Source organism: Rhinichthys klamathensis, unplaced genomic scaffold (assembly GCF_029890125.1).
Source record: "Rhinichthys klamathensis goyatoka isolate OS25496 unplaced genomic scaffold, OSU_Roscu_1.1 h1tg000101l_1, whole genome shotgun sequence".
NCBI classification, from domain to species: Eukaryota; Metazoa; Chordata; class Actinopteri; order Cypriniformes; family Leuciscidae; genus Rhinichthys; species Rhinichthys klamathensis.
In genome coordinates, this window is record NW_026606640.1 from 492,319 (window position 1) to 634,514 (window position 142,196).

General features: G+C 37.7%; 11 protein-coding genes across 16 annotated transcripts; 7 read left to right on the top strand and 4 right to left on the bottom strand.

Moving 5' to 3' along the window:
* The first annotated feature begins 6,733 nt into the window (after positions 1-6,733).
* pvalb9 (parvalbumin 9) lies at positions 6,734-9,168 on the top strand. The gene is made up of 5 exons (XM_056253023.1): positions 6,734-6,979; positions 7,427-7,494; positions 7,601-7,733; positions 8,324-8,433; positions 9,004-9,168. Exons 2-5 carry the CDS (start codon positions 7,434-7,436, stop codon positions 9,027-9,029), a joined length of 330 nt encoding a protein of 109 aa, XP_056108998.1. The 5' UTR covers positions 6,734-6,979; positions 7,427-7,433; the 3' UTR covers positions 9,030-9,168.
* A 7,065-nt stretch (positions 9,169-16,233) lies between these two features.
* On the top strand, positions 16,234-28,114 carry ccz1 (CCZ1 homolog, vacuolar protein trafficking and biogenesis associated). The gene is made up of 17 exons (XM_056253042.1): positions 16,234-16,366; positions 17,208-17,283; positions 17,401-17,497; positions 17,836-17,933; positions 18,016-18,109; positions 18,249-18,329; positions 18,928-18,975; positions 19,069-19,152; positions 19,946-20,121; positions 21,240-21,321; positions 22,284-22,345; positions 22,995-23,106; positions 23,430-23,463; positions 23,595-23,712; positions 24,239-24,397; positions 27,312-27,439; positions 27,607-28,114. Exons 2-17 carry the CDS (start codon positions 17,270-17,272, stop codon positions 27,660-27,662), a joined length of 1,443 nt encoding a protein of 480 aa, XP_056109017.1. The 5' UTR covers positions 16,234-16,366; positions 17,208-17,269; the 3' UTR covers positions 27,663-28,114.
* A 1,457-nt stretch (positions 28,115-29,571) lies between these two features.
* dlgap5 (discs, large (Drosophila) homolog-associated protein 5) lies at positions 29,572-45,871 on the top strand. The gene is made up of 20 exons (XM_056253043.1): positions 29,572-29,721; positions 31,762-31,982; positions 32,064-32,248; positions 32,848-32,904; positions 33,131-33,164; positions 33,311-33,391; positions 33,801-33,881; positions 33,995-34,072; positions 34,228-34,256; positions 34,341-34,516; positions 34,618-34,848; positions 36,838-36,926; positions 37,838-37,998; positions 38,087-38,185; positions 38,275-38,512; positions 41,369-42,047; positions 43,033-43,090; positions 45,006-45,174; positions 45,280-45,317; positions 45,693-45,871. The coding sequence occupies exons 2-20, from the start codon at positions 31,763-31,765 to the stop codon at positions 45,795-45,797; spliced, it is 2,808 nt and encodes a 935-aa protein (XP_056109018.1). The 5' UTR covers positions 29,572-29,721; position 31,762; the 3' UTR covers positions 45,798-45,871.
* Positions 45,872-46,078: 207 nt separating this feature from the next.
* Positions 46,079-53,328, bottom strand: rsph10b (radial spoke head 10 homolog B). Its single transcript, XM_056253045.1, has 18 exons — positions 53,024-53,328; positions 52,865-52,940; positions 52,447-52,515; positions 52,135-52,308; positions 51,961-52,046; positions 51,752-51,872; positions 51,468-51,644; positions 51,275-51,395; positions 48,415-48,539; positions 48,129-48,318; positions 47,934-48,027; positions 47,773-47,852; positions 47,494-47,639; positions 47,306-47,413; positions 47,095-47,238; positions 46,828-46,882; positions 46,286-46,424; positions 46,079-46,197 (listed from the first exon to the last, which is right to left on the bottom strand). The coding sequence occupies exons 1-18, from the start codon at positions 53,272-53,274 to the stop codon at positions 46,092-46,094; spliced, it is 2,262 nt and encodes a 753-aa protein (XP_056109020.1). The 5' UTR covers positions 53,275-53,328; the 3' UTR covers positions 46,079-46,091.
* Positions 53,329-54,166: 838 nt separating this feature from the next.
* On the bottom strand, positions 54,167-60,683 carry pms2 (PMS1 homolog 2, mismatch repair system component). 2 transcript variants are annotated; one of them, XM_056253047.1, is made up of 15 exons: positions 60,430-60,683; positions 59,250-59,389; positions 59,081-59,167; positions 58,532-58,634; positions 58,186-58,369; positions 57,946-58,113; positions 57,713-57,810; positions 57,465-57,564; positions 57,284-57,368; positions 56,556-56,708; positions 55,634-56,477; positions 55,044-55,211; positions 54,858-54,958; positions 54,610-54,779; positions 54,167-54,430 (listed from the first exon to the last, which is right to left on the bottom strand). In XM_056253047.1, exons 1-15 carry the CDS (start codon positions 60,444-60,446, stop codon positions 54,287-54,289), a joined length of 2,562 nt encoding a protein of 853 aa, XP_056109022.1. In that variant the 5' UTR covers positions 60,447-60,683; the 3' UTR covers positions 54,167-54,286. The 2 variants fall into 2 exon arrangements, with proteins under 2 accessions (XP_056109022.1, XP_056109021.1); XM_056253046.1 differs by having other exon boundaries at positions 54,610-54,958.
* A 588-nt stretch (positions 60,684-61,271) lies between these two features.
* On the top strand, positions 61,272-67,073 carry eif2ak1 (eukaryotic translation initiation factor 2-alpha kinase 1). 4 transcript variants are annotated; one of them, XM_056253048.1, is made up of 15 exons: positions 61,272-61,619; positions 62,217-62,384; positions 62,480-62,616; positions 62,741-62,778; positions 63,373-63,472; positions 63,562-63,642; positions 63,749-63,845; positions 63,988-64,048; positions 64,137-64,497; positions 64,609-64,720; positions 64,959-65,065; positions 65,844-65,973; positions 66,179-66,258; positions 66,425-66,658; positions 66,789-67,073. In XM_056253048.1, exons 1-15 carry the CDS (start codon positions 61,448-61,450, stop codon positions 66,906-66,908), a joined length of 1,998 nt encoding a protein of 665 aa, XP_056109023.1. In that variant the 5' UTR covers positions 61,272-61,447; the 3' UTR covers positions 66,909-67,073. The 4 variants fall into 4 exon arrangements, with proteins under 4 accessions (XP_056109023.1, XP_056109024.1, XP_056109026.1 ...); XM_056253049.1 differs by having other exon boundaries at positions 65,844-65,961; XM_056253051.1 differs by lacking the exon at positions 61,272-61,619 and adding an exon at positions 61,863-62,085 and having other exon boundaries at positions 65,844-65,961.
* Positions 67,074-68,542: 1,469 nt separating this feature from the next.
* Positions 68,543-83,999, top strand: usp42 (ubiquitin specific peptidase 42). 2 transcript variants are annotated; one of them, XM_056253052.1, is made up of 19 exons: positions 68,543-68,737; positions 70,403-70,653; positions 70,782-70,991; positions 71,078-71,188; positions 72,230-72,329; positions 72,465-72,532; positions 72,711-72,781; positions 72,861-72,943; positions 73,204-73,315; positions 74,537-74,677; positions 74,766-74,866; positions 74,973-75,126; positions 75,235-75,873; positions 75,989-76,083; positions 76,628-77,560; positions 77,681-77,937; positions 81,638-81,807; positions 82,052-82,102; positions 82,213-83,999. In XM_056253052.1, exons 2-18 carry the CDS (start codon positions 70,413-70,415, stop codon positions 82,070-82,072), a joined length of 3,507 nt encoding a protein of 1,168 aa, XP_056109027.1. In that variant the 5' UTR covers positions 68,543-68,737; positions 70,403-70,412; the 3' UTR covers positions 82,073-82,102; positions 82,213-83,999. The 2 variants fall into 2 exon arrangements, with proteins under 2 accessions (XP_056109027.1, XP_056109028.1); XM_056253053.1 differs by lacking the exon at positions 68,543-68,737 and adding an exon at positions 68,878-69,450.
* Positions 84,000-85,882: 1,883 nt separating this feature from the next.
* On the bottom strand, positions 85,883-105,200 carry cyth3a (cytohesin 3a). The gene is made up of 13 exons (XM_056253054.1): positions 105,127-105,200; positions 93,628-93,710; positions 93,348-93,412; positions 93,184-93,250; positions 92,945-93,063; positions 91,863-91,943; positions 91,105-91,217; positions 90,399-90,547; positions 90,200-90,311; positions 88,854-88,930; positions 87,716-87,787; positions 87,366-87,520; positions 85,883-86,258 (listed from the first exon to the last, which is right to left on the bottom strand). The coding sequence occupies exons 1-13, from the start codon at positions 105,149-105,151 to the stop codon at positions 86,186-86,188; spliced, it is 1,191 nt and encodes a 396-aa protein (XP_056109029.1). The 5' UTR covers positions 105,152-105,200; the 3' UTR covers positions 85,883-86,185.
* Positions 105,201-115,452: 10,252 nt separating this feature from the next.
* minpp1b (multiple inositol-polyphosphate phosphatase 1b) lies at positions 115,453-118,464 on the top strand. Its single transcript, XM_056253055.1, has 5 exons — positions 115,453-116,091; positions 116,917-117,111; positions 117,257-117,354; positions 117,584-117,714; positions 117,837-118,464. Exons 1-5 carry the CDS (start codon positions 115,518-115,520, stop codon positions 118,213-118,215), a joined length of 1,377 nt encoding a protein of 458 aa, XP_056109030.1. The 5' UTR covers positions 115,453-115,517; the 3' UTR covers positions 118,216-118,464.
* A 2,389-nt stretch (positions 118,465-120,853) lies between these two features.
* papss2b (3'-phosphoadenosine 5'-phosphosulfate synthase 2b) lies at positions 120,854-127,245 on the top strand. Its single transcript, XM_056253056.1, has 12 exons — positions 120,854-121,023; positions 122,232-122,346; positions 122,607-122,842; positions 122,951-123,089; positions 123,626-123,744; positions 123,885-123,998; positions 124,298-124,409; positions 125,190-125,395; positions 125,495-125,630; positions 125,711-125,979; positions 126,113-126,342; positions 127,052-127,245. Exons 1-12 carry the CDS (start codon positions 120,997-120,999, stop codon positions 127,191-127,193), a joined length of 1,845 nt encoding a protein of 614 aa, XP_056109031.1. The 5' UTR covers positions 120,854-120,996; the 3' UTR covers positions 127,194-127,245.
* A 1,523-nt stretch (positions 127,246-128,768) lies between these two features.
* On the bottom strand, positions 128,769-135,389 carry atad1b (ATPase family AAA domain containing 1b). The gene is made up of 10 exons (XM_056253058.1): positions 135,262-135,389; positions 133,997-134,184; positions 133,707-133,805; positions 131,702-131,822; positions 131,411-131,611; positions 131,042-131,148; positions 130,848-130,937; positions 130,670-130,720; positions 130,468-130,592; positions 128,769-129,111 (listed from the first exon to the last, which is right to left on the bottom strand). The coding sequence occupies exons 2-10, from the start codon at positions 134,168-134,170 to the stop codon at positions 128,991-128,993; spliced, it is 1,089 nt and encodes a 362-aa protein (XP_056109033.1). The 5' UTR covers positions 134,171-134,184; positions 135,262-135,389; the 3' UTR covers positions 128,769-128,990.
* Between the last annotated feature and the right edge of the window lie 6,807 nt (positions 135,390-142,196).

Below are 142,196 nucleotides of genomic sequence, written 5' to 3' on the forward strand. Positions count from 1 at the left end.
TTAATTAAAAATGTTTGCAGCTGGTTATAAACTACTTTCTCCAGGACTTTAGATAAGAAGGACAGTTTTGAGATAGGCCTGAAGTTAGAGAAAACAGTGGGGTCAAGATTTTCCTTTTTTAGTAAGGGCTGTACAACGGCGTGTTTGAAGGCAGACGGAACATAACCAGAGACCAAACAGGTATTCATCAATGATAAAATACAAGGTCCAATGGTATCAAAAACTTCTCTAATAAGACGAGAGGGAATGCTGTCTGAAGGACAATTTGTGGGCCGCAAATGATTGACCACCTCAAATAGGGAGGAGATTGATTTGGGCTCAAACTGATGTAGAACTGCAAGGCACATTGGAGGAACAGAGGGATCTAGGTCAGAAGAGGTGGTTACAGAAGATCGAAGAGCAAAAACGTCATGCACGTCTGAGCGAGCGGGTGGTATCATTTAACCAGGGCTCTGAAAGTGCTTTAGTGCGTTTTATCCTCAAAGGAGCCACAGAGTCCAAAATGTTTGTGCAGGTTGAATTAAAAAGGGTCATAAGTTCATCAGCACCAGTAGCATCTTCTCCATCCAAGTTATAGAGCACAGAGTCTTTGAAGGCAGCAGAGAACTGTACTGGAGTTTGGCTGTTAATTACACGACGACAGCGTGCAGCAGGAGATTTAACAACAGAACATGGGACTGTGATCGTAGGTAAGACCCCAGGTAAGCGTTGAGGCGAGCAAGCACTCCGGCACGCTTTCCACGTCTCCTGTGGCGCTTTTTTCGGCGAAGATCACACGGGAAACAGCGCAGGTAGTCTGGGATGTTAGATAACCATGGGGGGAGGCCTCCAGCCTGTTCTCCCAAGCCATCCGTAGACAGCCCCAAGCCCTCACAGGACGCTCGGATGTCAAACAAAGTTTCGCGATTATAAACGAGAAGGCTAGTTACATCCCGGCAGCAGAAACACAGAAATAAAACAGCAGCAAACAGAAGACAGATGCAGCGTGAAGCTGGCTGACGGCTTGCCCAACACACTGGCGCCATCTTGCCAACATTAGAGTGGCATGAAACGTCTCAGTTACGGATGTAACCCTCGTTCCCTGAGTAGGGAACAAACTTTACGTGATGACGACGAAATGGGATTTCGCTTAGAAAGCCTATCAACTTCGAGTATTACAAAACGAGCCAATGGCAAAGAAATGTCATGGGTCTGCGGATTTTGCATAGTGTAACTCCGCCCCACCTCGTGAGTATATAAGGAAGTACGCTGGCAACATGCAGTTATGTTACTTGCTGAGTAGCCTTGCTGTTCCAGCGGTACAGCGGAAGTGGCAGGGAGACGTAACGAGTTACGTCGTGACGACGAATGGGGTTCCCAGTCTAATCACGCCACTCGGCTGTCTTCCAGTGCCCTGCGTAAGTCTGAGCTCCCTGTCGTGAGACAGCACGGACGAAGGACTCATACTTAACACAGGAATACCAAGGTACACTGGGAAGCATATCTCAGTGGAAATATGCAATTATTGGGGGGGGGGACTTACAGAATACATATATGACCTGGGAGGGGGCTGCACATGGAAAACACTAGGGTGTCCAGCCCGCAGGGTGGAATTTTTCAACCCCAGGGGTGGCAAGGTGGCTTGCCAAGGGAAAGACACATGCTCAGAGAGGCTTACAGTGGAAATACACATGTGGGTGTCGCCCAGAGGGGGAACCATGCACATGGCGGCACCATGCACATGGCGGCCAACGCGAAAGCTGCCGGTGGCATAACTCTGGCGTTTGACGTCAACAGTGCTGGAGGAACTCAGGGCTTGTAGGCGAAGCTCACCTGAGGAAAATATTGCACCTATCCAGTCCGTGGAGTGGAATGGCGAGCAAGCGAAGACACCTGTGCAGATCCCAGTACCGGCTGGTTGAAGCGAGTACATGAGAGGACACTGGCTCCACTCGGAGATAGTAGAATCTGGCGAATGTGTTGGGTGTCGCCCAGCCTGCAGCTCTGCAGATGTCTGTTAGCGAGGCGCCATGCGCTAGAGCCCAAGAGAAAGCCACACTCCGAGAGGAGTGGGTCTTCACACAAGGGGGCACTGTCGACCTTGCTGCTGGTATGCCAAGCAATGGTGTCCACTAACCAGTGAGACAACCTCTGCTTGGAGAGAGCCTTTCCCTTCAGCTTCCCGCCATAACAGACAAAGAGCTGGTCTGAGGTCCTGAAACACTGCGTTCTGTCTACGCAAGCACGGAGGGCGCTTACTGGACAGAGCAGTGCCAAGGCTGGGTCTGCCTCCTCCAGGGGCAGCGCTTGCAGGTTCACCACCTGATCTCGAAAGGGAGTGGTGGGAACCTTGGGTACATATCCAGGCCGGGGTCTCAGGATCACGTGAGAATAGGCCGGGCCGAATTCCAGGCATGCTTCGTCAACGGAAAATGCGTGCAGGTCCCCTACCCTCTTAATGGAGGCCAATGCAACCAGGATCGCTGTCTTAACTGACAGGAACTTAAGCTCCACTGATTGCTGAGGCTCAAGGGGAGCACTCTGCAGGGCACTTAAAACCACTGAGAGGTCCCAAGAGGGAACGAGAGGAGGGCGAGGAGTTCTCCTCGCTCCTCTCAGGAACCTGATGATCAGGTCGTGCTTTTCCACGGACTTACCCTCGACTGCGTTGTGATGTGCGGCGATAGCGGCAACATACACTTTCAGGGTGGAGGGAGACAGCCTTCGCTCCAACCCATCTTGCAGGAAGGAAAGCACGACACTGATTGGGCAATTTCTGGGGTCTTCTCGGTGAGAAGAGCACTAGTTGACGAAGAGGTTCCACTCCAATGCGTAGGCATGTCTCGTGGACGATGCTCTAGCGGAAGTGATGGCAGCCACCACAACTGGTGGTAGGGTACTCAAACCTGCCTTGTCCCGTCCAGGAGCCACACGTGGGGATTCCAAAGATTGGGACGAGGGTGCCATAGGGTGCCCCATCTCTGAGAAAGGTCATCTGAGCTGCCTGTAACAGGAGCGCTGCATCGCTTGGCGTTCGGTAGGCTGCGGGACTGGTACGGGCTGGGGCGCCTTCCTGCGACCACCTCCACGCCGCGGCCTGGAGGGGGTGGAAGTTGCAGGAGGGCGAGTTCGGCGGCATGCGGACTGAGGTGTCTGAGCCGGCGGCTGAGTGACAGCAGCTGGCCGCAAGGTCAGAACATGTTTGATAGCCTCAGTCTGCTTCTGGCTGGCCGAGAACTGTTGGGCAGAGTCCTCGATCGCGCCGCCGGAGAGGCCAGCCTGGGATATGGGGGAGTTGAGGAAGCGGGTTCGCTCAGCCTCGCCCATATCAATCAGGTTAAGCCAGACATCACCTGACCCAGGGAGCGTGCGGTCACCTTCGTCGCTCATAGAGCAAGGTCAGTGGGGGCACGCAGATCTTGGATGAGCCCTGAATCAGCCCTACCCTCGAGTCGTGCATGTCATTGAGCACCCCGAAGGATGGCAATAGCATGCAGTGAGGTGGCAGCCAGCCCCGCAGCTCTATAGGTCTTTGCCACCGGAGTAGACAAAAGGAGGATATTTCGTCGGTTTTGTTCCACACCAGCCGCCTCAGGTCACCCTGGCAACCAGCCAAAGTATTCTCTCGCGTGGAGAGAATAGATCGGGGTGTGGATGAGGGGACTCTCACTCTATTGAGCTCATTGAGTCTCGACCATAACATTGCGATGGTCATGTTTCCGCAGTGAGAACATGACGCATCAACGAATGCTGTCTGAGCGTGATCGAAGCCCAAACACGTCAAAACAGCGTTCCTGCCCATTAGCTGAATCTATCAGACTACCGCACTCAGAAATACACGGGCAGAACCTCTTTAAAAAGACGTGCCACGTGCAAGCTCTGTTTGTGAGAGAAAAGCTTGCAGCAGTGCTGAAGGTGGGACACACGCTGTTGCAGACCACTGCACAGTTCAGCAGGCAGGAATGTGAAACTCGCTGGAACACGCCATCACACCAACACCGACTGGAAGCTGCTCGTCTAGTAGATTCTCGAAGATAGTCAGAGAATAGGCTGCAGGAGTGAAGAGGACCTCTTGGCTCCGAAGCAAAAACATAACTGCATGTTGCCAGCGTACTTCCTTATATACCCACGAGGTGGGGCTGAGTTACGCTATGCAAAATCCGCAGACCCATGGCATTTCTTTGCCATTGGCTCGTTTTGTAATACTCAAAGTTGATAGGCTTTCTAAGCTAAACCCCATTTCGTTCTCACGACGTAACTCGTAGTGACTACGAAAGGGAGCAGAAGTTACTGTTCCTTTTCTTACCATAGTGACTTATATCAGAAATAAAACAGCTTCGCAAACAAGAAAAAATGTTAGGCGGGACTTGATTTTGTCCATCATGAATTGATTGGATCATTGGATCATTGTGGTTTGCTATTGCTGTGATCTCATGTGAGCAGAGAATTGAATAGAATTTGATTAAAGATTATGAGGGCACATGAATTAAAAAAAAATTGTGCACAGATAAATAATTTATAATAAATACTGCTATTTTCCATAAAAAATAAGAATTTTCTATTTTGATTTGATGACTTTCAAAAGTATGACTGTGTGAACCAAACTGAGGTATCATATGGTAGTACAATGTGGCCACCATAAGGTGGTGTCTGGTGCCACATTTTACATGCCTTACACACGTCAGAGCCTCATTGTATAAACTTTTTTTTTACTACTTTACTTATTTTAACACCAAAGTGATCTAAGGCAAAAAGTGCGCAGTTTATTTAGGATTTGTTTTTTAACATTTGTAATTTGATTTATTTTTAATATTTCATTAATGTCAACTGACTCAACACAGCAGAAGGCATGTTGGCTGTACTATACTAACAAATTAGAGAATGTAAATGGATAGATCTCTATACCGTAACACTACCAGTCAGTTCAGTGCATTAGAGTGTATTGGTTTGTTGGCTCGGTGGCTCCAATGTCTTGTCTTCCCATTTCCATGTCAGGCCATAGTCACTTTGTAATGGCATTTTTTCCTCACTTTCCAGTAGATCATACATATCTGCCGAATTTTCATAAAACATCTTTAAGCTAAAAAGCTAGAAGCCCTTTTATAACTGATGCATTACATTAAAATATGTATATAGTGTGGTGGATTTTGACACAGATTTTTTTATATGGACACTATTATTTAGTTCTCACATAGTAAGATTCAGTAAGTTGTAAAATAGTCTATCTTTGATGTACATATACTTTTTACTTTGAATTCTAACTGATTTTCCTGAATAGCAAACGGCTCAGAAAATTATTTGTCTGTAAAATCAATCATTACTCTGGCGGATGTCAGTCAGATTAGTGAGAAAGTAAGAGAAAAGTGTCAAGTTACATGAGTAGATGATTAGTCTCAGTGTCTATCTAAGTGGATTGGACTCCTGACTACTCATTTAAAGCTTAGACAAAATTAATCTCATTAAATGTAAAGCTACATTTAAGTCGCCAAACGAACCTGGCAATAAATCAAGCATAAGAATCTGAGTGATAACTATGAAACAGCAAAACATCAGCATCAAATATCTTTTATTGTTATTAATTAACTGGTAGCAAAAAGTAGGGGATTATGTTAACTAAATCTTGTGAAACAGATCAAAGGTGATTCACACAACAGAGGTCAAACAGTTCATAAGCAATGCCTGTGCATATGGGTCATTCCTAAGGGTGACCTTTTTCATTTTTCAAGTAAAAAAAAAGAACATTCTGTCAGACAAAAAAGCATTTAAGTGTAAATAAATCACATTTACCATCTCAGGCTTAATGTAAAAATTGTAAAATATGTTGGTGTGATATTTAACAGCTTAACAGTGTAATGCTGATAATTTATACAAAAATCCAGTGTTCAATACTTTTATTTTTACAGTAAAAAATTATAACGGGGTTGACTATATGAAGTCATGAAAAACCTAACTTACATATAACAGGTGTTCCAGTAGCTCAACAGTGCTAGCAACACCAAAGTGATGGGTTTGAATCCAATGGAATGTTGGTGTACCACGAATCCAATATATGTCACTATGACGTTTAAAAATGACAAAATGATAAAAGAGACTTAATTGAGAAAGAAGGAGGATGTCATTATGAGAGTTTTTATTTATCATTATTAATGTAACTGTATATCATTTTAATGAGGGTATCGTTAATATCATGATAACCAGGGTGACAGATGTCATTATACATATAGCATACGCAAATGAATATACATTTTATTTAGCTTATATGAATGTATGTGTATACAAAAAATGTCTAACGCAGAGCAAAAAATGTAAACATTTAATTAACATTTACATCATTTACACATATTTTAATGTCTTTATACATTTTAGGTCCAGTATAAATATTAAAAACATATATATACAGGCTATATACACAACAACAGAATTATATATATATATATATATATACATATATATATATATATATATATATATATAGCCTAATATAATATATTTATAGGCTATGTTTAATTTGTATTAATTTATTTATTTTAATTAATTAATTAATTTATTTATGTATTGTGTATGTCCAATGAGAATGACACGTAATATGTTTACAAAAAAAGTCACAGCAAAAGTGGGAAAAAAAAACATTTCAATGTTTAAGTAATTGTTTACAGATATTTTCATTAGAAAACAACAGGCACGGTTTGATCAGAGTAACAGACACACACACCGACTCCGACACACACACACGGGAGCGTTTCTTTCCAAGGATGCACTATTAGGGCGAAGTGCAAGTGTGTGCATTCGGTCTGAGCCTCATTTAAATAGTAAAGGATAATTAGTTAGGCAAGAAATTCAAGTCGAGCAGTGCAACACGAATTTGATACACGGACGGTAACCCAAGCATCTCTCATTGTCCGTCCCATTAGCATATACATATATATAAGTTGTCAGTGGATGAGAGGCGCTACCACACACAGCCTCACCTCTGGATCAGCGCGAGGAGAAATCTTCACAGGTCAGATGCTGCTTTCCGCTTACCATCAAATAGCACATAGAAACTGACCATATGTTTATGTTTATTTATATGGTTTTTTTTTTTTTTTTTTTTTTTTTTTTTACTAATTTCGTGTAAAGTTTAAAGTGATCTATTTCAGCAAATAGATGAGAGTGACAGAAAGTAGAATAAATAGGATATTGTCGCGCAAAATATTTTAGAAAGTGAATGATGATGATTTTAAAATGTTACAAATATTTGCCCTTTATGTTTCTTAGACTCTTATTTCTATCCATTTTTAATAAGTGAATTCTTTAAATTCTATTTAATTTGTGTGTGTGTGTGTGTGTGTGTGTGTGCGTTCATAAACTGTACAATTATATAAATATAAATAAATTAGTAATAAATTCATAAAGAGTATAATATATAAGAATAATAGGCAAATACTTTTTTTTCTCTCTCCAACAGTTTGAATATGTCACTTACTTCCATCCTCTCGGCTGAAGCCATTGAAAATGCTGTCAAAGACTGCCAAAGTATGGCAAAAATGAACCAAATGCTCTGAATAATGTAATAATCATAATAATAAGAACAATAATGAATTAAATTGTTGAGATGATCATATATGCTTTTCTCCAACAGCTCCAGACTCATTTTGTTATAAAAAGTTCTTCCAACTTTGTGGCCTGAGCCAGAAAACTCCCCAAGAGGTGAAGGATGTCTTCCGCATCATAGATGAGGATAACAGTGGATTTATTGAGGAGGCTGAGCTCAAGTATGTCATTTTGGCTGGTACTGAATTCATGTGGAAAGCTATGCAAAGCCATAGACAATGTTGTTTTTATTTCATGTTACTCGAGAGTCGAGACACAGTTTTATTGCTTCAATATGTTGCCTCGTTGTTCGGTGTGACCAGAGAAAGCACTTTTAATGCTAAAAAATACTATGCTCACAATAGACATGCATGAAATCCGGTGAATAAAGAGAATTACTTTCGTTTAAGCTTTACATTAAATGTCCATGTCTTACCTGATAATACCAGAGTTCCATTTAAACTAAGTTCTTTTAATGTAATCCATGGAGATGCTGTCATTATGTTTTTTTCTGCCCCTGATTTATCTGCATTATGTAATGACACACGCAGAACTAGAACTCGGGGCTAGAGGGATGACATTCACAACAGTCCTTTGAGGCTTTCATTTTTAGCTCACATTTGAGCCAAAAGGTGATATTTGATCATTTGATTGATGAGTTAAGCTCTATGTGACTGCATAAATGCTAAAATGCAGAGCTGCCTGCAGTGAGTCAGAGTTCAGTGACTGTGTATCACTTCGTTCTTCTCATAAATGGATTTGTGTGCATCAGGTTCTTTCTCCAAAGATTTTTCCCGGGTGCACGAACCCTGACAGAAAAGGAGATCAAGAGCCTCCTTACAGCTGCAGATGATGATAGCGACGGCCGGATTGGAGTAGATGGTAATGTTTTCTCATAAGATTGTTTCTTTGATTGAATTTGCTTTATGCATCTACATGTGGAAAAATGATGGAAAAAAGAAAAAGTGAGTATTTATTTTACATTGCATCTGTTTCTGTTATATTATATCCTTTGCTCGATGTCTATTATGTCATTTCTCAGATCATTACTGCGACAGCAAGTGCTAAGATTGAATAACTGTCTTAGATCATGGAAACTTTAGTGAAAAACAATCTAGCACTGCATTGCATAAGAGGATCAAAGATCAGGGTCACCTCCAGTTATTATTTCAAGCCTGAGTAGCGGTCATGCACGGTCTGAGACAATACAAAGTCTGAAAGTAGCATTGCAAATTATTTATTTGCATTGCAAATTACTGAGAAAGAGAGTACAGAGTAAAATATTCTTCTTGTTTTAGCTTTAGTGTTCACCTCTTTAGGTCATGTTGAAACTAGGGACACAGAACAATTTAGTTTGCAATTTCCCTGTTAAATCAGTCTATTATAATATCATTGTAATTAAACTAAAGTAATTGTCTAAATCTAAATCCTGATGTTCCTCCACCTCTACAGAGTTCCAGACTATGGTGTTATCCTGAAAGATGGCTGGAGCCCTCAGTTATAAGCACTGCAGCCTCATCTTTCATTTGACTTTTTACACTTGATTTCTTTTCAAAAATAAAAATCACCAGTGACCAATGACAAAACTGTTCAGGGAAAATAAAATAAAGTCACTAAACTAAATCTGTTTTAAATCTGCTTATTTAAGATATATGTTGTGGATTCTGTGATATTTACATACAAGTGAACTTTTCGATACAAGACAACCATAAGCATGTGACTGTGCATTAACTTTTAACTGTGAGACATTTTTATCATATTAAGCTTTGACCTACAGTGTTGGCACCAAGCATGATCACAAAACAAAGAAAATGAACTTTTATTTTTGTAATATACCTGAAAAAAAGTGAGCTCTATTACATTAAATAGACCTTAGCAACCTTATAACTAATTGGTACAAACAACCAAGTAAAATCATTCTTGATAGTCTCCTTGAGTCAGATCATTTCAGAAAGCAAGTTTAACCTTACACGTTTCAGCATTGCTATTTTGCAATTATATGACAATTATATGCCTACAGTTGTGTATGGAGATTTGGGCTGTGAAAGATTGTTTTTTTTTTTTTTAAATATGAATGATTGTTGTTATAGTATACTAACAATGTTTCAATGTCCTCAGTAGGTAAAATCCAAAAGAAAGCTTCTTGACTTACTTCAGATTGTTACGCTGTTATGGTGTTCTCAGCAAACCTTTGACTTGTAATAAAATAAAACAGAATAAATTAATATCCAATCATTTGTGAACAGAACTCGCAATGTTTCACAAACATCTGGTTCTACTAGCAGTGTGGATGGAGATGGCATAGCATCTTATTTATAAGTTATATCATTTGGTCCAATACAAGATACGATACATAGTTCACTCCAAAAGATAAACCTTTAAATCCTAGATGTAACCAAAGCCTTAAAACAAGGGAGTTCAAATGTAAAGCAGACTAAGTAGGCACAAAAGGTACAGACGCTGAGAGCAGGTGTAAGTTTCAGTGAAGAGAGCCTCTCAATACTGAATGACAAGGATATCCCGCTCAGGTTACCGCTTAGCCCATTAGAACAATGGAATTGAAAATGGCGCATCAATCCTGGCTTCTGATTATCCCCTTTCTGCACTGAAGCCAGAAACTAAAATGAACCAGGCAAACATGTGCCTTAATAGCATCAGCTCCACTGAAATAATCCTAGTGTGCTTGCATGGCTAGACATGTAAGATTTAACAAACAACTAATGGGAGAGCTTATACAGCAATTATAATACAAAGCTTATCCATATTATTCAGCAAGAGGTCACATGTTTGAATATAACATTTAAAAGCCAATATCTGTAACCACTGGACTGGTGTGTTACTAAACTGAACCAACATGCAGAACTTTTGCTGAGGTACTGTGGGCTCATGTAATTGGGGGTACATTTTAAAAAGAAAACAATATCCTTTCACAGTAAAAGTATGACTATTGGTTTCAGGTTATATATTTAATGTATACCATGTAGTGTGTAACATATCTTAGCTTCTGGCTGGGTTTGGGCTTTCTCATGGAGGTCCTAGCATCTCAATTAGGGCTCCCGCGGAGGACCGGATGTCGATTGCTGCATCGGAGGGCAGGCTAGACTCCTGGGGATGAAAATTAGGCTGCACTGCCTCCTTCGAGGAGAGTAGTGTTGTTCGAGTCCGACCCGGAGCATGTGTGTCAGTAGCATACGTAGCTGAAATAAGAAATGAGTTGCCTCGCTGGTGGGTATGTTCAGCTCTTTGGCGATTTCCATTGCCTTCAGGTGGATATACGGCTTTGGTTATGGGCAGCACCTCGCTTCTTTTTTCGCGTCAGTTTCTTCGAAGCGGCTGCTTTTAGTACCGTGGTATGCTTTTCTTTGACTGTTAGCATTTTTTTTAAGACTGTTTTTTTAGGGCTTCTAACATTACACTATGACACACTGTATTTCTTGGCTGCTTATGAGAGTTGTTTGATGACTCCACTGCGTGTATCAGTCCTGCAGGGGGGGAAGTTTTACACGTATTTGGCACTCCCTATTGTTGCGGGTCTATTATTGACAAGTAAAAGTTTAGACGCCGAATATAAGACGACCCCATTTTTTCAGATGTATTTCCAAGAAAAAAACATTGTCTTATATTCATAACAATACGGTAAACAAACAACAAAATTAAAGTAAAGTGGCAGCCCTTCACGAACGACTGCTGCATAAACATAATAAAACACAACATAAATAGTCCAGGGCCGATCCTCTCTTGTCTTGCACTGTCGTCCCTCCTCCTTTTATCCTTCCCGAGCTCCTCTGTGAGACTGAAGACTTTAGCACTCGTGCCACTGGCCTCGCTTTGTTCCCACTGTTCCCTGCTTACCACAATAACAAATTCAAATTCTCCTGAAAAGCAGCAACAAGCCGATAGTGTCATTATTCAGCTCAAGTGAGTTCAACCCAGGCGGACTTGAACTCGCTGGAACCACTGCGGCCCGAAGCACCATGCAACACTCTCTTTTTGTTGTGCTCTATACGAGGAGCTGGCTGATGGCTGGGGCTGCTCCCACCCAGCAACCCCGAGTTCTGAGCGTGGCTTGGCAAGGGAGTAGCGTTGAAACGCTGCCGCTTGCTTTTTAGCCTCCTGAAACCTTTTTATGGAGTTGCCGAAGAGGCCAGAAGGAAGAGGATAGCTGAGCATCTAACAAAAAAGATTTATCTTTCTCTTTTTCAACTCAGATTGAGCCAGAGATGCCTCTCCATAACCCCCAGGGCTGCCATAGAATGACTGATGTCTGTGGCCATCTCCTTGGTGGCCCGGAGAGACAAATCTGTGGCAACTCTTTGACTCTTTTGACTCGCTCTCATTCAGGTCTCGAAGCAGGTCGGCCTGGTACACCTGCAAAATAAACATAGTATGCAGACACGCACCCGCCTGACCTGCTTCAAAAGGGTTTCTTCCACGATCTCGACACCTCAGTGTGGAGATCGAAGAAGAAATGGTAGGCCTGCCTCTCGGTCGGCCAGTCGATATTTAACATGGCCCCGGCATGGGATAGCTGCTACACCAGACTAACACCCAGAGAAAGAGAGCGCTAGATCCAGTGGGTGAGGACAGAGAAAAGGCTGTAGATTAATTTGCGTTCCCCACAATCTGAACGAGGCCCACGAGCTCGGGCGCTCTCTTCGAAGATTTGCAAACACTAAACACACTTCTTTACATTACACACAGAAATCTAACATGATGTCACTTCTTTTCCATGTCAAATCATTGCTTTCAAAATACCACACCTATGAACCAACTGATCAAACATGGCCAACAGCTGTGCAAAATTCATCAATCAGGTGTAAGTACAATAAAAATGCAACAGGTGAATTTACATTTCTTCAACAAAATTGGAAGGTAACATTACAGGGAGAGGGAGAGGGAGAGGTAAAAGGTAAAGGTAAACTGAGAGGGAGAGGTAGACCTGGACGAGGAGGTGGACAAAGAAGTCGGAGACCAAATTTATCAGATGTGATCCGAGCTAGCTTGTTTGACTATGTTGTAAACAATAGGTTGACATTGAGAGAGGCTGGGCAGAGAGTTCAGCCCAACCTCAGCAGATATACATATATACAATGCGGACATTTCAACAAGAGCACAGGTTAAAACAACAACAACAATAACAACAACTTTTCTCTACCATCTACAGTACAATCAGTACAATGTAGCTTACTATATCAGTACTAAAACATACCTCTATCAGTACTTTTTGGTACCCATTCACTGTACCCATGTTTGAAACAATGTCATTACAGTAACATGTATTTTGATTGGTCTACATAGGATTGAGGGTCAAGAATGTAAAGGAGGAAGGGACCCATATTTGTAGAGGAACAGGAGACAGCTACCATAAACATGGTTTTGGCCAGTAATGCGATACGTCTCAGAGATATTCAAACAGACATCCTGAATGACCACACAGTTTTCAAAAATGTCCATCAGGTCTCTCTATCAACACTGGGGTGAATCCTTAAAAAACATCACATACAGATTAAACAACTCTACTGAGTGTCAGTTGAAAGAAATTCTGAATGAGTAAAAAAACCTGCGGCATGAATATGTGCAGGTAAGTAATGTACACTTTAGTATTGTGCACTGCACACAGAACCTTTTTACATGTAAATGTATAGGCCTGTATTGAACTACAATGTTGTATATTTTTTCAGAGAATTTTGCTAATTGATGCTGAAGGGGATGGATTTTGGAATCCATTGTGTCTTAAATGTATATCTCATGAGTGATTATAATCAAGGTATTAATCAATATTTTTCCTTCTAAATATCAAATGGGTTGAATGACTTCTCTAGGCTTATGAGATTTTACTTTGTTAATATAGAAGTTACCAGTGTGATTACTGAAATGTTCTTTTCATGTATTCTCTAATATCTGTATTAAACTGAGAGGTGACTGAAGCAGATGTCAGGAATGCAGTAACAGTGGTTGTTTAGCCCAGCTTCCAGAAATGAAGCATGGACTTCTTTAACGTGTCAATACATCCATCTGCTTTTCTAGGGTACCCTGACAACTATGGGCATTGAAGTCTATAGTTTAAGGGACCATTTCTCAGTTAAAGCCTTACTTTCCATTTTGACTGAAGTGTCCATTTCCTTGAGAGAAAGAACGAATTATCTTGATGTTTTGAGACGACTCTCCAGTTTATAGTTAGAGCCTGGCCAAATCCAACCTTGGAAAAGCTGTGTGTCGGTGTGTGTGTTCTTGGTTACAGGTTAAGGAACCACTGGCATTATTGGAGATTGACTGAGTTGTTGTTTAAGACAGGCTGGCGCCCAGCAACCCAAATCTGCGACCTGTAAGGTCACGACGGGTCAGCTGCATAATCGATGGAGATATGCTTCAGTATATCTGTATAGCCTATGTTTATGTGTGGAAAATTACTATGTTTATCTATTTCTTAGCCAATGAGAATCATTCAACCTGAAGCAAGGACGTAGCTTAGACCTTGGTGACGGGTATAATTACTGTGATCTTTGTAAGCAGGGCGGCCTACAAACATTGAGTCTTGAAGCTGACTTCTGCTGATAAAACTGCAAACTATCTTCAGTAAAACTTTTCTTTAATTTATTATAATTCTGACTCCTGTCTTAATTAATCATTTCTGGATCTGGGTCTTTGACTGTAAATCCCCTTACAATGCCGATTCAATTCCACATGAATGTATCTTATGTGGCTGGGTTTAATCTGAGAAAAGTAAGTAAGAAGAGGGAGAAACATAATTGGCCACAGAGCGATTTTAAATGTCCTGGGCCAACATACATCCCAATGTGTGCATGCAATCTCACAGAATGGGGTCCTCCACTTGACATTCCAAATAAGGTACACACAATACAGCCCACATACTCACATTTTTAGAGAGACTATACAACATCATCACAGCAGAAGACCTAATGGATGCAGAGCAGATGAGATACATTGTCATCTGGGACAATGTATCTTTCCACCGATCTGCTCTGGTCCAAAACATTTTCATGAGCATCCACAATTTTCACTCCAATACCTCTCGCCACACTCTCTCTTCCTTAACCCCATTGAGGAGTTTTTTCGGCATGGCGGTGGAAGGTTTACGATCTCCAGCCCTATGTCAGGATACCCTTCATTCAAGCCATGAAGGTCTGGGACCTAATTGATGCAGGGCTGGGCTGATTTTCAGGGCAAAATGCAACCTTTGGAAATGCATGGATGTATTGACTGATTTTACAACGTTGAGAGAAATAAAAATGCCCTTCATCATCACAGTATGCTAATAGTGCAAGGGATTCATCAATATGCTGCTTGAGGACAGTTGGCACACTGCAGGCACAGAATGGAATCATTTACACCTCCATCATACATCTGTACCATTTGCTTGCACATGTGCTTTCCACAAGGCTACACACTATTTATCAACTGTGTTTCTAACATGTAACTATGTCATGTTTGTTCTTATCTGACAGCTTATAAACTGAACTGAATGGTGGTGAACTTAATTTATTGTATAATAAATTTATAATTTATTGCTTAAACATGCCTTGAGGAGAATGTTAATGTTCTTCTCCCACTCTTGATCACCATTCATTTGCCTCATCTTTTGGTTTCCTGTCATTTGGTTTTAGTGTTGGTATTCCACTCAAGTTTAACAATGCTTTGCAAGGGGTATAAGAAGGAAAGGTAACTGTTGATCTTGGAGAAAGGCTTTAACCCCGCCACTCCCGCACCGGTGCGTATACAAAAAACTGCTTTTACGGTCACTTCTGCACAGCAGTGCATTATTTGATACAACTAAGTTTTCTATACAGTAGGCCTATGTTTTTTCATTCTACTGTCTGTATATTTAAACATGTAACTTAATTAATAACGTTGCCTGTTTTAAAGGCTTTGAGAATCTTTCCTTTTTTCACTGATGATGTTGAAAGCTAAAGTGTTTGTAACTTTCGTTGTCTAAACATTTAGGTTAAATCCTACGTTTTCAGTTCTAAGAAAGACGTTTACCTTTAAAGAATAAGAGGTTAAAGAATAACAAAAACTTTAATGGAGTCAGTTTAATTATATATTGGAGTCAGATAAATAACTGAATTATGCATGTCATCCTTCAACTGCTTTTTGTTCCAATTATTGGTTCAAAATAGCAGTGTAGGCCATAGTGGTTTCAAACAGAATCCGATTGTATAAACCATGTGTGTGCCATACGGTGTCAAAATTGTGTTTTGTTAAATTACTGCAAAGGTTTAAATGAAGTGTTTCGTTTTGCAAAAGATCTTGTTCGGCTACTTGTGTTTGTGGATGTTTGAATTGTGTGGCCTAAAGGTGTGACCAAATGACCCTTGTTTATAAAATCCTGCTTAAGCAATCATAAATAAAAACTGTAAGTGACATCAAGGCACTTTCAAGCAAACTGAAACATAGGGCGCACAAAATATTTGTGTGAGACTATAATATAATGCTTTCCCTTAATATTATTTCTGTGTGATACTGAACAGGCTAAAGAAACTCAAAATAGGAACATGCCTATGACAGGACTATGGCATTACTAGAGTCTGAATGATTTTATAATACTTTTCATAAGTAGGTATGTATAATATTCAAAACGTTTTAATGGTGTGCATACTGAGTCACAGCAGGACAGGACTAACAGTTATGCGGAACTATGTTTGTACAGCGGATGAAATCTACCCGAGCGGATCCAACTGTAACACACATGCGACTGTCAAGAGCAGGAAGTACATCTTTTGCATTGATCTCAGCTCTGTTTTCCCCAATGAGATAGCAAATGAATCACTTTGCTTCAGTTGTCATGCTGTAAAAGGTAAGCATTAATTGACTGAACACCATCTGAGATCGTTGTCGCTTTTGAAACAGTCGGATTTTAAATTATGCTGCTAACCAGTTAGCTTGTAAATAATGGGCTAATTTGTCTGACCACCGTCACTCTCCTCAAGGACAACTAGATGATTTTGGTTTATTTTTTGTTTGTTTGCCTCCGTTATGAAATTCGTGTTCCTAGCAACTAACTTCCTTGTCAGCAGCAGTTTATTTAAAAAGTAGAAAAGCAAAAGGCAGTTTATTCGCTTTTCAAACAATCTTAAACTAAGTAAATTACATAATTAAAAACAAGTAAATTAAATTAAACTTTGGTCCGAGGTACATGTAAAGAGTAACATGGTCTACAAATATTATGTAAGTAATAGGCTAATTTGTCTGATCATCGTCACTCTCCATGAAAAGTGCGACGCTTTTGGTTCCTGTTTTATATATTTGTTTATTTATTTATTGCCTCATTAATGAAAATCGTGTTCCTAGCAGTATTGGTCATATGTGTAATTGTCTGTTTCTCTTGTTCACTAGTCTAAGAAGCAACTAACTTTCTTGTCAGCAGCAGTTTATTTTAGAAGTAGTAAAGAAAAGAAGGCAGTTCAGTTTATTAGCTTTTCAAATAATCTTTACACTGGATAATTAAACTACATAGTTTAAACAATTAAATTAAATTGAACTCTGGTCCAAAAGTTCCAAGGTACATGTAAATAATAACATGGTACATGTCTAAAAAATATTACAAAGTATTGCCATGAACACACATTGTCCATATATATTATATGTTCCTTTGGAGATGTGGATGACCGTCTCAATGAAGTTTATTTTGTTTACAGGTCAAAGGCATGCACTCCAAAGTCAATGAAAAAAGAGGGAACCGTAGACTCAGACCACACTAATGCTGATGATCAGGTATTTTCATCAATTATGCTGTCATTAGAGTCTAAATATGAATTGTTTTAGATGGTGTGTTACATTGTGTGTTAATTATCTGCTTTCTATTCCTGCCATACATCATCATCTCATAAGCCCAAGAATGGCATCTGGAATGCAAGAGAAACAGTACACACCATCTTTGCTCAGTTTTTTCATCTATAACCCTAAGTTTGGACCACGTGAGGGGGAGGTAACTAGTCTAAACAATATTGTTTTTGCATAACTGTTTTGCATAGTGTTGTTTTATTCTTCATAATTAGGCTGACATGGAATCTGAGACCACAGAAAGCGTAAAAGTGTAATGTTCTCAGCTCAGTGTAACACATTTTAAATCCTGTTAAATGATTAAATCCATTACACACACACAAAAAAAGATCATTAAAATTGACCACAGCAAATGTGTGAAATATTTACAAAGTGCATTTGGGCTTGGTAGTAATCTGAAAAGTAAACAAATGCAGGTTGAAGTCATGTTTTGGTTATTACATGTTAATCATATGTTTATAGAGATGTTATTGTGCTTTGTAGGAGGAAAAGAAAATCTTGTTTTACCACCCCATTGAAATAGAGAAAAACGAAAAGATTCGCAATGTTGGACTCTGTGAGGCCATCGTTCAGTTCACAAGGTTAGCACTTTATTAATGATGGCATGAAGAGTGGTGAACAACTTTTATCAAATGTGAATGACAGAGATTTTGTTATTCACAGAACCTTCTGTCCAACCAAACCAGCCAAATCCCTCCACACTCAGAAGAACAGACAGTTTTTCCATGAGCCGGAGGAAAATTACTGGATGGTCATGGTACATCTATCAGTGATGTTTGTAGAGATTTAGTTTCTATTTAAAAGCCAAACAAAAGAAGACTTGGAATGAAATCAAACTAGCCTAACACAGTTCAGCTGAAGTATGTATTAAGCACCTTTTGAATTGCTCTGTCAAGGTTGTACGGAATCCAATGGTTGAAAAACCCAACAAAGATGGTAAACCACCCACTGTTGAATACCAAGAGGAAGAGATTATTGTAAGTAATATGTGGAATGTTAGTTGTATCTATCTATCTATCTATCTATCTATCTATCTATCTATCTATCTATCTATCTATCTATCTATCTATCTATCTATCTATCTATCTATCTAATTTTTTTTTTTACACACCCTTGATACAGAAAAAGATTAATGTTCAGGCTGGGGTCAATACGATTAATATTCAGCAAGGTTAAAGTGACAGTAAAGAACTTTACATTCTAAAGTTCTATTGCAAATGTTGAAAAATTCTATTGCAAATGCTGTTTGATTTTTCTATTAATCAAAAAAAAAAAAAAACTTGAACAAAAAAGGTATCATGGTTTCCACAAATATTTTAATCAGATATGTCACTTGAGCATCATATAAGCATATTAGAAAGAATAGCTGCTGAAAATTCAGCTTAGCAATTACATAAATATAAATTACTGTCAAAGTATTATTTTTACTGTATTATTAATCAAATAAATGCAGTATTGGTGAGTATAAGAGATTTCTTTTAAAAACATTTAAACAATCTTAATAACTAAACTTTTGGTTGTTATTATAGACTTCGTTGTAGTGTAGACTGAGTTTTTCCCCTCTTTGTTTTCTAGGATTCAGTTTATGGGTCTGTATTACAACAGTGCTACAGCATGTATAAGGTAAACACTGTTTAATCTATTATTATTTATATTGCTTTCTCCTTAAAGGAAACAGCTGATGTTTCTAACAGTTATTTTATTGTTGATCTTTAGCTCTTCAATGGCACATTCAGCAGGGCATTTGAGGCTGGTGGAGTGGAACTGCTGATCCAAAAGCTTGAAAAGTTCTTTTACAGGGTAAATAAAGTATTAATTAAGAGAAATCAATCCTTCAATCAGATAAAAGTTAGACGGTGTGTACCTTTGGTGTGTGTTGTGCATGCATATGTATGTCTTAAAAGGGACAACCATCAATTTTATGTTTTGAATATTTAAGTTTTATTAAGCTTTATAGTCGTACTGTTGTCCTGCCATGTGAGCTTGTTTGCCAGACTTCTCAAGGACATCACTGATAATTTGACTTTTTAAATTTTATTCCTGCAGATAAGTAAAGATTTGTGGTGTCAGATTCAACATATATTTGCATATAGACAATGTGAGGCATATAATATATATGAACAGGAGGCCCAAAGATCTCATTTGTCCATGTTTGTCTTATTGGTTCTTTGGTTCAGATATCCTTGCTGAGGGCATCATGCTTACTCACCTGTCTAAATAATTCAGCTTCGGTCAAGGGAAACCCTCCGCGTCACCCCTCCCAGTGCCCTGAAGCTCTCAGTGAAAGTGCAATTTGTGCCTTAAGTTAAATGTCACTGACTGCTGTGCAAAGTCACACCGGGGCTGCATCTCAGCACGTCATGTTGTCAAATTACATTACCTCAGCCTTATCAGGGACGCTTTGGTAATTTCATCCATGTTTGCGGTCATAGTGTTGTTGTATAGTATCTTCTGGGATTTCTTGAGAAGCAGAATTTCAGACCTGATACTGTTCTGTACTTATCTATACTGTATTCTTTTTTTTCTTTTATGTGGTTATTCTGGAATTATATATTACAAAGTAATTAAGTTGTGGTCGTCTTCTCTGTCTTAGTACCTGCAGACGCTTCATCTCCAGTCATGTGACTTGCTGGATGTGTTTGGGGGAATCAGCTTTTTCCCTCTGGACAAGATGACCTACCTGAAGATCCAATCTTTTGTCAATAGAGTAGAAGAGAGCCTAAGTCTGGTCAAATACACGGCCTTCCTCTACAACGATCAGCTGATCTGGTGAATGTCAATCAATACACTTCTCACAGTTGTTTTTAAGTGCCCCTATAATGCTTTTTCAAATATTACCTTTGGTTTGTGAATATAAAATGTTTTAAAGATCTGTCACGCGCTGTAAGCAGTAAACCAATCACAACAGCCTGACCAACCAGAGTAGAGTGGGCTCTTGGAAAGGAGGAGTTTAGAGAGACAGAATCTTCGAATGAACCGTTTCATTTCTTTGAGAAATTCAGTGATGTACTATGTATATTATAAAAAAAATTAAGATTTTTTTGATGTTGGATGCATGTAAACATGTTGTAGGAGACCTCCAAAGCAAAATTAGGAACCTTTAAAATAGCATAATAGGGGCACTTTAAAGGGATATTTCACCCAAAAATGAAACTTCTGAAATCTTTTAATCACTCTTATGTCGTTCCAAACCTGTATGACTTTATTTCTTCTGTGGAATACAAAAGAGGATATGTTCACGCCGCTATTTTCCATAAATTGAACGTGAATCATGACAAGGGGCTGTCAAGCTCTAAAAATGACAAAAAGAGCCATGTTTGAATATGTCCATATTCAAATCACACATTTGAGACATTTAGGTTGACTATACCTTTACATTTAAAAAATAATAATCATTTAATTACAGGTTGAAATGAATAACTGATGTGTTGAATAAATATTTCGAAAGAATTTTCCCTGAAACCTTTATAAACATCACTCCTACTGCAAATGCGTGACATGAATGAGGGTTTACCTTAAATAACTGAGTGCTATAGAGGACATGAAGTCTGGCAGGGACAGCCAAAGCTTCTTAATCACAAACTGTCTGGCACAGGGATCCAGATAGACTTAAAATATGACTTTTAATCCTCTTTGTAAAATTCACATCATGACTTTCATATCTTGGTTTCAAAATCTGCTTTCACAGAAGTGCCTGTCTTTATGCCTGTTAAATGTTGCTTGTCTTATTATGTTTGTTGGTTGTCAGTTTAAATGAAAGTGTCTCATTGATAACATATTACCAGCTACCAAGTCTTGTAAGACACATGACAAGTCATTTAAACAGAATTAACATTATTTCTTTAGTTTGAATGTTTTAGTCTTATGTTCTGTGCTGTATTTTGTAGGAGTGGTCTAGAGCAGGATGATATGCGGATTCTTTACAAATACCTGACGACTTCACTGTTCCCGCGGCATACTGAACCTGAGGTGAGTAAGATTGAGCATCAGTACATCAAACATTTGTAAGCCCTAGACAAATAAGCTCTGATAGAAAGGCCATTATAATCAGTTTCCCTTTTTACACTACAAGTCTGAAACTGTTTATACAGTAGAGGGCCCATTTCAGTGTGTTAACTAAATCGACCCCATTACATTCTTAATATAATAACTTTTTAAAGCATTTTAATCCCCTTTCTGTCTTTTTATCAAGTAATTTTATTTGCGAAATGCGAATATCATGTGTTAATTGTGGTAAACTACAGTTCAAAAGTTTAGGCTCAACTTCTTTTATGCTTGAGAGAAGTCTGTTATGCTTACCAAGCCTTCATTTATTTAAAACTGTAATACTGTGAAATATTGTTGCAATATTATATTAATTCATTTTATATTAATATCATTTTCTATTTAAATATATTTAAAAATGTAATTTATTCCTGTTATCACATGATCATTCAGAAGTCACTCTTTATTTGCTGATTTTGTGCTCAAGAAACAGGATTCTTGATGAAAAGGATGATGAAATTGAAATCTTTTGTAACAATATAATATGTCTTTATTGTAACTTTTGTTCAATTTAATGTCCCTGCTGAATAATAATAATATATATTTTTTTTAAATCTGTCCTCAAACTTTTGAACATTTGATTATTACAGCAAATTCAGCTTGTGATGTTTCTGGTCTCTGGCCTATTATTATAACCTTTTGTGTCTTTACTGTATGTATACAGTGTTGTAAAGCTACTAACATTATGTATGAAATTATTTTGCTATTCTAAAATAGCTCATTTATATATATATATTGTGGGATACAAGTCATGTAGTAATCATTCCCTGTATGATTTTTGGAATGTGCTCCAAAGTCACATGCCGTCTACAGCTGTTAATGAATGATCCGTGTGTGTGTGTGTGTGTGTGTGTGTGTGTGTGTGTGTGTTTGCAAACATTCGGCAGCTTGCAGGAAGAGACTCTCCACTCAGGCCAGAGGTGGCTGGGAATCTGTTGCACTATGGGAGGCAAGTATCCAAATATTTCCTCCTGAGTTCAGGGCTGGAACAGCAGGCTCTTGGCCTTCTGCCTATCCTTGGGCTTCATGCTTTGGGGACACAAGCAGCCAAGCGCAGCGCTAAGACAACACAGATCAACCAACACTGCCACATATCAGATTGCACAAGGGTAATTTAATTGCTTTGGTGGCAAAGAGAAAACAATGAGCCCAACAGACTTTACAAAAGCCCATCTGATTGTTCGACGAGTTGATGATTACACAATGAGGTCGTGTTCGACTGATAGCAAAAAGATTTATAGATTATTCTCCTGAGATCGGTCAAGGAGTGACTGATGAATAATTTTCTGAGTTTCATTGTTGTTGGGTCGATAGTGTGTAATGTGGGTAATGAGAACGCACTCTTTAGAGGGTCTGCTGTGGCTCATGAGTCCCAGTCCCACCCCCTGGAAGTTAGCAGGACAGTGTTGCTGGTAGAAAACTGTAAGGACTGAGAGGTGTGACTTGGCACGTATTCAGAGGCCTTGGAGACAATCACAGATTATTCATCATTTGAAAGAGATATTTGTGGATTGTGGACTTCTTAAGAGATCATGTGAATATTTGTATTACAAGTGAAAAGTTCAAAGCTGTACTGACATGTTATGTTATGACAACAGATTTTTAACTGGACCAGCAAATCTTAAAGATCCAGATGCAAAATTCCGATTTCCTAGGATATTTGTGAACACAGAGGACAGTTACGAGGAGCTACATTTGATTGTCTACAAGGTGAGAGAAACACTCAACTCAAACTTAACTCAGTTATTCTTTATGCATTTTAATTAATGAACTTAACATGCTATTGATTTATTACCTAACATCCATGTTCTGAATTATTTATTTATTATTAATAAATAGACAAACATGCTTTGTAAATTATGTAAATGATTAAATGTAATGTAATAATAAATATTATTATTATTATTATTGTATTTATTAATCTATTATTATTGTTGATATTAATTTGTTTATAACACCTGGGCAAATGGACACAAACACTGAATTAATAAAAAGCAAGTTCACATTTTACATAAATGTCATTTCTTATCTAGGCAATGAGTGCAGCTGTATGCTTCATGGTAAATTGTAAGTGTCTTTTTAAGCTATTTTACCTCATTTTTGTGCTTGTTTGTTAACAGTTGAGACTTTTCATATTATCAGGAAATCAGGCAAATGTTAACTGTTCTCTCAAACTCTGCTTTCCTCTGTGCCCATAGCGGCGGTGGATTTGAGTCGTGAGTTTTGTGAGCAACTAGACAGCCTGGTTGGTCCCCATCTTACCCTACTGGCGTCTGACATATGTGAGCAGTACAATGTCAACCGGAGGATATCAGGGTCAGTACTACTCCAGAGCTCCACACACACACTCACCTTTTTCAGTGACATCTGTCAGGCAGTAGAGACATTTTATCTCTACTTTATGTGGTTTTAAAATATGGCTTGCAGCTCTTTTAAACTATTGATATGTATTTTGAGCTGTCACTGCAACTCTTTCAAATGAGTCCTGCTTCACTGCTCGCACATGCATCAATCTTAAATGACTGGGTCATCCTGTGACCTAGGTAACCATTCAGAAATATAGACAAGGCTTTCACTTGCATGCATTCCACTGTATCATCTCTCTTCCAGTAGCAGTTACCGGAGCTTATCCATTAATCATATCTAAACAGTGTGTCCTTATCTTACCTGAGCCCTGCGTGGCACGCAGTATTGTTTTGTGTGGTACAATCCCTCATATCAACTTACATGCCACTTATCACACTTTAAGGACACATAACTGCTTTTATTCTTCCATGCATGTTGCACTAGAAGGGAATACGGTAGCTCAGCTACAATAATTCTCTCAAAATTGTTGTTGCAGGCCAGAGAAGGAACCTCAGTTTAAATTCATCTACTTCAACCACATGAACTTGGCTGAGAAAAGCACAATCCACATGCGCAAGACGGCCAGTGTGTCCCTCACCTCCGTCCATCCGGACCTCATGAAAATCCTTGGAGACATCAACTGCGATTTTGCACGGTAAGCAGTGCTATTGATTTATTTAAGGTCATTGTATGTTTTAATTGCATTATCAAGGAATAATGCTGGGTACACACTGCATGTCATCGGATCGCTGTTCTTCACACTACACGACTGTCTGGGGTACCATTTAGGTGCTGTTGTACATTACACGACGGATCGGCGATCGGCACTTTTCACAACATTTCAATAGGAAAAATCGTGACAACTCAGTCTGGTCTATGTTTCACAACCAAACACGCGAGAAGTGTTACAGGAAATAACTTGAGATCACGTGTGAGACAGGAGTTCTTGCGTGAGACTGGATTTCTTCCTGTTAAAATGATAGCCTGCAAAAAGCTTGCGATCCAAGTTGTCTATGCACTGATATGCAATGAAAATGAGAAAAAAAGAGAAGAATATGAAGGAGAGAATGGTTGCTTTCAGAAGCCATGCTTGCTGATGTTCTGTTGCAGATCTATGACGACTCCTGAACTTTCCCTCGCCCTGTATCTTGCTCTCTCATTTGCATTAGGTCATCGCCGATGTCATCTCTAATCAAAACACATTTCACACTGCAGGACTAAATGTCTCACGGGCATCTGCAACGCATCACCTTTTCTCTCAGATTTGATTATACACACTATGGGATTGTCACTCATGTGAATGAACACCGTTTTGTCTCTGATTTTGGGCATTTGTCTGCGATTTCCACACAACTGTCGGTGAGTTAAAATTGGGGCTAAAATTAAAGCTGCCGTCGGCAACATTTTTTTGATCATATTCAGTGAAATAGACACTATAATCCGACAGAACAACATAAATAAAGTGGTTTTAGAAAAAAACCCGAGCTTCTAACTCCACCTGGAGCGTGTTATTTGTTTTGCAAAAATCCACAGCTCCCGGATCATCGGGTCCAATCAGCGCAGGGGGGTGTGAGATCTGACTGTCAATCACAGATCAAGCACACGCCACCCCTCGCGCACGTTACAATCACATGCACACGCCGGAAGTTCGCGCAGTAACGAAGAGTGATGGCGGATGTATCTCGCTTTCAAAACACTAACACATCAAGTAAGCTCATTTAGAGTATAAATGACATTAGCAATTGCAATCTATCGGTAGATTAGCCAGGGCAGCATACCTCCAAATACTCCATGTTGTTGATGGATGCTGATGAGACGGGCGGGTTCACAGATAACCTGGTGCACACGCACTGACGAGCACGAACTCGGTGGGAGGGTATCTGTTGATAGTGGGGGGGAGGGGCATGAGAGTTGTAAACATTCAAAATCTTGCCTAAGTCCACTCAATCTGCCAGACTTGCCGACTGCAGCTTTAACACTGACGGAAATAATGTTTCACCAGAAAATAACCATTACTCAGTCTTCAGCGTCACATGATCCTTCAGAAATCATTCTAATATGCTGATTTGCTGCTCATGAAACATTTTTGATTATTATCAGGATACTTTTTTTTTAGGATTCTTGGATAAATATATACGTAGATGCACCCACATAAACACACTCTGACATGACCTTCCTTGATTGCAACATTCTGGATTTATTTAACAGGCTTGTGTTTGTGATGTGAAGTCTTTAAGTGGCGTCTTAACTTTTTTGACTTCATATTGTCAGAAGTTAATATATTGAGGCACGCAACACACTCTGGTTTCTCGTCATTACCCCGTTGTTCTGGTGAATCTGAGGGCGAGATAAGCCTCGCCATATTTTCTTGTCTTTTCACTGCACCGGGCGCGACTGCCGCACTGCGCCGCAACAGCTTGAGGCTGTCTACTGGAAGTGACAAAGCGAAAGTTGCAAATCAATTTGTCCTTCGTGTCAGAGCGATGGGCATGTCAGAAAAAGAACGGCGTCAGTTTACTGTCTGGGGTTTGTAGTGTCGTGCTTCATCCAGTAGAAAGCATCACTGATTATAATGGATTGGTTCTACTTCTAGACACGTTGTTTTGGTATTTGTGAATATGAAGTAGATTCATTACCTGCTTTACATTTACCTGGCACTAGCAGTCCTTTCACAAACTTGTCCATGCTTGGTGCATAACCATCCGTGCATCATTCTTCTTTTATATTTATACACATCTGCCTGATTCTTTGATCGCGCAATCTAGTGGTCTGTTATCGCACGACTACAACCTATACAGACCGCTCAAGCGGGTACTGCTAGTCATCTTGAGGTAATAAAATGTCAAATTAATATTTTGTGTTCAATTATGTTCTTATGTGGCAAGTAGCCGGATAATAAGTGGGATAATTATGCAGTGGGGTCTTGTATCACCCTGAAGAGGTTTATTTTACATAACAATCTGCTGACTGTCCACTATCCCAGAAAGCAACATAGTGTCGACCCAGATCCGACCCACATCTGTTACATGTGGATTCAACGCATACCGGATGTGGACCGTAGAGTTGCCATGCTCCCCAGTTTGGGAACCACTGTTGTAATGTTACTGAATTTGGAGTAATCTAAATGAGCAACCGTGTGCCTGAGGGTGCTAATTTGCATAAAGGATACAAATGTATACAATACGATGCCTTTATGATCTTTGTGGTCTTGGTTACCTGGACCTTCAGTGGGGATTCATTAAAATATGTATTTTTAAGATTAACGAAAGTCTTTTTGTAAAAGAGTTTGGACTGACGTGGGTGAGTAAATGATGACAGAATTAAAAAATGTTGGCATTTTTTTATTTTTACACACAGTTATCTTCAAGATTTTTGTATTTTAACACATTTATAAGGCCACCAAAAGTATGTGATTTTTGCATATGTGTGGTTTCAGTACGAATCTAATTTTAGTACAAAAGTATTTATCAATTTGTTTTTGAAAATGTTCATACCACGATATCACAAATTTGTGCGTACATGTATGTACGGTTAGTGAATGTAACCCAGTGTCTGTACTTGTTTTGTAGGGTGGATGAGGACGAGGAAATCATTGTTAAAGCGATGACCGATTACTGGGTTGTTGGAAAGAAGTCTGATCAGAGAGAGTTGTATGTCATTTTGAACCAGAAGAATGCCAACCTCATTGAAGTGAATGGTATGCTAATTTTATTCACCTAACAATGAAGTGATATAATGGTGTGAGACTGTTTAAAATCTACTAGTTAACATTTAATCACAGTTTTTTAAGTTTATTAAAAAGTTAGTGTGTTGAAAACCTTTCTTTTGACCTTAACTCTCACCAAGCTTCTATTTGTGTTACAGAGGAAGTGAAAAGGCTGTGTGCAACACAATTCAATAATATTTTTTTCTTGGACTGAAGAGATATGATGGGCATGGACTACTTCACTACACTAAAACTGTCAACAGTTCAGGTTTTACTGACAGCATCAGTGTAATGCAATAATTGCATTGTAAAAAAAAAGAAAAAGATTTTTCACATCATGCAATTTTTTAGATTTTTATTTAATCTATACAGAAATGTGGTTGCTTGTAATTAATTATAAAATCTGAATTTTACTGTAATTACCTCTTTTCATTTGTTTGTATGTACATATTGTCATGTTTAAGTATCCATCAGCTATCCTTTCTTTTGTTTCATTCCCATTGTTCAGATTTGTTTTATCACTTACAGATACAATTAGAGGGTGAAATACGCACTGATGAAATTCAGAATATGAATCTGTCGAGATATGTTTTCTCTTGTTTTAAATGTCATCAGCACCATGGTTTAACACCTATTACTTAAAAATAAATTTACAATTTCATTAAATGTAGGTTGCTTTTCTTCTTCAAATATACTTAAAAGAGATTCCAAGCCTCTGACTGCCTCATGCTGATTAAGACATGGGTTTCATGAAACATATCTGGTTCGGATTTTCTCTCGATAATTCATTATAAGTTCATCTTTCATGTAGCCTTTAAAGTGGTAGAAGTACTTGATCCTGGTTTATAATGATTTGCATACTTATAATTTAGTGTCACAACCAGTAGTTTTATGATTTAGAAGTGGTTAGCCTGCAAAGGGAATGTTCTATGATAAAAAATGATTAACCTTATGACTTGGGAAGAATTATGAGCTAATTGCATCATGCAAACCACCAGAATGTATGATTATATCTAGACAGCTGGTCAGGGTGATCCACCTTGACTTTTATCCTCAGCAAGAGGCTTACCTTTCTGAATACAATCAATCAAAATAATAACGGACAGAGCAACATGTAACGTGCATGCGATTTATTTATTTATTTTTGGAATGTAATGGATTAATCGTCTGTAGCAGTGCCAAAAGAAAATCACCTTTGAAATGTCCTAGACAGCTGTTGAATTAAAGTAATAACATCGTGTACAGAGTGACTCTACTACAGATATATTAGATATACTACAAAAAATATATATATTATTTTGACTAAATAAGAGGGATCATACAAAATGCACGTTACTTTTTATTTAGTACTGTCCTGAATAATATATTTTACATAGATGTTTGCAGTCCACAAGACAAAAAAAAAATGTATTTATAAATGTATTTCTTACATAGCCTTGATTCTTATTAATATGAGTCATTACCTGGATGATCCACGATTGTTTTTGTGATAGCTGTTCTTGAGTCCCTTGTTTGACCTGAGCAGTTAATCTGTCCAACGTTCTTTAGAAAAATCCTTCAGGTCCTACAAATTCTTCAGTTTTCCAGCATCTTTTGCATTATGAACCCTTTCCAGCAGTGTCTGTATGATTTTGAGATCCATCTTTTCACATTGAGGACAATTGAGGGATTCAAACACAACTATTACAAAAGGTGAAAACATTCACTGATGCTCAGAAGGAAAGATGCATTTAAAGCCAGGGGGTGCTCCGGACAAACAAAGGACTCAAGGACAACCATAAAAAAAAAACAGTTGTGGATCATCCAGGTAACCACACAGAAATAAGAATCAAGGGTATGTAAACTTTTGAATGGGATCATTTTTATAAATACAGCTTTTGTTTTGTCTTGTGGACTATATGTAAACATGTTTAAAAATATCTTATTCAGGACAGTACTAAATAAAAAATAGCATGCATTTCGTATGATACCCTTTTATTTTGTTAAAATAACATTTTTTTCTGCATGTAAATTTAGATTAGACCAGTTGTCATGATTTGCGAATGGGAGGCGCATAACTCGTCATCTAAATTTGACCAATCAACGGAGGTTTTTGTGTTGGGGAGCAGCCAATCAGAAGAGCTGTATTTCAGTTTCAAAACTTGGATTGCCCGCCATCTTGCAAGTCCGCCTAGGACAGTTAAACGTTTGTTTACTGAATAGATAGATATTGCGAATTATTTAGTCTCCGGATTAAACGTTCTTGACTCCCGTAAACCCACCTTAATATAAAGGTAAGAAATAGCTCCTTTTATTTCTGTCACAGGGTTTACAATTAAACTTAGTTTGTCATTGCGTACGACTTCCAAACATGCTAAACGTGAGGTTTGTATAGTGAGTAGCAGCTAAGTTAAAACTGTGATCATGTGTTGTTGCTGCTGCTGCGTTGCGTCAGGAAAGATAATATTTGAATTTTATATTATAAATGTGAATAAAGATTTGGTTCGGAATTTACTTTTTACAAATGACATCTTGCCTATAACTAAGAAATGAACATCTATTTAGTTGTATTTGTTTTGTTTTTACCTAAAACATTGTGACAGGATGCTCTGAGAATGAAAATTACATGAAGTCAGAATCAAATAAATGAAGTATATATATGTATATATATAACACTAAATGTTACATTGACCTCATCCGTGTTTTTGATACCAGGTCAGCAAAAAAAAAAGGAATTAAAGAGTTTCTTTGATGTCAACAACAAACGTGAAAGCGTTTAATCTCACTTGTAAAATTTGATAAGTCTATTTATTCTTAAACTGTCCTAACTATTAAGCAAAAATGGTTATGGTTATAAAATGGTTATACGGTATTAGGTCTATTTTTAGAGCAAATGCAGAAGTAGAAGTAAATGAGACCAGTTTAGAACATTATAAACCTAGTCAATAATAGTACGTTATGTTAAGTCTAACCAACTAGCTACTAGTAGTTTGTCAAATTAGACAATACGCCTGTTTAAGTAACTTGCTTAAAGTTATAGCCAGTTTTAAAGGAAAAAAATTTGACTTGTAAGACTGGTCTAACTTGGTTTATGCAACCGACCACTGCAAACAAGTTTTGGGTCACGACCCACCACCAATAGAGAACCACTGCTTTAGGTAATTGACTAGGGGTATAACGATACACAAACCTGACGGTTCGGTTCGTCCCACGGTTTTGAGGTCTCGGTTCGGTTCGGTTCATTTCGGTGGGGTGGGGTGGGGTGGGGGTGGGGGTGGGGGGGGGGGGGGGGAAAGCTAAAATTGCTTTTCTTTTTTATTAAACAGTGCTTTAATGAACAAATTGTGTCCTTGTCTTTAAATTAATTCAATTTCAAGTAAACGTTTCTCAAGGATAACAAAATTATCTGCTAATGCTGTAAACTACAGCCCTTACTTGCACTTTACTATAACATTAAAGCTTAACAACAGAGCCTAGACTTTTAGCCTAAATGATATAATAATAATCAACACTCAAATAACAAATTGTATGAAAACATGTAAACTGCATAAGGCAATTTTTGCATTAACATGTTTTTACTCTAATTTGTTATTGTTATATAATAATTTACACAGTTGCTGTTATTTTCATGACAACTATTTTAAACATACATTAAATAATCAAGATATCATAAACAGGTTAAGTAAAATATAATATATAGGCTAATACATAGCATTTATTTAATGAAAGAGTTAGCAAACCAGCAAGCTGTGGACACTGAATGACTTGCCTGAGGTAAATATAAAGCTATGTGAAAAACTAAGCGTTTTATTGACGTATTTCCGCTGTTGAAACACTGATTGAGTGTTTACACGAGTTATGATGCCTTTCAGTAAGTATACTGTATCTTTCAACATACCTTCGGGTGTCCATTCATGTTTATTCTGTAACTGAGGAAGAGATGATCGCGCTCCGCGCTGCCGCATGCATACAGTGATATCTGTCACGCCACATCTAAGAGCGCCAAAACGGCATTTATTGTTTGCATTTCGTGATCAAATAGACATAATTTGAAAGATTACACCTTGCTTATTATCAAAAGTAACAAAACACTGAGCTTATTGCGATTATATGTGGTTAATGGTGGTTAGGCAACAGCCCTGTATTCGTTGTGTACACAACACATGAGGTGCAATGAGCTGGGGCTGGGTGGGGCAGCAGGGGGCGGGGCGTGTTCGGTTCGCCATGAGAGTATCGCGATACGTATCGTGGGTGGTGTATCGCGGTTTTTCGGTTCGGTTCAAATATCGTTACACCCCTATAATTGACTGTTCTTGTTGTGAAAACTCTTGTAGGATGGACTCTCGCTTCGCTCACCTGTACAAGCGGGACAGCAGTGTGTCTATGATCAGGCTTAAGATGTCCAGACGTCGGTCTCAATCACAGAAAGAAAACCGAGAGAAGATCCAAAATCTGCGCAGGCACCTCGACCAGCTGCCAGAGATCGAGCTCTCAATGGATGCATCCAGCATCATGGCCACCCAAGACCAAGCAGCCAAAACAAAGACAGCTAATGGTTAATATCGTAGTTAGTTTTGTTGTTTGATTTTGTGTTGGGATGGCCTTGTTTTGAAGTAGTTATAATTGTTCTTAACAGATGCAAATGCTGCTGCTGCTGAGGAGAGGAAGAAGATGCTCACTCGCTATAAAGAAAACAAGATGTTGCAGAAAGAGAAGGAAAAGCGGGAGAAAGAAAAGAAAGGCGTGTTTAAGGTCGGCCTGTATAAGCCTCAGCCGCTCGGGTATCTACCTTCCAACATTGCTGCACCAGGCAGAGGCAAGGTGAGTGATGGGAATATCAGTTTGAAAAGCCAGTCTCAGACTATAATGAAGAATACTATCAAGTTAAAAAAGATCGTATTTACGAGTTGATTGCACATGGAGTGAACGCCACCACAAAGTCGTAAATACGAGTGGGAAGCTCTGGATTTTCTTAAAGCCCTGATCTTTACGAGTCGTGGGAGTCAGTGAGAAACGTGACGGAATCCTACAATATTTAATGACATTGCCAAGCTTTTTTATTTACAACAAAATAAGCTAATTGACTGTACACAATATAATAGCATTGTAATATAACAATATAATATGTAGTGATAAAGTTTACAGTGGCTTCATAAAAAATAACGTTATAAAAAATTATAAATAACATTAAAGTTACACACCTGATGTATTCTTTGTTCTTCACTTTCTAGAAGTTTGAAAGCCTTGCTGTATTTTTGTGTTAATTAAGAGAAGGTACACCACAATCTTGCTCCGACGAAAGTGATTTGAACAAACATGACGCCATAAACACGAATTCTCAACTCGTATACAAACTTCCCAGAAGGACTTGAACGCACCATTAATTTCCCCATTTCATTTCTCATCATGATTCATGACAGATCGCGGAGACTAACCAGTCCATACGAGTAACCCGCTCAATGATGCAGAATCAAAAGGTATGTACCGGTAAGCGACACTAAGCGTGTAATCACAAAATGAAATTACAAAAATAATGTGAGTTTTTAAACAAATTACCCCCAACATTCCCTCGTCTGCCATTGGTCAACAAACATATAGTCTTGCTGCAAACTGGAGTAATGGTTGCTGAAAAATTTGCTTAAAATGACAGGAATAAATCACGTCATATTTGTTTTATATTATGTACTTCTGTTGTTATTACAGCCTGCAGTTGAAAGACATGCTGTTCTAAAGAAAGGTTTGTCCTGCTTGTTTAACTTCTCTGGTTTTCATATTACCAAATGCTAATTCTATTTGATCAAACTGAAATGGTTTCACTTCTGTTTGTCTTGAAGTGAACTGTGATGCCTTCATGCTTTTAATAAAGAATCTGTGTTTGTACAGTTGAGACCGTATCGACCACCAGAGCCCCAACCAAGAACAACTGCAAAGCTCTTACTTCCACAAAAACCAGAGCAGCTACAGGTAAAACCACACACTTAAATTTAGGAACGTGGAGGATATAGTTGCGAATGTTAACATTTTCATATGTACACTACTGCTCAAAAGTTTGAGGGTCAAAAAGATAAAAAGAATAAGTCTAATGCTCACCCAGGCTGTTTATACAGAAACACAATAAAACAGTTATATTTTGAAATGTTATTACAATTAAAAATAACTTTCTAGTTTTAATATTTAAAAATGTAAAAAAAAAAAAAAAAAATTGTGGAAATTTTGATTTAAAAAAGTTCAAAATAAGAACAGAATTTTTAGTTGTATTGTCACATTATAGTCTTTAATGTCAGTTTTTATCAATTAAATGTGTCATTGCTGAATAAAAGTAAATTCTTTCAAATAAAAAAGCAGATGCAAAGCATTATCATTTCTTTTACAGTTGAACCATCTGTGAGAGCTCCAACCACACGATCAGCTGCTAAAACAACACCGGCAGCTGTGGTTAAACCAGTTGCTGTTGGTCAGTTTTATTTTAACATTTTAAATCTTGGGCTTTTCTGAAAGCTTTGTCTCTGTGACCTTTATTATGCTCTAGTTGTGTTACATGTGTGTAACTTAAGCCACTTGATTTAGATTCAAGGGCTATGAAAACGAGATCAACTGTTAAATGTCCTGCAGCGCCCTCTTCTGGCAGAGTGAAAGCCATACAGGGTAATGAGTTATTTTCTACTGGCATGTTTTCTGATATTGTATATTGATTTATATTGCCACATTGTTGCTCAGATGGAAGTAATGTTGCATCAGTCCAGAACTACAGGATGTCTGTATACGTGTCATTAATCATTAGATCTCATAATCTTACACAGGCAACACGAAGACAAATATTGATAATAAGGTGAGTTGGTCTTTCATATCTATCTTTTTGGTTTTGAAATTTTCAGAAAATTGGGAATTATATTTCATGCTTGGATATTTTTAGCCTGCTGAGAAAAAGGACACTGCAGTTAATTCTCTGGTTCCTGAGGAAGAGGAACCCAAAGCTGCTCCCCCCTCATTTGCTCCTCAGGGATTCGTGTTCCAGCCTCCTGTTGGTCTGAGTTCCTTTGAGCCTGCGCCCCTCTCTCCACATTCAGCCAGTGCCTTCCTCTCCCCGAGGTACCTTTTGAATTTGATTCTAATGAACTGAATGTGTGATGCCTCTTAGCTTTATCATATAAGCTGGTCTGAAATAATACTATCATATTTCTCTTTTATAGCTTACTTTCTGAAGCCAGCGGGGAGCCCATCTTCCCCTCTCCCCAAAAACCTGTTCACCTTTTTCCTTCACTCTCATCCCCTCCACCTTCTCTGTCAACCCTTTCACCAGATCTTCCCACCACCCCTCCATCAGTGTCCTCTCCCCCTCCTGCCCCATCCTCCCCTCAGCCGTCCACCTCTGCAGCTCCTTTGGCCCCCTTGGAGCCTCAGCATGATGTTGCCTATTTCAGGTGAGGCAGATCTCTACCATTGATAGACCTGACTCATTGGTATTTTGTAGTGTTTTAATAATGCATTAGTCTCCATTTATACACCGCTTTCTGCAACTATGGAACCATTTCCGTTATTAATTTTAGGGGCCGTTTACACAACACTGTTTTCAACTGAAAACATAAAACTAGTTTTGCGTTCTGGCTGTACATTTACACGACAATGGCGTTTTGGTCGCCTGAGAACGCAAACTTTAAAATGGGTTTCAAGTGCAAGTCTTTGAAAACGATACTGCTATCATCATTTATCTCCTGCCTTCAAAAACTCGAATCTCTGAAAACGGTGAAGGCATGCACATGCTTATTACATGTTTAGTCTATGGGGGTTTGAATGTGTATCGGTGCACTCACTCGGCGCGCCGGTGTTATTGTTCCCATTGACTTTGAATGGGTGACGTCATGCTTTGCCGACCTGAATTGTGGGTTTTGTTGCATTGCGTCACTAGTGTTGCTCGTGGCAGAAGTTAAAAAGGCTTGTTCGACTTCATGCGACTTGAAGCAGTGCATGCCGGCTAGAAATTTTGTCGGACTTGAGACTGTGCCGTTGCCACGTGACACATGGCATCAAAGTACCACGAGAGCGATTCAAGGGCAGCCGCATGATTCATTCTGCGCAGGTTCTATTGAGAGGCTGCACAAGCTCTGACAACACAACTGTTCCACGATTGGCCGGATTCACCGCATGACAGCGATCACCGGGTTTATTCTAAAACCTTCAGTTCCACTAATGCTCACAAATCTGTTTTTTATAACAGTAAAACCTCTTCATGTAGTCATGTATTGTCATCATGTTTATCAAAATAAAAGTGATATTAAATGTCGGCCCCACTTTATTGATAGTATAGGTTTATGTTCATCTTTATTCTTGTACAGACGGATGCTGTATTAAGCAGTACATACAGTATATTGAATATGTCTCTGAAACATCTGTGTATTTGACAATTATTGCATTTATTTCAATTCAGCTGTGATAAAAGTATGCAAACAGCGCGAACGTCACTACAGGAAGCAGAAAGTGTCCGACTTCACGGCTCCGTTTTCAGCTCCTCCCCGCCTGCAACCGGCAACTCTCGCCAATCGGTTACATCCAGCCGATGTAGAACACCTGAGAAATTCTCAACTTTTTGAGTGCCAACGCAGGCATCAGATTGCCTCTGCAAATACCCTAGCACAGACGCTATCCAATTTTGTTCATGCAACACTGGAAAAGTAATGTGATTGCCTGTTGTCACTATGATGGTGCTTCAGCATCAAGTGCCGACGCCCTGTGTGAATGTGGTGTATGTGCGCAGGCGCGTAGTCTTTCTTACAAAGACATCGCCAGGTGACAGGAAAGGAGGAGAAGACTGCAAGCAATCCTGCGAGAACCACCGGAACTTCCTGTAAATGGTCTGAAAGTCCGACCCATACAGAAAATGCTTTCACACTAGAAACGAACCAAACCTTTGTTCAGTTTGATCTGGACCGAGACTACCTCTTTTCGTCTGACCAAATTTCGTCTGTTTTTTTTATTCGGTTAATTCGTCTGTTAATTTTAATTCGGATCAAACTGAAAAGTCTGAAAATCCGGACCAAACAAGGTAGGTGTGAAAGGGCCCTTAGTTCATTTATTGATACAGCAGTTCTGGAGAAAACCGTGATGTCATTGTCCTGTTCAGTTGTCATACAATGTTGCCAAGGCAGGCAGATCAAATATTAAGAATAATAAGTGTCCCCAACTTAGCAAGCCAGATGCGACAGTGGAAAGGAACCCAAACTCCATCAGGTGACGGAATAGAGGAAAAAAACCATGGGAGAAACCAGGCTCAGTCGGGGGGCCAGTTCTCCTCTGGCCAACGAATGAACAGTGTATGATTATGATTCAGGCAGCAGTACGGGTCAGAAGTCAGATTGAGATCGGAATATTAAAAATATTTAATGCTAAATATGTAGTGTATGTTGTTTCAATAGGTCAGTGATGGCCAGTGAGACCGAGCGTTTGACTGGATTTTCTAAGCTGTGGGAGTCACGATTTGATGATGCCTCAATCCCGGAGGAGAGTAAGACAACTTTTAATTAAATACCAAAGTCTAACACAGTATCCTAACTAGGTTTGATGCAAGCTTTCCAGCAAGGATTATTTTTTCTGTCCACACTGAAAGTTAAAATGACACAATCACATATTTAATGTTTATTATCATCTCTGTTGGGTTGAAAACCTTATCTCCAAAAATACTACTTTCCTGCTACTTTTCAGGAGGAAAAAACGCTATAAAATAATTAAACTCTGTGTTGTCAAAGCTGATGTGGCTTTTTATGCGTTCAGACACTTGCATGTGCCATTATATTATTAACATTTTACCAAAATCAAGCTCAAATGGAGTTAAAATGTTTTTGACCAGCACCTGTTTTGTCAGTTATTAGAACGTCCGCATCTGAGGCAGTAAGTGCATCATATTACGTTTTCATCAACTTTACTGTAGCTATGTGGGCGTTCAGTTTTGTTATTTGACCAAAATCCCATGTTAAAGATGTTCTATGCTGAGGCCATTTAAGACAGTATTGGCTATGACTCGACAACAAATGCTTGACTGAGACCCTCTTCTCTGCTCCTCGAATACACAAAACATTAGCCTTTATAAATGTAGTTATTCTTGAGTAAAGAGAATGCTGTATTTATTCAAACAACCAGTTCTTTACTTACCATTGCATTGCAAACGAGCAGACGGTCAATATGAGTTATGAGGTTTTACTGACAGTTTGAGGATCCAATGGAGATTACAAGGTTTAGTCACAAGCTCTTTTTAAATATTTTTCATTGATTAGATATTTGCAAAACCCACAGACAGATGTAAAGGGTGACCAATAGTAATGATTTATAAAAAAGAAAAATGAAATCTAGAGATACGAGGTTTCCTCCAGAAAACTATACAGTTATATGAAGTAAGTATATTTCCCCCTGTCGGTGTAGTGCAAGACCGGATGCGCACGGCTGTGGGCCAGGCCAGACTGTTGATGAAAGAGCGCTTCGGCCAGTTCAGCGGGCTGGTGGATGACTGTGAATTGGGGCGCGGAGAGAAAATAACAACCTGCACTGACTTGCAGGGCTTCTGGGACATGGTGTACTTTCAGGTGGGTTGATGTTCCCTTTTAAATATGCTCAAATAACGTCCAACCCTTGTTTAATGTTGTTTTGTTTTATTTTATTTTTTGTAAATAGGTGGAAGATGTTAACAAGAAGTTTGATTCCTTGAAAGAGGCAGAAGCAAGGGATTGGAAAGAGGAAGTCAGGCCTGTCGCCAGAAAGAGAGTGGCCAAAGTAAACCACATTATCAGCACCGTCTTTTAATAATCTTGCATTACAAATGTGAAGAGTGTAATTCTCATATCCTGTCCTTTCTGATACAGAAGCCTCCTGTCGTAGGAGGGAAGGCCGGAGCAGGTGGAGCTGCCAGCGCTGCAGTGAAGAGTCGACTGGCTGCTGTTAAGGCCGCCATGAGAGCCAAGCAGGCTGAACAGAAAGCTTCTGAGACGTCAGACAACATCCAGGACTATGCAGATTCTGTTCCTGCCGCCACTCTGCCTGCACAGACTGTGGTGTTCCATGGAGGCTTCTTCCAGGTGGAAAGCCCAATGAAACCATTAGGTAAGATTGAACTTGTCTTTAGTAAGCATGAGTTTTTTTTTTGTTTTTTGTTTTTTTACTTGGGATAGTATTATTTTTTTTGTGATATTGAAAAGTGACAAGAATTCTGAAATTTCAATGCTATCAAAAATTTGATATCATAACCCTATTTAAAACAAAAATAACTACATCATTATATGTAAGGGATAATGTACATATTATCCCTTATAATAAGCGGGATAATGTACATCCAGCCGGTTGTTCTCAGAATAACCCCCTTCAGGCTGATTAATGGGTCGTTTCCACTGAGCGGTTCGGTACGGTACACAATTATTTGCGTTTCCACTGTCAAAAGTTGTGAATGGTACCAAAAAGCCGAACCGTACCGTACCACTTTTTGGGTACCCTTCCATTGGGGTACCTAGCACAGTGGTACGGTACTGAAAGGTGGAGCTAGACTCACTGCAGAACGTTGATTGCTTGACAGAGTACCGTCACTTGCGCGTGCTACAAGGACATTAGAAGCGCCATTTTTTAATATACAGTTGAAATATAATACTACTGTTATCGTGTCACAAAATGGAGTTTTAAGAGTTTTTCAGGTGAGAATGTAGTTTTTTTTAAAGCTCAAATCTGTGGTTTATTTATAGATTTATGATAATTTGATTGAGATCCATTCCAAGCAATCACCGGGCGTTCGGCGCTTAAGTACCCCGCCTGGAACAGCCTTTCCTCGGCTAGTCGTTCTGATGTTTGCCGCTGACTCTGACGTCTCTGTAGTGGTTAAACATGAGATATAATTCGTCTTGTATAGACCTAACAGGCGATCTTTGGTCTCGTGAATCTATAATTCGTTCCCTGGCCAATAGTTTTGGCAGGAGGCTAAGTGAAGTTTCATATATTTGAGCGCTGAATTTGTATATTTGACTGAATTGTTTGCTTTATTACAAGACCATCTGTAATGTTGTTTATTGCAACATTTGTACCAATGCACATATTGCCTGGAATATGTTTAATATTTTTAAATAAATGAAAAGAGGCAGGGTTGTGTTTTATATTTAGTTTTGTTATGAATATAGGTTACATACATGCAGTGAATAAAATCAATAGGCTATGCGTTGCCTGAACACATTTGTGTGCTTATAATGTTTAAAATGTATTTAATGAAATCGAAAAGAAGCAGAGTGGTGTTTTATAACATTTCGTTTTATTGTTGCCTAAAATGTACATACAGAGATAAGCCCCGTTCACACTACACGCGACCAAGCGACGCGATACCATTCATTTCAATGGTGAGGGGGCGACTTCCGGCGACACGCGCGACAGCGACCGTTGGCGACTAGATGGGGCGTGTCTAGCGACGCGAGAAAGTTAAGACATTTTTAACTTTATGCAAATGAAGAGCGATTTTCGCGAGCGACAACCAATAGGAGTGGAGCGCACATGATCCTTCTCAGCCCCTGGGCCTGCAGTGATGGATGGCAAGAAAGCTGATTCGCTGTCTTTTGGATGTCATACTAGTCAACCAGTAGTGGGAACGCCCACTAGTGACCTCATCGCCAGCGCCTGGCGACTTGCAGCGACAAAGTCGCGTGTAGTGTGAACGGGGCTATAACCGGAGTAGCAGAGCGAGCTGAGTAGCGCTTTCAAGAACGCACTGTTCCATTAGCTGAATTACTGGACTCGCGTCCTCAGGAGTCATTCTCCTGAGTCGGACTTTGATCCGCTCCGCTTCGCGTTGGGGTCCTCATCACGCTGTCAGGGGCTGGATGTACATTATCCCGCTTATTACACGGCTACTTGCCACATAAGTAAATAATTAGACACAAAATATTGGTCTGAGTTGAAAGATTTTATTAGGTCTTTAAACGCAAAGCTTCCGCGGAGAGAGCAGTTGCTGCGTGGCATGTTCAAACCAGACGGACATTTAAGAGATACGGTATACAGTCATACCACTTATTACACAGCATTTCACCACATAAATAATTATGGAGATAATATATATTGATTTCAGATTAAACTGTTTTAAAATCATACCTGTTTGTATCTTTATAATCCAACATTGTACAAAACAATAGTCACAAAATGGCAGCAGCTGCGTTTGTATGAAACGAGAGAGCGAGTCCACGATACTGGATGTCATAATTATATAACTGTACACAAAATATTGATTACACTGAGTTTTAATACTTTATTAGCTCACCAAACGCAAAACTTCCATGATGAAAAAACTTTCCTAGCAAGCATTTAGTGCTGTTCACTTCAGTAACCCGGATGAGTCTGTGCTATGTTTTCAGCGATTGTTATCTGACTTGGAATAACATACCGCTGAATGGTGCGATTTACCAATCAGAATCAAGTATTCTACAGAGCCGTGTAATAAATATCGTTATAGTGAAATAAAATTACTCCTATCATGATATAAGATTTTCGTCATATCGCCCCACCCCTAAATCTGACAGTGCTGAAACTATTGAATGAGAACTGAACTGAGGTGGAAGATAACATCACTGTTTTCAACAGAAGTGCTTTATTTTTTAATAGAAATAACAATAATACTTGTTTTATAGTACAATACTAATATTTTATTTCTTTTTATAATTTAAGTAATAAAATAATACTTTTTATATAGTAATATTCAAAGGATCACATGCCTGATTACTGCCTCTAGCCATAAAACTCCAGGATTAAACTGTTGTCCAGGATTAGCAAAGTCATAATTGAGTCATTTTTATACTTAAAATATTCAAGTTATACAAAAAAATTTCCTTAGTCTAGAAATTGTTCTTTGTGAGTTTAAAAAAAAAAAAAACTACACTCTATCCTTTTTAATATGTTGTCCTTGTGTATGAATCTGTATAATTTTCTTCTTTTCAGGTGCTGTCAGACGATCATGTCGAATCAGTACAGTTTCTTCCCCCTGTGCTTCTAAGTTCAGCACTCCAGGCAGGCAGTGCAGATCTAATGCAGTCTCTCGTGCCTCCCCTCTACCCTGCGTGTTTGCTACTCCTCCTCGAAACCATCATCCCGATGTATTGCCTGTTTCCACGCCTCTACGTTCTGCTGAGCCCCTGTCACAGTCTCCCAGAGCTCTTCAGATCAGCCCTGACCACAACCAAACCGCACATGTTTTGCCAGACACAGAGCCCTGCTCCAACAGCCAACCTCATGATTTAAGCTCCACCTGTACCTCACACACCCAACCAGAGATCAGTAATGCAGCAGAAAACAGTCCAGTAGACCAATCACGAGACTTTCCCATCCAGTCCGAGCACCTTGCGGATTCTTCGGACCCTCAGCTTGAGGAATGCATTCCAGAGTCTATGCTCAGTCCTTCCTCCCAAGAGGAACCACAAGAGGACATGGTCTCTGAAGAGAGTTTGCCTGCCCCAACTGGAGCAGATGCCGGTCTAGATACTCGTGCCCAGTGCTCATCTCACACCTCTTCCTTAGAAGCAAAAGCACCTGCTTCCCCTGTCCTGATGCCCTCCACACCAACCAAAGATCCCAGCATTTCTGCAGCTCTCAGTAATGAGGTCATTTCAGCCTGTAATAGGTATGCTGTGCTTTGTTATATAGAGCGTCACAGTCCCGCCCACAGCCGGTGCCGGAAGTAAAAATTCAATACAATTTCTCCATTGACAGTTGGGGTATAAACCATAACAATGTAACCATACATGGAAGACTTAAAACCAGCTATGGCTGTACTAAGTGATTGTATATGCTCATATAAACGCCAAAAGTTCATGGGGCACTAACCTTGTTTTAAGATAAATGCCTTTTATTCGCGATGTCTTGTGATGATAAGTACTTCATTACCCACAATCCTGAACAATCCCACAGTGATGCATCTGATTGGTGGAAGTCGTGTAACGTGTCTGGTTAAACCCCGCGAAGGTCCGTGAAGACCATGTAATGACGTAGGTCTAGTTCATTGGTCGCACGTCAGAGGCGCCTGCGCCATTGGATGTGCAGGTGCCGCAGCACAGCCTATGAGCGAGCCAGATGCTCAATGTGTTAGCTGTGCAGCTGCAAATGCGTTTTACATATAAGCTTCAGTAAATCGAGGAAAAGGAGTTTCCCTGCACATTTACTATATAATTCACTGGAGGAAAAAGTTCACGTGGCCGTCATCAGATTTGTAAGTCGCTCAAAAGACTCTTTCGCGGTTGTGGCTTCAGTCGTCTTCAGTGAGGCGCGGTGGTTTATGGGATGAGTAGGTCCTTCGCTCGGAAATGAAAATATGTACACAGTCTTGTACCTTTGACTTTTTTTGGATTTTCTCTTCGTTTTTTTCACTCAAAATGAAATGTTGTATGCTTATGAGTTCAGCCGTAGCTGGTTATCCTCAGACATGCTCTAAAACTCTTTAGATACGGATTTTCCAAAACGTCAATGGGAGAAATGAATGGGAAATTTACTTCCGGCACCAAAGCTCTCTCGGGCTGTGGGTGGGACTGTGAAGCTCTATTAGGCCGTCTAATTTGTTATGAGCCCCACTAAACATGGCATAATTCATAATCTTTCCACTGTTCATACAGCTCCCCAACCAGAGAGCTTCACACAGATGTTGAAATGACTGGAATTCAAGATGCTGAGGTGATTATCTACCAAATCCAACTAGAAATGCACAATATTGGTTTGTATATATACTAGGGGTGTGTGAGACTAAAATATGACGAGATTTCTCGTCGAGTAAAAAGCTGTCTCGCGATATCGTGATGACGGAGCTTGAGGGTGAAATTAGCATAGAATATGCCACCGCTACATTCACATTACGATACCACCTCCACTGGTTTTTATGTTTATAAAAACAGCAAAACGACATTGTAAACTATTGTAAACGTCTGCTCTGCTCATCCAGCACGAGTTGCAGTCCCGTGTCGTAGTGAAGCAGGAATCAGTTGTCACGTGACGATGGCGGATAATTCGTACCTCAACAGAGCCTAAACTTCTGATAAATGTCTTGTCTTATAGAATGCGCGTTAGCACCGCCGCTCCCTATACACAGTACGTGTGATCGCAAACACAAAAGTAAAACACGAGCTCCCTGATGCGCGCAATTAGGCTGCATACAATAGTCTGTCTCCCAATATCAAACATATCTCTGGACTGTGTAGTTGTGGTTCTGGTCTCTGTTTGCACTTTGAATACTGAGAGAGTACTGTAACGTCTGAAGAACGACAGACAAGGGAGGCTCCGTTTCTGAACTTTTAATCGGAAAGCAAGAACAACTGTACACAAACTCACTAGCCTAACTCACTCGCTCGTTTCTCTCTACCCGGCCTTTTTCCGAACTCACCGCCTTATGCCTATTACTGACGGTGCAAAATAAAACCGCAATTTCATAACCATTATAAAGAGTCTGTGCTCCTACAGTACTTTGATTATGGTTGCACTTGAACTTATTGTTTGCACTTAATACGACTAAGAGAAAACTGTTATTTATTTGTTATTTATACTGTTTTTATTTCAATTTGTGGAAATTAGTTTAATTAGGAGGTCACACACATCCTCAATCAGAAGTTCTGGGGAAGCTTGTAAATGTACAGTAAGGTCTGAAGAGACTCGTGTGAAATTATACAGGAGAAAAGCCAGTCAGCTGAGTTTGTGGCAAAACCTTTTACAGTGCTTGTATATTGTTGTCTTTCAATGCATTTGATAATTCATACTCCTAAAGTAGAACTGAAAAATGACATTCATTAGAAGATTATTAGTTAAAACATTTCAAAATGCACCTGCAGACTATTTTTCCAGTCATGAATTTTGTCATTGAGAATTTCTATAAAATTGTGCAAAAATCTCGCCACACCCCTACTGTATATATAATTGGTATCCATTTTATATTGGATATTTAATTGTTCAAGCTTCCTCTATTTTTATATTGATTACCTTTGTCATCATCAATAATAATAAATAATAAAATAATATTAAAAAAAAATATTTTTTTCATACGGTACTGAACTTAATCATTTTTACGCTACAAATGAATTTAGGCATCACAACATTATAGTGATTAAACATTTATTTAGACACAATAGTGTAGAATTTTAATATCGGTTATTAGCTTTGGCTGTAACATATAATTTTATCAGCTTATCACTATCGGCTAACGTTTTAAAGATGTACTATATAACTGTTAATGTAACTTGACAGAGTGCAAACACAAATATCCATCCTCCAAACCATGTCTTTACCCTATTAAATGTTGATAAACCTGATACATTATACATATTTAAAGTTGTTAGGATGGATTTTGTGATATTGCATACTCAAGTCATTTGTGGTTAAGAGATCCTGTATGCATGTGTACACCAGTGCCTTGAACTACATTAATCTGAGCAGAGCTGAAGCACAACCAAAACAACGTTCTTCCACAAGACCCATGCGGTTTAACATGGGTCAAAAAGTTACAAAGTGTAGCTAACCTTTATTCTGCATCCCTAAATCCTCCTATTAGTCAGCAGAGCTTTTACTTGAGTTTATGGATCATGTTCTGGTGTATTTTTCCCAGGATGCTACTAGTTTGGACTTTGAGCGTTACCTGCAGCCAACAGTGAGAGACAGCATGTCTCCGGGTCTTGCAGAAGAGAGGTTTTCCCTTGGGGTGGAGGATGCTGAGATGGAGAGTCCTGTGACTCTGGCAGAGGAGCGTCCTCTTGATGTCTTGGCAACACCTTCAGGTAGTTTATGTCCCTCATATCACATCATAATGTTCTTTTAATGCTCACATATGGTTTGTTGGGGGGCACGTGGGCACTCACTTCTCTCTTGCACTCCTGTCTCAGCTCTTCCAAGAATGGTGTTCACACCCGGGACCAGTCAGGTGGATTTACATCTTTCCTTTATTAACTATCATTTCTTCTCTTTTAATAGGGTTCCCACAGTTTTCCAGTCATGGAAATTCACTCAGAATTTGGATCCGATTCAGCAATTTTGATCCAATAAAATATTTTATAGATGTGCAACTAGTAAAACAATTACTACAGCAATGTTCATGACTTAATTTTTATTAATAAATCCTAAAGATTTTTATAATAAATCCTAAAGATTTTTATAAATGTTTAGTTTTTCAAGCCTGGAAACCACAATTTTATGTTTCCAGGTTTTCCATGACTGTGGGAACCACTACTCTATCACACCTTCTGAGAGTTGTCAGCATTTTAATTTTTAATTTGTCCATAACCTTGTTGTGTTTCAGATGTCAGACAATCTGTTGCTGTTCACCCCAGAGCAGAAGGAGAGAGTGAGACCATCAATGTGTGAACGTGACCTGATCATGTTCACACCTCCCACAAACAAATAAAAGCACATCCACTCTTTGAATGTGGATGGTTTTCATTTTTTTTTTTATTAAATTAGATGCCTTTGACACTTGTACATTTATTTGCTACTCACTTTTTGTACTTTATAAAGAGCGTATTTAGATATTTCTATGCAGTTTTGACCTCAGAAAATATTAAGGCTTTCAAATGTCACAATTGTTTTAAACGTTAATAAAATCATAAGGGAAAAAAATGCACTTCCATTCTGTGAATTTACTTATTTTTCTTATTCCCTCTGGTGACTGATTGTTTTGAAATGCCAGACGAGAAAGAGGTCACAGGGTCATGTGAGAAGGGGGCGAGTGGTTAACATCCATGTTTGGAACCTCTCTGTGTTTATCTTCGTCTTGTCTCTCCTCAGCCTCCAGCTGTTCTGTATGTCTGAAAATAATTGTAAAGTATAAAAATATGGGCTTCAAAAACCATTTCTTAGAATCTAGGGGATTAAAAAAAAAATATATATATATACCTTGCTTTGTCAGCATCTGCAAGAGCACTTCTGTTCTTTTCTCTCAGCTCGAGTCTCTCCTTCAGCTTCACGCTGTGCTCATATGCAGGGAAGAAGGTCTGAGTGAAGAACTGCTGTGTTTTCTGCATCCAGTCCTTCTCTGAGGATATGAAATTAGCCCACTATTAGGGATAAATCAGAGGCATAACTAAGATTTTATTCAATTACATGAATTTTCCAGGTGACACTTTTAAATCAGGCTACCTCAAATGGTTTTCCAAGACTGTGGGAAGCACATTTACATTTATTCATGTAGCATATGCTTTTATCTAAAATAAACTAAACTACTTCCAAATGAGGAATGCAAGAGAAGGCAATAATGTAAGTGCTAGCAATACAGCGTTTCAAACATCCTCCAGAATAGTACAACTCTTGATCTTTATTTTGTCTTATTTGTAGTCACCCCTTTGGAAGTTTGCTGAGGCCTCCTAGTTGAGAACCACAGATATAGTAACAAGGACTGACCACATTTTCCATTTTGAATTGCATTTGTGAAGTCAAACCTTTGAAAGCAAGCACAGGACTTTGTCTTTGCTCCATCTCCTCAGATAGGGATGACTGAAACATTTCAAAAGATAAGAGCACCTTAATAGAGACAGTCTGGTTAGCTTTCACCCCAGCTAAGATAATATCCACTGGAATGTGGTATCTACAAATCTCAAGATGAGAGAAAATGGCTGAAATTTCATTCTTAAAAATTGAAAAAGCAATCCAATTCAAATTATGTAACTAAATCATTGATCTGAAACAGTAGGAGAGGCAGCACAGACCTGAAGTGAACTCGGCTCTGTAATGTTCTGCGTGGTGTCGTCCCAAAGACTTGTGTCAGTCTGGCTCTCAACATCAGTTTGGATTCTCTGGCCTTTCACCTCAGCACAGCCCAACAATGCCTCAAAGAACTCCAGAAAACTCATCTACAACCAAAATAATTTGTCATATCAAATCAGTAATATCAACCAAAAAAACAGCTCAGCTCCTGACCTCCAGGTCCAGGTTGCTGTAGATTCCATCATGAATTGCAGGACTGTCCACAGAGAGGATCTCTAACACTTTGGACACGGTTAGCTCGCTGTCATATAGACAGAGGTCCTGTGAACAAGACTATGCATAAGAATTATGTATGAATAATTCTTAGTATTGAGACTAGATGAAAGTAAGAGGCTTGTTACCTTAAGCAACCAGACAAAATGCCTTGCAGTTAAGCTTTGGTCAGGCTGGACAGAATTTGCTTTACACAGGGCCTGGTAAATTTCCCAGCATCTGTCTGAGTAGTGACATGCAACTGAAGCCTGGACAGGGTGGCAGAACAGAGAGCCTAAAATAAAGAAATACATTTTTAATAAAATAAACATTTTTAATAATGAATAAATAATATTAGTCTATGTTGAACAGGGACATTCAAGATAATTCTTAATAATACAATCATAGTATAATGTGTATCTCTCTACCTTTCACATTCTTTGCATTGGGAATGATGTTCTGCCTCATGAGCTTTGAAAAACATGCTGCGAGTATGTTATTAGAGGACCTGTAACATGACAAGTGATCTGTGACTAGATGGAAACTTTCAAGAACATAAAAAATCCAATTATTGTAGGAAAATACTCACTCAATATCGTCGTGGTAAATATGATATGCTACAACGATAATATAGCTGATACACTCTCTTGGTAGAATGGCAGTGAAAGGAGAATGAACCTGATCTGGATTCAGACAGTGACAACGAGCAAAACTTTGATTACAATTAGTTTATTTGATATAAAGAGAAAAGATCATAAACCATTATTATGCTTAAAGACATTACCAGTGATCAGATGATCTATTTGCGCTTGTGTGATTCCGTGCTGATGAACTTTACAGTCCATGAGAAATCGAGAGAACTGCAGGTAGGTCAGGGGGAATATTTTGTCTGGAGATTTCTCATTTCCAAGGCTGCAGTAGAAGCTATATATCTCCCTTAACAAACCAATGTGTCTCAGCACTGCAAACTCCACCTGCACAGATGGAAATAAAATAATACTTACACAGCACACCAACACAAATTTGGCTCTGGATTTACCTTAGGATTCATCTTAAATAAGGCCAAAAACCTGTTTGAGTTCTTGATCTCTGTGGTCCTCAGGGACTCTGTCTAACAGAGTATGGATGTTCAAAACCATGTCAGATCCGAGTGGTGAGTTTGTGCTTGACTGTGAAGATCTTTTGGATGAATCACCTAATGAACAGAGATAAACTATTAGAAACACTATAAGTAAAAAAACAAATAAAACCTCTTGACATACTGTAAGGGACATGAAATTAAGTAAACAGTGTTTAAAGTACACTGTCAAATAATTCTGATAAGTTAACTCTCTAAAGTTTTTTTTGTATTCTTTTTTAGAATGACTGTTTAAGGTACATTGTCATGCTACTTACCATATAAATGCATAAATGGACATTCATTGTTCATTAGAGTTAACCTTTTTTTTATTCAGGGATCAACAATGAGGATGGCCAACGTGAGAGTGTTTCAGGTCATTTGATGGAACTGTCAAATTAGATATTTATTGAACCAGCACTATAGCTTGTTTGATTAGATGCACTTTTATGCTTTGCTTATAAACATATGGTTTTCTGTGACATACTGTTTTCTGTTTCATACCTTCATTTAAGCTTGTTAGTAGGTAAAATTATATAACTCGCTAATAGATTGATTGAATGACTTAGTAGTTTAAGAATTGAATGAAAATGACTAATTAGTAATGTTTTGCCATGAATGCAATCATATTTTTTTCTGTATTCATTAATTTAAGCTGTCTTGGAGTTTCTTGTAATTATAATATAATATACAATTGTAATCAAAATTATTCAACACCCATTGCAAATCATGTGTATTGGCAAAATGTACAGACTGTCAGCTGTTTGCAATGAACAAATCAAACAAAAGTAATTGAAATAGCTCAACACAACAAAAGTTTCAAGTGGTTTCCACAAATTCAACTGAAAATGCAACTTTTAATTACTTATGCAGTCTCAAAATGATTCAACCCCTTTATGGTAAGCATCTTTAGTACTCAGTAGAACACCCTTTTGCTGTTATGACCTGATGCAAACAAGATGTATAACCAAACACCATGCAGCTTCTGGCAGTGTTTCTGAGGAATCTTAGCCCATTCCTCATGAGCAATGGCCTCCAGTTCAGTAATATTCTTGGGTTTGTGTGCTGCAACCGCCTTCTTCAAATCCCACCAGAGATTTTCTATGGCTTCAAGTCAGGTGACTGTGATGATGGCCACTGTAGAATCTTCCAGGACTTCTTCTGCAACCAAGCCTTGGTGGAATTTGAGGTATGCTTGGGATCATTGTCCTGTTGGAAGGTCCACTGATGCCCAAGCTTCAACTTCCTCATTGATGGCATTCTCCTAGGATTTCCTGATACTTCAATGAATCCATCTAGCCTTCCACACGCTACAGTTTACCAGTGCTAAAGGATGCAAAGCAGCCGCAGAGCATCACCGAGCCCCACCATGCTTAACTGTAGACAGTTCTTTTCAGCATATGCTTAATTCTTCTTTCTCCAGACATACCGCTGATCCATAGGGCCAAACATTTCCAGTTTTGTTTCATTGCTCCACAGAACAGAATCTCAAAACTTCTGTGGCTTATTTATATGATTTTGAGCAAATTGGTGGTGGTGTTCGTCTTGGAGTTCTGTCATGCATTTAGTACGAGCCTATCTGTGCAAGCTGAAACCTCAGTGCCTGTTGCCACCAAGTCTTGCTGCAGGTCTTTTGCAGTCAAAGGGTTTTTCTGAACCTGCCTTCTCATAAATCTGGTTGCAGCTGTTGATAGCTTCCTTTTTCTGCTCCATCTAGGTAGTGTAACCACTGTTCCTTTCATTTTGAAGTTGCAAACTATGCTTCCATTAGTGTCTCTAGGAACATTTAGTGCCTTTTCTCTCTTTTTGTATCCTGTTCCTTGTTTGTGAAGGGCGATGATATCTTCTCTTAACTTTTTGGACTATTTTTTTGACTTAGCCATATTTCTAACATGCAGTCAAACGTGACACTCAACAAACAAGCCAGTTCAGATATTTCATGTGTTCTAGCTCAAGCACACCTGGTGCAACTAATGAAGCCCTTGATTAGTTGCATCAGGTGTGCTTGAGACAACAACTGTTTTGCAGATTTGTGCTGTTGTGAGGGATTCTATTCAGGGGGTTGAAACATTTGTTGTGTTGAGCTATTTAAATTACTTTTGTTTTTGTTTTTCACTGCAAACAGCTGAAAGTGTACATTTTGCCAATAAACTTGATTTCCAATGGGGGTTGAATAATTTTGATTACAACTGTACACTCACTGGCTACTTTATTAGGTGTTCAACTGATCGTTAACGCAAATATCTTATCAGCCAATCACATGGCAGCAACTCAATCTCAGAAAAAAGAGAAAATATCAGGTGAGTGGCAGTTCTGTAGGCGAAAATGCCTTGTTGGTGCCAGAGGTCGGAGGAGAATGGCCAGACTGGTTTGAGCTGACAAAAAGGCAAGAGTAACTCAAATAACCTCTTGTTACAACCGAGGTCTGCAGAAGAGCATCTCTGAATGCACAACATGTCAAACATTGAAGCAATACGAGCTACAGCAGCAGAAGAGCATACTGGGTGTCACTCAGCTAAGAACAGGAAACGGAATAATAATTTCATATATGAAATAATAAATGTATGTATATATATACACATTTATTATTTTATAATAAATGTAAAAATTATACATTGTAAACTACATTTATATATAAATATTAAATTATACAATTCAATTTAGCTATGTAGGAAATCAGTTGCTAGGGACAATGGTCAACTATATAGTTTAGTAGCCATTAATTGACCAATCAGAATCAAGTATTCCAGAGAGCTAATAATATTTAATTCTAAATATTTCATTCTGGTCATGAATATTACTTAATACTTTACTCTCGTCTGGAAAAGGAGTCGTAATCCCACTCAGGCCAGGAGTGAAGGCAGGAAATTCAGCCATGCAGTCCTTATTAAACTCCCCTTCATATACCTGTCCATTTTCAAAAGTGTATTTCCCCTGCAAAAGACCATCTGTAGTGTTGAAATCACACAACCATCTCACATCTCCATAGTTTGAAAGGTGGTTTACCTGTCCATGTTTTTTGCCATGTTTCCACTCTCCACTATACACAGCCCCACTGGCATATAAGAACTGTCCTTGACCATGACGCATGCCTTGAACGAATTCTCCCGTGTACTCGTTCATACGAGGGTACTGAGAGCATGGGACTCTTTTACAGAACCATGTGTGTGTTCCTTTTCCATCCTACATTAAGTAAGAAACTTCTGCTAAAATTTTCAGGACAAAATTATACAAAATCATAATATAGGGAATGACCCTAAAAATAAGGGCAAAGTTAGTAAATGACAGACCTGGATGCCATTTAACCACTGTCCACTGTATTGCTGATCCAACTGAAGCCATCTCATTGTTCCTTCTCCATGTCGGACATTGTTACTCCATTGTCCTTCATACACATTGCCAGATGGGTAACTTAATGGGAAACAAATCTATTTTATATATTTTTTCTAAATTTATAAAGAAAATAAATATTTATAAAGAAATGATTACTATCACACACCACCGCTTTCCCCAGCCCTCTCTGCAGTTGTTCACCCAGTCTCCTTTGTACCATGATGTGGATGCTTGATTATAGTACATTACCCCCTGTCACCATCACAGGGCACCAGTCAAGATATTTATTATTAAATGCATGTGAGGAAAATTGAGACAATAGATGTGTGTATGCACATACCTGCCCCTGTCTTTTGCCCAGATACCACTGACCTCTGTACACAGTAGAGGTTTTGAAACATTTGAACACTCCGACACCATGACGGACACCTTGGTGTAACTCCCCCTCATAAGTGCTGCCATCTAGCCAGGTGTAAGTCCCATGTCCCATGGGAACATTTAATTTAAAATTACCCTGCCGAATGCAACAGTTCATTTTGCTATGAATAATTAATGGCTCCAATCAAAACACTGGGGTATTATGTGATTTATCTAAACCTAGCTAATGTAAATCTTCATGTAAATTATTGACTTCCATGAACTCTTTACATACCTGATACTTTAAACCATCTGACCAGATATATTCACCAGAACCATGCATCAACCCATGTGAAAAACTACCCTAATGAATGCAAAATGGTAAAAATAATGAAATAATGTTTGGTAATTTAAGGTTTTCAGCATAGACTGTAAAAAATGGTTTTCAAGCAGAATCTGTGGTCTACTCTGAAGTTCCCTGAAGGTATTTCAGGGCAGGGGTTCAGTTTTGTGATAAAAAAATATTGAATTTATTTCTCTTTCCTCCCTTACAACATTAATATTTTTCTTTTTAAAAATATAACAAAAGATCTGTTAAGTAATATATAATGTACAGTAGTAATGTTAGCAATGTTCTTAATAAAAGTTGAGTACATTTAAATTAGATTTACATTTTTATACTGGATCTAAAGGTTGAAAACCTCACCACTCACCTTGTAAATGTGGCCACCTTGAAAATATGCGACACCTTCTCCATGAATCATTTCTCCACACTTATCACCCTCATATCTGAGGAGAAAAAGATCCCAAACACTACAAAAAAAATAATTTGTCAACCAAGCTGAGTGTTATCTAACGTAAAAATGTCTAACCTTTCCACGATTATATGGTGAAGAATGGGAACTTTACGGCAATAATCATGTTCATTGTTTGGTCGATGCTCGTTCGTGTGCCGAGACATTGCAGAGAAGGAACACACAGCAGACCTCGAAGAGTCTTGTCCATCATCAGGCTCTGTGACGGACTCCGAAACTAAACTGGACGTGAAGGACTGTCCTAACACTTTACTTAACGTTGGTTCTGGCGTAGATCTGTTAGAACTTATTTTTTGTCCTTTAGCCATCGCCGGTAGAGAGTCAGAATTATTCGCTAGTTCACCGACTAGCAAACATCCCTTTGGAGTAATAACACGGTACAGGTTGCTAAGCAATGTTACAGTACGGCAAGTTAGAAGGGTCAAACAAAATATTAGAAGGTCTAGGGACCTAATCACATTTTTTTTAGACTCCAAATAATATTTCTCAAATTAGTTTTATTTTTGAAAGTCAGCTTCTGTACAAGCTCTCCAAAAAATTACAGTAACACTTTACAAGAATGAACAATACTTCTACAGCATTTATTAATCTTAATGTTAATTTCAACATTTACTAATACATTATTAAAATCAAGTGTTGTATTTGTTAACATTAGTCAATGCACTGTGAACTGACATGAACAAACAATTAACTGTATTTTTTTAAACTAACATGAATAAATACTGTAACAAATGTATTGCTCATTGTTAGTTCATGTTAGTTAATAATACATTAACCAATGTTAACAAATGAGACCTTATTGTAAAGTGTTACAAAATATTTTTTTCTGAGAAAAAAGAAACAAACAAAAAAACTGTTAACCAAATATTTTTGGAGGCCATTGACTTCCAGCATACGGATACACAAAACAATAATATATTTCTCAAAATACCTTATGTTTCACATAAGAAAAAAACATCTTGCAGGTTTGGAAAGACATTAGGGTGGGTAAACCATGACATTTAAAAAAAAAAAAAAAAAAAAAAAAAAAATTGTGAACTATCCCTTTAAATTAATTATTCATATTCTATACAAGCACTAGGGGTTTATAGATTTGCACCTTTAAAATGTTTACTAATTTTTAAGAAATAAAAAATACAAAGCCTCCAAAAAAGTGACATTACAGTTAGATAAAGAATTAGGAGCTCAAACACATTAAAAAAACATGAGAAAGATGCTTTATTATAAAAAATACAAATAATAATAAAATCCTTAATTAAAACAATAGTGTTTGACAGTCAATATAAAATTCACAGGCAAACTCAGCAAAAATAAAGTGTTTCAGTCGGGAGAAACCATATCCAGATTAGCAAGGTGTCTCATGGTGGGTCTACCATGTGGACAATTCCAGGGCTGTTCAATTTCACCCATGTGAAGCAAAAGTTTCTTCATTTCACTGATGTTGAGGGCAGTGCCAACCATCACCTGTGTAAACAGAAAAACAGAACAAACTGTTCATATAAAAACTTAACAAAAAGAACACAAATATGCAACGGCTCAATCACAGACTCTGATCTTCCTTTACAAGTTTTTATTTGGGTTTATACAGGTGGATTAGAACAGGGTTGCAAAATATTCCTGTCTGAAAAGTTAGCTGCCCTCACCGATTTGCGACAAGCCCTGGATGCAAACATTTGCCTAACTCGAGAAGGTCGACACATGATTCCTGGACTGTCGCTAAGCATGAAGATGAGTTCTTCAATGTCACTTGGGCCAAAGGTCCAATTCTTACTTGTAGGTAAAGACACCAGCTTCACCCTCTCCATAACCTGAGCTGATAAACACACCACATCAATTTGAAGGAATATGTACCAGATACAATCCTGAAAATCTACTACAGTAGATAACCCACCATCCTCATCAATGAGGAAGTCAAATCCATTCTTTCTGAAGATTTCAAGGTTTTCCATGAGCACCGTTTCACTGATTGCTGGGAGGTGGAGATTTTGTGGACTGCATATGGAGAAAGAAAATATAAGTTAGCTTTAAAATAAATACCAGCTACCAGTTCCACTTATCTGTGCGGATTGTGACTTACACTATGAGCCTCTGTCCCTTTAAGACCGTATTCTGTTGGAGCATCTCAAAATTGTACTTTTCATCTGTGGCATGCTGGTCGATTATGAAAAGGTCAGATTTCAGCTTGGTGATAATAAAACCCAGGTTGAACTGACCAATGATTTCCATATCCTTGAACATATCTTTACTGTAAAGAAAAGTTGAAACCTTGTAAATGGCATATAAACTCATAAACATGATGATTGCAGTACTTCAAAGGGATAGTCAGCCCAAAATAATAATTCTTTCATAATTTACTCATCCTCAGGTTGTTACAAACCAGTATGCATTTCTTTCTTCTGCAGAACATATTTTGAAAAAAGTATGGTAACCAAACAGTTTCAGTTCCAATTGACTGCTATTGTAGGGGGGGAAAAACCAATGCAAGACAACGGACAGCAATGGTTAGCAACATTCTTTAAAAATAAATAAATAAATAAATTCATGTTCAACAGAGAAAAGTGAGTCATACAGGTTTGGAACAACATGAGGGAAAGAAAATGACGATAGAAGTTTCATTTTTAGGTGAACTATCTCTTTAAGAGCTCAAACTAAAAAGATCAGTCTAACCTTATTTCTTTCTTAAGCTCGTCCTCAGCACTATGGTTTTCTCCAGGGTTAATCTTCGCCCTGAACCGTCTATATTTTGGCTCTTGATCATTGTTCTCTGTCTTCTGAGCCTGCATCCTCTGTATCCTTTTACAAAGTTCTTGTAGAGAAAACTGCAAAAGCACAGTTTTCTTATGTATGCTGACAGGTGAATCCAATTGCTGGGAGAAATTCTTGTTTTTGGAGTCCACCAAACATGCTGGAGGTTCATCTTCACGTCTAGCTCTTTTAGCTTCAGGACTGAAGATTCTTTCCTGGTGTTGTTCTGACTTTGTCTCTGGCACCAAAGGTGCATGACTCCAGAACTTCTTATTTACAGGTTCATCAATAGTCTCAGCTTTAACATCAGTTTCATCATATATAATAGGGTGTAAAACTGACTTGTTTTCTGAATTGTTTTCATGTAGAATCTCTGGATCATCTTTTGCAGAACTTTGGTTTGCAGCCCCAGAATCATCAGCATCACTATCAAAGGTGCTTTTATATTTAGCTAAACAAACAGTCGATTTAATGGAAGTAACAGCCGCAAAACTTGGAGAGGATTTTAAAGGTGGCCTCATGTCAGCAACTTTTTTAGAGCAGCTCACAAAGGAAAACATCTTCTTCTGAGAAGGATCAGCACAAACAGCTTTATGACTAGACTGCTTTGACCCAATTCCTGGAGCCTGATGGTTTGAAAATGCTTGTTTAAGTCCTGCTAGATTGATGGAAGTCTTTGGGGGCCCTTCATCTGGAAGAGCTTCAGAGGCTGAAACTGGTTCACAATCTTCTGTACCAGTGCTTGTCTTAGTTGGTCTACCTAGGCCTTCAAGAGCAACATCAACATATATAATGACACTTCAAGACAACACATGAGCTGTCCTAAAAGGTCTGAAGTACTTACCTGTAATTGCTGGAGAAATGTGATTGAGACTTATTTTATTGACACCAATCTCAAACATAGCAATGAGTGAGCTTTTTAGAATGGCCAGCAAGAGTTTTTCCTCTTGTAGAAGGATTTGACGTTTGTCTGGAGTGACATTCACGTCGACACAGTCTAAAGTGAAACAAAGAATCAAAACACAGGATTAAATGAGAAGTTTAAAAATACTTCATTAAGCATTTATATTCTACATACTTTGTATTATATACACTACAGTTTAAAGGTTTCTGAATGACTATTTAAATATTTTCAAAAGTACAGATATACAGTAAATTGTTAAATATATATATTTTTTATATATTCTATTTTAATCTATTTTAAAATGTCATTTATTTCCGTGATCGCAAGGCTGAATTTTCAGTCTTCAGTGTCACATGATCCAGAAATCATTCTAATATGCTGATTTGGTGCTCGAGAAACATTTCTTTTTAGTATTAACGTGATTCTTTGATGAAGAGAAAGTTTAGAACAACAGTTTATTTAAAATAGAATTTTTTGCAACACCTGTCAAAAGTGACAGTAAAGACATTTAAAATGTAATTCCTCTTGCTGAATAAAAGTATTTATTTCTTTAAATACCTAATAACCCAAACTTTTGAACAGTAGAGTATACACTTATTTACAATCATATACAATATATTATATTATATAAAGTACACTAATTTCATTTCTTAATTTTTAAGTCTTACCTGAAGCGACAGTGATGTTTAGAGCGACAAATGGGTATTGATGCCGATTGTACATGTGATAAACCTCATTCACAAGCTTGGAGACCTGCAAATATTACAAACAAATATGAACGCATCATACTTATTACATATAATTTATTTACATTATAAACACAATAATACTTATATAAAAAGACCACACCTTTACTGGATCACAGGGTCTTTTATTGATAAAGAAGAACTGTCTGTCAGTAGCACTTCGACCAACACCATGATCCCCTTGTGACACAAACCCTTCGATGCTAGAATGCAATAATACACATTAAACATCACTGTACACAGGAATATCCAAGATATAATATGGTTTTCATTACCTAATTTGCGCCGAATTGGTAATAAGTCAATCGTAGATAGACCCACAAATGAATATGTTTACACAGAATAGCTTACATGAAAAGGTCTTTTGGAACATCTACCCCACAGAGACCATAGTCTTCCTTAATTGATTCATTGGGAGATATTTGTTGAAAGGGAATCAAACTTTGTAGCTGAGGACAAATAAAAATGTGACACAGTATGTTACTCTCAAACAACAGGGACAAACAATAATGCAGGTACTCTGTTAGAATAATATGATAGTGTGTTATGTTGGTCAATTTTGGTTTTAAATAGGTTATTCTCACCTGTTTAGGTCCAAACACAGCTCCAATGTTGTCTCTCATGCTGTTACTGCCGCTGGTGCACAGTACTGTGGTGCGCTTGCCTTGTCCCATCTGGTTAGTGCATGTAATACGCACACCAGTGGAGATGATGCAGTAGGATTGCAAGACGAAAATCATCTTGGAATAATCCTGTGAAGAAACTATTTAATTCCTTCCTAAACATGGATACAAACCCATGTACCCATATATATCCCCGCAGACCTTTTTGATGTTGCGCTGGAACTCCTTGTGTCGAACAGGTAACGTGGAGAAGAGCTTCTGAAGAGTGACGGTAGTGCCGTGCTGACGGGGATGCGGCACACGCTCAGTGAGACGACCATTGTGGTCATACACCAGCCGAGCTCCGATCTGAGCGCTCTCATGACAGGTCACGACACTAAGATCACTGCGGATATTGAACAGTGTATATTAAGGAAGCACTAGAGAGTTTAATAAAAAATATCAGTACATGATCAATTGTGAGATCATCATTGTGCTATAATCATCAGGCATTATGTAATGCTCATACTGTAAGAATTAAGAAGACACATACAAAGTAAAGTGTTACCTAAGAGCACAAAGTGAGCTGAGAGCTTCACCGCGGAACCCAAACGTCTCCACGTGTATCAGGTCGGAAAAATCTCTTAATTTAGAGGTATGATGTTTTAAAGCTGCAGATGTGGAGAAGACACAGATAGGTACACTACCCATCAAAAGTCTGGAATCATTAAGACTTTAAAATGTTTTTAAAAGAAGTGAAAAATTATTACTATTAAAAATGTAATATATTTTAAAATGTCATTTATTCCTGTGATGGAAAGCTTTCGGTCACATGATCCTTCAGAAATCCTTCTAATATTCTGATTTAGTGCTCAAGAAACATTTCTTATTATCAATGTTCGAAACCGTTGTGCTGCTAAAATATTTTTAGCATAGCATTTATTTAAAAATATTCATATCTAACACTAGAAATGTCTTTACGGGCACCTTTATTATATATATAATTGTATTATATATCTATGAAAAAAAGAAACATCTTAATTTTTATAAACTTTTGACCGGTAGTGTATGCATGCCAGACTCTTGTATGTCCAATGTTCAGAAAAAGGCAACTTACTTAGTCCCTCAAAGTTTTGCTCCTCTACACCCTTTCCATTGTCTGACACTTCCACCAACTCTGTTCCACTGTCTTTTAGCTTGACATCTGTAGGAAAACAAAACAATTGACCAAATGTAGCATTATCTCAAACGCAACGTTTCCTCATGCTGTCATCCCTTGAGCTCACCAACATTAGTGGCACCAGCATCAATGCTGTTCTCCACCAGCTCCTTCACAGCTGTGGCCAGACTCAGCACCACCTGTCCAGAGCAGATCTGATGCACAGACTGTTTGTCTATTGCCTTTATGGCTCCAGCAGAATCCATGCTAGGATTTTAAAATACAGACTATGAGAGCAAACAGCATGAAACATTAGTAAACAGTACTGTACAATACTGTAGTAAAACGTGTTTCCAGTATAGCAGACAGAGATGGGCAGTATTTATGATACATGTATTTCAAATATAAAATAGGATTTTGTCATTTGTATTTGATAGGGTTGATGAAAATGGCTTCATATTTTGTATCAAAATACTTTAGTGTTCTGTATTTTTGTAGTTTTAAAATACTTTGTAAGAAGTCTACATGATGACATCATAAAAATGCGGCCTCTGATTGGTGCCTAATCAATCGTTTGCCCAGACATGTTGAGATCAGAACAGAAAATTGATCCATATGGAAGAAGGTGGTCAAGGTAAGAAACGTGCAGGCTGCCAGTTTTCCATATATATTTTTTTTTTGCATAAATTGCAATAATTTTTAACAGTTCATGACAAGTTTTGGTGTTCGTTTTAGTAGTAGTGTTCTATAAATAGTTGACCAATTTACATAATGTTCTTGAAAACTAGTATACCGAGCAGCAGCCCCACAGTTAACATTAGCTTGCTACTTTCAGGCTATGTTAAGTTGTAAAAAAAAATAAAAAAAATAAAGTTGCTATAAATACAAGTGCTATAGTTGTCATTGAGTCGGTATTGCTGATGCAAAATAGGCCCTTCGTTACCAAACACCAAGTAACTAAATAAGGATACAGTTATGTGTCATTCGCATACTGTTAAACTGTTGGTTAACGTTACTTTAAAACTAACCTTCATCTGGGAGATCACCGGGATATGTGAATATTTGATCTGTTAACTGGTTGCATATGTCAGATTTATTGCATGACTCGATACATGGTGTGGCTGCTGTACTTTGTGGTTTATTTTGATACACTTAAAATTAAGGTATTTGGTATTTTATTTTAAAATACATTTTGATGTATCTTTGCCCAACCCTGATAATCTCACTTGTCTAGTCTAGTGTTATTTCTCGTTGTTATAGTGTAGAAACCTATTGGAAACGGAATATGCAAAGCTTTAAAAACTTACCACGAATCTGACATCATTTCTGTAACAGTATGGTTACAGACGCTTAACTTTGCATTGTGGCTATTTTGATAGCTTTTGCTCCCTGCGGTATTCAGAAGAAACAAGGAGCAGGAATTGAATGTGTTTTCATTGCTCAGTGTGAAAAACCAATTATTAGTCAAGAAAAAAAAGCTATGATAAACTACAAACTATATCATATATACCAATAAACGCACGCGCATTACTGCGTCGCTCTACGCTGCTTAGTCTGAATACGTTCCCGCCCGCGTCGTGACGCAAACCACCAGGTTTACCACGTTTTGCGTCCGTGACATGTGATCAACTGTTGCCTACTGTCAATTTGTACCGTCGGCTGTTGTATGATCATCTTTCTTTTTTTATTACTTTGTTATGCCAAGTTAATCTTTAACTTAATGCATTTTTCCCCTGTGCATCTATGTGGAAACAAATTTTCCAAAAACGGATATATATATATATATATATCTATATTATATATATATTTCTCCAATTCTCCTAGTTTAATAATCAGTTAATTTTATTGATGTATAATTGCGATGCTTTGTAACAAAACCAAAGTACCAATTTTAACGTTTTATTTTGAAACATTTCATCATCCTGCACGTGGTTGTCTGGGTAGGGACTGTGTGCAAAGTTCAAATCTGATAATTGCCGAAACTGACACTGACACAACAAAATTGTCAATGTCATTGTCTGTATAGAGATCCAAGTAGACTAAATCTACAATCCATAAACCAAACGTATATTCGATTAACAGTTTGATGCATTATGGTTTTCTTTGTTCATCATATATGAAGACAGTTTTGAGATACTTCCTTACTCCTGTCCCTTCAAACATGGCAGGCTACTGTCAGTTTACGATGATATTTTTATTCGGCCAGTTTTAAAACTTGTGAGTGGGGTTTGCCCAATCAAAAGGGTTGGGTTTTCGAAAGTTGACCCTTTGTGAATAGATCTAATGAATGTGATGCACTGAAGTGTTTTTTCAGAAAAAAACGTCATGTTTCACAAAACAGAGACTCTAATGGCAGAAGAAAGTTCGAGTAGCGGTGTAGTTTCCAATCTGAAAAGCCGTAGCCTTCATATCCGACGGGGCCTTTTCACTCAAGACAGAGGACCTAAAGGAGGAATGTTCAGCCTGACAGATACGGAGGATGACGTCCAATTTGACAGTGAGTGCACTCCAACGGCAATATTGTACAGCCCCTTTTATTCATGGCATAGCACTGTTATCAGAGTAGTCTCTTAAAACAAAACAGGGCGTCTGTAAAAATTGGTGTTAGTTCTATAATTAATATTTACTCTTTTTGGATGTTAGAGACTGTAAACATCAGGTACAAAAATTGTCAAAGTAGTATGTCCAAATGACTAAAATGTAATAATGCAGTTTAAAATATAATTAATATTATACTTAATATTTCATCTGTGGGACGTTCTTAGGGGTGTGGGGGGTAACTTGAAACTGTTTCAAGCTGATAAGTGACTTAGACCTTACCCACCCCTGATGTACAAACAAGATGCAGCATTGGTATATTTATATTTGCTCAGCTGTTAAGAGGGTACAGTAAATGTTTGGTGTCTAAATGGATTCAGCGGGAAATAACATTATAGCCTTAATTGCCAAAGTTATTGCTGAAGGTAAGACACCTCCAATCCAAGTTGTTTTAGACTAATTTTGGTCAATTTCTTTATATACATATATTATTATTATTTTTAATATTCAAACATATTACTATTCACCAGCCTTTGTATTTTCCATATAAATCCAGCCTCAGACTCAGACAATAACTGTGAGGTGTTGCTGGCGGGGAAACAGTATCCGTCGATCCAGGAATTTGCCTCTGCCATTCCCAACCAACTGCTGCTGGGATCTCTACTGGAACACTTGTGCTTTGTTTACGAGAGTGATCCCACACGCTCACGCATGCTGTTTAAAGGTAAGCGTCATTGATATTAGCTTATAAAAGGCAAAAATTTTAAAATTTACTATTTGTCTTAAAATGTATGTTCTCAAATGCCTCTGTTGTTTCAGTGATGGGCCAGCATTTAGCAGCCATGAACCTCCTCTCTCCGCTGGCTATCAGTGATGAGTTCAGCACAGTCCGACTACAGCATAACCGGGCGTTCACAGAGCTCCTGCATGCGACCAGCTCATCGCTTTTCCCACTGGTAATACAACTTAATTCATCATCAATGTCTTTTTTTTTGTTGTGATTTCTGTCCAGCTGTTGCTTTCATCAACAAAACCAAAATTCTTATTTTGCCCTATCTGTTCATCTTTTGGATTTTGCAGGAACATAGATATTTGAGTACAGAAGGCCAGAGTCTAAGGTGAAAACATTTACACTTGTAGCACCTCCACTTACATTGCTTTGTAATACTGTTCAAAAGTTCAGGGTCTGTCAGATAGGGTCAGATTTTTTAAAAGTATATTATATGCTCACTAAGGCTGCATTTTTTTTATCAAAAATACATTAAAAAAAGAGAAATATTATGAAATATTATTACAATTTAAAATAACTTTTCTAATTTAATTTATTTTGAAATCTTATTTAGTCTTGTGACGGCAAACCTGAATTTTCAGCATCATTACTCCAGTCTTCAGTGTCACATGATCCTTCAAAAATAATTTGAATAAGCTGATTTGGTGCTCAAGAAGCATTTCTTATTATTATCATGATAATGTTCAATGTTGAAAACAGTTTGCTTTATATTTTGTGGAAATCGTGATATATTTGAGGATTCTTTGATGAATAGAATGTTCAAAAGAACAGCATTTATTTGAAACCGAAATAATCGTGCTTTTACTTTTGGTCGATTTAATGCATCCTTCCTTTTTAAAAATCGTAATGACCCCAAACTTTTAAACGACAATTTATAGTATTATAACATTTTAAATAATTGAGATATGCTTTTCTATCCTAGAACCAAAGATGGTCTTTTCCAAGCACAGACATCTCGTTACCTTAGTGAATTTGAAGAAATCGCAACACTGGGTAAAGGATCCTATGGCAAAGTGTTTAAGGTAAGAAAAAGTTTTAATCATATTGTGCTCCAAAGATGGAAACCACATATTGTTGAAAGGTGAGCACTAAAACAGTCATACTATTTTAGGTCACAAACAAGCTTGATGGTCAGGAATATGCTGTGAAAAAAATTCTAATCAAGAAAGTAACAAGAGACGACTGTATGAAGGTAAAGTATGTCACAGATTCAGTTATTATAGTTCTAATATACCCCCATATCTGTATGATTTAGATATTATATGCCATAACATGTCTTTTTTTTTATCTCCTCGCAGGTTCTTCGAGAGGTTAAAGTGCTCTCCAGCCTTCAGCATTCCAATATCGTTGGCTATCACACTGCATGGATGGAGCACGTTCAGCCTGCTGTGAAAAGTACATTTTTATAATGTGTTCTCAATAACATCGGTTACATTAGGAGATATACCCATTTAAATCATATTTAGGTTGTATTCAGTATTTCTGGAATCATACAAAAATGGTGCAAACTTGTAAAATTTTCTGTTTATCTCACTAGATCCAAAATCCCTTGTTTCACAAACGTTTCCAGCATTAGAGAAACCATCACAGAAAGATGGGTAAGAAGGTTTGAAACATTTTGTCCAACACAAATAACTTATTGTAACACGTTTACACTAGTATATTTGAAAATGCATCTTGCTTCAGGTGCACGCAGGAAAACACTAACAGCAGCAATGGATCGTCCATTGTTTTTGAACATTCTGAACAAGCAGAAGCCAAAGAAAACCAGGCTACAACAGAAAGCATGTCAGTGAAACCCTCAACGTCAAAAGAAGAGATGGGACATGCTGTTTGCCCCAAAAATGTCCGCAACCCACAGAACTTTGTTCCATGTGTGTTTCTGGGAAAGCCTCGCTCTATGGTGAGCAAATGCCCTGCAGCTAAAAGGGACAGCTCAACACTCTCAGGGGACGACCTCAGTCAAAACAGACTGGAATTGAACAATAACAATAACTCTTACATTGATATGGATACTACTGAATGGTCCGAAAAGCAGGCGCAAGAGGTATACGGTCCACTGAATGTAAACCATTAATTTAATTGAAATGAGAAATAATTATCTTGTAATCTTTTACAATGTTGTTTATATTATGTTTATGCTTGTTCCTGCCAATAGGTTCAGTTCCACTTAATGCTTTATATACAAATGCAGCTTTGTGAGCGATCTCTGAAAGACTGGATACAAGAAAGAAACTCAAGAACCACGACGGGACTCTTGATGTCAGTAGGTGAGATCACTTTATTCATAAGAGTTATTATATTTTACAGTATTTAAACATTTATACTTCCTTCTTTAGAAGTCATTTAATAGGTAGAATGTCTCATACACTTAAATACACCCTTCCTAAACAGGAAAGACAAGAAAAACTGATTGGCAGAGCTAGATGTTTTGAACCTACAATCACAGCTTATAATTATATTGTTGAATTATTTGGAGCAATTTTTAACCAATACATTCATCCACAGATCCTTGTGAGTCATTAGACTGTGAACACGCATTGAAGATTTTAAAGAAAATACTTGAAGGAGTGGAGTACATTCATTCCCGTGGTATTATGCACAGAGACCTAAAGGTATGTGTATTTATTTTGTTGGTTTACATAACTTGGTATTGTGCACCATACATTTTTCTAGTTCATGTATCTGTAAACTGTAGCATTTGTTTAAAATGATAGGAGGCCTAGAGTTTTGATAACAGATATTGGGCAGGTGTGGCACAACAATGTGCAAACTTGTGCTTTTGAGGTTAAACTTAATACTAAATCGCACTGAACAATTACTTTATTAATTTTACTGATACATCCAGTGGCCTCATAACAGTTTATAGCCAGCATAACATTTAACAGAATTAAAAAAATAAATGACCATCGGGCCCTAGAAAAGAAGTTGCAGTCAATTTGACCAACACTTTCCTTATCCCTTACAAACAACCTCTTTATCTGTTTGTCACAGGAAGGTTTGATAGTTCTGGTAATACCCCTGAATCCCCTTTGGATCTTCACACATATTGTACTTAACAAAAGGCTAGAACACACCTATGGATTTCCTAAACAAATCAAATTTTCATCAGCGATTAGGTTAAAACTGTTAATTTTGGATATTTATTACAGTGGATATTCTATCTGTGTAACAATAAAAACCTGATAAATTAAAGAAATAAAATAATTTATAATGTAAAATCTGTACTTGAACTGCTGCACATTATGGGACCACTCCCCATTATTTATTTAGTTTAATTAAAAAGTTAGTGCTAGTATCTCGGTTTAAACTACTCTATTAAATTGCTCAAATTTACTGTGTTTTATAGTGTTTGTTTGTTGCCAATTAAAATGTACATTTGTTTATTTACAGCCTAGAAACATTTTCCTACATGGACCTGAGTACCATGTGAAGATTGGGGACTTTGGCTTGGCTTGCCAAAACATTATAACGGACGAGCATGAGCAGCTGCCCTCCAGCTCTCATGCAGGTGTAAACACAGGTGACAGAACTATTCACAAGAGCAAATGACCATTATTTTAGTTATTACAAATTCTGAACTCAAACATACTTTTTTTTTTTTTTTTTAATATTTTGAATATTCTTATTTTTCTGTTTGTTGCAAAACTACTGCTGATTTAATAGCAGGTAACATTAAATGGCAGCTCTGAATTAATGCAACCTTGGACTAAACAATTTCTTTTCAGACTCAGCTCACACTAGTGGAGTAGGAACTTTTGTTTACGCTGCCCCAGAACAACTTGAGGGTTCTCACTATGATTCAAAGGTAGGGCACTGTGAACTGAAGCTACAAACTGTTATAAATGTAATGTCTATCCAGTTATTTCTGTTGTTTTATGTGCTGTACTTCAATGTTTGACTGTTTCATCTTAGGCACATACTAAAAATGTGGTAGAAGAACTTAATGCTCAGTATTTGTTTCATTTATACAGTCAGATATGTACAGTATAGGAGTGATTGCGTTTGAGTTATTCCAGCCATTTGGGACTGAGATGGAGCGTGCGCACACACTTGGAGAACTACGTCAGAGCAAGATCCCTAACACACTGTCTAACAACTGGCCACTTTTGGCCAAGTATATCAGTCTGCTGACCAGCTCTGATCCCTCAATGCGACCAAGTGCATCTCAGTTACTTCAGAGTGACCTCTTCAGCACCAGTGACATGGTATGTGTGGTTTTAATGTTGAACAAAACAAATGTGATCTACATATAGCCTCATTTTAGTTATCCTCATATTTTGAAGGAACTTGTAACTCTGTAAAAAAAAAAACATGTGTTTTCATTCTTTATTGTAGGTTATCCACAGTTTAAAGCGCAAGATTGATGAGCAAGAAGAAGAAATTGTTCAGCTCAGGAGACAGATCAGTGAGCTACAGATCTCTCAAAATGCAATACACAGTCCAGAAAAGACATAATAATAGCAGCTCTTTTGTACTGCTATAAGTTCTCAATACTTGTAAATTATGTAAATTGTTGTTTGGAAATGGTTGTATGTGTGAGTGCAGCTATGTATATAAATGAGTGCCATATTTAATGTTACAAAAGATCTGTAAAGTAAAGTCCCATGCCAATAGACAGTGCATTAGTCTCCATTTATCTGACTCTTGAAAGCTGAGTAAATATATATATATATATATATATATATATATATATATATATATATATATACACACACACAGATATAGTACCAGTCAAAAGTTTGGAAACATTTATTTTTAATGTTTTTGAAAGAAGTCTCTTATGCTCAAGCCTGCATTTATTTTATAAAAAATACAGAAAAAACAGCAATATTATGAAATATTATTACAATTTAAAATAATGGTTTTCTATTTTAATATACTTTAAAATATTCTGAATTTTCATCAGCCATTAATCTAGTCTTTAGTGTCACATGATCCTTCAGAAATCATTCTAATTTGCTGATTTGATTTTTTTGGAAACTGTGATACTTTTTCAGGATTCATTAATGAATAAAAAGTTAAAAAGAATAGCATTTATATTTCAAAAAAAGGAAGAAAAAAATTGCTGACCCCAAACTTTTGAATGGTAGTGTACAAAAAATTATATTTTAAATAAATGCTGTTCTTTTTAAACTTTTTATTCATCAAAGAATCATGAAAAAAGTATCACGGGTTATAACAAAATATTAAGCAGCACAACTGTTTCCAACATTGATAATAAATCAGCATATTTGAAGGAAATAAATCACTTCATCAGTTTTATGAAGGATCATGTGACACTGGAGACTGGAGTAATGACTGATGAAAATTAAAGGGATAGTTCACTTCAAAATGATAATTCTGTCATCATATACTCACCCTCAAGTTGTTTCAAACCAGTATGAATTTCTTTCTTCTGCTGAACACAAAGGCAGATATTTTGAAGAATGTCAGTAATCAAACAGTTAACTGGACCCATTGACTTCCATAGTATTTTTTTCCCTACTATGGAAGTCAATGGGTCCAGTTAACTGTTTGATTACTGACATTCTTCAAAATATCTTCCTTTGTGTTCAGCAGAAGAAAGAAATTCATACAGGTTTAAAACAACTTGAGGGTGAGTATATGATGACCGAATTTTCATTTTGAAGTGAACTGTCCCTTTAAGCTTTGCATCACAGAAATAAATTATATTTTAAAGTATATTCAAATGGAAAACAATTATTTTAAATTGTAATAATGTTTCACAATACTACTGTTTTTTTCTGTAATTTTGATCAAATAAATGCAGGCTTTATGGGCATAAGAGACTTCTTTCAAAAACATTAAAAATAGTAATCTTTCCAAACTGTTAACTTTAACTTACTTTAACTAACATACAATGAGGTTTTACATAGGGGGGTGGGAATCATTTTCATGGTAGATAGATATTGAGATGCCATAGCCTACCTTACGATCTGTTCTTGTGCCACCAACACCCATTACCCACTATTAGACATTAAAATCCGCCTCTGCAATAATATAAATGTGTACAAAACACTACTTCTCAGCATTTATCCACGGGAACTGCTTACATCAATGTTGTAAAAGTGGTATTGCTTTCCTCGTCGACGAGTTGACAGCAACAAAGATATTCAACTGCTTTGACGGCCCTTCAGTAAGGCCACATCCACACAACACTGGGTTGGCTGACATTACGAAAGTACCCGGATGGACCCGTGGGGAAACTACGTCATTGTTCACCGCCGGACGCTCTTTGGATTTTAGAATGGATGAACTCATTTAAATTAATCATAAATTTACAGGTACGTACATTATTTGAATTGGATATGATATATGAATGCTGCAGGTTATTTTTGGAGAGCGTGCGTTGTATGGTTTCGTTTATTGCGTGGCACGAAATTGAAAACACCGGGTTTCGCAATGAGTCTTACGGCGGCGTTGCCTTCTCGGCCACGGCACCGGTGAATTTTAAATACCGTGCCCCTCCTTTCTACCTGTTTCCGATTAAAGTCTAATTTTAGCTAATTAAAATGAGTGATTTTGTGTTGTTGATGTTTGTGAAGGGACACAGCACATATTTCAATATGATCTTTATTCACAGACAGCCTTCTGGAAGTGCGTGACCATGTTCATGCCGCCTTCCATCGGTATTGTTACGTTTAGCCGTTACCATGGCGTTTGTAGCTACAACACAGCGGTCTTTAAATCAGTCCGAATTTCTCGCGCCAACAAAAAAGGCGGCTAGCCAGTCAAATTTCACTCACAAGCATTTTACACGGTTTAAATAATACAACAAATACATTTATTGTTAGTATTTCGTGTTTAAATAACGTGCGGCAGAGGCCTAACTCCCATTCGAAGCCTTTAGCCGAGCACGCTAGATAACAGTTGGTGGACGTGCGGAGAGAGTGTGTACTACAGGATCATTTCCTCATACAAAAATCACACACGGAACCGCCACTGTAGTTGTTAAACTGTGTTTTGAGTGTCGTAGAGTCTGACGTCTTAATTGAAGGTACACACATTTGCTGGGGGTTTATCGTGGAATGTATTGATACGAGAGTTTACTGTAAACTAGCTATCATGAACTAGCCAAGGCAACGGGCCCATTCTGACGCTCAGCTCAATAGATCGACACACGCCGGCTACTACACCAATAGCGCTATATATTTAGCTTATTCGATCAATGCTTGATTGACTGTCCACAAGAAAATAAATATAGACAGTGTTTTGCGTACAAGGGCCGATTAGTGTGTTTAAAAATGCAGCGTTCACTTATGTTTGTGTGGTAACATTACTTTCACTTTGGCGCGATGTTTCACAGACATTTAACTCGTCTTTTACGCTTTCCTAGTGACTTTGGGTCTTTTTGCAAATCACTTATTACGAAGGTATCTGTCTGAGTCTGTTTTTCATAAAGTGGTGTAGTTTTTATGTTGATATTGATTTAAATAATATAGACTTAACTATAGACCTTAAACGCTGGCAAAAAAATGTAGTCACGGTCCTGAAAGGCAATATTTGATAAAAAAAAACTTAAACTGAGCCAAAAGATTACAGTAATGATGTAACACGCATTTACTAAGTGTACTGTAACATTAACGATTGATGTATATTTGGCCAATTGATTATTTTATTGTTCTAACCTGTTTAAAATTTGTTACACGTTTGACATTCGTTTGATGAATTTATCTGTTTGTTTAAAACTATATATGTTATTAGAGAAAGGTAAAGTCAGAAGCAGTTAACACTTTAGAGATATTCACATCTCAGCAGCAAAGCAACTTTTTGATAGTGAGTGATTTGCTTTCCTTTCAGGTTGGCTACCTGTTGCATTTGACACAAGACTAGCTTTATTTGCATGTGAAGTGGTTTTAAAGGCAGAAATTCAAATGCAAAATCTGCCTTTCTTGTCAAAAAAAAAAAAAAAAGATTGAGTTGACACACACATGTCTGTTTTTTCACAGAAAATGAATAATGACCATAGTTGACAAACCTCCAGAGAAATCTGACCTGGAGTCAGTGCGGTGCAAGCACTCCAGCTCCCTGACACCTTTCTCCTCCAGAGACATGGAGAGCAGTAGTTCGAGCTGGAGTGTTGGTCCTTCTGCCACTGAGCTTTCAAGAGCCAAGACTGCCTGTATGGCCCCGACCATTGGAGCGACTGTGAATGGTAGTAATAACACAGCACTCCAAGTCGAAAGGCCCAGAGAGCAAGGCAAGTGCTTGTCTTTACTGTTGATGTTAAAATGCTGCCCGTAGCACCACTTTTAAAATACAACAATAGGCTATGTTGTATTCTTGATGTGTAATGTATGTCTGTTTTTCTTCTTTTGTATCATGCAGTGGTGATGAACAGTGGGGATGGCATTGCTCTTCCTCAAAAGGTCCTGTTTTCCCCAGAGCGGCTCTGCTTGAAATGGAACCAGGGCCACCGCATTGGAGCAGGTCTCCATAACCTGGGCAACACATGTTTCCTGAACTCTACCCTGCAGTGTCTGACCTACACGGCTCCCCTTGCCAACTACATGCTGACCAGAGAGCATTCCAAAACATGTAAGTGTGCAAGATTTTTCAAGATTGCATGTAATACTTGTTGTAAGTTTGTTCTGATGTTGTACATGCTTTCTCTTTCCACGCAGGTCATGAGCCTGGGTTTTGCATGATGTGTACCATGCAGAATCACATCATCCAAGTGTTCGCCAACTCTGGAAATGTCATAAAGCCCATTAGTGTTCTTAATGAATTGAAACGTGAGTGCTAAGATTAACATTTGCTTTGAAATCATGTGACAAGATTACTATTTACCTGCTAAATGTACTTTTAAAGTGCTACATAAAAAACAAACTCCAAAAATGTACAATTCCAAATATGGTCCCAGAACACAATCAATGCTAGATAAGAGTTGAGTGTTAAAGGGTTAGTTCACCCAAAAATGAAAATTATGTCATTAATGACTCACCCTCATGTCGTTCCAAGCCCGTAAGACCTCCGTTCATCTTCGGAACACATTTTAAGATATTTTAGATTTAGTCCGAGAGTTTTCTGTCCCTCCATTGAAAATGTGTACGGTGTACTGTCCTTGTCCAGAAAGGAAATACAGACATCATCAAAGTAGTCCATGTGACATCAGTGGGTTAGTTAGAATGTTTTGAAGCATCGAAAATACATTTTGGTCCAAAAATAACAAAAACTATGACTTTATTAAACATTGAATTGTCTTCCGGTTCTGTCCGCAGTGACGCTGCTGACGTAAGACGTAACCAGAGAACACGTCAGCAGCGTCTTACGTCACCAGCGTCACTGCGGACTTGTGAATGCAGAACCGGAAGAGAATACAATGTTTAATAAAGTCGTAGTTTTTCTTATTTTTGGACCAAAATGTATTTTCGATGATTCAAAACATTCTAACTAACCCACTGATGTCACATGGACTACTTTGATGATGTCTGTATTTCCTTTCTGGACAAGGACAGTATACCGTACACATTTTCAATGGAGGGACAGAAAACTCTCGGACTAAATCTAAAATATCTTAAAATGTGTTCCGAAGATGAACGGAGGTCTTACGGGCTTGGAACGACATGAGGGTGAGTCATTAATGACATCATTTTCATTTTTGGGTGAACTAACCCTTTAAGGAAGGATCATTATCAAGGTTAAACCGTTCCTTAAAAAAATAAAAAGTAGCCACAGTGGGGTTTTTTGGAGTTAAGTTCTAAGGAATGGTGTTACCATTCTAAATGCTGAAGTATTTATAGCATTGTCCACTGACCTTTTGGTCTTATCCTCAGGGATAGGAAAGCATTTCAGATTTGGAAGCCAAGAAGATGCCCATGAGTTCTTGAGGTACACAGTGGATGCTATGCAAAAGTCCTGCCTCCCTGGAAACAAGTGAGTTCACACAATGCGGTTTTGTTGGCCAGTTTTATAAGGCATGAAACAAACATTCCTCATCCATCTGTTCATTAACTGTAATGACTGCATAACTTTATCCAGTTCAATACTGCATTATTTTCCTTTTGTCAGACTGGACAGGCAAACTCAGGCAACCACTTTTGTACATCAGATATTTGGGGGTTATCTGAGATCCAGAGGTAGGTCATCAGATTCTCGTTTGTTGTGAGTTGGTTTTGTTAGTTTAATTTGATCCTTTCTGAATTACACTTGACATCTTTAAATTTAGAATTTGTGGAAGGATGATATATTAAATCTGTGTTCCAGCTTTCTCCATCTGTTGCTACAGTTGTTAATGCACATTTCTTTTTTTTACAGTCAAATGTTTGAATTGCAAAGCAGTTTCGGATACTTTTGACCCTTTCCTGGATATTTCACTGGAGATAAAGGTGACTGAAACTTTTCGTCATTAATTTTCTTGAAGAAAGTCATTTTTAGAGTGTTGGTAATTCGTATGTTTATTTTCAGACGGCTCAGACACTCACGAAAGCATTTGAGCAATTTGTTAAGCCTGAGCAACTTGATGGGGACAATGCTTATAAATGCTCCAAGTAAGTTTTTATTGAATTTAATGTGCATATTTATACCACATCATTATATTGGCCAAAAATGTAACCACAATTCAATTTAGTATATGCATTCACCATACATTTGTATTCATGAGTTGCACACTCTTGAAAAGGCCCTTCTTTCAGTTTTAACCTCTTTTGACAAATTTTTGTTTTTCCTTTATGGAATTTGTCAGTGTGGAATAGTATTGTGTTTATACACTTTCACTCATGTTTACAGTAATACTCTTTTGTCTTGGTAGATGTAAGAAAATGGTTACTGCATCAAAGAGATTCACCATTCATCGCAGTTCTAATGTTCTCACTGTCTCACTGAAGCGGTTTACCAACTTTAATGGAGGAAAAATTACAAAGGTACACTGCATAAAGGTCATAACACAAAAGTTTAGTAGATAATTCTGAAAATGCATAATATCCTGGACAAACTGGTATGACTAGATCTTGGGCTGTCACTAACGATTTATTTGGTAATCGAGTAATCAGTCGATTATTTTTGACGAGTAATTGAGTAATCCGATATTTTTTTTGTGGTAGTAAAAATAGACCTACGCAAAGACCTAAGCCTTTAAAATGACTAAAAAGACATATAATAACAACGAGGCAATAATATTTGGTTCAAATAAAGTATCAAAAGCAAGTAATCATATGGTTTTATAGAGCAACACTGTTAAAATGCATAATACACATAATAATATAAACAATCATCTTATGTACATTATGTATTATAACAAATACATGCAGAGGGTGCCAACGGCCTGGTGTTACATTTTTCAGCAGATCTAAACCTTGTTTAATCTTGACCAAACGACATTTAATTAAAATGTTCTCTTAACCTTTCATATTTGTTCACTTCTTTATGATAGAAATGCTACAGCCACTGTCATTTCTTGAACAAGAACATGTGGACATCAAACTTTTATTATGAAATAGCGATGAACAGTTCGCAGGTTTATAAATGATTTACCTTACAAATTTGACGAAATGGCGCTCATTGTTTTCCCAGATGAACGTTATAAGGAACCCAAACAGCAAATGCAGAGATGGAGTGTGAGACGTGCTCTGTGCATGTAAATGATAACAGTTCATGTGAAGCAGCATTTATTGTGAACGGAGCTGCTCTGAGATGCATGTAAATAAAGTACATATAAATATATTAATCCTGCAGCGCATACATTTATTTAACTGAATTGCAGCCTTTGTGAATTCAAAGTAGCACTATACTATAGTATGGTTTTTAAATGGTTTTAGTACATCGTGCAGCCTATGAAAACGGTCTAATAATGCGTTTCATGGATACTTGTCTGTAGAATGCGCCACTTCCGGTATTTTGCCGGTTACTCGACACAGTAAATTGCAATTTGAGGATTTTTTTTAAATCGAGTACTTGAATTTATTCGAGGAATCGTGACAGCCCTACAATCATCCATATTTTTGAGATGCCACCTTGATGCAGGATCTTTAATAGGACTAGGTCAATGTGTTTAAATTGACAATTTAACAGCATTAAATTGCCATCAGTTTAATGCATTAACTTCGGCAGCCATAATTGGGATCCTTCTCATGCCTCCTTCACAGGATGTAAGATACACAGAGTATCTAGATTTGCGGCCATTCATGTCTCAGTCTCATGGGGAGCCACAAATCTATGCTCTATATGCTGTGCTGGTTCATTCTGGTTTCAGTTGCCATGCTGGACACTACTACTGCTACATTAAGGTTAGTTGTCATGTACAGACCTGCATCCTCTTTTATTATGTGCTTACAATGTCATTTATGTTTGAAATAATATGATCCTCTGTTCTAGGCTAGCAATGGGCAGTGGTATCAGATGAACGACTCATCTGTATCTCTCAGCGATATTAGAACAGTGCTTAATCAGCAAGCATACTTGCTGTTCTACATTAGGTAAAGGTTTAATTCACTTCTCATGACTCATATGGATCATTTGTATTTCTGGGACTGAAGGGTGTTTCTGAGAAGTCTCTTCAGAAAAATGCCTATTTTAATTCAGGTCACCTGATGTGAAAAATGGAAGTGACTTTAGCCAGATGAACCATACTCCAGGCCAGTCATCTCCACGACCATCCATTCCAATCAAGATGAATGGGCCTCAGTACACCTCCACATCCTTCATTGGTCCTCAGCTGCCACCTCATATGCTCAAGGTACTGCAAGACAGTAACACATTCAGACAAACTACAAATCAGCCCTGAACTCATCAGCTAGGTTTGTTTCTTCTCTTCACCTGGTAACTTTTTTTGTGTACTTTGCAGAACTCGTCGTACATTAATGGGAATGGTTCTTCAAAAGAATACCATGGTTGCTCCAAACCCAACAGAAGTTTCTGTGGTGTGACCAAAATAGGATCTGGCCTATCTCATACATCCTCTTCTGCATCCGCGTCCTCTTCTACTTCGCTTGTTCGGCCCACGGGCATTCCCGACTCATCCAAGAGGCCAAAGTTGACGTTTCTCATTGGTCAGGGCAAGCCTGTGAGACCGGCTCAGACTCAGTCAAGCCCTAATTGCTCTTTGTCGTCAGCCTCTCACCCTCAGCCCACATCCTCTAGCACCTCAATGTCTACCTCAGGCTTCCCACAGGTCAAGCAGGTCAATGGAACTCACTCTGGAGCTTCTTTCTTGGTTCCTTATGGTCAGGAATCATCTGAAGAATCCGACCAAGAGGCTGGAGCCTTGGAGAATGGATTAGCTAAGCCTCATCTTGCTCCCGAGATAAACAATGGGAATGGGGTAAAGGATGATGCCCAATCCCACAATTCCAGTTCACTGCCTCAGCTTACGTCGAAGACAAACGGATCTAATGGCTTTCATGTGTGTGAAAGTGGATCAGAACCTGCTCATAAATCCCAGAATGGCCTTCCCAAAGCCAATGGTTTTAATCATACTGATAAGGTACAAAATTTCAACTTTTATTTTGTGGTATGTTACAGTATATTATTTATACAGGCTTCATATTTTAATCTGGATATTTCTTTATTGAAGTATTTCTATTTATTATAATTTTTAGGTTATGGGCACTTCACATTCTTCATCCCAGATTTCTAATACGTCTGATAGTTCAGGACTGCAATTCAGCTTAAAATGTGAAAACAGTGAATCAAGGTGAGATGTGCACAGTTGTGATGCATAAATTCACTTGTAGCCATGGTTATTTTAGTAATATTTAAATTTTAGTTTGTTTTAGTAATTAGTGCTTTTGTCATATTTAGTTTTTTTCCTTTTTTAAAGTTAGCTTTATTTATTCCTTTATTTCTAGTTAGCTTTACTTTTTTATTTCAGTTTTAGTCATTTTAGTACTTCAACTTCAACTTATTTTATTTCAGTTAACTGCCTTTGCGACTTTTCCAATTTCCAATTTAAGTTTTTCATCTAATATTTAATCAGCTTTTGTTACATTAAAGAATATGATTTTTAAGTTTTAATTTTAGCTAACAATAACACTGCCTGTAGAATTACATTTTAATTAAAATTTTAGATAAATACTATGAAATTTTAATATCGACCATTTATCAGTTATCGGCCACAACATAAATGAACTGTATCAGCCAAAATTGTAATATTGCTAAATCACTGACACTTTGTTTTAAATTTTATCAAGTTTCTGGTGGAATAAACTTTCTTTGGGTTTTCTTTATTCATACAACAGTTCCAAACCGCCGAGTACTGATGACCAACCATGCTCCTCACCTTCAAACAAAAGGATGAACCCTCCTTCGGACGCTTTATCTCAGTCTGAAGTACATGTAGAGTCTGCACCTTCATCTAATGCCTCATTGGTCTCAAAGACTGCAGACACTGACCTTCATTGCCAGACAGCTTCAAAAGTTGAGTCGATTCCGAGCCGTGCCACCCATACAGCGGCTGGCACGTCAGACCATCAGGCCAACAACAGTCTCAACCTCCATATCGGTGATGGTCACACAAGTCCACACAGGTTAAAGGAGGTGTTCAGGTGCAGTGAAGGGGAAAGCAAAGAGTCAAAACCATCACACTTAGACAAGTTTGGCTCTGGAGATGGACAGAGGGTGGGTGAGGACGGGAATAAAATTTCAGAGCGGCCACACTTTTCATCACCCCTGAAGGACAGGGACCGGTACAGGCACCACAGGGAATATAGCGAAAGAAGCCGGAGCCGATATGGGTACAGTCATCGAGATAGCCGTCCCATCAGAGAGCACTCCTCCAGTAGAGACCGGCATCACAGAGATCGTGAGGTAGAGAGACACTGGGACAGATTCTCACACCATCGTCGAGAACACCACCACTCCCAAAGAAGACCCAGAGAGGAACGCAACTGGAGTAGAGATAGGAGGTTTGTGAGTGAATCTTATCGTCCTTCTGGACACCATAACAGGGATGGATATTCCAGTCACAGCAATCGTGGGGTGGAAGGTGCCCATGGAAGAACCGCCCATACAGTGAACAGTTCAAAAAGCAGACCCTCATCTTCCCGCTCTCTCAGCCCACTGTCCGGACATAACAAGCGGAAACGGAGTCCGTCGTTTGATACAAGAGAAAGTTCTGATGAATGCAGAGCGAAGAAATCCAAGAAGAAAAAGAGAAACAAAGACAAACACAGGCGAGTCATACTTTGCTACACCTTTCTTTTGATTTCTGATCTATTATTTGGCTTTGTGTGAGAATTTAAAGCATTGGGGGGAAAAAAGACTAGTTGATCATTGTGACTTTCTGCTTACAGGCACTCAGAGAGGGATCCATCAGAGGGAAATGAGGATAGCAGCTCCAAGAGACATAAGAAGAAGAAAAAGAAAAAGAGGAGGAGGGAGGATGAGGAGAGGCCACACACTGGGAGAGACAACGCTCTGAGGCGGGAAGAGCATGATACTAGAGCTAGGAATGGTGCAGAGAGAGGAAGTCAGCACCACAGCTCTGAGTTTCTCAACAACGTCCACCGAGACCATATGGAGGACCAGCAACAGCTCAATGGACAAAAAGGTGCATTAAATGGGGCTTTCGCACCGGGTAGTTCTAGGAACTAGCCACCAGAGTGGTTCCCCGAGAACTAATGGTTCCCCTAGGGCATTCGTAGGAACTCTGAAGTGACGTAAGCCGCGCTTGTTGTTGTGACTTATTTTCACGTCGCGGCAGACCTTTATTTTGACGGCGCTGAGAACGACTGAGCACACATCGCTTGCATCCTCAGTCTTCATTAGTTTGCGATCTGTCTAACGCTATTAGATAGAACTGTTATACAAAGAAAGTAGACGGTATATGAAAAGGTATTAGCGTATGCCGTGTGGTTGATGTCCAGTGTTGCTAGCTGAGCAAAAATACATAATCATGTTTCTCTTGGTCCCTTAAGCCCCGTTCACACTACACGCGACCAAGCGACGCGATACCATTCATTTCAATGGGGAGCTGGCGATTTCCGGCGACACGTGCGACAGCGACCGTTGGCGACCGGATGGGGCGTGTCTGGCGACGCGACAAAGTTGAGATCTGTTTAACTTTATGCAAATGAGGAGCGACTTTCGGGAGCGACAACCAATAGGAGCGGAGCGCGTATGATCCTTCTCCACATCATTGGATGTCATTCATAAATGTAACCAGTAGTGGGAACTCCCACTAGCGACCTCATCGCCAGCCACTGGCGACATGCAGCGACAAAGTCGCTTGTAGTGTGAACGGGGCTTAAGTGTTAAGGTTGAGAGGTCCATCTATCACTGTTTTCCATGTTTGTAGAGTTATTTTCTGGAGTAAATATAGAGGCTATAATCTGTGCAGGGCTTAAAGTATTCCGGGCGTGCGGCCGTGAGGAAAAAATTATTATTTTCGCATGCGATTCATTTTTGTCCAGCTTTAACGTGTTAAAATATTTAACGCAATTAACGCAGCATCCGTTCTTTCTGTCATCCTTTAGCTAGGGTTATGATCATGCTCTTATTCACGCAAATGCTTTAAACCACTCATGCGCGACAAGACAAAAGAGAACGCGCTGTCAGTGAATGTCCTCCTGACACACACACACACACGGCGCACAGAAAGACGCGCGCCAACATCGAGTTCTCTTTCGCGCTTGAACGAACAATAACACACACATGTATGCCAAAATGTCAGTTTTGTCGAGTATCCTCACAAGAACAGTCTTAAATGAGTTAAATAAAATCTTAAATGGAAGTAAATAGTAGTGAGAGAATGAGATGCGTGAGATCCTGTCAGCAGCTACAGATCTTAAAGTGACAGGAGCCATTAATTCTGTACGTCTGTCAGTAAAGTTAACCTAAAGAACAGAGGGAACAGAGAAAATTACTCGCTGCTCTTGACTAAAGAACGCTTGTAGCTTTGATAAGGATTAATCTATATTTCATTTATAATTTATGCAGTGCGGACTGTTTTATAACCTTATTCAATTTCTGTATGGTACAGGTAAATGACATTTATTATGGGTTTAAGTGAGGATTGTTTTAAGTTCACTTAAATTAAAAGTTTTTATATTTTTTGAAGCCTAATGTTTAAAATTTTAGGGGAAAATCATTTTCATCGAGACATCAGTAGCTATAATATTAGTGATACTGGCTTTCATTCATAAAAAGATGGCATTAAGATACAGCTGTAATACTTGAAAATAAATGGTGCCATTGAAGATAAGTCCATCTGCGGTGCGAACACGCCAAAATCCTGGAACTTCCACCAATAGTTCTAGGAACTATGAAAAGGTTCATCTGGTGCAAAAGCGCCTATTGTTAAAGGATTAGTTCACTTTTAAAAAAAACTTTTGCTGATAATTTACTCACCCCCATGTCATTCAAGATGTCCATGTCTTTCTTTCTTCAGTCGAAAAGAAATTAAGGTTTTTGATGAAAACATTCCAGGATTTTTCTCCATATAATGCACTTTACTGGGCAGCAAACGGTTCAAGGTCCAAAAGACAGTTTCAGTGCAAACTGCAAACTGTTCAAAGGGCTTTAAATGACACCAGACGATGAATAAGGGTCTTATCAAGCGAAACGATCGCTCATAAAAAAAAAAAAAAAAAAAAATTAAAGTTTTATAAGCTCAAATGCTTGCCTTGCTCTGTTCTGTCTTCGAACTTGTTCATCAAAATGAACGAATCTTTTTCTGAGTCAATTCGTTCATTTCGTTCGTTAAATGAATCAAATGACTCGTTAAATGAATCAAATGACTCGAAAAAAGATTTGTTCATTTTGATGAACGAGTTCGAACAGGAGAGTCACGAACGTGCATCACAGAACAGAGCAAGGCGAGAATTTGAGCTTATAAAACTTAAACTTTGTTATTTATTTTTGAAATGACCGATCGTTTCGCTTGATAAGACCCTTATTCATCGTCTGGAAACGTTTAAAGCCCTTTGAACAGTTTGCAGTTTGCACTGAAACTGTCTTTTGGACCTTGAACCGTTTGGTGCCCAGTAAAGTGCATTATATGGAGAAAAATCCTGGAATGTTTTCATCAAAAACCTTAATTTCTTTTCGACTGAAGAAAGAAAGACATGGACATCTTGGATGACATGGGGGTGAGTAAATTATCAGCAAAAGTTTTTTAAAAAGTGAACTAAACCTTTAATAGCTCAGGCATCTGGTTTTGACATTGATAACAAATATTGTAAATTGTCCTGAAACATTTGTCTATTGAGCATCAGATATGTGTACGTGTGAAGCATACTTCTGATTAGAACTTTTTTTTACACTTTCACATGTGTGAACGGCATCACAGAGATCGTGAAGTAGAGAGACACTGGGACAGATTCTCACACCATCGTCGAGAACACCACCATTCATTCACATGTGTGAATGTCACATTTGACTTCATTTACTAAATCAAAAGAGAACAAAGAAATGATTAAAGAATCATTAAATTTGCATTGTGACAATGTTTTTATGGCAACTAAACATTTTCCCCCAAATTATCATAGCAATTAATATAAGGGTTTTTGTGTATTACCATTTTTTCCAATGGTTATTATTATTATTATTAATAATGTTCTTGTCATTATTTTTAAATGTTAGAGATGCATTTTAAATTTTTTTCTTCTTTAATAAACACGGCTAAGAACTATTTAAATATACAATTTTATAACATTTACATTTTGCATTACTTTGCCGTAATGATAATTGCAGGGTGAGGTGCTTCATTTTCATTGAAATATTTAATCACTTTATTCTTAATATTACAAGTAAACAATGCTGTCTTTATTTGCCATAAAAATACTTTCTTAAGATGTGCATTATTATTATACAAACAGGGCCTTTTGAGTAATATGATTTATCTGGTTAAATGCAGAAATGGCAAATGTGTCAGCTCCATGTGTGCTTCATGAGGACAATGTTCACCTGGTGTTTGGTAAACCTCATTTGTGATTTAGATGATTTTTGAGAGCAGAGGCTTCTTGACGTTTGACATTGCATGGGTCCAAATTGAGCAGTCTCTTTCAGAGAGCTGACTGAAATGTTCCGGTAGACTCTGATGCATTCAGCATCTCTTTGGTTCAATTGGTTTGCTAGTGATTGACTACAATTTACAATCTTTTTTTCTCAGAAACCCTCTCCATCCTCACATACATCCTGTCACACACGTACACTTTTGATCTTGGCATGACTTTACACATTCACATGTAAATGTAATTTGGGGAAAAAATGAACTAATGGTCTTTGTGCAAATGTGTTTTTTTTTTCAGCTAATGGCTGTTACAGTGGAGGTGAACTTGATCTTTGTCATACTGGGATAGAAAAAGATGTGAAATACAAACATTTTGATCATGCTACCACTGTCAACAGCACAAAGACACTCTCAAATGGAAATGGAGATGTAGACGGTGTCTATCACAGGACCCTTTCAGATGTTGAAGTGAGTAGACTCTGTCTGAGAGGACATTTTATGATAACTCAAACACAAAAACACAGTATTCTAAGCAAATGTAGCCTTATTTCTAAAAAAAAGAATAACATTGTAATAAATGTAATAATCTTAAAGTAATTATAGTATTTGTAAAATGTATTTTTAAATACCAATTAAATATAAAATTATTTGATGTATATATATCATATATACATATATATATTCAAATCTGACTGATCTCTGGTTTTCACAGGAAGTCACACGTCCACATTAAAGGGAAATTGATTTCTTGATCATACTTAAGGTAAGAAATTGTTCAAAAATTTTATTTTTTTCTTTTTCTTTTTACTTATTTTGTGCAAAATAAGCTCAGTTTTAATTTTCTCGTCCCGTTTCTGTTTTGTTTTTGTTAAGACTCTGGAAACCACCCATGCAAGCATGTGAAAGACAGGAAATCTACAGCTAAAGTTCCTGACATGGTGCTTAACATTTAGAACATACTGTATTTTTACCACGAAACGATTTTTAAAGTTGCATTATTTTGTCTTTTTTGTTATTTTTAAGGCTATGGATTTTTTAGTACACTGTACATAAATGAACTTTGATCATGAAAAACAAATTATATATAAAGTTAATATATGCGATTTAAAAAAACAAGCCTGGAGCTTAACATCAGAATTGCTGCTCAGACATACAGACTCAGGATTTTCTCACTTGTGAAGATGAGACAAGCGCTCCCTTTAAGGATACTAACCTGGGAACGACAAGAACATTTATATGCTGCATCGGCGGAGAAAGACTGCTTGTCTTTTGACTTCAAGTTATGATGTCGCCATTTTCACATATCTGTTGAGAGAACTGTCTCAAAGGAGCAGCCTTTGCTATTGCTACATGTGCACTTACATCACAGTTAACCTGGACACACTTGAGGACATAAGATGTTTGCTTTGCTGTCTCTTGTACCTCTCCTTTTTTTAAGCATCTCACTGTATTACTCTCTGAAATTCCTCAATCACACCTATCTAGAATGCAAGTTCATTGCATCTTTTTTGTTTTTAATTCTCGCTGTTTAGTTTTCTTGAATCCACTTTGATTTTAGTCATGATAATACTGTGAATTTAAGTTGAACTGTACTATCAGTTGTTTGTTTTTGGTCCTGTATCAGGAGTTCAATAGAGACACTTTCTGTAAAGCCACTCGTAATGTAGACCATGTTCTCTTGAATGTTTGTCAATGTGTTTTTTTTTTTCTTCAGCAAAATGAAAAAGACATGACAATGGTTATATTCAGCTTCTTCATTTGACTGTAGCATGTCAAAGTAAATGTATACAGTGTACAATATGTTGAGTGAGAGGAAACAGCCTTAATGTCTGAAATTGTAATTTTCTCTCACTACGTTTACAATATTTTGTTGGAGTGAATGAACATGTATGTGACGATGAGAAGTATTTGGTTTTGTAAAAGATGGGGTTTCCTTTTTACACATAAAGAAGAATGACTTGTGGGATTTCTGTTTTGTGTGAAAAACATTTCGATTGATATTAAGGTGCAGTGGTTTTTGTTTTAGCTACATAGCATGCAGTCATGGCTTATTAAGACATACTTTTTCACATTTTATATACATCTACCCTGTACACAAGCAAACCAGGCTATAAGGATAATTTATTTACATCTCAATACAGTTATGCTTATGGGCAAAACATACAGAAAGCAGCTTACTGTAAAACCACACAAATCATAAATAGATTTAGAGTGCCCAGTACTTGCAAAGCAATAACATGCAAAACTGTTCATCTTATTGCTACTAAACTAATGCAAGATGGCCTCCTAACTACGTGATCTTTTTTTACAGCACCCTTCATTAATATTGCCGTCCTTTATAAATATGAGTAAAACAGGCTGTTTATCCTCTTCGTGATATATTCTGTATGGAGAAATTATCTTAGATCAAAGTATTCAAGGAAGGGGTTGCCAATACTTGTAACGTATTTTAGAAGATAATGCTTTATAATGCATTTTCAATTATTTAACTTTAGATTTTTTGTAAACATGTTGAATACAAGGCTGAGGATAAACAGTAAAGTTTTTTTTTTTTTTTTTTTACTAACTGTACAAATATTAAAGGTGCACTATGTAACTTTTTTTGTTTTGTTCAAAATTAACAAAATGTAAATGGGTCAATACACCAAATTTTCTCCTTCCATCACTCGTGTAATTGCAGTATCTGTCAGCAGGGACCCTAAACCAGCCCAAATCTTGACCTCTTTCTTCTGCCACGGCTGTTTTAGTGAGATGAACCTGCGGAGATGCAGGAAAGCAGAATACAGGAAGCAGACCTTTTGTTTGAATCTCAACATAAAATGTTTTATTAGGTCAGTTCTTGAGGTCATGAGTTGAGGTCACGTGGCTTGATTGACAGGACTGAGACCTGTATGTTCCATCTAAGATATCAGAATTCTGATTTACTGACACATACAGAGAGTTCTGAAATACAGTATTAAGAGCATGCTGCATATTTACCATGAAAAATGTTAAGCAGAATATAAGTGAGGACATTTTACTTGTTACATTTTTGTAATAATACAACATAACATATGCCTATTAAAAAACATAATAAAACAGGTATTCAATTTTAAGCCTTAAATCTCAGATGGTTTGGTTGCATATCATTATGGCTTATCGCTAACAGGTAAAATTAGAAAAGGAAGCGGTACTGTTTTGTCATAAATAATATTCTCTTTATTTCACTTTGATTAGTATTGCTGCCCTTCATGGAACTGGACAGTGATGATAACAGGCAACTTTGTTCACTTTAAACTAGCTGAAATTATAGAGAAAGAATGGTTGATTTAATGTGTATCATATGGATTCATGTTCTAACAGTGGACAGCAGAATCAGTGTGATGAGTGTATCTACGAGTATTTCCTTTATGCTCTGCAATAAACCATGGTAATAATGAGTTTCAGGTTTACAGAGTTATCAGTCTTCACTTAAAAGCTCAAAAGCTGATTAGCTGCATTCAAAAATTGCATATACATCAGTTTTAAATCCATGGAGTGTCCAAAAAAAGTTGAACTATGGCTTTTGTGGTGTTACTTTGTTTGTGTGTGTTTAAGTTTGGTTCAGGTATCCCCTTAGCCTGGTCCTACCAGACTCTCGTACACATTTCATTTGTGTTTCATAACTGAAGGGAAATAAAAATTGAGCGGAAGTACATAGGAGGGCGGAGCCAGGCTAGTATGTTGGGGGGACAAAATGTCACAAGGATGGCCACACCAGAAATCTTTGACCTTGTGGGAAATTAGCTTATAAGTCCTATTAAGTGATGTTTTTTGAAAATGTAAAAATGCAGAAAAGTTGTCTGTGATGGGTAGGTTTACGATTAGTGTGTGTGTTATTTACAAACATAGTAAAACAACAAAACCAAAAAAAATTATTAATCTAACAGATTGGCAATATTACATAAATACAACAAAATATGTTACCTTCAATCAGCAACAATTTAAATCAAAAAAGTGAATACAAATAGGTGTTTGTATTCTTGAAAAGGCATCAAATAATTAGCATAATAAGAGAACATCTGAATTTTTTTTTTTACAGTATTTTATATTAAGGACCTTAAACCATAATAAATATAATATGAAAAAAAGCTTACTGATTATTTTCTCTTCCATTTCATGCAACCAGTCCTGCTGATTTTGATGACTATGGCATGACATAAAACAAACATAAAACCATTTAAAACTACTGATACAAAGACAATTAATGAAATTTGATATTATATGATAGCACTAAAAAATTATACTCGGCATGATTCCCTGTCATAATGAATCTATTTACTATATTTAAAGACTACCTCCTAAAGTACAAAAAAACATGAGTGGAATTGACAGCACCAGTAGTTTGGTATATTACATCCATTTCTTGGCCATCTACTCCTTGCCAGATCTTAAATTTAGACTTGCTTTGAGAACATCACATAACTATACCTGGAAATTTGTCATAGTAGACAGTAAAGTTCCCATGTAGGCATCAGGGGGCGCTACTCGCTCTATATTGGACCCTCACATGAAATTAGGCAGATATTGTGGCAAAGTCAGTCTCTTAAAGTTCTTTTGGACAAACACAAATTCAGCATATAATTGCATCCATTACCATCATTGCACTCTCAATACAATTCATTTGGAGATAAACATTAAGTACATACATACCCTTTAGATTAGCACATGACCTTTACAGACACCAACATTTTTAAAATCTTGTCCTTCTTTATCCTCAGAGAGCTCTTGCCTCTGACTATTTGTCACCTTCTGAAGGATGCAGGACCCCATGTGAAGGTTTACATTTAAAGAGTGATCCTTAAAACCACGACGTTAGGTCCACGGCTCACTTTTTAGCAGCCACTCGCCGTTTTCTAGTAGCCAGCATGTCGTAGAAAGGATCCCTGCTAATGCTTGCCCTGTAGGATGATAAGAATTATACAAGCGAATCATGTTATTAATAAAAGTGCACATCCACATAAAACAATACGTTTCTGGAAGCAGTGAACCTGATTACAAAAAGTAAAAAAAGAGGTCCTTTAGGATTTGGGTGGCCCAGAGTTCCCGGCAGTCCCACAGGACATGCTGAGGCAGCTTTTGCTGTAAACCAAGGCTAAACTGACCACAGAACAGTTCCACAATCTCAGTTGAGTCAGAGGACATGTGTTAACTAGACGCCTATAAAGCCACAGATCGTACACAATATAGTACACAAATGGCCTTCATGTCACTATATACTATAAGACCTGAACATACGTCATTTCATTTAAAACAAGTCTGTTTTAGACCAAGCAGGAAAACAAAACCAGAGCCATGGCCAACAGCAAGAGGTTAAGTGGTCTTTGGCTTCCCTTTCTCCAGTGATAAATGCTGATCTATCCTCAGGAAAAACCATTTAACCTTGAAAGGACGTGGGTCATTTTAGTCTTGTCAGCCCTTTAGTGTGATGTTTGTATATCCACCACACTGTGTAAAATTATTTTCTTAACCCTAATTTTTGTCTTGTTTTCCAGTAAAAACATCCTTAAAGCAAGATCAATTTAATTAATAATTCAAATTGTGATATTAGGAGTTTTCAGTGAATTAATTTAATTAATTGATTGATTTATCTATATCCACTCATTCACTCAATCTATATATAATATATATATATAATAAAATAATATATATAATAGGAATGAGCCTCACTAAATTGTGTTAGATTTGTGCACAAATTAAGAAATCAATTTAAAATATATTGTCTGAAAGCAAGTCTTAATATCCTATGCAGTTTAAATTGATCTTATTTTAAGCATTTCTACTGGAAAACAAATAAAAAATATTTCTGCAGTGCACAGACAAGGTCTAAAACACTGGAAACACTCGCTTCATCTTATCTGCATGATGGCGATGTTCTATGATAAGAGAAGTCAATGCCCCTTTCTGAGCATCTGTGTGTGTGTGTGTGTGTGTGTATATGACCTACAGCCGACACACATCGGTTATCTGAGAAGAGAATAATGAGGCCTGACACGGTGAAGCCTTACTTGATGGATTTGATCCACTCTTCCTTCTCTTCCGGCGTGGGTGCGGATATTCTGTAGACAACGTGATTCCCCTCCACCACCTTCCCGTCAGCCTCCGTCTTGCATGCCTTAATTACTTGCCCCTTATGACTGGAATTGTAAAGCTCAAAGCAATTCTGAAAGGTCAAAACATTAAACGGTCATTTCTACTTCTTCATTTCTTATTGACTATCTTAAGGGGACTAAAAGTAGGATTCTTCTTAAAGGGATAGTTCACCCAAAAATGAAAAAAATTTCATTTTTGGGTGAAATATCCCTTTAAAGACTACCTAAAGAATATGGTTTAACCGAGCGCTTGAAGAGGAACATACTGGTTTTCTTGGTTCCTCCACCTCTCTTATACTAAGATTCTCCAGTGGAATGATCCCCCGAGGCTCTTTGTCCTGTGAACACATGAGTTATAGACCTTAAATCCCCTGTGTTTATTTGTTATTAAAGCAATTAGTCATAGGACTTAATCTGCAATATGTTTCCCTAAATTAGATGTAAAAGCATGATTAAAAAAGTGAGGGAACTATGTGCACATTAAGCAACAACTGTCTGTCTCTTGGTCTAAATCTGGCACACAGCTAGGGAAAGAATGCATTATTTCCTTCCACTTTGCTGATGAGATGACACAGCGGGGAGGTTGTTGCTTTGAGTGTTTTTCTAGTTTTAGTCCATGCGTGTTAACTTTGAGGTCATGTATATGCCAGTGTACTCATAAACAGACAAAATTGCACGTGTACACATTTAACATGCATTTACTGATGACTCATCCTGCACTACACAGATTTTTGCCCAATCAAATGCTCTAAAAGGAGTTTAGAATATAGAACCTGTATGAATTTATTTAATACATATTCATATATATATATTTCAAAATATATTTTTATAAGGAAGATGTTTTGAAGAATGTTGGTAACCAGACAGTTGATGTACCCCATTGACTTCCATAGTAGGAAAAAGAAAATACTATGGAAGTCAATGGGGTACATCAACTGTCTGGTTACCAACATTCTTCAAAACATCTTCTTTAGTGTTTAGCAGAAGAAAGAAATTCATACAGATTTGAAACAACTTGAGGGTGAGTATATGATGACATAATTCAAATTTTTAATAAAACCTTTCATTTTTAACCTTTACAGTAATACCAACTGAAACTAAGTGAAGAAAGTGCCTTGATTTAAAGAGTCAAGAGTCTTGATTTAAACTAGTTTGTTCAGGTCAAATCCCTGATGTTGTGCTTGTTTTGTCTTTTTTTTAGTGAATGTGCTTTGAGAATGCTGGTGTCTGCTAAGACACTGAACAAATCACTTATGTGCTGTTTACTCACTCTTTTTCTCTCTGACTTCCGCTTCTATATGACCTTCCTTATTTTCACTCATATCTTGCTGTCTGTTACATTTTCTTGATAAATCTTAAATCTATTTATTTCCCAAACAGGAAATATCAAGCAGCTGTACTTACTGTTGTATATTCAAAGTAATATAGACAGTTATCTGTCAAAATGAACCACCTCCTCTTCCAGGTCTTCACTCTTCCCCCTGCAAGTTCAAATACAGATAATAATTTTTTTTTTAAATAATAAGGGCTTACATAGTGGCAGAACCTTTACACTGTAAATAAATCATGGCATGACACGGAATTAGTATAATCCCTGTTTCACACCAACTAACAGTTACCAAAAGATTTGATTATATTAAGGGATCTTTACTTTAAAAATGAAGTGCCATAAAAGCTTTAAAGGTCTGCCAATAACAGCATTATCTGTGTAATCCTGATCAACACAGTGAGATGCTGGATAATACCCGTATAAATTCAATCCACACTCTAAAAAATGCACACTCAACCCATGTTTGGGTCAAATATGGACGAACCCAACCATTGGGTTCAAAACTTAATTCAAAAATTAAACCAACGGTTGGGTTTGTCCATATTTGACCCAAACATGGGTTGAAACAACCCAACATTTTTTAGAATGTATAAAGAAATCAGGGGGAACTCAAGTTTGAAACCATGAAAGAATTATAGATAGAATTATAGACAGAACTGACAGACAGATAGATAGATCGATGATAGATAGACAGACAGATAGATAAACCTAGTTTTGACAGACAGACAGACAGACAGACAGATAGATAGATAGACAGATAGATAGATAAACCTAGTTTTGACAGACAGACAGACAGACAGACAGACAGACAGACAGACAGACAGACAGATAGATAGATAGATAGATAGATAGATAGATAGATAGATAGATAGATAGATAGATAGATAGATAGACAGACAGATAGATAAACCTAGTTTTGACAGACAGACAGACAGACAGACAGACAGACAGATAGATAGATAGATAGATAGATAGATAGATAGATAGATAGATAGATAGATAGATAGATAGATAGATAGACAGACAGATAGATAAACCTAGTTTTGACAGACAGACAGACAGACAGACAGACAGATAGATAGATAGATAGATAGATAGATAGATAGATAGATAGATAGATAGATAGATAGATAGATAGATAGATAGATAGATAGATAGATAGATTGATGATAGATAGACAGACAGATAGATAAACCTAGTTTTGACAGACAGACAGACAGACAGACAGACAGACAGACAGACAGACAGATAGATAGATAGATAGATAGATAGATAGATAGATAGATAGATAGATAGATAGATAGATAGATAGATAGATAGATAGATAGATAGATAGATAGATAGATAGATAGATAGATTATAGATAGATAAAAGTAGTTTTAGCAGACAGACGGACAGACAGATTTACAGATATACAAACCAAGTTTTAGCAACCATCCCTCTCTGTCTGGATTAAAGAATGTATGAGTTAGATCATTCCCATCATCTTCGGGAATTTTGAAAGGCTCATTCTTAATGCTTTCATATAAATTCTGTGGGAAAAAAAGACAATGTAAATGCATGTTCTATCATTACATAACTTGCAACTCTCTCCATCACAGTATGAGGCAGAGACTCACTCTGAGCAGCTCCTCGGGCAGATCTCCTCCCTCGTTGATGCCCCGATTCATGAGGATGAACCTTTCCACTGTGGGCTTGTCTCTGACATTAGGGTTGTGGAGGCTGGTGTTGAGCATGATGACGGAGAACGATAGAACGTAGCAAGTGTCTGTGGAGTGAAGAAACTCGGATCAGTCGGTCAGCTAGGTCCAGATTGGCAAATTAAATGGAGCATGTATGTAAAGATATGAAGAGCATGCAACCCTCTTTTTTTCTTGTTTGAATTTTTTATTAGTTGACTGCTAAATGATACATTCTGAAAGCAGAGAGTTTGATGCAACATGCAGGCCACTTTTTAATGTTTCTGCATCTTTATGCATGACTCCACGCTGAAAGAAAGATATTAATGCTTTGGACATTCACAGACTCTGTTTATCAATAAATAATCATTTTGCGCTTTGTTTAAGCAGTGTGTTTCAACATTGCCGATATTTATCCCTGCAGTCATAAAGCTCTGCCTTCAGTGGAGCAGATTTTGTACGGAGTGTGCTGTACTTCAAGAGATTGGGCCCGGCATGCAAACTATACAGTTTTAATATTATATATGAAATATTTTGGGAATGAGGCTTTTTTATAAGGCTGAGTAAAAGCTTTAGGCCAATGATGGGCCACAATGAGGGGTTCAGGTAGAAGTCAAGCTTACTGCTGATAGAAGTCATACTGTACCTGTGGACTGAAAGACACCTGGGTTACACTGGCAATATCGAGCAGCAAAGGCCTCCATCATTCGGTCTATCTTCTGTGCTTCACCGGGAAGTCTGAAACTCCACAAAAACTGCCTGACAGGGAGAGATGGAAATGACACTTCAAATTATAATATTTGATGGACCTTTCTCTCAAGGAATTCATGAAAGTATTTATGATTTTATTTGCATACAGTAACACAAGGACAATAATTGGCTCTTATCACATTATGCTCTAATCATGGAATATTTTTTGTCTCCTTTCATTTTTCTTTGCGATTTGAACACTCATTCAAAGTTTTCTAGTCTTTAATAATATTTTACCACCATTTGCAAATTGATAAAACTGAATGTTCACATAACATTTTCTGTAACATTTATATAACCAAGGACAAAAAGTGTTTTAAACATTAAAAAAACTAAACGTTTTGAACATTCAGAAATACAATTTTCATAACTTCAAACAAAAACTTCTTAGGGGCCGTGCACACAGATGCATTCTCATTGCGCTTTTTCCATTGTTTGTCTATGTAAACACGAGATACGTGGCTTTGCTTGACCATTGCGTTCACATCTTTTGCAACATCTTGTGCATGAAACGCCATTCTAAAAATTAGTTCAACTGAAAAAAAAAAGTCTCTAGACTTTGCACAAAAACGTGCTCTGTGTCAATGACAAATGACATAGGGTTAAGTTCTGGATATTTAAATACAATGCAGATCGACAAAACAGCTGTCTCACCTCAATGCTTGCACCAGGTTGAGGTCAGCAAACTCATGAAGCTCCACAAACGCCTGCAAAACCTTAATGTTGAAGTCATCTCTAAAAATAATGAGAAAAAATATGTTTAATCATCAGTAGTTATTTCCTCATTTGCTCTAAGCTCCATCTCCAGAGATACTCGCAATCGCTTATTTTTATCTGAAGTCAATCAAAAGAGATTTTCATTTGCTTTTTTTTTTGTTTTCTACAACGGGTTTCACACCAAATACAAAATGTGCACAAGTACAATTATGTAAGACCATGTTTGGTTTTTGGATATAAAAATCATCATTTGAAAATATGTAAAGGTCTTTAAAAAGCAGTAACAGGAACATTAAGTGTAATGAAGAGATGTACCACAGCATATACCTGATTACACAAGCTAAGACGTCTCCAAACTCCTCTAATCAGAAGCACAATAATTACAGCTTCCAGCTCCTCCTCGTAAATACAATTAACAGTAATTGCTATGTTTTATGACCATACTTTCTAGTAGCAAACGAAATGGATAACTGTGCAGCTGAGCTTCAGGCTAGACTAGAGCATAGCCAAGACAACGGTTATCAACTTGGACAGGATGCCTATGTAGACAATGCTATTTTTATATCTAACAACTATTGCACTGTAGTTCAAGCTTACTCTTTCTTTTCTGTCTACTTATTCAGTAAACCTGCCTCAGGGGGTGACGTTGAGCATCTAAGTTGATGCAAACCTTTATGGCTACAATCATACCTTTATTTGACTTGATATTGACAGATGTAGCACTGGGTAGTTCGAGGCAGATTACAAACTACTGGGTAGTTTCGAGGCAATAATAATGTTTTATATCTAATCATGTGTTGAAATATATCGGTGAGGGCGAGATAAGGCACCTTCACGCTGTCTGGGTGATATGCTAAATATTGTTTTGGACATGTGGTCATTCTCAGCTGTTTCAAATAGGGAAAGTCATTTCCTGAGACTGAGAGCAGGGTCTTTTATGAAAAGGTCTTATCTAACATAACACATATATTTTACACAAAGACTGGTCTTGCCATGTGAGCAAGAGCGATGTGACTTACCGTTCCCCTAAATAATCTCCTATGACAGTTTTGTTTAAGCCTTCGCCTTTATAGAGGAACTGAGCGATGTCCCCAGGTGTGTGTTGCAGAAGATCATTCTCCAAAAGAAATTGGATTCCCTGCAAGGATGTTTGAGATGTTAACCACTTCATGATGTTTGCTTAAGCTCAAAATAATACATTACCCAAGACATCATTTTCTATACGGCAAAGTAAATAAAGAAAAAACAACCATAATACCTTTTTAGGATCCATATTGAATTTCTTTCTTCCAACAGCAATCTGCTTGTTCCTCTGAGTGCTTTTGCTGTAATGTGATGTAAAATAACAAATATGAACGAATATTATCTTCGTCTCAATACTAAACAACTCTTTGTAATCTGTAAGAACAAGAAGAAACTTACGTCTCCCTGACACATGTTAAATTCTCAATCTCTGTCATGACTTCTGAGATCTCAAACTTTAACCTCTGAAAGAATCAGAAAAAGTCGTAACTTAAGTTAATCAAATTGATCAAAAATCTTTCTTTATAATCTCATACTTAATGTAATGTAAAATAAAACGCATTCCACCACACCACAAATGACATCCAGCCCCCATTAGTGGGAACTTGTGGTGCGGGTGACATGATAAATGTCAATCACTGAGATATCCTAATGACAATGACTACATTAAAGCTGATACCTCAATGTCATCTAGCAACTCCTTTTTCCTCCGTCTAATGTTGGACAGTTCATCTCTCTCTTCAAGTGAAAGATCTTCAGGCACTGTCGAGAGACAAATGTGACATTAAAATGGTTCATCTAATAATAATAACCCCCAAAAAATTCAAAGAATCCAAAGAAGCTGTATAGCCATATCCCTGACCTAAACTTAAATCCCAAAGTGCTGTGTAAGACATAAAAATCTAGAGCACATTTATCCTCATATATAATGTAAATTCAACTAGCCTTGACTTGCAGCCCAAAACCGAGAAGCAACTCAAGAAGGAAGCTTTACATTTGGGCTGGAAAAAAAACTAGTGTTTAACATAGCCTAAGTACTTCACTTCTTCGGGACACCTATGGTACGACCCCAAATGTTCAAGACCTTCCATGATGAAAGTGATCCTGCATCTAAATAAGAGACTATAAGCCATTCCAACTTTACAACATTAAGTGCCCACTGTCTGAAACACAGAAGGTTCTAGTAAAGAAAACGTACAGAGTAATCACATACTCATCTGCTGGTGTTACATATCTCAGTGGAGGTTTCAGATACTTAAGTCACAACAGACAATTAACTCCTGAACTGACTATAATTATTTTTATTACTTTCACAAGTAGGAGAGTGTTTTGCTTGTGGCTCAGTACTTGTAAATGTGGACACTATGAGTGCATTATGTAATTGTACCCCGGGCGCAGCAGGATTAGACAAGAGACGGGCTAATAAGAGGGGCAGGGGGGAATTTCCTGCGGTTGTCTGGTTCTGCCTCATGACAATGGAGGGGAAGTTGAGAATGAGTGCATGAATCAAGGTTCAACCTTAACAATAACATTATAGGGTGATTCATTGCAGTCAATCTGAGCTCTTATATTAAGTGCAATGGTCTTTTTTCATTCTTTTATTATAAAAGCCATACTAAATCTTAATGAGGAGCCATTTGTTCATTATGCAACAGGGTCTGGATATGGTCAAATGTAACTAGTATGGAAAAAATGGGGTAAAAATAGAATATTCCTTCCAGATATGAACATTATGTGCCTATAACTTGCCTGTGGAGTTGGCAAAATCACTAGAACAGAAGTAAATTCCCTTCTAATGAAATTAAGCCACATTTGCCTGAGGCTCATGGTGAAAATTAGTTTGTCTTCATTAAGGCATTATATGGAAGGCATTATTTAAAGATTATCAAGCTGCTTTCTATATTATTCATATAAATCGTATGTTAAATTTTTGAAAATAAAAATGCAAAAACATCTGTCACTAGTGATGACATGATAATTTTGCTGGAAGTGAATCAATCAAAACCAACTTTAGATGGAAATAACATTATTCAAAAATCGCTATAAAGCCAAAACAATCTCTGTTACCGTAAATTGTATGTTTTATATCTCTGTAAAGCTGCTTTGAGACAATCTCCATTGTTAAAAGCTAATAAATGAAGATGACTTGACTTGACATCATCACCACCCTGCACCTTGTCTTGTGGGAAAACAGGAATGTCGACTGCATGCAAAACTGTCAATTCAAAGCTTCATTCCACCAGCATGAGTGACACTTGCTTGGAAACAATTACAGCTGTTTGTGAAAAAGACTGCAGTGTATTGAAATCCAGCATTGCCTAAATTAGACAAAATTCAACTGAAAATCACATATAAACTAAGTCTGGGGTCAGTAAGATTTTAAATGAAGACTATTTGAAAAAAAAATCTTTTTATCTTTTAACAAGGCTGCTGTCACGGTTTGGGTTTTGTTTCTTGTTCTTGGTTCTTGTCTGTCATGTGAGCCCCTGTTCTAGTCATGTGATCTTGCCTTGTGTTCCCTGTCTGTTGTGTCATGTTGTCATTGGTTGATTGTTTAAATGTTCACAGGTGTCCCTTGTCTCGTCGTTAGTCCAGTATGTATTTAAGCCCTGTCTAGTTCAGTCTTTGTGAGTTGTATCAAAGTGGGTTTCGTAGGGGTCGGAATACAATGGACTCAGTATTGTGCTTAGAATCAGACATCAGGAAAGCCCAGACCAACAAAGAAATATTGATAGCTGTGTTTTTTGATGTTGAAAAAGCATATGATATGCTCTGGAAGGAAGGATTACTTATTAAGTTTAAGTCATTGGGTATTGGAGGCAGAACACATAATTGGGTTATGAACTTTTTGTTTGATAGGGAAATTCAAGCAAGAGTTGGCTCAGAATACTCCAGTGTATATAAGGTGGAGAATGGCACTCCGCAAGGTAGTGTGTGTAGTCCACTGCTATTCAACATAATGATAAATGATATCTTCTCTCAGCTTGAACAAAGCGTAGGGAAATCCTTGTACGCAGATGATAGGCCTCTGTGGGTAAGAGGTCGTAATGTTTTGCACGTCAGTAAGAAAATGCAAGCTGCAATAGTTGATGTGGAAAAATGGGCCAATAAATGGGGATTCAAATTGTCTGTAGAAAAAACAAAGGTGATTTGCTTTTCAAGGAGGCATAAAGTCATTCCGATTTCCATGAAGTTGTATGAACAACCACTTGAGCTAGTTAAGACAGTTAGATTTCTTGGGGTTTGGTTTGATGAGAAGCTTACATGGAATCCTCATTTAGACAAAGTCAAGAACAAATGCAAAAAGGTTATAAATATACTCCGCTGTCTGTCAGGACAAGAGTGGGGAGCAAGTAGAGTAGCCCTACAAAATATATACTGGGCATTAATGAGGTCGGTTTTTGACTATGGATGTATAGCGTACATGTCAGCAGCAGAATCAAATCTTAAGAAGTTGGATGTAATACAAGCTCAGGCTTTGAGAATTTGTAGTGGATCTTTTAAAACCTCTCCTGTATCAGCAATGCAGGTCGAAATGGGAGAAATGCCGTTAGGAATCAGGCGAATAAAATTAATGATGGCATATTGGGTGAATATCCAGGGCCAATGTGAGTCGCATCCTGCCAAGAGTCTTTTAATAGATTGTTGGGAACACAATAAGACAAATTTCATAAGTTTTGGGTGGATTGGCGATGCAAAAGCAGAAGTCATAGGATTAAGACATTTAGATTACAGCTCTACAGTGATACAGTCTTCTATTCCTCCCTGGTTATTCCCAACACCACGTGTAGACCTCGATATACAACAGGAATTGAAGGATATGTCAAAGAATCTTCCTGAAAGTAGAATTGTACAGAATTATTTTGATTTGCATTTCGCAGATTCCATGGTTATATTCACAGATGGTTCCAAAGATCCTGACACAGGGCGTGCAGGTGTAGCAGTTTACATCCCAGCAAGTGAGTCATATATTAAGAAAAGAATATCGGACCATGTGTCAGTATATACCACAGAATTGATTGCGATATTATTGGCCCTGCAGTGGATAGAAGAGAGGGAAACAAATAATACTGTTATTGCATCTGATAGTTTGTCTGCACTTATGAGTATTAAATCTGGCAAATCATTATTTAGATCTAATATCATCAATGACATATTCCTTATGTTATACAGGATGGAGCTAAAGGGTCTTTCCGCATGCTTTCTTTGGGTTCCTGCTCATGTCGGTGTGGAGGGGAATGAGCAGGTGTATATGCTGGCCAAAGGATCACTCAAAACTAAACATGTGGACTTAAAAACCCTGTTAAATAAAGATGAAGCCAAGTCAATTATCAGGAAGTATGCACAGTCCGTTTGGCAGGGGTTTTGGGATAATAGTGAAACTGGAAGGCATTTGTATAATATACAGAGACAGGTTGGTGCTGGGAGGATGGTGGGCTGGAAAAGGAGGGAAGAAAGTTTAATAACTCGTCTGAGAATAGGTCATACAGGTCTAAACCTTTCATTGTATAAAATAGGTAAGCACCCAACTGGGAAATGTACTTATTGTAATCAACCAGAAACAGTGGAACATGTTCTTCTTCAGTGTAGGAAATACAATAATAAAAGGGAGCACCTTTTTCAGTCACTACGGAAGGCAAAATATCATGACGTCTCGTTGTCAGGTCTCTTGGGGAAACAGATATATTGCTATATAATTAGGTTTCTTAAAGAAACTGAATTAATTAAAAGAATCTGAATCTAATAAGTATTATTATTATTATTATTTTATTTTGTTCTGCTTAATCTCTCGTTCCACACTCCAGTCCAGTTGGTGGCGGTAATGCCACCGCCATTAAACTCAAGAAGAAGAAGAAGAAGAAGAAGAAGAAGAAGAAGAAGAAGTCTTTGTGAGTTCTTAATGTTATGTTGTATGTTGGTTGTCCTGTTCCCGAGTCTTATTTCTGAGTTTGTGAAGTCTGGAGTTTGTTTAATAAAGTGTACTGCATTTGGATCCTGATTCCTCCTTGCTTCAACCACCTCTTCATAACAGCTGCATTAATTTATTTGAGTTTGTTTTGGGTGTGTTTGCATGTGTTTTAGTTCTGTTTCCTTTGTTATAGTTTTTCATTGATTTGATGTGTTGCAACTTGCACCTGATGATTAATCATTACGTTGATTAGTTTGTCTGTGTATTTTTACCCTGTGTTTAAGTTCATTGTCTGTTCTATTCATTATATTGTTTGTCCTGTTCCAGTGTTTGGCATTGTATATTCCTCCTGAGTATTTTGTTTCTTTTAAGTTTGGTAATAAATCAACTAAATCCAGCTCTGTATTTCATCCCTGCTGCAACCTACGCTGACAGTAATTCAGTGAAATATTACAATTTATTCCAGTTATGACAAAGCAGATTTTTTTTTAGCAGCCATTACTCCAGTCTTTAGAGTAATACGATCCTTTAGAAATCATTGTAATATGCAGATTTGGAGCTCAAGAAACATTTCTTATTATTATCAATGTTTAAAACAGTTGAGCTGCTTAATATTTTTTATGGAAACTGATTAAAAAAATCTGGATTTTTCAGTGAATAAATTAAAAAGAACAGTATTTATTTTTCATAGAAATCGTATTTATTATTTTATAAATGTATTTACTGTCACATTTGATTACAAAAAAGTAAAATCATCTCACTGACCCCAAACTTTTGAACGCTAGTATACGATCTTAGGAAAAGATTAATTGGATTCATGTTGACGTTCTGGGTGTAAATGTGGATATTAAAGGTTTGCAGGATGCTTTGCATCCTGGCCTCTAACACCCCTTTAATAAACACACTGGCCTCAATCCCTCTAATATCTTATCCTTATTCGCAATAGCCGCACAGACTGCCAGCTGCTCCAAATCCACAGGCTTACCCATTGATATTAACCACACACTCAGACCAGGACCCACAGGACAGGAAGTGTGTGGCACACATAGATGTGTCCCAGCCACTAGCCTATCCAAACAAGATAAAAATGCACGAAGCGCCTGTAAAGGCTTATATGTTGGTCCATTATCTTCATTGCTAGTTAATGTATCTGTCAATGATCATGAAAATATTACAGTAATATAGCTGATAATAACCAGCTAACAAGTTTCAGAGATTATTTGAGCCTGATAGACATGTTAGATTGTTTCTTATACCATTTAATTGTACACTTAATACCCTGTTTTTCAGAATAAGGAAGGATATTGTTAACCAGTGAGACAGATGGAATGGGCAGAGAGCTTATCTTATATGAAAAAAGTTGCTTTCTGAACAGTGTGTGGCGTGCTTCTCTTTATCCTCTTAGAGCCCCCCGAATGTGTATTTATCAAATAACAGTATGAGCAAAGAAACATTTGGGATATACCCACAACATCTGCTTCTATATTCACAGTTTTAGGGTGAGTCTTTATTCATTGGATGAAGCCAGGCAACAGTTCTAGTGTAAAACCAACAATCCTGCACATTTGTTTTATGGGTTTTTCGAAAATAGAAAATGTAGCACCTCTTTATAAAATACTTTTAAAATACTGTTCAAAAGTTATAGGTGAGTGAGATTTTCTTTTTTGAAAGAAATGAAAACTTGTATTCAGCAAAGACGCATTAAAATGATCAAAAGTGACAATGAAGACGTTTACATTGTACAAAAAATTATTTCTCAACTAAATGCTGTTTAAACTTGCTATTCATTTAACAATCTTAAAAAGAAGTTTCACGGTTTCCACAAAAATATTTAGCAGCACAACTGTTTTAAACATTGATGATAAAAAGAAATGAGCACCAAATCTGCAAGATGCCATCACAGGCATAAATTAAGTTTGCTTTTTTAATGTACCTAGTTTGAAATGTATTTTAAATTAAAGAAATATTTTACAGTATTATTTTTTTTTACTGTAATTTTGATCAAATAAATACAGCCTCGGTAATGCAGTCATAAGAAATTTCTCTACAAAACCAATAAAAATCCCCAAACTTTTAAACATTTTTTTTTATACAATAGACCAAATCTGTCTCTAAAACCCACATCCCCTTCAATGTCTCTTTCTGCATTAACAAAACCTGCAAATGATAAAGACGTAATGCCCAAGAATGCACGGCTGCCGAATCCAACATTCCTGACATGAAAGAGATGGGGCTTTGGGACGGTCCTGACTCAGTGGGTGGAAAACTGGACAAGGCTCTTTTGTACTACTGACAGTTTGTTTTTAAATCTCCTGCAGGGACAAAAGGGTTTGACAACCCCCTCAAAAAGTTATTTAGGTTTTTAACTTTCCACTTTCACATTTTTTATTCAAATATGAAAATATTTGCATTCAATAACAGTAATTCACCATCCACTCATTTCACCACAGTTCAACTGGTGCTATAGCTCATAAAACGTCTTGGAAGGCCCTCCAGACATTCTTCAAATCAATTCCATATGTGGCACTTAGAAGACAACAAACACTGAACGCTAAAAGCTCCCTCTCCTTCTTCATCCAATGACAATAATCAGGATGCAACCACATGATAAATGTTTAACATCATCTTAAAGTCTGTAATATTCACAGATTAAACCTCATATCAAAATCTCAATCCACAGCAAACATAAACATCAAATCTTGTGGAGCATGGCATCTCAGATCTATCAGTAATCAGAATGGATATTACACAACAGTGAAATGAAAAAATACAATGTTTTTGATAATAATAGCATGGCTGACATTGTCTTGACCTTAAGCAGATTTGCCAGGCACGGAGTCCTTCAGATCTCTGCTGGTGCAGTCACACCATTGATGAGGTTTTGACCACTGCCTGTGTCATCCCTGGTGCCAGACGGCTCCTCAGGAGAGCCTGGACCAGACACCGGTGCCATCAGACACAGACATGTTAATGAGTGCCAGGCCACACGGTCTCTCCTTTAATCAGTCTGAGAAAGTCTGTCCCTTTGTTGGTCCTTAGAAGTAGCGGCTCCTGGCCGTAAATTTAGGTAGGGCAGATTCTTGGTCTTAACGCTAGTTTATGATGAACATTTTGTAAGCTTTATATTCTAATCGCTGAACACATCAGATGCACTTTTGGCAGATTTGTAATGTACTTGCGTTATTCAGCCTGAGGGTGGCGCTCTAATGGTGATTGACAGACTTTAGTACACACGACAAACGCATAGAATGCCATTTACCGAATGTTGTTTTAGAATTTTGCAAGTTGTGGAGGAATTCCAGTGAGGAAAACAAAGTCATGTCTATTCAAAATAACTACAGAACAGAACAGAACTGTAGGCCTGTAAAGGCTATTCTATGGAAGCTTGTTTCCGCCACAAAATAGAAAAAAAAAAAGGTAACTGCGACTTTTTATCTCACAATGCTGACTTTTTTCTCACCTATGCACGATCGCTTCCGTGTTTTGTCTCAGCCCACCCAGTTACATCCAGTGCTGCGTTGCAAGCCGTTTTTGCATTAGGTGGAGATAATGGCAAATTACACTCGCTGTTTACAAGAACTTCCAGTGGTTAACGTGAAAGATGTTAACAATATTGTGAGGCAGTTAGCTGTCACACATAAGAGTAAGAAAGAGAAGGGCATTAAATTATATATTTCGAGCTACATCGACAACTTTGAGGGTGAGTAATCTCTCATATCATGCGAAATCCGACAAGCGAATCAGTTTCTAAAATTGTTGTCTCGTTTCTGAGAAAATGAATTTTATTAAAGTTTGGCCGCTAGTACACTTCGCTATACTGTAGAACGCGCTATGCGGAGGTAAAGACACTGGCTGAGATTCTACCGGAAATACGTCAGCAGCGTTCGTGCATGGAGCCTATTGGGAGTTTACATCTCGCAATTCTGACTTTATCTCAGAATTGCGTGATATAAAGTCGCAATTACGAGTTATAAAGTCAGAATTGCAAGATATAAAGTCACAATTGCGAGTTATAAAGTCACAATTGCGAGATATAAAGTTGCAATTGTGTGTTATAAAGTAAGAATTGTGATATAAACTCACAATTGCGAGAAATAAACTCATAATTCTGACTTGTTCTCAGAATTGCATGTTTCTATCTCGCAATTCTGACTTTATAACATGCAATTGGGAGATATAAAGTCAGAATTGCATGATATAAAGTCGCAATTGCGTGTTATAAAATCAGAATTGCGAGATAAAAAGCTTATTTCTCGCAATTGTGAGTTTATATCCTGAAATTCTGACTATATAACTCGCAATTGTGAGTTTATATTTCGCAAGTCTGACTTTATAACACGCAATTGTGACTATATTTCACGCAATTCTGAGAAATAAAGTCAGAATTGAAAGGTCTTTTAATTTTATCTTTTAAAATGTTTTATTCTGTGGCGGAAACAAGCTTCCATACTATTCATATGAGCAAGTTTAAACTAAAGGATGAACGCTTTCATTAATTTGATATGCTACTCCACATTGGTAGAACAGACATGCCAACTAGTAACTGACCTGATTGCAGACTATATACACATACCTGAAGTGGATTGATTGTATTGGTCTGAAGCGGGGTTTACAAGAAATGTGAAAATAAGCGCGGCAGTCTGAAATCTGCCCCAATGACTCAATTAGCAAGCACTGCAGTTCCATGTTTCACCACAGAGATTAACGAAATTTGTGGTGCTGTAGAGCAAGGGAGGGCTCAGAGACCATGTGCTAAATTTGAATATATCCTGCTAACTTTTACGACTTAAATTAGTCTAGAAAATCAGAATAAATATTTGTTCAAGAATGCTGAACACATTTACAATTTATTATTAATTCAGTGCATATAGAGGTAAAAAGGACATCAATTTGTGGTTCTGATGGCTCTCCTTGACGTCCTAGCGGTCTTTCTTTGCAGTCAACCATCTGTCACAGAAACTGATGGAAAATGGTTTTCCATTTGTTTTTTTCCCACGGTAAGATAAGACAAACTAGCCATTGAGTCCAAGGCTTTGAAGTTTTCAGGATCATGATACAAGAGGAACTGGAAAGACCTACTGAGCTAATGGTAGCTCTATCTCCTTGCTTTCTTGTTCTTATAGACATTTACAATTGGTCTTTGTCAGATAAAGTGATTACAGCAGTAAATCAGCATAGCAATGAAACTGGCTGCATGCTCAAAGCTGCTTGAGATGTCTGGCTTTTAGGTCCAGTTTCTGGTTCCTTTTTTTCTTCTTTTTTTTTTTACACTGATATACCAAAACAACTCTCACAGAGTAACAGCCTCACACTAAATCACTACCATTATCTCCACAGTAATATAGTAATTGAAAGCAGAATAATTTGAGAAATATCTGAAAGCCCACTGGTGCCTGTCCAAAATGTGTTCAAATTGACAAATTGTGCAAGCTCTGAAATCTTTCCAAATTGGTCATCACAAAATATCCCATGGACCAGGTGGCTACAATCAGTGTAGTAAAGTTAAAATTAATTTGTCGAAGTTTCAAATTTAATATCTAAAGAAAGAACAATACAAACCAAAGAAATAAACAATATCTTCCAGTCCCTTAAAAGTGACCATGGAAACCATATCCACCAAAAATACCATAGTTCCTATAGTTATTTGTAACTATTCTAGAATAAAAATACATTAATAACTCAAATGGTGTAAGAAGCTTTCAGAATATTTCTGTCATTTACATTTTCATTTTAATTTCTTTTTAATTTCTTTTTTTTTATTTCCTCTTTTAACTTGTGCTAACATTTTGCAATACTAAGTTATTACATTATTACTGTATTAACAATAATGGTGGTTTAAGCTTTCTGTATACTAGGCAGAACTAGTGTCCGAAATCGCCCTTTATATATCACCCGTTGGTGGTGGTTGGGGGTCCACCTCTTGTTCCAGGGGTGGGGGATGTCCATGGGGGGTATTCTGATATTCAGATTCTAAGGCAGCGTAACAGTTTAATGTTCTACAACAAAATAGAGCAAGCTTTGGTGATAACAAATAAGTAAATATTTAATTGCTAAATTACATCAAAAACTTACAAACGTACACACAAACTGACCAACAACCGCAACTTTAAGATGCCATATTTATTTTTTAAGCTCAACTTTTAAGGAATGGAACGCAGAGGATTGTGGGATATCAAAGGCAGTGAAGGATACATCTATGCTGCCTTCAGAAATCGATCAGATAAAGATATTTTAGGAGACAGGAAGTGAAGCTAACATTGGATTTGGACGTGCCATGATGCCTTCATACCTTGGAAGGCATCATTTTTCAGCTTTCTGAAGCAGCCTATGTCAAATGTTTATAAATGGAGCGTATTGATTTGCGAAATGTAAAAACTGGAGTGGATTTAATTTAAAAAAAAAAAACATTGTGACAAGCAATGTTCGTTGTTGTAACTTCTTTTGGAACCATTTTCTTTGGTGGAGAAGATAACTAACCTTTTTTTTTTTTTTTTTGTCTGAAATGTAAGTTACTTAGTTATTGTTTGTTGAACTGTTGTATAAAGCAACATCACTCTCCCAGTTGTGTTGTTGTATTGAATGCCAACCCCGCTGGTTATATTACAGTGCAGTATGGCACTCATATGATAGGCTACTGCTCAATTCTAAAAGTAGCATTTTCTAATTAATAAATTTGTTATTTATGCAGAGCTCTATAAAAAAACGAGCACTTGACTAATTAAATGCCTCATTATCCCTCTTGGCACCACAGCTGTACTCATAAACATCTCGCGAGCTACTTCAAAGAATCTCCACATCAAACAAACTGACGACCTACATATGGACAGCCATGAACGGAATAAGACAAGTGATGTTCAAATTCTCATCAAACACATTGACAACATATTGACAAAAACAAGAACACTAGCAATTTCAAGTAAAAATGAAACACTTTTTATATAAAGCAGAAACAGTTGAGTGTAAATAAAGTATGATCCAGTCGATGATAATAATAGAAGCCTATTAAAAGTATAGTAGAAAATATTATATTAAAATGTACTTTTTTCTCCTACACACCCCGTTTAGTGCTGATGAATAATGGTTATCTTCACAGTGAGGAAACCGTTTGAGTTGTCTATATAGTGTTTGGGCATCAAAGCGCGTTTCCAATCAACAGCACGCGCCTCTTACGCTCAAAAATGCTGTCTAGATAGGCAGCTCACTCGGTTTTGAGACAAACCAGAGACTGACAGCTGCTTATGCTTGCAAAAAACAGAAACAGAAACATACCTCGGTTATCTTCATCCATGTTCATGTTGCGAAGAGACTTGATGTAAATAACGTCCTGCAGTAACAGATTACTAGGCTACCCTAATATTATCACAAATTAAATCACATTAGGATACACACTGAGCTCATCGTAACCCAGTTGAGGGGCAGCATTAAATTTAATTCGCATAATCCATAAATTGCTGCATAGACGGACATAAATCCTGGTGAAACAAATTAATATGCAGCCCGCTGTACGCCAGCTTCCATTCGCCTTCATCCACAGAGAGACTGTGAAGAAGAAACAGCTTCATTTAGCCAACGAATAGAGGCTCCGCCCATCACCATAATCTATGAATATATACTATGACTGATAAGTGATTGCGTCCTGGTTTTTACATCTAGTCTAAATAAGCCATGTCAGGCAAACGTCTCGAAGGAAGAATTATATATATATATATATATTAAAATAAAATCCAAAAGAATGTATTTCAACATTCTATATTTCTAATGTGTTGATGTTGAAAGAGAGAAAGAAATGGTTTATATTTATTTTATATTAATTATATGATAATTATTTTATTCCTAATTATATAATATGACTAATATTACATAATTTGATTAATATAATACAATTAATGAATGAAACATATTTATTTATGAATATCTAGGCTAATTATATTTTTGCCACATGGTCTCAAACAAATATGTCTTATAATAAGAATAAGAGACCTGGAAAAAGACCTAATGAGGTAATATGCAATATCCTGAGCTTCATATGCAAGAGTGATGTCATCAAGAGGTGAAGAATACCAGGCCCCTGACTGTATGGAATACAGGAACTTGCCTGTTTTCCGGACACCACTTGTCAGCTAGTATTAGTCACACAATTTACCAGGTAAGCTGAGGTCATGGTCTCTCCAAGTTCTCACCTTTTGTGTCATGAATTTCAGTTCTTCCATTTTATCAATTCCATCTTAAGTGCAAAGTGTTTTGTGGCTTTCCGAAAAATCTTGCAACATCCAAATAGCTTAAAAAGGTGATTGCCACTTTGAAGCATGACAACCTCTGATATATCACTTCATTTACATGGATTTGAATGCCCCACTATTTGGAATTCTTAACAAACAGGTTTTGTGTTTTGCTGTTGGCATAATTCAGTCCAGGGAACTGTTGTAAACCTTCAGTTCAAAAGTGTTGTCCCTGTGTCTCCTAAACTGACTTTTAATTATTTAAATGATCACATCCGAATATGTTATGTAAGATATTTCTGGATATGAGAATTAAAAGAGCAGAACGTAATGTTCTGTGACTGCAGCACACAGCCAGGCCCTGTGCGTGAGGAAACAACTATGAAGTAGGTGTAAGGAAAACAGGGGCTTCAGGGTGGGAATGACATCCTGTGTGGGAAACAGATATCCGCTGAAGCTCATGAAGATAATGTTGTTTGCATTTTCTTCCTTTTTTCCAGGGCAAAAAAAAACCTCTCCCATGAACTTCACTTGTAACACCCAGGTCACTCTTGCGAAACAAAGATGCACATTTATTTGGTTTAATAATGGAGCTATGGTGCTGAATACACTAATTAATGCCAATCTCTTAAAAAATAGCTGACAACAAGTTGTTTGTAGAGAACCTTTTTAGCCTGTCTACAATAGCATTGTCAGCGGACAGAAGGAGACAACACAGGTATGCAATCACACTGATGGTTTATTTAAGGAAGCAGAGAACAAACAGGAGAAACAGGTAGTCTTCACCGAGAGGTTTGGTTGAATGATTTATCTCGTGGTTAACTCTCTTTGTACTTTGCAGGTGCGTGGCAGACCAAGGTGACCGAAGACGGTGAAGCTGAAGAAGAAGACGACGAAGGCTGGCGAACAGGGATCTCAACAGGTGAGCAGAACAGGTAGTCATGTAGTGACTAGTGATCAACACGACCAGTGATGTGTGGACCTTCCCTCGCACTTTGTAACACATCTTTCCATCACGGGTCAAAATGACCCAAAGCCCTAAAATAATACTTAATTTTTACTTGCCTAGAAAGTTTATTAGATTTCATTTTGATAAATTCTTTGAAACATTTTTTTTAATGCACTTTTTTAGTATATTTTTTTAGTATTATTTTACTTACCTTAAATTACTATATTTGATCAATAATTAATAAATAGTAATTTAAGCACATTCCTCACATTCTTTCAACTTAAATTAAAAATAACTCACAATTTCATGTAGCCTGGGAAAACCCAGACAACTTCCGGGAAATTTAGATTTGCTCTGAAAGTTAGTCTGGCAAAGAGCTCATTCAAGCCCATTTCCAATCCGTCGAAATCGCGGCACCAATCAGAAACGTTGGGGCGGGCTTTACACGATGACGACAGCGCTGGGATTTTGAAGCAGATTTTGTAGCCTACATTACAAAGATGGATGCCGCCGTCGAACATCACTCGTTCGAATCAGCTATCGCGTCTGTTTTAAGCGATTTGAACGTTTCCTATTTGTTAAAAACCGAGCAAAGAACAACACTCTGAGATGTTTTTCCGCCGCTCTGCATACGTCATCTCCTTCATCGCTCTGATTGGTTTTAGGCACTGATCTATAGAATGACATTATATAGATCAGTGGTTTTAGGTCTAACCACGACGTCCGTTGGTGACGCCCCTCTGGAAATGATTTGTCTGACGCTTTGCCAGACCAAGTTACAACTGAGAATGGTCTGGTTTTAACCAGGCTAAATTTCATGCATAACCCTTTTAATTCAGCTTAAAATATCTACACTGGGTGTCTTTGCCAACCTCTTGTGGAAAAAAATAATATAACATAATATTTCATGACTCTTGCCACTAGATGGCCTGATTTGGAGAAAATTAGCTGCTCCGCTGGGTCTTAAAGTCATTTATCTTAAGTATGCATTCAGATACACATGTAGACATTATAAAAAAAGCATTTTTAGTTAGAATTTTGAGCATTTTTAGGGTTTTCTATGTGCACTGAAGTATTCCTCGCATTCCATTCATTCCTAAGGGGGTTCAATTGACCCGCGAGGGAAGGATTTATTACTTTTTTAAATATCAACCACAAAACTTTTGTGTATTCGTGATTGAAGTGTGACAAAAGTCCTAGGGTCTTGGACCCCTCTGATGAACACTCAATTTTTAAATATATATATTTAAAAAAACTTACTTTCAAGTCAAAATTACCCGAGGGAAGGATGAGGGTTAAATACTGTGATGGTGACAGGTGTGATGAATTAGAATTTGGGTGAGGCTTATCGAGTGGGAAGAGCTGAAGGGTCTGGTATTGATGGACTCTATGGCTGCGTTCCAGTCCAAAATTGTCATGCCCTTCACTCGCTAACTTCCCTCCGTCTTGTTCACTCGGATGTACGTCATTGCTTATGTTGCACGAGTGCCCACTACTGGCGGAGACTGCATTTGGCTGAATTGGAACGTCCTAAGCCCTTGATCACTTGGAATCAGCCATGGAGTTGATTTATTATTTACATTTTTTTTCCTTTAAGAATTTGTTTAATGCAGCATCCAAATGTATATAGGTGTGTTTGGGTTGTTTTAAATTAAAAATATATAATTAATATATCAGAGTTGTTTGTGGTGGTGGTGATTAGATCTGTGGTGACGTCACAATTGTGTTGCATTGTGTTATATGGAACTGCCTGAAGTAAGTGTACATATGAAGTAGACTCGCTCCCTCGGTCAAAATCGAGGGAACAAGTGTCTGTCCATATAAACTTCCCTCGTCCACTTCACGAAGTGGAACGCACTTCAAAATGGCGGCATGGATTCCCCCGAGGGGAAGTGCTTAGGGAAGTTCGCAAGTGCGTGTCTAAAAGTGGACTGAAACGCAGTCTATGACAAGCATGACCTGGATCTGTAGACATTAAGTATGAAAGTTTACTTATCAATACATTAGTGTATTTGAGCACAATGGGTAGTACAAATTGCACATTTTTAATTAACACCACTATAAATATTAAAACTGCCCCTATTATGGTTTTTCGAATATTCCATTTCATGCAGTGTGTAATAGCTGTTTGTGAATGTAAGCGTTCTGCAAAGTTGTAAAGTTGAAAGTGCACGATAAATAAAGTTGTTGTCTCCCACAAGAAAAAATCGACTCTGAGTCTGAACCGCCTTACGAGTCGTTTGGGTTTCGAATCGTACTGCTTTACGGTTCTACGTCACTGGAGATACATTTGTATATAATGCCTGCCTATGTTGTATGTTGTCCTCCCGCGAACAACTTGACCAGCCCACAACACGTCACTTTTCTGACGACTGCTTCTCAAATCTCGGAGTTCAATGCGGGATTCGCAAATGCTTGCTCTAGAAAGATGGGTTCGTACCCAGTTTATTTGGACCAACAATGTCCTCAATCCCATGATCCGGAAACGGATCGAACTCAGCCATCCTGAAGGATATCTCAATTCTCTAATTGCACCGCAATGAGGCGAGGAATGAGGTGCGAGAAAGCTTCCTGAGGAGGAATGGGCTGCATCCGAAAACTGAAAAATGCTGCCCACGGAGACTGCATTCCAGTAAGGCATCAAGACACGTCCAAATCCAATGTTAAAGGGTTAGTTCACCCAAAAATGAAAATTCTGTCAGTAATTACTCACCCTCATGTTGTTCCAACCCCGTAAGACTTTCGTTCATCTTCGGAACACAAATAAGATATTTTTGATGAAATCTGAGAGATGGCTCACTCCTTCATAGGCTGCTATAGGTAATTGCATCTGCCGGCCCAGAAATACACATTTACTATTTTGGGCTGTCCCAGACGAAAAATAACCAATCGTGGCAATTTCTGTGGTCGTGGCTCCAAAACGGTGGTCCTACATCGAATAGTGAGAGAGGTTGCCAAAGAGAGCCTGCGAAAAGTTTCTGACAGTATCAGAAATTTAGCATGAACATCTCACAGTCAAGTGTGTTTGCTGCTACGACCTATATCTACTGACTGGCCAATAAAAATGCAACATGAAATGGCATATTGATCAACGCGACATGGCGCTAAAACTTTACCTCAAGCCAATTTACAAAATTGGCATGCCGAGTTGGCCTCATTTCCCTAGCAATGACCGCATCAATATTCTCCTTATTCGCTTCCTCCTATTTTTTCACCGCACATAAAAACCACAATTGCCAAAGTGCGATTCATCTTGCTCTATTTGTTTACCACTAGCACATGCTAATGACGTTTTATTCTTCTATACAAAATTTGCGTTGTATGATTAAATAGGTGTCATCATCGTACAGTCTACATACATGTCACACCCAAGTTTATTCGTTCCATATCGTGTGATTTCTAATGATGTTATAATTGCAGATATCGCACAGTTACCCGCACTGTAGCAGGCATAAGGGGGTGGGGCTAAGACCCAAGGAAAGGAAACGAGGATGCACAAATAAGAAATGAGAAGCACCCTATGGCTGATTCCGAGAACGCATACTCTCTTGAGTAGGTACTTATTTTGAATGAGTAATTACTTAACAAAAAAAAGTGTAGACAGACAAACTTGTCTCTACAGTCCCAGAACTTCTTGTTATGGCCGCTCCAGCCACCCCAGAAGTTCCTGCCAATTCTGTCCCAGTGGTTCTTGTCAAAGCAGTTTCTTGTCACTGTTTCAACAGAGGTTCCCTTCGTGGTTTTTTCCCTTCGTGGTCTTTTCTTGGCAGTGCATGTACCAGCGAACAAGGCAGAAAAGATCTATGCATGCCTCAGAGGTTCCGGTTTCTGTCCCAGAATGACAGAATTCAGAAGGAAGCATCTCCACACAGTCAAAAATAAATGATACACTATACGTTTTGTTTGTCAGTTTTCAGTGAAATGTCCAGGAGAAATTTTAAAACATTACACATGATTTATGCAGAAGGAAACTTTATTCCTAAATGGTTACACAATGATGCAAAATATTATCAATTTCTCCCAATTATGTGTCAAATATATTAGTAGCCGATCAATCATTTAACGTGTTATTATTCTCTAAATTATGTGCAGGTACGCACAGACAAATATATTAATTTATATTAACATAAGGGAAGTTATCTTAAATATTGTCTTTGTCTGCAATTTGAGGATAGAGGCAATACAGAATCCATGCTGCTATATAAAGAGAGACTAATGATCACCAAAAAACACTTTTTGACAAATTAGTTTAAAATGATGAAGACTCGAATCCAATAAGGGGTAACAAACGCCAATTTAAGGGGTAACAAACGGATTTGGTATCCAATAACAAACGCCTTCTGTTATTCTATTCTGTAGAATCATGACAATCATTGATGTCAATCACTCCATCTGATGGTGAGTCTTCATAAATGAATCATGTTAATTTTAAAGCATTTTAAGAGACTGTTTTGTACCCATGCAGACATTAAGGGGAAGTGTTGAGTTTGAATATTTTTCAGCCAAAGGATTTTGATCAGGGGCGTGCAGCTCTGGCCCTCGAGATCCACTCAAGTTTAGCTCCAACTCTAAACTGTAACTCTGCAGGACAGTGCATATCAAAGTTGCCCTGCTTTTGGTGGACAGGCCAGGGAAGGTTGTTGCTACACATATGTGTTCAGGGTGATAGAGTGAAGTTACTTCTAAAGTAAATGTTTGGGAAGTTCTGTACATTCTTATTTGAACATTCTTATTTGAAAATCCTTCAATACAAGATTTGAGAAAAGACATTAGAATAGACACTAAATTGATCACACAATGGCTGTTTATCTGTGTTCAGCTCTTTCTGCTCAAGCTGTGCAATTCTCAATGTAGCCTATTCTAAATAAATAAATTAATAAATAAATGACACAAACATTGGTATGTGTAATGAGAGTTATTATTCCTGCCCTTAACGCTTAAATTTTCTTACTGTCCATCTGGAATAACCCAATATCGTCCTTGTTTTCAAAGGAAAAGAAAGCTTTTGTGTCTGGAAAATGAGACTCTTAAACATACTTTGTACAGATGTTACATAAATGTTGTGTAGAGCATTCATTTTTTTTTAATTGAAAGGGAACGTCTCAGGTTAAGACTGTAATCAATGTTCCCTGAGAAGGGAACGAGACGCTGCACAGAAGTAACGACACTATCAGGAACGCCTCTGCATGATTGTGTCTGAATGTATTCACTCATTGATGGAACGTCGTCCTGTGATGTGTGATAGTGTACCACGGAAAAGCTATAAAGTATACCCAGACCAAACTTACTCAGCTTCTGATTGGCTGAAGTAAGTCGCTCACAGGTATGCAGGAAGTATGGCAGGGCAATGCAGCATCTCGCTCACTTCTAAGGGAACAATGATTACATTCGTAACCTGAGACGTTCCCTTTCAAGGGAACTCATGCTGCGTTGGAAGTAGTGACGCAATGGTAATGATAATACCCACTGTGCCATACTGACAAGTGCCTGTCCTAGTGTAAATTATGTCAAGCACAGCTCAGGACATAAGCACCTGAGACCCTGGAGTTTCCCTTGGTCCGCCGACACGAATGGAGGAGGGTAAAAGGCCTGCAAGATTACTGAGCGAGAAATCCCCAGAACTCTTGCATGTATAGCAGGTCTCAGTGCACCATAAATGAAACAAGATACCAGAGGGTGTCTCCCAAGATATCCATCGCCCAAGGTGCGTGATAAGCAGCTATGGTCAGTCACCACAAATACCTTAGCTTGGATGGGATAGCCCAGCTTAAAAGCGATCCTGAAGGAACTCCAGCACTGAACCAACCGGGCAGTTAACTGGATCCAACTAGCAATTCCTGTACCATGAAGTGAGAATTCTCCACTTTAAGGAATATAGTTGCCTCATGGAGGGAGTAGGGCTAGTTTCAACAAGATCAATCAAGGAAAAAAGCATACAGACAAAGCCTCGGCCACATCTGCACCATGGCAAGTGTTTCAATGCTAGAAAGACACTCATCACTTCCAAGCAATATACATGCCATAAAAAAGATGATGCTAATGCCCATGACCGCTCCCCAGCACATGAGAGATGCATCCGTCGTAAGCGTTACATGATAAAAAGGAGCTCCAAGCACGGGACCCTGGGACAAGAACCAAGGTTCTTTCCACTTCACTATGGTACAAAGATACCTGCACGTAATCTTGATCATGCAGAACGGGTTCCCCCTTAGTGAAAACCCCCTGGGGTCTTGAGCCACCACTGCAAGGGTCTCATGTACAGCAGGCCAAAAGGTATCACGTTGGACACTGCTGCCAACAGACTCAACAGTCTCTGAAACTGTTTGACCTTAGTGACTGGCCTAGTTTCATCTTGTTTATGGCTGCAAGGATCAGAATGATATGAAAATTGTACCTCTGTGCTGGAGAAAGCACACTCTTCTAGGCGTACAGCCTTAACCCCAACTCTTTCATAACTCTTTAACAATGGTTCTTTTGAAGTAAGAAAATTATGGTTCTTTCAGATGGTTAAATGACTCTTTTCCACAGCTTTACTGAATAAATTCCCTGTTTCTGTTCGGTTTCTGTTTCCATTTTCCCATGTACGCGTGATTGTGTGTATGTGTTTGTTTAGATTAGTTACGAGTTTGTGATTAAGTTAAATACAAATTTTGTGCACATTTCACATGTTTTGATTCTGGTCCCTGCTTGTAAATCAATGTCCTTTAATGATGTGATCACAGCTACATGGTAAGAAAGAATTATAACTAAGATGCGATTATATATAGTTTACACACTTTATTATATGCAGAAATTGACCGTGGTGAACAGATTTAGACACTTTGTGAATCCTGTTTTGCTTTTAGACAGTTTATAACTCAAAAAAGTCCAGTACAAATGTTACTGCCACTCATCCATGGCAGCTGTCACAGTTGCTAGGTGACAAGAAAAATCCTCCGTACGAGAGACGGCGTTAAACTACCTCATGTCTCAAAGCACATTTCGGCATTGATAGTATTGGCACTGAAACGCATAAATTCAAGTCACAAACCACTCCTAGTATAACGTCATAGGTTTCCATCTCTTCCAAATTACAATAGTTATGACGTGAACACAGCATAAGCTTGTTGTTTTGGTTTCATTCAAGGTGTAATGATGACATTAAATGCAAACCACCATGGGTGCTTAAATTTGATGTATATTTTTGTCATCTCATATTTTGAAAACAAAAAAACAAACAGTTTAACCTCTTGAAGACAACATACTTATATGATGCACATCTGGAATATCTTTGCAGTGAACAGATGTATAGCTCTCTGATAATCCATAAATATAAATCACCCGGAATGAAGAAATGAAGAAAGCTTGTATGTTCACAGCAGTCATGACCAGTTTCTACAGGTGTGATTTTGAATCCATTCTTATTGGAGACATTACAACCTGGTACGGCATCTGCTCAGCATAGCAGGACAAGAAAGCTGTGCAGAGGGTGGTGGTGAAAGCAGCTCAAAAGATAATAGGCACACATATTAGGACATACATAATAAGACATTTATTCTAAAAAATGTTTCAGCAAAATTGGAAACATCAGAACTAAGACCTCTAGTCACCCTGCACAATCACTTTTCTCCTCTCACTGGATTCTGGAAAGCGTAAAGGGTCCATCAGCACATGTACATCAAGATTCAAAGACGGGTTCTAACCCAATGCCTTAATATGGCTCAGTCATACTGTTCTTTGTGACATATAAATCTATGACTCCTTCACACTCTTTAAACTTAACCAGTCATATCTCATCTTGTATAAGTTACAGCTTACAGTCTGCACTTCAGTAGGCTACTGTTCTACCTCAAGAAGCCCTTCATTTAGTATGTTACTTTTACATTTTAATTCTACGTTTAATTGCATGACTTATTTTATACACAACTTATACATTCATGTACATACAGCACTGCACACATTTTATACATAAGCATTCTGCTTTTATGTGGTTTTGTTAGTCAATTGTCTGTGATTTATGTTTGCACTGTTTGTTAATTTTTGCTTGTTGTTGTTGTTGTTTTCTCTGCGATAATTTCCAAGGATTTAATTGTAGCCTATGCCATACCCTGTAAATATGACTAAAAAAACTTTGGCTTTTGATATTTTTAAGTAAAAAGATATGTGTGGTTGAATCAGTTAAACTACATTAAAGTGATGCACAACACCGCCATCTAGTGTAGCAATACACTTCTTTTTTTAATGAAACCTTTTAAAACAGTTCCCAAATGTTGCATTGTATACTCCTTTTGAAATGAAACAATTATTACATGCTTTCTTCATACTACCAGTGGTGTATTATTTACCTGAATCTGCTGTGTTTTAACCCGGAAGGTTTTGTATCTCGTTTTTGAGGCTGGCTTCACATGTAGGGCGCGTCATCATAGTCGGGAGAGCGCATGATTTCCGCGGTGAAAAGCACAGGTGAGCAGGCTACGGGTATTTTCGGTGGAACAGGTATCACACATCCAGAAATGAAAATAACTTATTTCCTCATTAACTTTCTCATCACTTCTTTGAGCGTTATGGTTGGTTTGTCATTCTCTAAACTCGCCAGGCCAACGATACCGGCGATAGCGCATTACTTTGGGACAAAAGGCAGGTACGAGGAAGTGAATCCACATCTATTAGATGACATTTTGTTTGTAAACAGATCGCTACTGGTTCCCCCCTCTCCAGATTACCGTGCCATTCATATGGTGTCGGTGATACGTCACGGGACACGCTATCCAACCACAAAAAATGTGCAAAAGATTGCGCGACTGTTTGATCTCGTCGTGTCTGACGCATCGGGTTCAGAGTCTTGGCTTAATAACATTAAAACATGGAAGATGTGGTACACTGAAGACATGGACGGCAGACTAGTGGATAAAGGGCGAGATGACCACAGGCATTTGGCGATGAGACTGGCACAGTCATTCCCCACCTTGATTTCCGAGGATCTCCTCCGCGCCAACCGCATTGAGTTCATCACCAGCTCCAAGCACCGCTGTATTGATAGTGTTAAAGCTTTCCAAGAGGGTCTTCACAGACTCTGGGATGTTCAGGGTAAGCTTATGTCCTTCTTTACTAGCTGTTTTGTTGGCTTCTCAAACATTGTTCATGAAAAGTTCATCCAAAAATGAAAATTCTCTTATCCCCCTCATATCATTCCAAACCTGTATGCCTTCTTCTTCTGTGGAACACACATAACCCGTTTTGGTGACCATTGACTTAAATTGTATGGACAGAAAAAACACTGAGACATAATAAATATCTTCTTTTATGTCCCACAGAAAAAATAAAATCATACAGGTTTGGAATGACATGAGGGTGAGACATGACAGAATAACTATGCTTTTAACTTCTCTTATATACTGTGTTTCACGAACCCCCAATATCCCAAGTTTGCCAGGATTCCATGATATACCACACAGGCGTTATGTCCTATTTCAAAGCTGAAGCTCAGATTATAACAAACATTTGCATTGGGGACATTTAAAATTTACATGGCGTTTGATAGTTGTACATTTTTAAAACCCCACATTGTCTATTTCCAGAATTAAATAAGATCCCCTTAAAATTTGATTTTGATTTTTTTTTTATTCATTGGGATCAAATTTCTAGCTCCATTTTGATAGGAAACAAAGACAGGTATCTGAATTCTAAACTACAGCAACTTTAGGCCAAACAGCTGGCATTTAAAGACACTGAAACACAATGAGGGAATTCTTTCCTCAGCACATCTGCCATAAAGTGTCTGTTGTTATCTGCAACTACTATGTAAACAACTCTCCACCAGCTGTGGTTAATGATCCAGCAAGCTTTATTGTTGAAGTAGTGGTCCTTAATCATTCAACTGTTATTCAGCTAACCATACTTCTTGTTTTATAGATATGGATTACAAACACTATGTGGATGATTCACTCATGAGATTCTTTGATCATTGTGAGAGATTTGTTGAAGGTGTTGAGAACAATAAAACAGCTTTGAAGGAGGTAGAGCGCTTTAAATATTCGGCAGAAATGGATGCAGTACGGAAGAAAATATCCAACCGCCTTCAGATTCCATTCAATCAAATCACCCCAGGTAATTTTGCTTTTTAAATTACGGTGTACAGTTTTATCTTACTGTTCACTGAAGTTGCTTAATGTTAATCTGCAGACTAAAATAGTCAATAACATAGATCCTTCCTGATATTGATTACAATTTTTGATTAAAATTTTCTTCCAAGATATGGCAGAGGCAGCTTTCTTTTTGTGCTCCTATGAGTTTGCCATCAAGTCAGAGAACTCTCCGTGGTGCGATCTGCTGGATGAGTCTGACGCTCAAGTACGTATGTTGGTTGAAAATTGAAAACTTCCATTTTCAGTGGATTTAATGAATGGTATTAGGATTCAAAGTGTAATTCCATGTCAGCTGTGGTGTTTGTGGGTCGTAGAATGTCTAGTAATTACGTACTGTAATCAGTGCCCTGATTCACTGTTTCACAACTGGATTTACCTTGGCGACCAAACGCATGTTTCTCTTTTTCAGTAACATGTTTTTGGCCTCTTGTTAGGTCCTGGAGTATAAAAATGACCTGAAACAGTACTGGAAGAGGGGATACGGACATGACATCAACCGTAAATCCAGCTGCCCTCTCTTTCATGATATTTTCAAGCGTCTTGATAAGGCTGCTAATGACTACAAGTAAGGAGATTAAGATGTGGACCTGTTCTCAGTCAGTTATGGTGTATTTGTCCACTTACAATACTCCATAAAACATGCTAAAGATGTTTTTGTGTTCACTTGTGTCTCCTGTAATCTGACAGATTTGGAGAGGTAAAAGAGACTGCCACTATCCAGGTTGGTCATGGTGAGACCCTGCTGCCTCTGCTCTCTCTGTTGGCCTTTTTCAAGGATGAGAAACCTCTAACTGCAGAGAATTTTTCTTCGCAGCACAATCGCATGTTCCGCTCTAGTCAGATTGTACCTTATGCTGCGAACTTAGTCTTTGTCCTGTATGAATGTAGTGATGGACTTAGAGTACAGTTGTTTCTCAATGAGAAGCCCATGACTTTTCCCAGCATGAATCATTCGGCTCCACTGTATGAAACAGTCAGAAAGCATTACTCAAAGCTTCTTCGTGGCTGTGATTTTAATAAGGAATGTGATGTGCCTCAACCAAACCTCAGGAACACTGAATTGTGAGTCAGGTTATTAAATAGTGGATTACAGGGATCAATTACTGTGCACTTGCAATGACTGTATCTTCACTTTTGATTCTATTATTATTTTCATACTGTGGTTGGAAATCCAAATATTGTTTTATTTATTATACAGGCTACCAAATTACCAAGGGGTGTACATTTGTGCTTTAAGAGTGATTTCTGTGTTCTTTCTTGTTTTATTTGCCAAAGTACTAAAGAAATGCAGTGCCAAATAATTTGTAATTTTGTATTTTTTTATTTTAATTAAACGGTTTGGTTTTTATAGAAGTCATTCCGGCTATCAGGTTATACAAATCTTGAAAATGGCTTGCAAAAAAAAAAAAAGGATTCTGAAATTGGATTCCATCACATAATCTAGTCTTGGTTATGATCTGGATCAAACCTTCATTATGTGTTGTTAACAACTTTTTAGTAATATCAGGATTATCCTGATTCCAGGGTCCAGTTGTCAAGAAAGTTTAATCCGAATCAGAATTATCCCATTTATTGCTATCCAGGATCAGGTAATCCATTTTACTTTTGTTGCGGTTTTTGAAAACTTGCAATGAGCAACAAAAACAAACAAATATACATGCAATAAGGGATGCAATTAATAGAAACTACGTTTGACTGGTTCAACTCTGATGATTGTGCCAATGTAGTTTATATAAAGTGATTAAAAAACAGCTATTGACAGCTGTTTTGTGGATTATTTTATGGTGCCAAATCTCTTTTAATTTAAAGTACTGAAAGGCTTAATAGTCCTAATGTACTTCTACTTCATTACTGTAACAGTTACATTAATCAAGGGTAAAATAAAATATATAAATGAAAAAAATCAAAGTTATCCCAATCTTATAAAAGGTTTTGAACAACACATACTGATTGTTTGATCCAAAAAAAAGGGAAACAAGATTGCATTTTGTGATCTAATTTGATTTCAGAATCCTTTTTTTCTTTTCTTTTGAGTTTATTTTTAAGATTTGATCCAATCGGATAAACGAAACCTGACCAGATTACTTTTGAATAACTGGGCCCAGCAGAAGGGAGGATTTCCTTCGGATGAGACGTTAAACCGAGGTCCTGACTCTCTGTGGTCACAAAAAATCCCAGGATGTCTTTCGAAAGAGTAGGGGTGTAAGTAACCCTGGCATCCTGGCCAAATTTGCCCAGTGGCCTCTGTCCATCATGGCCTCCTAATCATCCCCATGTATGTATATATATACCAATTGGCTTCATCACTATGTCTCCTCTCCACCTGTAAGCTGGTGTGTGGTGGGCGTTCTGGCGCAATATGGCTGCCGTCGCATCATCCAGGTGGATGCTGCACATTGGTGGTGGTTGAGGAGATATAAATTGTGCATTTATAAATAAACTATGTGAAGCGCTTTGAGTGTCCAGAAAAGCGCTATATAAATGTGATGAATTATTATTATTATTATTATTTCAGGAGCAAAAGAAATAAAACTTTTGAAAAAACATTTATGTTTTGCACTTGATTTATTTAACCATTACAATGACTTTGTCTGACCAGCAAAAATACAACCACCAAACTGCTTCACAACATCCCATAAAACCTAGAAATTGTGATAGTCCCTCTAGTCTCTTATTCATGAAGACAAACATTCCATGAAACCCCACAATCATCTAAAAATACAATAAAATTAAAGAAATTAATAAATTATTCAATTAAAAATTGAATAAGTAATCAAATTATAAACTACATAAATGATTAATAATTATACATGATAGCATGAAATGAAACAAAATAGAACAATTGTGTTGTTTTTCTTCATTTTTTATGGTTTTTCTCTGAAACAGATTTTGCTACTGAAACAGATCATCAGATTCTTCAGCTATAAAGCCTTTCAATACATTGAAGTAAAAGTAATTATTTTGTCCTCATAAAATAAACCCTCAAACAGCTCAATGTCAAACAAAAGCAATATATTTAATTTTAACTGTCAATAATTATATATTAGTTGTTAAATGCTTTTGTTTTCTATTGTTTATTTGTTGTGGGACAGATGAGGGATCTGACTGAAAACATTTTTTAAATGGACGGGGATGCTTGTATTCTTTTATTATGCTGTTTTCTGTCTCTTAAAATCAAAACACAGTGACCCAAGCACTGGCTATTCTACCGGTAGTTCTTCATAGTAAGTAGCTGTAGTCTAATTTAAAGGTAATCTGGATTTGGTGATCTGGAGTAGTTTTTATCTTGATCCAATTCAATCAAAACAAGCACAAAAGTAAGATGGATTACCTGATCCTAGCTTATACTTTCTGAACAAAAAATGAAAAGTAAAAATGAATTTTAAAAAGAGAGAGAAAGGTTTAACATGATTATTCATGCTGCTCTGGTGTGGTTAATGTGGTGCATTGTTTTTGTAAATAATGTTAATGTTATTCAAGTTTTTCTTTTCTTAGTGGGTCCATGTGGGTTGGCTGAGATTGAGATGGAAGTTGTCAACCCCAGATCAGAGCAACAGTAATAATCCCCCCCCCCCCCTTCATGTATCTGTGTTGTATTACTCTCTGTGTGCCCTGAGAGAGATCTTGGTAGTAACTGAGAATCAGTGTAATCAGTGTGTGTGTGTAGTCGTGATGGTGACGTGAGCAGCGCACGCTGATGTGTGGGAGGGTTTCAGGAAGAACCCTGAGTGCTACGTGTCCAGTTTATCCTGACTTCCACTAACTTCACTTTCTTTTATTCTGTGTTAGTCCCTAAAGGGTCACATTTTTTAGAAAGCTCTGACCAGCGTGTTCGCGTTGTGACATCATGTCTGGGTTGAAAAAACAGAGAACGGTACGTTTGCTGAAGTTCAGCCTTTTTCTTTCTTTTGTTTCTTTCTCCGTAAACTTTTAAAAGTTGCTTCGATACGAACTAAGAAATTTCAACAGACTTTAAAAACATACCAGAAGTATTTTGTATTACCAGTATTAGTTAAAAAAAACCCAGTTTATTTTGAAAGGCTGTAGGCTACATTCACACAAATTAAGAGTTGCTCGACTGATCCGTGTAACTTAGGGAACTTGGATAAATATGGAGTGACAGTCACTTAAAATAACACGAGTGTTTGCTTTCGTCAGGATATTGAAAATATTTTGTGATGTGGCAGGATATGATTCAGGTTTATCCTTTTCATCAACTTGTCTAGATTTGGCATTGGACTTGAATTAATTTGAATGGCTGATGTTATGTTAGGTTTTTTGTTAGGGGTCACTTCTTTTATACTAGAATGTCTGTCTCTGTTTTACATGACAGAACTATGCATTCCACTATGCTGTATAAAGTGTTTTCTGGTTCTGCAATATAACCACACAAATCCCATGTAAGATTAATGTTATTTGTAACAGTTGAAGCCAGATTTAGCATATCCTCAGTCAAAGGGACACTGTGTACCAAAACCCCAGGGTTACTTGCATCAAGCTGGGATTTCCTATGTATCCAAGGAGCCTGGGTAGAGAGAGGGAGAGAGAGAGATGGCTCTGGTTCAACTGGCCTCCTCTCCATGGTCCTGCATGAATGGCCCTTTTTGTTTCTTCATTTCTCTTTCCGAAGCCACTCCCTCCTCAGTCCTGAAGTTTGAAGTTAAAATTTAATAATAGAAGTTAAAATTAAAGGGACCACTTGTTCAAAAATAAACATTATTTCATAATTTACTTACCCTCATGTTGTTCCAAACCTGAATGTAAAAAAATATTTTGAAGAATATTGGTAACCTAACAGTTTTGGTGACCATTGACTTCTATTGTATGGACAAAAAACATTGATACATTTCTCAAAAAATATTTTCTTTTAGGTTTGTAATGGCATGAAGGTGAGTAAATGATGACAGAATTTGTATTATGGGTTTACTATCCCTATAAACACTTTTGTGAATCTGACCCATTGTCCCTATAGAAACGCACTGTCGTTATCAGTAAAGATGGAAATAGTGCTTTAGGCTCAGATTTGCAATTTGTTCTCAATCTTACTTTTCACATCATGTATATCGTGTATATCCACTTTAGGACATGCAGAGAGCAACCAATGTTGTTTATCAGGCTCACCATGTGAGTAGAAGCAAGCGTGGCCAAGTGGTTGGGACCCGAGCTGGATTTCGTGGATGTACTGTTTGGCTGACAGGTGGGAATTTCTCCTGTGAGACTTCCAGGAGAAAATTAGATGGATCAAATTAAAAGGATAGTTCACTCAAAAATGAAAATTCATCATTAACTCCTCCTCATGTTCAGACCTGTATGACTTCCTTTCTTCTGGAACAGAGATGTTAGGTTGAATGATCTCAGTTACTATTCACATAAAATATTGCATATTTTTTTCTCCATACAATAAAAGTGTATTTATGTGAGTTGAGGGTTGCTTAGTTCTACATTTTTTCGCCACAGGGTTGTCTGGTGCTGGAAAGACTACGATTGGATTTGCTTTGGAGGAATATCTAGTTTCCCATGCCATTCCTTGCTACTCGCTCGACGGTGACAACATTCGACATGGCTTGAATAAGAACTTGGGCTTCACAGCCACAGACAGAGAAGAGAACATTCGACGTATTGCTGAGGTCGCCAAACTGTTTGCGGATGCCGGACTGGTTTGCATCACTAGTTTCATTTCTCCATTTACAAAGGTTTGGTGATATTTAGTGATATCCGAGGTTCCCAAATTACATGAAAATTTTTAATAATTTCTGCAACATGATGCATTAAGAGGATGATTTTACGTGTTCTCACAACAGGATCGAAACGATGCCAGGAAGATTCATGAGACTGCGGGTCTGCCATTCTTTGAGGTGTTTATAAATGCCTCACTGGAGGTGTGTGAGAGCAGAGATGTCAAAGGACTTTATAAAAAGGCCCGTGCTGGAGAGATTAAAGGTATTTTGAAGATTTTTTTCAGGAAAATAAATCTATAAATACATGGGTTATAGCTGTCTCGTCACATTTATCTTGGATAGAAGAAAATATTTTAACATTGAAAACATTACACAGTTATATATTTTGTTGGGACTGAAAGGGATAGTTCACCCAACAATGAAAATTCTATCATCATTTACAAACCTGTATGAATTTCTTTCTTCTGCTGAACATAAAAGAAGATATTTTGAAGAACGTCTGTTACTGAACAGTTGATGTGTCCCATTGACTTCCATAAATTTTTTTTTCTATAATATGGAAATCAATGGGGCCCATCACATGTTTGGTTACTCATATTCTTCAACATATCATCTTTTGTGTTCAGCAGAAGAATAAAATTCATACAGGTTTGGAACCACTTGAGGGTGAGTAAATGATGACAGAATTTAGTTTTTGGGTGAACTATCCCTTTATTAATTCGGAGTAATCATTTGCCAATAATGTGATTAAATTGAGAGTATCTAGAAAATGTTTCAACTACATTTTGCTTCATGTAGGTTTTACAGGAATAGACTCTGACTATGAGAAACCTGAAGCCCCTGAGCTTGTGTTGAAGACTGGAGAGCTCACTGTCAATGACTGCATTCTTCAGCTAGTGGATCTCTTGAAGGAACAGGTGGGTCAGTCTTTAATTTCAGGTCATTAAATAGATAATGTGTTTTGTCAGTTGTCCCTTTCTTTGTGCCAGCTGACAGACTGTCAGTATTCTCTTGAGAGACGTTAAAACGCCACTGACCAGATGATTTGTTCTCACAGGATATTGTTCCCACTGGTGTGACAGAGGAAGTGAATGAGCTCTTTGTTCCTGAAAACAAGCTGGACCTGGTGCTGAGTGATGCCAATATACTCCCCACTGTAACCATCACGGAGGTAATGCAACCCTTCGTGAACACACACATGCCCTACTACTGCTGTGGAAATCAACTGCCCTGCTTGTTACACCACAGGCATTTCCTCACAGTTCAGTTAACTGAGAGCTTTTCACTGTAACTTGGTGTTTGCAAACCCAAATCTACTGCATAATTTACGTTCTGCAAGAGCTACTGAAATAACTACTGTAGAAAAAAATGAACTGTCGTAATTCATAGTTGGTATTTTGTGGCAAACTGTGGTTCTTGTCATGAGATAAAAGGAAAGTGCTGTTTGTGTGTTTCTCGTTGGTCTTGTAGCTGGATTTGCAGTGGGTGCAGGTTCTGGCTGAGGGGTGGGCGACTCCACTGAGGGGATTCATGAGGGAGAGAGAATTCCTGCAAGTCTTGCACTTTGGAACTTTGCTTGATGGTAAAGACATTTTCAAACTAATCATCACCCTCAAAAATGTATAGTTTTAAAGTGTCTCTACTGTATTTCAAAGAAATGTTTTTAATTGACATATTTACACGTTTGTGTGTGTGTGCGTGTGAATATGTACATTTATACAATGCACACAAACACACACATACTTACTTACATAAACTTACTTTTAAGACATTTATAATATTACAAAATTATTTCTATTTTAAATAAATTAGGGCTGTGCAACGATTGACCGCAATTAATCGCATCCAAAATAAAAGTTTGTGTTTACATAATGTGTGTGTACCGTGTATAACTATATTGTTTATATAAATACACACATACGCATTTATATATTTAGGAAATATTTGCCTGTATATATATTTATACATAATTTATATTATATATACATATACATATTTTATAGTGTGGTATAGAATGGTATTTAGTGTTTTAGCAATTCAGAAAAACTGTAATACTTCACAATATTACTGTTTTTACTGTATTTTTGTTTAAATAAATACAGCCTCAGTGACCATGAGGCTTCTTTCAAAAACAAAAAATCTTTCCGATCGAAAACTTTTGAACGGTAGTTTATTTAATATTGAAGATTAATTTAATAATAATATACATCTAATTAGTAATATTGAATAATTTACATTTACCTAGTTATTCAGTTTGCATATTTAGTTAATGTAATAATATCCAACATAACATTAAATAATAATAATAATAATATTATTGTTAAAAATAAAAATAGTAATATTAATAATCTTTTATGTTTAGGTGGGATCATCAACTTGTCTGTTCCCATTGTGCTGCCTGTATCCAAGGACGACAAGGAGAGGCTGGACGGTTACACTGCTTTTGCCCTGGAGTTCAAAGGTCAAAAAGTGGCAATCATGCGCAACCCTGAGTTTTATGAGCATCGTAAGGAAGAGAGATGTGCAAGGCAGTGGGGGACAACATGCCCGCAACATCCGTACATTAAGGTGAGAGGACACATCTCTGTGACATTGCTTAAAACAGTTGCATATTATACTTCCTAGTACAGTCAGCCAATCAAATGACACCATTTATCCTTTGTACAGATGGTAATGGAGAGTGGTGATTGGCTGGCTGGTGGAGACCTGGAGGTGTTTGAGAGACTTAGGTGGAATGACGGTCTTGACCAGTACCGTCTCACTCCACGTGAACTAAGACAGAAATTTAAAGAAATGAGAGCAGGTAAAAGCGAAACATGGTTTCTTCCCATAAGTATTTGCTAGTGCGACAAAACCCTCTGCAATTGTGTCTTTTCCCCACAGATGCCATTTTTGCATTCCAGCTGCGTAATCCTGTGCACAATGGCCATGCGCTCCTGATGCAGGACACTAAGCGCCGTCTGCTCGAGCGAGGCTACAAGAAGCCCGTGCTGCTTCTGCACCCTCTGGGTGGCTGGACAAAAGAGGACGACGTCCCGCTGGACTGGCGCATGAGACAGCATGCTGCTGTGCTAGAGGAAGGAGTCCTGGATCCAGAAAACACAATTGTGGCCATTTTCCCCTCACCCATGATGTATGCTGGGCCTACAGAGGTCAGACTCTTCCTGAGCATGTTACACTGAAACCAATAAGAGGCTGTTTAATAAGACCTTTTTCAATACAAATAATTTAATTTGTGAGTCAAGTCAATTCTAAACAGGGCAACAATTCGAAATGTTCTTATAGGTACAGTGGCATTGTCGGGCCAGGATGATCGCGGGTGCCAACTTTTACATTGTAGGGCGAGATCCAGCAGGTATGCCCCACCCGGAGACAAAGAAGGACCTGTATGAGCCCACACATGGTGGGAAAGTGCTGACCATGGCACCAGGCCTCACCTCTCTTGAGATTATTCCCTTCAGAGTTGCTGCATACAACAGAGTTAAGAAGGCCATGGACTTCTATGACAAGGAAAGGTGCGTACATATTTTATTTTAATATTATTATATTATATTATATATTATGGCTGTGAATAGTTTGCCATAATAAATATATTATACATTGAACCCCCAAATTAATGTAGAATCAAGATGAAGTATATTTTAAATAATTTTTAATGCACAGCTTTTTAAATTTAAATATATTGGTATTGCAAGCCATAATTTTTAAATTAATTTTTAATTCTGTCTGCTCTGTTTGTCATTTTTAAACAATAATTACAGAACATGATCAATCTTATAACAACTGTAATTTAACCTACAATAATATTTGGTTTCACATTGTAATTATACATTTAAGTACGGAGTAAAATTAATTAACAACAATTAATTAATTAGTTACTTGTATTTATGCATAATATACTCTGGATTTATAACATAATATACTATTATAGCAAGTGCATGTAACATGTAGCAAAGACACTGTAAAATAAAATGTTACTCAGTCATCACCCATTATAAAAACTGTCGCATTTAGCTTTATTTTAGTTTAAATAGTTTATTTAAAGTGACATCTAATAATATACCTCTGTCATGTCGCTTAACTGCTCTCCGTTTCATTCATTTTGAACTTTATTTGTGCATTATTGTTCATCAGAATAAGTATTAAAATCACTGCAGTATCGATATTTATAGACATTTGTATATACAGCTGCAGCTCAAGTCAACAACTTTTCTGTTTTTTCAGACATGGTGAATTTGAGTTCATCTCAGGGACCAAAATGAGGAGCCTTGCCCGCAGCGGAGAGAACCCCCCTGATGGTTTCATGGCCCCCAAAGCGTGGAAAGTCCTAGTTGAATACTATAGTTCTCTGCAGAAGGACCAGTGAACACAAGACATACAGTCAAGTTTATAGAAAGGTGCATTATATACTACAATCCTAATTTGTAGTGAGATTTTTTTTTAAAATAAATACATGTTTATTAGAATGTACCACATTTTTAGATAAATGCTATCTATATGTATCCCCTGCAAATTTCTTTAAAATACAGTATATTTTGTTCCTGAGATCACCCAGTATAAAAGCATAGATGGATCAAACTACACAGCTACTGCTGTTTCAAATGTGTTATATACATAGTCTGATCAAAGTATACCTGACAGTAATGGGACCAATATTTTGCCTACCTCAACTGGAATTTGATTCGGATAAGTGCTTGTCTTGGCAGTATTTCCACCAGTAGAGAACGTCTTGTTCTCATTGTATACACAGGTTCTATTTTAATTCTTTAACATGCTTTGTAAGAATTTAAAAACATTCAGTACTGGCAGTAGAGTATAACCACAGTATTGTCTTGCACTTAAATCTCTTTGTACTTCCATGTGCATTAATGTAAAAGTGGCATTACTGTTATATTCCCAAATGAACAAGTTACTGTAAAGAGTGATGTATGAATGTGAAAGATTTGTGCTGAATGCAAAAACATGAAACTCTTGAGGAATCCAATGTGAAGGAACAAGAGCATATTTATTGTCTTGCCATTTTGTTATTGGACCAACCTAAACATATTTATTGTCTTACAGGAAATGTATGGACTTGCGAGATTTACACTTTGTAATTTCTTACAATATTTGATACAGTGTGCATCGGGCAGTAATTCCAATAAACGTAATTAAAAGAACAGGATGGTCATCCAATTATTGTACACTGTAAACAAAACATTTTAAATATATTCTGACTTCAAAACACATTTAAATTGGATAGAGCAATGGACTATTGTGGATTAAGAAACCTAATAACTGAAAAATACTAGTATACAATTGTTCCTTGAATACAGTAAAATTGTTCATTGTATTGCCAGCATTCTAAAATGGTGCATCAATCCATAACCGTTTCTCCAGAAGAAAACGGTTTCTTTCCACTTATTAAATGATCCGTTGCCCATTCAAACCCCAGAAATAACAACAGCAGTGCCTTGTCACTTGCCCTAAATATTTTGTGGAAGTATATTTAATGTTTCACAAATAAATAATTATACAACAGGCCATCGCACTCTCTCTAATCTGGGCTAAATTTAACACTTAAACATTTTATTCAATGTAAAAGGCCAACAAGTCTATGCATTTATAATTTAAATCATTCAATCACTGGGGCAAAACAAACAGATGAGAGTTGTTAAAATTGTTACTAAACACACTTCTTACAGATCAGCTAAATTGTTACATACCGTTGATATAAAAAATAATTCTTGCAGGGGAAATTATGTGCCTTATGCATAACTGGAAATAGTAACTACACTGTTGCCCATCTTCATAAAGAACAAACACCACCCAAACCAAACCTATAAAGACAAACACAATGGACCTCATTCTTGTAACACAAGCAGAATGAGTTTTATGTAAATCGTTCAATCTTTCATAAACTGTCCCATTGACTCAAATGTGACCATTTACTTAAGAGTGGTTTACTCTATTTTTGTGTGTGAATAAGGCTCATTGATTGAATGGCAAAAACAGAATATCTAAATAACAGTGCAAAAAAAAAGATGATTAGAGAAAAAAGCCTCCATTCCACCATTTATAAATCCTGAGTTCCCCCTTTTACAAAACATGACATGATATGCCACAAAAAAAGAAAAACAGACCAAATTTAGTTTCATGTTCTTTTAAAACAGCAGCATCACATTCAGTCCAGTGGTACGTGCATAAACGCCTCTTGCACTCCTGCAGATTTGGACTTCTTCATCTTCTCGATTGCCCTCTGCATGTCTTCCTGCCTTATTGGGCGGATGAAGTCTTCCACCGGACTGTCATGGGATGGAAAAAGAATTAATAAGAGAGTACCGCAAATGCAAGTTCAGTCAGGACCACTTCGCCAAGTAAATATAATTTATTACAATTATAGCATACAGTTAGTGTTAGCGGTGTGGTTCTGTTCTGGGCAAAACTCCCACGCCCGTGGATGCGTGTAGAGCAGCAAGTCAAACCCCTCTGGGGTACAGAACAGAACCAGCATATGCATACATGATTACAATTCTCAATTACATGAGTTGTGGAAATACAAATACACGATAGAAAATGCTTGCAATGTAGTGAACTGTACGGAAAAACAAAATGACAGTCAGATTGATTACAGGTTCGGGTGGGTGGAGTTGGGGTTGGAGGAGGGAGTTTGATTGCGAGCAGCGATGCTATGGAGGAAATGCTGAAGGAATGGGAATTTAAATGGGCCGCTGTGATAGATGTCGAAACTGGATTGGTACACGTCAGGAAGAGCTGGTGCGAGCTTGGCTGACGAGGCCTGCAAAATGCTTGATTTTCATACGGTTTCAAATGTAAACTATTGACTCTATCCATTATGTAAAGATGACAAGCCTTTAACTTCAGACAAAGATTTAAAAAAGAGCCTGTTGTGTTCTGTGCTATTTTGGAGTCTGAGGTACATTGTACATGTAGCGCCCGTCTACATTATTCCGGATACGTTTGAAAACGGTGTTTTCATTTCATAACGCTCTGTCCACACTAGCGTTTTCCAAAAGTTGCTCATCCACACTGAAACGTCTGAAAGCACTTAAATCACCTTACGGCGCATGGGTCAAACGTAATAAAAGCTCACAAGATGATACAGAGAGAGCAGACATAGTAAAGCTCTCATGCTACTCTTCTGGCACGATTATTTAATTAGCAAAATATCCCACCACCACTCTCTGATGCATCCAGGTCACACTCAAAATCACCATTCCATGTTTGGTCTAAAACGCAATTGCTCATGTTTTGCCGCAGGACAGCAATTGTGTTGTGAGTAAAATTTTTGTTATCTTTGCAGAAATGTAATATGTCGATTATACAAAGGAACATTTATATTCTTTAGCAACACATGAAAGTGAATAGCAGGCACAAACATAGATATTTATGGGTACAATATGCATCACATGAGTAAACACATGCCATTGTTTTCAAATACCTACGTTATCCCATTCCACAATACAACACTTCAAATGTATCCACTTGGGTGAGCATTTTGAAAAAGCTTAGTTTTTGTTGACAAAAACGGCATCTCAGTGTGGACGGATGGCCAAAACCAAAACGGAGAGAAAAAAATGCGTTTTCAAATGAAAATGTATTAATGTGGACAAGGTCTTTGAAGCTCTTTAAGTGTTTACCTTTCTTGGTGCACAAAGTCACGCACACAAAGCAGAGCAGCATCTCGGCACATCTCTCTGAGGTCACTTCCTGAGAAGCCGTCAGTCTTTTTGGCAATTTCACCAAAGTCCACGGCAGACTCCACCTTCAGAAAATGAGAAAATATTCTTTCAGCATTTGCAACTTTCAATAGCAACAACAGTCCAATTAATAAATACTTACATTTTCATTCTCCAGGATCAGTTTCAATATGTCTTTCCTCTGCTTTATATTCTAAATGTATACAAATGACAAATGATCATTTATAAGAATCACTACAGAGTTTAATGATTCAACAGTGAAACTGAACATTTCATTTTCCAACCATCAAACATATTTGAGCTAAAATCAGTGAACTTACCGGCTGATTGATGTGAAATCTTGTAGGCATCCTTCGGAGTATAGCAGAATCAAGATCTTGTGGCCGATTGGTGGCTCCCATTATTATGACCTTTGTGAAACACAATCACAACACATCAGATAGAAAAGGAAACTGACTTGGATCTTGAGTCACTGATCAAACCAGTAAACCTCACAAAAGATGCGGATTTGTACCTGGCAGTTGTAGTCAGTTTCCAGCCCGTCCCATAAGCTCATGAACTGAGCCTTCATCATGGCAGTGGCCTCATGATCTGAACTTGAGCGATTCCTCAAGAAGGAATCTAAGACATTAAGACAATATAAGTTCTTTAAAAAAAATGACAATTATACAGAATCTTCCACTTATTGCCATATTATGTGATTGTAAAGGAGCAACAGGAACCAAGTTAGATTCAAAAGTAGACTTCTAGTGATTCATAAATGTTCCATGAAGCTAAAGAGATCTAGCTTTCAAAGCATAGCTTACATTGATAACTACTGGGATGTCAATATTAGGGGTGGATGAAGGAAATGCAAAGCATAAAAATCAACACAAGCATTTACCAATCTCATCGATGAAGATAACAGAGGGCTGTAGCTTGATGGCCAGAGAAAACACGGCTGCGGCTAGTTTCTGGGACTCTCCGTACCATTTGTCAGTGAGAGTGGAAGGCTGCAGGTTGATGAAGCGGAATCCAGCCTCTTTGGCGGTAGCTTTGGCTATAAGAGTTTTCCCACAGCCTGGAGGCCCATACAGCAACACACCTGAGAAGATCACAGGCAAACCACCTCAGAATAAAGTGCGGAGTTGAGCTTAGAAACACTTTATAGAAACATTTTCATCCTAGTGCCTGCCTTTGGGAGGTTGAAGAAGTCTGGATCCTTCAAACAGATGTCTCTTCTGGATCGGAAGTATAACAGTGTCTTTCAGTTCAGTTATGACTTCATCCAGACCTGCAATGTCATGCCATGTAATCTGTGGACACACAAATGATTTGTGTAACAATGTAACGTGTTACAATGTGTTACAATGACTTGTGTAACTTGCATTCTCTTAACCCTTTAGAACCGGCTGTGTCGTCGCCGACACAGACCAGCAAGCTGTATTCATTGTACCGTAACTCTTCAACCGTTCGCACTATCAAAACCATTCAAATTGCCCCTGACAGTAGACAATAGGGGTGGAACGGTACATGTATTCGTATTGAACCGAAACGGTACGGGCGTCACGGTTCGGTGCACGAATTTGCACGGAGAATACACGGTACAAAAAAAAAAAAAAACTCTTAAATAGCGATTAATTCCGCTCTATTCGCTTTTGGTGTGACTGTGAACGCAGCAATGAACAGGCTGCGATCAAGATTGCAATGCTGGAGTGTGTGTGTGTGTGCGAGAGAGAGAGAGAGAGGCGCGGGCGCGAATCGCGCAATCGAACAGTGTGTGTGTGTGCGCGCGTGCGAGAGAGAGAGGCGCGGGCGCGAATCGCGCGATCGAACAGTGTGTGTGTGTGTGTGAGGCACGGGCGATGAACAGTGGAAACATAAAAACATACTCCGTCATTTTGTTCATACAGATCATTAAACCTGCAAAGTGTTTACTTATATTTGTGTACACTCGCAATAAAACACAACATTGTGCTTTTGTCACACTCTAAACTCTTGTCAAACTGTAGGCTAACCTACAACTGTTAACAAAAGTTTTTAATGGTAGTATTATTTTATACGGAAATCAATTATTTATAATTCAGATGAGAATAGGGTTAATTAAAATGAAGGAAAACAAATATATTGATCTGAAATAGCAAATTAATTTTAAATTCATTCAGGTACAATTACCAAACATATCTCAAGGTTTTTTCGTCTTTTTAATAATTTAATTAATAAACTAATTATACTGTCAGTGCACTACAAATAAACTGGTTCTATGCCTTTATTAATAAAACTTATTTAAAAAATACAAGGCTTAAGACATTTATAAAAATGCCTTCTGCATTTTTGTTTTGCTTTTCACTCCATTGTACCGAAATCGTACCGAACCGTGACGTCTGAACCGAGGTATGAACCGAACTGTGACTTCTGTGTACCGTTCCACCCCTAGTAGACAACATGCGCTTTTCGGCAATAATACGGCTTATTACGGTAATTCCGTCAGCAAATGACAGCAGCTTTCTGGCAGAGCGGGAAGGAAGGATTTGAACAGAGAGATACGAAGCGCAGCAGGTTAGAGTGTTTTGGATTGCATAAAATAGTAAAAGAAACTAACAAATACATCGCGAAAGAAGTGGTAGACAGCAGAAGAGGGGATTGGGATGATTTTTTATGAAACTTGGGAGGCGGATGGCCGTTACTCTTTCACGTATCTTTACATGTGGTATATGCATGTGCATGTGTGTGTACCTATGAATGAATGTGTGCGTGTATGAAAAAAAGTGTCCTAAATGAAAACTGTGCAACCCAATGTCACAAAAAAGACCTGTATCTGATGTATTATACTTCATTTTTCAACTTTAAAGTGTTAGTTCCTTTCGTTTGTTATTTTTCAGTTTTTATCTAAATAAAAATCAGAAAAAGTATTCTCGTTTTTTAATTTTTTTGTCTATTTAAATTCTATTTACAAACTCACCACACACAATAATGGTCAATAACTGTAATTTGTTGAAAGCTAATCTTTTTCTGAAAAAGATGACACCATGCACATGAAGATAGCACATTATTTTAGAATTTTACAGTCAAAAAATCTAAATGTGTGAAAAACACCCATTTTAGCTTCAGGTTCTAAAGGGTTAACAAAACAAAGGTAGACTGTTTTAGAGACAAATAACTACTGGTAAATAAAGTCAGATGGTGACATCATTCCTCACCTGCATAGTCAACGGATCCACAAGATGAGCAGCAATACTCATCTCATATTCAGAAAGCTTCACATTCTGCACTCCAATCTGCCGCATGAGTTTCTCTGCCTGTGAGGGGGCAACGAAACTTCACATGATTAAACTCCAGCCTTTGGTGATGCTAAGGATTGTAAAAAGTTATAAACCTGCAGTTAAATTATACTTAAAACTTGGACCCGCATCTAAACAGTTACACTGCATTGCTTTTCCATGTCTGGAAATCGCACACATTTATATTTCCCTGAAATTAAACTGCATACCTGTTTTTGTGCCTCGACTTTCTGTTTTCTTGTTGGATCAATAGCATCAACCATCCACTTTATTGTAAAATAAGTGACAGCACCAAATATTGTGAGGCGGAAGAGTAAACCTATGACCTCATTCCGGCCCAAAGGGCGAGTGATATTGTCTGTTGGAATCTCTTTTAATACCATCTTCTCACATTTACCTGCAAAAGAAACACAATACAAATAGTATTATACTAAATCTAGGGGGTTTTAAAGAACTGATTTATTTTACTTATGAACTTTCAACTAAAAAAAATAAATAAATAAAAATACAGTAAATGAAGCTGTTCAGATGAAAATATGGGCCTGTCCCACCAATACTCATAAACGCAGTCTTCGCTACATGAACGCATGTACACAATAGGAAATAAGACTGCCCCAGTTCTGAAAACTGCCAAAACTCAGTGCCCTTGACACATACTAAATACACACCATCTCTAATACTGCATCGAAGTATTTAAGGCTAAACGTATGCCATCATTCATCGCTTTAAGGAACTCATGTGGCCTGAAATTGTGAGATGTCAAGACTTTTTTAGTGTAAGTTAAATTAATTAGATATTACATATAATTTGGCAGTAAAGCACAGTGTTTGCACATTGTATTTTTGCAGAACGTTTTTTTTATCACTTAATTAGAAACATCTAAATTAATTGTGTCTTCTGTTACATAAGGACTTCTAAACAAGACATTTTAATGTGCAAAGTATAGAAAATCAAAATGTGTAAATAAAGCACTGTAAAAACGTTACTTGCATCTTTACACCACTAAAAATAGTTACCCACTTGCGGTCTTCACGCCCACTCAAACACTTGGGCCAAATACAGGAAACACATCATTTACGTAGACAAGAGGCCAAGTGCAAAGACAGCAAGTGTGGATATTAGGACAGGCCCTGTGTGATGGCAGATGCAAATATCTCATCTCCGTGCTCAAAACATTCAATAAAGTGTTCACACCTTGGCACGCTATTGCGCATAATTATCGCTCCACTGTTAAAAAAAGCAGCACGTTTTGAAATGGCACGAAGTTCTGTCCGGAGCATGTATTAAATGAACACAGATAAGTTACACAGTACAGACGCATCCTATACGCGAAGTAGGCACATTTCTGTCAAATCTCACTAGTTGTATTAATCAGATGATGTGTCAGCGCAGTTTACTTTCATTTTCACTGAAGAGCTGATGTTACTGAAATGAGGATCTTGTGACCTTCCTGCATCTCAAACAGATCACTTACCAGAAGCGTCTTTATTATTGAGTCTTGGAAATATTGTTTAAAAATGCAGCTTCCTTTTAATAAAATGATTCATTTACTTCCAGAAATCAGACTTTTTTCTCTTTATCTACCACATATTAAGCAACTATTCATCCACCACCTCCTTCTTCGTCGTCTTCTTCCTCTTCTTCTTCTTCTAAGTTTTAATGGCGGTTGGCAAAGCAGCTTAGGTGCATTACCGCCACCAACTGGATAGGAGTCTGGAACGCCGTTGCACTTGCCTGGTAAAGTCACCATGATATCAAAATGGACAATTCTTGTATTTTTTTTTTTAATGGAATATTGCAGTGTTTATTATAAATGGTTTATCTGTGCCCTTGTAATCTCAAAATAACTTGTTGAGGTGAATTCTATTAGCCTAGGTTTGCACCACCTCTTTGGCAGTCCATGCCTTTAATGATGTCAGAGGCAGAGCTATACTTCAACTTTGCAGCTTTATGCACCCTGTTGGAAAATGCATCCTCATGGTAAAGGGACCAAGGATACACAGAAAATCTTGTGTTTCTTAATAATTTTTTTAATTACTATTACAATTAATTACAACAAATTACTACAATAGTTCTCACTAAATGACATATCAGAAGAGGAAAACGTTGGTAAAAAAAATAAAATACATCTACACACAAACTGACCACTTACAGCAAATTTCAGAAGCAATCTTTATTTATTTTAACTCAACTGTCACAGAATGGAAAGCACAGGATTGTGAGATATCAAAGGCAGCGAAAGATACATTTATGCTGCCTTCAAAAATCGATCAGATAAAGGAATAAAACCTTACACCCAAAAATGAAAATTAGCCCATGATTTACTCACCCTCAAGTCAGGTGTATGACATTCTTCTTTCAGATGAATACAATCGGAGTTATATAAAAAAAATGTCCTGGCTCTTCCAAGCTTCATAATGGCAGTGAATGGCCGTTTCTGTTTTGAAGTCAATAAACGTGGTTAATAAAGGCCTTCTGAAGCGAGGCGATGCGTTTGTGTAAGTTTGTGAAAAAATATCCATATTTAAATAAAGTAAAATAACTAGCTTCCGACCAAACAAACATACGGTTAAGTGTAAAGCACAACTTATGTGAGTAATGCGACGTAGTGCAGATATTTACGCTACGCCATGACACAGTACGCTACTTCCGACGTCACAAGTTGTGCAAGTTACGCTTTAGGCGTAAGTGGAATCCATATGTTTGTTTGGCCGGAAGCTAGTTATTTTACTTTATAAAGTTTTAAATATGCACATCAGATCGCATAGCTAATGCAGAGGTAGGCTAGTTGTGTTAGTGTAGGCTTATGAAATAGACACCTGTTAATTACATGAAGGAAATCTGTAATGTACCCCGGACTATTAAATTGTGTTTAGGTATGTACTATATTATTTATCTTTTAGGCTATGGTACTTGGTGTAATCGCTGAACATTCCCTTCCCATATCTATTGCTCCAGTGATAGTTGAATTGGCCCAGAGTCTTGCGCTTGATAATATGGCCTTGTGACAAATTAAGCTATCACACACCACAGCCTCCTACAAGTTGGTGAATGGTTTGGGGTGTACTTTTTCCAAAAGGACGTTTTTTTTATTTCCCTCACTGTGGATGAAAGCACATGCAACAGCAACAAAAAAAGTGCTGGCAAATGTTGGTTAGCTAGCACCATGAAGATGCAAAGAAGGTGGTGGTAGAGCACCTGGGGTCCTTCGAAGTCCAGAAGGTGAATGCTGCCAGCTTGGAGAAGTCACTATAACTTATTCACGCAGCATGAAATACCATGGGGGAAATCTGGTGAGCCTTATGATGTGCAAGGTTATGAGAGGAAGCAAGACCGGTCTCGAGACCAGGATTTGCAGCACACTGCCTAATACTGCTGGACATTGGAGACTCCTGCTATCACATACACAATGCAGGGGAAAAAAAATTGCAGAGCCACTTTCTTGAACAGCTTTTTGCAGATCTGCACACAGATCATCAGTGGTCTCCAGATCAGGTAAAAAATGCATTGACATTGTAACGAATTAGCTCTATGAAATATTAATAATCAATAATAACTGGTTATAATTGATTATGAATATTTGGATCAGTTAATATAATTAACTTAATGTAGTAAAATTAATATTACAATCAACCCACCTGTTCGCCCCGTGAACACTCAGCGTTAATTGTTTATTAATTCTAAGAAATATTCATTTCCGGGGAAGGGAAATGTCTTTCTTACTGTACAGTACTAAGAGCCCGTAGTCAAAATCTAAATCGTAAAGTAAACTTTGTTGCAAGCAGAGAATCAGAACCAAATACGTATTGTGCACAAGTTTTATTAACTAAATCACAAAATCTAAACACATACACATATGCATGGGTAAAAGGGTGAGTGATAGAATGGAATAGGAAGCAGGAAATGGAACTGTGGGAAAGACCCATTTAACTATGAAAAGAACCATCAGCTTATTATTTTCAGAGTACCTCATTAAATGTATATACTTGCATGGCATTTGCATTTCTTGAAGATCTTGGAAAAGGATGTTGATGTTTCCTTTGAGTGTCAAACATTGAAGTTGCAATCGTTTTCTTCTCCGTTGGATGAAGAAGATATGATGAACTTGCATGGTTAGTTCGACTCTGTTCTGGTTGAAGGTTTTCTCTCTCTCCATGAGCACATGGCTGAGCACATGCAGATTGTGACTGCCGGCCCTGGGCCGGAGAGGCCACGCAGGCAACCAAGGAGTAAGTCGGAAGAGAAGATGGCTGCCCATTCAGTAATGGAAAAGTTGCAGTTTTCCTCTGAGTTGGATTAAAGAAAATACAGTCTGACTCTGTTTGGAGAGTGAAGGCCAGCCTGCCCCACAGACATCAACCTGAAGAAGCAGCAGTGAAGGCCAGAAGCAAGAGAGAGAGAGTCACTGTGAATTTGTCTCTGATAAAGCCTGAGAAAGGCCCCACCTCTCCGGGTTGCTTGACCAATGAGAAGGGTGGAATTTCCAAGCGGGAAAATTCCTCTGTGGTTGATTTATGAATCTTTGTTTTAAGCGTGCTCATTTGCATGTGCAGCTGGATTGGTTTCTGATGAAGAAACTAAGAAAGATTCTTGTAATACTAATATGTTGCGCATGCGCAGCTATCGACATATCATGTACACAATAATTTTGATCTTCAAAGTACCAATTTATAGAGACCAAACATGGTATAGGTGAGGTTAAATTGACCGTTGGTTCTATCATAAAATACACAGTATCAAAAATAAAATAATAGAATTAAAAGACACTACACAAGACAGTAAATCATTCACACAATGTTCTGGGATGTATGTTCATTTATAGATCAGTTCGTCTATGATTAATGCAGATTAATCTGTTTCAGATCAGTCTGTTTCTGTCTCTTCTATGGCCTCTGCCTTGACCACATGACCACATTTTTAACAGCAATAAAACCAACTCATCTGATTCCATAGTCATGGAAACCAAGACCCTTGTTGCCCTTGTTGGGGGGGATGGGACCATAGATCCCAGAGTGAGTTTTAAAGATTATTTATATAACAAATAATTGTGTCTGATTTGTCTCAGTCGTTACAACATGTACACATCTAATTTGTTACTTGTTAACTTTTGATAACTCTATATAAATACATGAATACACTATCATCACTTTTGTTGTTGCTACAAGTTTTGTTTTTTAACTTTGTTAGGTGATGTACCTCAAGGAAGTGTGTCATTATGCACATCCCTGCTTCCAATCCTCTGAGGTTTGTGCCCCATCGCTGGCTCTCTGCATATGATGTGAGCATTGCAACAAAGAGAATGTTGCCTGCGTATAAGGTCCTGTATTATGGCTTCCTGAGCGCAGAGAAGGAGCGCTACAGGGACCCTCTGGAGGAGCGCTTCAGACACTGAGATGTCATGACAGGATCATGCCTCTGCATGAAGACCTTAACAACCCTCCACTAATATGTGCACCCTTGGTAAATTTGAGCAAAGGCAGCTGTGAAAATAAATCTGCATTGTTTATCCTTTTGATCTTTAATTTAACAAAATTAACAAAATTCTAATTAAAGTAAAACAATTGAGAGTGGGTTAAATGTTTTTCTCTAGTTCACATTGGCCACAATTATTACAATTATTGGCACCCAATTAGCTCTGAGTATTCTTCTATAATGCCTGCTGAGTTTGAAGAACACCTGACAAGAGATCAGAGACCATTCCTTCATAAAGAATCTCTCCAGATCCTTCAGATTCCCAGCTCCATGTTGGTGCTTCTTACTTCAGTTCACCCCACTCGCTTTCTGCAGGGTTCAGGTCAGGAAACTGGAACAGCCATGGCAGAAGCTTACATTTTTTGCTCAGTGACACATTTGTGTGTTGATTTTGATGTCTTGATAGAAGATACAACCATGGCCCATGGCCCATTAAAATATTTCCAGCAGAAGCCATCATGTTTGGATTTTTTTATCTGTTGGTATTTGCTAAAATCCATGATACCTCTGGGACCTCCAGCAAAAAAAATAGGCTCACAACATTAAAGATCTAGCAGTATACTTAACCATGGACATGGGCCACTTTTTATTCCCGTTTGCACCTATCTACCATCTAGTGGGTTTTCTTTAAAAAAGCTCTTTTTTTAAAGTTTGACCATAGAATCAGGTCCCTTTTGAAGTTCCAGTCGTGTCTGACAACTGAATTTGCTGGAGTTTGTTTTTGGATGAGCGAGGAGGATTTTTCTTGAAACGCTCCCAAACAACATGTGGTGATGTAGGGGTTGTTTTATAAATTTTATTTTAAGGTTTTCTTATCCCAAGACTCAACTAATCTCAGCAACTCTCCAGCTGTGATCCTTGGAGAGTCTTTAGACACACAAACTTTCCTCCTCACCCTGCATTAGGATGATATAGATACATGTCCTCTTCCAGGCAGATTTGTAACATCTTTAGTTGATTGGAACTTTTTAATTATTGCCCTCATGGTAGAAATGGGTATTTCTAATGCTTTAGCTATTTTCTTACAGGCACTTTCTATTTTGTGAAGCTCAACAATCTTTTAATGCACATCAGGTTGCAGAATTATATTCTTGGTTTTTACTCATTGTGATGATGAATGATTAAGGGAATTTGGCCTTTGTGTTTCCTCATATTTACTCTTGTGGAACAGGAAGTCATGGCTGGACAAATTCATGTTCCTAGCCACCCTTGTGTGCTAAAAAATAAATATGAATAGGAATATACTTCAGAGGTATTTTACTCATAAGAATTTCTAGGAGGTGCCAATAATTGTGGCCAACATGCATTGGAGAAAAACATTTATTTCATAATGTGAGTCCCCCCTCCCCCCTTAATTGTTTTACTTCAATGAAAGGTTAGAATTTTGTGAATTTTTTGAATGAAAGGTCAAAAGGATAAACAACCCAGATTTTTTTCACAGCCGCCTTTGCTCATATTTACCAAGGATGCATTATTTACATTATTATTATTATTTACATAATTATAAAACATTCCAAAAGCACTTCCAATGTGTGAGTGATGGATCTTGGTAGCTTGGGTGTATTGGCTTATGTTTGTAAAGTAAAGTAAACATTAAAAATAACATTAATGAGAGAGAAACTATAGCAATTGGTCATTATCTTAATATCAATTAATTTAAATAAACATCCTGCTTTGCAGTTTTATTATGAGACAAATTATTTCACTTTAACCTCTGCATCTTTTGAATGTGGTTTTCATTTGCTGGCAAAAAATACTGATGACAAGGTACCAATGAAGACCAACAATTTTACCCTATTAACTCTACTTCCAGGCATGACACAGCAAGGGACAGAAAGAAAGAAGAGGGTAAGCACTAAGGTGTTGTTTGAGGCTATATTACAACTGAGCTGCAGCTAAGTGTATACCTGGCTGCACTTGCTATCCTAAAGGAGTATGGTTTTCCAGGTTGGTATTTAACAATTTGTCAAACATGAGTGGTTTTTTCTTATCACAGTAAATTTCTGATGATCGTATAGTTTTTACATATAACTGTATTACATTAAACATGGTGATCATAGTGTTTTTCTTAACCTAGTCTTAATTGATTTGACACCTATGGACCACTGAGGTGAGGATACACTTTTTAGAGGGGAAAAACTATGAGGAACTCTTCACCACAGGTTTGGTCCCTCAGGCCTGTTGCTCTTCTGTTCATCCCTGGGCTCACTGGTCTATGTGCCCTAAGGTGTGTTTCCGATTGACAGGGTCCCTACGCAGTGTTCACTGCTCCCTACTTCCTGAGCAAAGAATATCTGTTGAAGTGGACTTTGCTGACAATAATCGCTCATTTGCAACTCCCTACACTGTCATCAAAGAAAGGCAACAACAGGGTCACACAGATTATGATAGAATATAAATATTGTCATTTACTTTACTTTCGAATTTTAAATCATATAATATACATATACAAAAAACATGATGTATCTAATATATATAATTAAAATATGTTTATTACATATACTACTTGTATAATTAATTGACTATTGCAGCTCTTAATTGACTATTAACAGATTTGAAGCTGTACTAAAACTTTTTGTCACGATGTGGGTTTGTGTCTTGTCATGTTCTATATGGTTCCCCGTCTTGTCTATTAGTTATCCCAGGTGTTTCTGATTTCCCACGCCCCCTTGTTTAGCTCGTTTGTCCCTGATTATTTAAGCCCTGTGTTTCTGCCCTGTCTTTGTGAGTTGTTGAATGTATGTTCTCTTCCAGGATTAACGTGAGTGTTGGTCGTTCCTGTGTAAAGATTCCTGTTCCAAGTTCTGAGTCTCTGTTTAAGTTTATAGTTTGTTTTAAATAAAGCGTGTACACTGCGTTTGGATCCAGCCTCCTCTCTGCCTTCACCGCATCACGTTACAGATCATCACACTTTTATTCAATATGACAATACATTTT

What these genes read in the sequence shown, in the direction of transcription:
- usp42 (XM_056253052.1), top strand. Translation starts at nt 70,413, where the DNA reads ATGACCATAGTTGACAAACCTCCAGAGAAATCTGACCTGGAGTCAGTG. An exon ending in CAGAGAGCATTCCAAAACAT is followed by an intron (nt 70,992 to 71,077) that starts GTAAGTGTGCAA and finishes CTTTCCACGCAG; the next exon opens with GTCATGAGCCTGGGTTTTGC. An exon ending in TACTTGCTGTTCTACATTAG is followed by an intron (nt 74,867 to 74,972) that starts GTAAAGGTTTAA and finishes ATTTTAATTCAG; the next exon opens with GTCACCTGATGTGAAAAATG.
- cyth3a (XM_056253054.1), bottom strand. Translation starts at nt 105,151, where the DNA reads ATGAACATGGATGAAGATAACCGAG. An exon ending in AGTTGCTAGATGACATTGAG is followed by an intron (nt 93,413 to 93,627) that starts GTATCAGCTTTA and finishes TGATTCTTTCAG; the next exon opens with AGGTTAAAGTTTGAGATCTC. An exon ending in AACCTGGTGCAAGCATTGAG is followed by an intron (nt 91,218 to 91,862) that starts GTGAGACAGCTG and finishes TCTCCCTGTCAG; the next exon opens with GCAGTTTTTGTGGAGTTTCA.
- dlgap5 (XM_056253043.1), top strand. Translation starts at nt 31,763, where the DNA reads ATGGACTCTCGCTTCGCTCACCTGTACAAGCGGGACAGCAGTGTGTCT. An exon ending in GGTTAAACCAGTTGCTGTTG is followed by an intron (nt 33,882 to 33,994) that starts GTCAGTTTTATT and finishes CACTTGATTTAG; the next exon opens with ATTCAAGGGCTATGAAAACG. An exon ending in AAGCCCAATGAAACCATTAG is followed by an intron (nt 38,513 to 41,368) that starts GTAAGATTGAAC and finishes TCTTCTTTTCAG; the next exon opens with GTGCTGTCAGACGATCATGT.
- eif2ak1 (XM_056253048.1), top strand. Translation starts at nt 61,448, where the DNA reads ATGTTTCACAAAACAGAGACTCTAATGGCAGAAGAAAGTTCGAGTAGC. An exon ending in CCGAAAAGCAGGCGCAAGAG is followed by an intron (nt 64,498 to 64,608) that starts GTATACGGTCCA and finishes TCCTGCCAATAG; the next exon opens with GTTCAGTTCCACTTAATGCT. An exon ending in GGGACTCTTGATGTCAGTAG is followed by an intron (nt 64,721 to 64,958) that starts GTGAGATCACTT and finishes ATTCATCCACAG; the next exon opens with ATCCTTGTGAGTCATTAGAC.
- minpp1b (XM_056253055.1), top strand. Translation starts at nt 115,518, where the DNA reads ATGAAAATAACTTATTTCCTCATTAACTTTCTCATCACTTCTTTGAGC. An exon ending in CAGACTCTGGGATGTTCAGG is followed by an intron (nt 116,092 to 116,916) that starts GTAAGCTTATGT and finishes CTTGTTTTATAG; the next exon opens with ATATGGATTACAAACACTAT. An exon ending in ATTCAATCAAATCACCCCAG is followed by an intron (nt 117,112 to 117,256) that starts GTAATTTTGCTT and finishes TTTTCTTCCAAG; the next exon opens with ATATGGCAGAGGCAGCTTTC.
- pms2 (XM_056253046.1), bottom strand. An exon ending in CTGTGTTTGGACCTAAACAG is followed by an intron (nt 57,811 to 57,945) that starts GTGAGAATAACC and finishes ATTTGTCCTCAG; the next exon opens with CTACAAAGTTTGATTCCCTT. An exon ending in CATTTCTCCAGCAATTACAG is followed by an intron (nt 56,478 to 56,555) that starts GTAAGTACTTCA and finishes TTGCTCTTGAAG; the next exon opens with GCCTAGGTAGACCAACTAAG.
- atad1b (XM_056253058.1), bottom strand. Translation starts at nt 134,170, where the DNA reads ATGGTATTAAAAGAGATTCCAACAGACAATATCACTCGCCCTTTGGGC. An exon ending in GATTTCACATCAATCAGCCG is followed by an intron (nt 130,721 to 130,847) that starts GTAAGTTCACTG and finishes GTATACATTTAG; the next exon opens with AATATAAAGCAGAGGAAAGA. An exon ending in TGATCCTGGAGAATGAAAAT is followed by an intron (nt 130,593 to 130,669) that starts GTAAGTATTTAT and finishes CATTTTCTGAAG; the next exon opens with GTGGAGTCTGCCGTGGACTT.
- ccz1 (XM_056253042.1), top strand. An exon ending in TTGAAAAGTTCTTTTACAGG is followed by an intron (nt 19,153 to 19,945) that starts GTAAATAAAGTA and finishes TCTCTGTCTTAG; the next exon opens with TACCTGCAGACGCTTCATCT. An exon ending in AATCTGTTGCACTATGGGAG is followed by an intron (nt 22,346 to 22,994) that starts GCAAGTATCCAA and finishes TTATGACAACAG; the next exon opens with ATTTTTAACTGGACCAGCAA.
- rsph10b (XM_056253045.1), bottom strand. Translation starts at nt 53,274, where the DNA reads ATGGCTAAAGGACAAAAAATAAGTTCTAACAGATCTACGCCAGAACCA. An exon ending in AGTGGTTAAATGGCATCCAG is followed by an intron (nt 51,645 to 51,751) that starts GTCTGTCATTTA and finishes TACTTAATGTAG; the next exon opens with GATGGAAAAGGAACACACAC. An exon ending in CAATGCAAAGAATGTGAAAG is followed by an intron (nt 47,640 to 47,772) that starts GTAGAGAGATAC and finishes TCTTTATTTTAG; the next exon opens with GCTCTCTGTTCTGCCACCCT.
- papss2b (XM_056253056.1), top strand. Translation starts at nt 120,997, where the DNA reads ATGTCTGGGTTGAAAAAACAGAGAACG. An exon ending in CCGTGCTGGAGAGATTAAAG is followed by an intron (nt 123,090 to 123,625) that starts GTATTTTGAAGA and finishes TGCTTCATGTAG; the next exon opens with GTTTTACAGGAATAGACTCT. An exon ending in CCACTGTAACCATCACGGAG is followed by an intron (nt 123,999 to 124,297) that starts GTAATGCAACCC and finishes TTGGTCTTGTAG; the next exon opens with CTGGATTTGCAGTGGGTGCA.
- pvalb9 (XM_056253023.1), top strand. Translation starts at nt 7,434, where the DNA reads ATGTCACTTACTTCCATCCTCTCGGCTGAAGCCATTGAAAATGCTGTC. An exon ending in ATTGAGGAGGCTGAGCTCAA is followed by an intron (nt 7,734 to 8,323) that starts GTATGTCATTTT and finishes TGTGTGCATCAG; the next exon opens with GTTCTTTCTCCAAAGATTTT. An exon ending in CGGCCGGATTGGAGTAGATG is followed by an intron (nt 8,434 to 9,003) that starts GTAATGTTTTCT and finishes CCACCTCTACAG; the next exon opens with AGTTCCAGACTATGGTGTTA.